General features: G+C 38.0%; 3 protein-coding genes and 1 pseudogene across 3 annotated transcripts; 3 read left to right on the top strand and 1 right to left on the bottom strand.

The window, feature by feature from the left end:
- The first annotated feature begins 14336 nt into the window (after nt 1–14336).
- LOC140242465 (sterile alpha motif domain-containing protein 9-like) lies at nt 14337–38440 on the top strand. Its single transcript, XM_072322197.1, has 8 exons — nt 14337–14451; nt 15555–15689; nt 16835–17095; nt 25621–25911; nt 28489–28581; nt 31005–31754; nt 34095–34698; nt 34765–38440. The coding sequence occupies exons 1-8, from the start codon at nt 14337–14339 to the stop codon at nt 38438–38440; spliced, it is 5925 nt and encodes a 1974-aa protein (XP_072178298.1).
- Nucleotides 38441–53623: 15183 nt separating this feature from the next.
- Nucleotides 53624–122347, top strand: LOC140242464 (uncharacterized). The gene is made up of 7 exons (XM_072322196.1): nt 53624–53741; nt 78932–79069; nt 79791–80051; nt 116930–117220; nt 119485–119577; nt 120758–121466; nt 121993–122347. The coding sequence occupies exons 1-7, from the start codon at nt 53624–53626 to the stop codon at nt 122345–122347; spliced, it is 1965 nt and encodes a 654-aa protein (XP_072178297.1).
- LOC140242860 (uncharacterized) lies at nt 61855–68009 on the bottom strand. Its single transcript, XM_072322607.1, has 2 exons — nt 66878–68009; nt 61855–61883 (listed from the first exon to the last, which is right to left on the bottom strand). Exons 1-2 carry the CDS (start codon nt 68007–68009, stop codon nt 61855–61857), a joined length of 1161 nt encoding a protein of 386 aa, XP_072178708.1.
- A 77-nt stretch (nt 122348–122424) lies between the features above and the next one.
- Nucleotides 122425–126489, top strand: LOC140242462 (sterile alpha motif domain-containing protein 9-like; annotated as a pseudogene).
- Nucleotides 126490–130883: the final 4394 nt, after the last annotated feature.

The following is a 130883-nucleotide window of genomic DNA, read 5'->3' as shown; positions in this document are numbered from 1 at the left end:
CAAAAACTTCGTAACTTCCTTATTTTTCATCGGATTTCATCAAATTTTTATCGTTGAACTCGTAAGATTTTACTCTTTTATTATCAGACTAACTTATTTTTGGACTGGATTTCCCCTTTAACATAATATCAGTAACAAGTCGGGGGAATGTGCATGCCCCCCCCCCCCCCATATGGATCTTTGTGTGAGTCTGATTATTTTCTAATGCTGTCCTACGCATGTGACATCACAAACTGTGGTAGTCTTCTCATCCAGCAGTGACTGTACTAGTAGTAAAAGTTTTGAATGGATTCCCTGATATTTCACAAATGCCATGATGGTGTTCGACACATGCTTTTACTCCACACAACAAAGATTTGACATTTTAAACTCGGAAATTCAGAAATTTCCGTATAGTACAAGCATAGGATAAGATTCGGACAACTGTAAGTCTCAGACCAAATATGATCCTTATGTTCTGTTCTTGTTTTTAGTTTTATGTGTATACTGCAAAAGTCTCACTTTGCAAGAACTTCATCCATAAGCACTGTACATTTTCTCACTTTTATAGAGATGCCTCTACAAACCATTTATTAGTCAACATGCTCAAGGGGATGAGTGAAGAAAGACGTGAGCTGAGGTTCATTCTGTTAGCACTATATAGCAACAAGCGCGCCTGAACAATTCTGGATTTTTTTTATTATTATTATTATTTTTTTTTTGGGGGGGGGGCAAAATAACGACGGGGGCACATTAAATTGACGATGTGATATCCTCCCACGGTAGGTAGTTTTTGTAAAAACAGAGTACACAAATTGCGTTTATAGAGATTTAAAAGCAAATTTCTAGGGGGATTAAACATTGTGAAAAAAAAAAAAAAATCAGTGCGAAGGACTATGATTATAACATACGGGGATACATTATGTGACTGTGTGAGATCCTCGGCGAAGGAGCGAAGCGACCGAGCGGGGGAAGCTGTGGGAGAAGGTTACAAAAAGAGACTTTTTGTAAAAACAGAGTATAAGAGTCGCGTTTATAGAACATTCTAAATCAAATTTCTAGGGAATTAAAAAAAATCATTGCGGAGGACTTTGATCATAACTTATGAAAACTGATTATTTTACTCAAAGTACAATGTTTATATGTTTCAGGGGGGCACAGTGAAGGAGGCGAGGCTACCTTCTATATAGTAAATTTAGTCATAATAGATATTAGTGTATACATGTAATAATGCATTTATTATAATTTTCTTCCCGTTGGGAGCAAAAATATCGCATTTTCAGTTATGAAATTGACAATTTTTAGACAAGAAAAGATGAGTGAGATCGCCTAATCGCCGAATTCTGAATGCAATATTGGACACACGGGTTTCTGAACACTGGCCACAGGTGGCGCTATGCATCGTAAAACAATGACGAGCACTATAGTGGAGGTCATATTTCTTATTTGACTTTTTAACATCATAAATGTGTTTTTGATGATATTTGCCCCTACATCATATGAGAAAGTACACATTCAAGGGTTTTAAAGCTTCTCAAAGGGACACTTTTGAAAACCATGCCCTTTGGGCTTTTTTCCAAAGATAAATCTTGCAGTGTTGATCAGTTCTTCATAAGATGAATACATAGATGCAGGCAGTTATCCTTGATTATGGGGGTGTCATCATTACCTTATTGCCTACAAAGTACTTTAAAAGACTTTGTTTTGTCAAACAGACTAACTTTATGTATTTTGAGCTGTTTCAGTGGTAGCCAAAATAAAGAAATACATTAAAATAACACAGTCATTCAAAGTTGTGTATATAAGAAAAAAAAAAATTGTAGCCAAGCAGAGTTGGGGGGGGGGGGGAGGGGGTAGGAAGCAGAAGGGGGAGGGAGGAAGAGACTGATCTGACACAATAGATCAACATAAACCAGCAGAGCTTGTATGGGATGAATACTTCCCATAGACTTGTGTGCATTGCGTGCATTCTCTATAGGCTCACACGGGTGAATAATCCCCCATAGAGACGTGTGTTAAAATTCTAATTTCAAAAAATTCTCTAAAATAGCTGGGAGAAATGAGGTGTTTCAGCTTCACTAACCTGGATAAGTGAGATATATCCTTTCATCCATCAAATTTCCAGGGTAGGTTCTTCTGCTCAAATTCTGTCCAAGGGTTCGCAAAGCCAGACTACGTGTTCTTGTCACTCAAAAAATTACCTATTTTCCGTACACGTATACCCAATGAAATATAGTCCCCTCAAATTTCATCAGAAAAGCTTTCATCTTCCAACCAAAATGCAGTTTGTAGAGGAATTCATACTCAATATCTACAGCTATTCATATTTTTTTGCCAAACTACATCATTGATTTTTAATTATTTTTTTTTCTTCCTTTACTTTGGTATCTTTGGTACGAATTTGTGAAGGGGTCTGGGACAGTCCATTTTATTTACAGCCCAATACTGTATTCTATATCTAAACGCTATGCTGGCTGAAGACATCTAGGCCTAATCTTTAAAAACAGATACTGGCCTTATACACGTACGCCAAGTTAGTGTAATTCCGCTCCATATGCCAGCTAATTCTGTTAACAATGTAGGCCTACTCAGTATGTTTTCATTGTGATTAAAGGGGATGGTGTAATATTGGTGGAAATGAGGATTTGGCGAGATATACCATGAGTAAAGAGGAATTCAAAGTTTATTATTAATCGGTTTTGGAATGACTGAGCTATCCAAAAACAAAATAGAATAAAGTGATAGTTAACAAAATTTGGGTCCCATCTTTTATTCGGATCTCTCTGTTTTGGATATTCAGCCATTTCAAACCAAATTTCGTCAAAATAAGCATTGAATTTCTCTTGGATTACAATACATGCTATTCAATATTTCGTAAGAGATTTCTCATTTTCTCACCAACATTTCTTGTGTTAGAAACCTGTTTGAAGGTCTCAACAAACGCTATGTAATTCCTTAGAGTTGCTGAAAATATTATCTTTTATAATCTTCCTTTAAAAGAAAAAGAATAATACTAAATCATGTTGAAAAGTTCTTGGTATCGTTTGCAACAGAAATAAGTCGTTTACAACAAATAAGCATTATTTTATATATACAATGCGTCTCCTTCAATATCTAAAGAAACTAGAATATGATATATCTTCGATATAAAAAAAACTTTGTTTGTTTCAACATTAACTTTCGAATGAGTTAAGAATATGATGTTGAACTTAATAATTTGCGATATCACAATGAATCAACACTATGAAAATGGGGGAAAATCTCTCAAATTTAAAATCTGTCATAAAAAGTGAACGTTCCTGAGTACATAGGCTGGTTTCTGATGCTATGTGAAGGCAAAGTATGATATTCTCGACGCATCCTGAGGAGATCAAGTAGTCACGTGCTCCAGGTCAAGTTTAATGTCCAATACGACCGTTTTGCGAATTTCTTTTTTTCCCCGCTTCTTGTAGAATCGCTGTACTGCCGTAACATGATTATCTCAAAATATGAACTGTTAAAGGGTTCCCTTGTAAGCGGGTGGCACATGATCTAATAATATAAAAAAAGATTAGAGAATAAACATTTCGACCAGTTTAGTGTTCGATTTTCTTCAAACTTTGTATTTTCTTTGTAATGTACATTGTATGTTAAACGAAATTACCAGAGGCGTATGGTGTCTTCAAAGTGCGGCTAAATTCTATAACAGTGCAATTTTTCCATGACAACAAGACTGGCATGATGATGGAGTAATTCAACGCACAGTATAGAGTTTATGCAATATTTAGATATGAGCTTGAATTTGAGAGTTATTTGATTCAATCTAGTCCTACTAATACACCCCCCCCCCGTCGCTTTAGGAGTTTGAATACTATACAGTACCTGTGCCAACGGGACGGCAGACTCACACATCTCAGGAAGTGAAAGAATTTGTGAAAATAATAATGTTCTTTAGGTATTGGTGGCGAATTCCATTATTTGATTCATGACAGCTTTTTGAAAATACTCGTTTACAGGCGCTTCTACAAACATAGAAACGTATTGCAATGAAAGACATTGGTGAAGATGGCAGAATTGTCTAAGGAAATTAGATTGCTCAATATTTTGATAGATGATTAATCATGTTATAATTAAAACGGAGCAGAAAGAGAGTCAAATGACCTTTTCATTTTTTTTTTAATATGACCACTGAAAATAATTTAGCGGAAATTTTCTCATAGAATTAAAGTCTTTGGTATGGTGTCAGGAGGTTTATTTTATGAGTTCGTGTTTCAGTGATCAACAAACCGTGTGGGCGCGTGCCTGTAACCTTTTTGGAAATATGTATTTTTTTCAATCGATATGGATATCATGCATGCATACTTACGAACACGTACTTGTAAGTTTACTGGTACAAGTACTTTAACCATTTTTTTTTTAAAGTGTATCGTAAAATGAGTTTAGATTTTGTCATGCTGATTGCCAATTTACATTGTTTTCAATCTGTATCTTAACATTCTTGTAGACCGTCCTATTTTGTTTTTGTTAGTGAACTCTTAGTATACCCCATGGGCATGGATGGATCAAGGTGTACTATAGTCCAGTCAATCTAGCGCTTTTTAGGGGGTAACCCACCACTAATTGCAACAGTAGGAATTTCAGTGCAGTGCAAGTCGTTGAGGCCTCCTGAACACCATACTAAAAGTCCCAAAAAATCCAGTGGGGCAAAATAGTAAAATTTGCATAATATGCAAATTAGCACCCGTAATAAGAGAAATTGACAGATCTCAGCTTCCCGTTATCCAATTTCAAAGATTTAAGTATATAAACTTATATTTTGTAGGTCAATGAACACGATGGATGCCTTTTCGAATTGGTCATACGAAACTAATTTACATAAAATGCAAATTAGCGGTAACTGTAAGAGTGCATTCATAACAACAGTACTCACGTTGGCATGATGCACGCTTTGCGTATGGGAACGCGGGGTTGAGGGCGCCTCCCAAGGGGCCGCTTTAAATGTGCACCCCTTTTACTAAGTGTTCTAAAGCAGTGTCTCCTGTATTGATTACATTGCATTTCTTGGAAACAAAAGTACCCTTGCTATAAGGCACGATCGAATTTTGACAGCATGCACGTTTGGAACATATATATTCGCGTTATATGATATCATATGTTTTGTATATTGCCAAGAGGATAAAGGGCATTTTAGGGGCACACGCCACAGGATCGCCCTTCAATAAGCACCCTCTTTATTGTGTAGATCTTGTAAAGCAAATCTCCTTCTATCATTTTCATGACTTTTCATTTATATAAGAGTGTATTTGCAGTATTGCCGGACCTACTTTTAAAACCATTCTCGCTAGAATAACTGTATTTGCGTTGCTAATATCCGTATTTTGTAATAAAGGTCGTGAGTGTAGGTGTAAATTTAGACACCTTCCCAGGGATTACCTTTGAATGTTCACCTTTTTGACAATGTAGTTATTGTAGAGCAATGTTTCCTCTATCAATTAGTTGCATTTTTGGAAACAAAGGTGCCTTTGCTATTCGGCATGATGGAATTTCGAAAACGTGTACGTTTGGAACATATATATATATATATTCGCGTTATATGATATTATATGTTTTCTATATTACCGTGAGGGTGGAATATTTTTTGGCACATCCCACAGGGTTGCTGTTTAATGCGCACCCTCTTCACTGTAAAGTTCTTGTAAAGCTAAGTCTCTTCTATCATTTCCATTACTTGTCATCGATGAAAATTGTACTTACTGTGTTGCCGGGACTACTTTTACAACCATTCACGCTAGAACAACGGTATTTCCATTGCTAATATCTGTGTTTTGCAATAAGGGGGCGTTAGCGTAGGTGTGAATTTGGACACTTTCCAAGGGATTACTTTTGAATGTTCACCCTCTTGACAATGTAGTTATGGTAGAGCAATGTCTCCTCTATTAATTAGTTGTATTTTTTTGGAAACAAAAGTGCCTTTGCCATACGGCAAGATGGAATTTTGAAATCATGTACGTTTGGAACATGTATATATTCGCGTTATATTGCCGTGAGGATGGAATATTTTTTGGCACATCCCGCAGGGTTGCCATTTAATGTGCATCCTCTTCACTGTGTAGATCTTGTAAAGTTACGTCTATTCTATCATTTCCATGACTTTTCATCGATAAAAAGTGTATTTGCTGTATTGCCGAGACTACTTTTAAAACCATCCACGCTAGAACAACCGTACGGTGTTTGCGTTACTAATATCTGTGTTTTGTCTCAAGGGGCGTCAGCATAGGTGTAAAGTTGGACCATTTCCCAGGGATTGTCCTTTAATGTTCACCCTTTTGACAATATGGATATTGTAGAGCGATGTCTCCTCTATTAACTACAATGAATTTTTGAAAACAAAATTGCCCTTGATGTACGGCACGATCGAAGTTTGAAAACATGTACGTTTGAAACATATAGTATATTCGCGTTAATGATATTCAATGTTTTTTTTATATTGCCATGAGGGTGGTGTACTTTGGAGCACATCCCACAGGATTGGCATTTAATGTGCATCCTCTCACTGAATAGATATTGTGAAGCAACGCTTCTTCTATCATTTCCGCGACCTTCATTGATATAAAAGTGTGTAGCTGTATTGCCGGAACTACTTCTAAAACCATGCACGAAAGAACGTCGGTATTTGCGTTCATAGTATGAAAGTGTTGTAATTACGGGGCTTGAGCGGAGGTGTAATTTCGGACACTTCCAAAACAGGGGATTGCTTTTGAATGTTCACCCTTCTAACAATAGTTAGTGTACAGAAATTTTTCTTCTTGTAATTATGTTCCATTTCTTGAAAACAAAAGGGCAATTGCTGTACAACCGTTACGACTATGTGAAGACATGGAAAATTGGAACATATTCGTGCTATAATATGGTAGTGCATGTTTCCTATATTGCCCTGGGGGTTGGATGATTTTGAACACATCCCACTTGGTTGCCTTTGAATGTGCACCCCTTTGACTATCATTATTGTAAAGCAGTGTCTCTACAATCAAAAATCATGAAAAGTAAAGTGTCTTTATTTACCACCCGGCAAAACGACTTTCTACATGCATGTACAACTGAGTTTGCCCTGGCATATAATGCATGTTTTGTTAACCTGTTTTGGGATAACGACGGTCGGGGTAGGGGTGATCTGAGCACTTCCCAAGGGCTTGTCTTTGAATGTCCACCTTTTTGACAAAATAGATATTGTAAAGCAACGTCTCCTATATTACCTTAATTGCATTTTACGAAAATAAAAGCGTATGTGCTAGACAGGTGAAAGAACTTTTCAGAGGCATGTACCCATGGAATAGTTTTCGCGGTTGTATACACTGCATGTTTTTCATTGCCTTTAGGATGCATGGGGTTACTTTGAGCACCTCCCACAAGGTGGTCTCTGCAAGTGAACCCTTTGGACTGTATAGATATTGTAGATCAATTTTGTTATTTTATCTTTACCCCGGCAATTTTTGTAGAAATAAAAGTATCTTGATATGGCAGGAATTCAATTCAATACAATTCAATTCAATTTTTATTTCATTTTCGACAAGAACATATAGACATCACTTTTTTTTTGTGGAAGAAAAAATGAGGTACGTAAAACTATGAGGATGAAAAGAATGTACAATGATTGTAGCACCTTACATTAATTATACATATAGCAATGTATAGTCATAAAACTCAAGGAACGACCTTTTTTGAGACATGCACTTTTGGAACGACTGTAATTGCGTTGTTACTTGAGTTATAAGGGTCATGGTTTGTATGGAGGCAATTAATGTGGGCACTTCCCATATAGTAGGCTCCCTTCGAATGATCACCACTTTAACTATGTCAGTGTAAGTTAAAATTGCAGAGCAATATAATCTTCTGCTAACCTCATTGAATTAATTTCATTAAATAAAAGTTTCTGTGCTAGAGAACCAGAAGGACTGTTTAAAGGCATCTACCCATAGAACATAAATGTATTTGCGTTGGTACATGATTATTGCATTTCTTAGATTGCCTTTGGGGGGGGGGGAATTTTGGGCACCCTCCACGTGGTTGCCTTCGTATGTGAACCATTTTCACCTTATAGATATTGTAGAACAATAATTCTTCTTTAACTTCCATTGAATTTTAATGGAAATGAAACGAAAAAGACGTTAGAGAGGTTTTTCCGCTTCAAACAGCTGTATTCACGTGTGTATAATTAATATGTTTTGTACCGGACCATGATGGTGTAGGGATGAATTCGGGTACCTCCCTGCGACTCGCTTTGACTGTGCACCACCTTTTAAAGATATACACATTGTAGAAAAATGTCTCCGCTGTCAATGCCAATTCTATTTCATGGAAATCAAAGAGTCTTTGTTAAACGGCCAAACGACTTAAAAAAATCAAAAATTTTGTACGCTTAGAACAACGGAAATCGCGTTGGTTGATGCATGTTTTGTAAATGGTCGTGGGGATAGTCATGATCAATAGGGGTAACTTTGGGCACTACCCACAGGGTTTCCTTTGACTGTGCCATCTTCGATATCCCAAAACCCTCAAGGATGCAAGAGCTAAATCATCAAGATTCGAATAAACCACCCTCCAAATAGAGTTCATTAATTACAAAATTGGACAAGTTATAGATGTTGACACTTGTTTAATTTCGTACATTGATTCTACGTAATCAATGGATAAGTTATCATTATCTGTCTGATAACAAACTCTAATTTGCATAATATTATCATGCTAGGTTTACTAATGCTGTAAAGTTTGTATTTGGTGAAGAGAAATTGAAATATCATATTTGAACACTCTTGAAATGCTCATATCGGGCACTTTTATGCATTTGGATATTCTGTTGGCTCGGTACCCTTTGCATATTATGCAAATGAGGCCCAAATTATGTGGAAATGTTTGCATCGCCCTAACTGACATTGTAAACGTAGGTTTCAACACTTTCGGTGTTCCAATCTGAAAGATAGAAGCATAGTTTTCATGGAAACACTATCTTTATCATTATGGGAGCTAATTTGCATACTATGCAAATGAGGCCCAGATTATGTACATGGAAATGTTTGCATCGCACTAACTGACATTGTAAACATAGGTTTCAACACCTTCGGTGTTCCAATCTGAAACCCAGAAGCATAGTTTTCATGGAAACGCTATATTTTTATCATTATGGGAGCTAATTTGCATATTATGCAAATGAGGCACAGATTGTTTACATGGAAATGTTTGCATCCCACTAACTGACATTGTAAACATAGGTTTCAACACTTTCGGTGTTCCAATCTGAAACCTAGAAGCATAGTTTTCCTGGAAACACTGAATTTTTATCATTATGGGAGCTAATTTGCATATTATGCTAATGAGGCCCAAATTGTGTACATGGAAATGTTTGCATCGCACTAACTGACATTGTAAATATAGGTTTCAACACTTTCGGTGTTCCAATGTGAAACCTAAAACCATAGTTTTCCTGGAAAGACTGTATTTTTATCATTATGGGAGCTAATTTGCATATTATGCAAATGAGGCCGAAATTATGTACACAGAAATGTTTGCATCGCACTAACTGACATTGTAAACATAGATTTCAACACTTTCGGTGTTCCAATCTGAAACCTAGAAGCCTGGTTTTCATGGAAACACTGTATTTTTATCATTATGGAGCTAATTTGCATATTATGCAAATTCAGCCACTTTGCCCCACTGGATTTCTTGGGACTTTTAGTATGGTGTTTAGGAGCCCATAACAAGTTGCACTGCAGTGGAATTCCTACTGTTGCAATAGTGGTGGGTGAAACCCTATTTTGACTGGACTACTAGTATTCCGGGTTTTCCCCACTGAAAAACATATCAGTGGTTTTAGGTTTTCCCCGGGTCCACACCTTGAACAGCGGGCGCGCATTTAGGATTGATCACAATCGAGAGCCTCTCAAGAGCCAAGAGGCTTGTGAGCGCCCTGCGTATGTGCGTGCGCTAACTCTCTTTGCTATGAGAGATTGAGCGAGCATGCAGCAGACGTGCGTGCAGATGTGACACATTCAGCCATTCACATTCATGTACCGGTACAGTACGGTATTAATGTGACTCCATCGGCCGATGGCGCTGGCCGGGGAAAGATTATTAAGAACTGCCAGAGAATATTGCTGCTGCCAGGTAAGCAAAGTCCCTCCCGCTGTTTGGTGGTGAAACCAATCTCGAGAGGAAACAATGAAGTCACCGTATATTGTAGGTTTATTGATCAACAAGATGGAGTTTAAATGACTGGCAGTATTCTGATTTAGCGATGGAGTCTTCGTGATTCGGGACCGAGCGACGTGTGAGGTGCCCCAGTACTTGACCGACAAGTCTGTCTAATTCCGCGAAAAACTTCTCATTAATGATGAAATTTGCTGGGTAATTTTTTCGCTTGGAGGGAAGCGAAAAACTGACCCAGCAAATGTCATCATTATAAATGAGAAGTTTTTCGCGGAATTGTCGGTCAACCCCAGTACTAAAACGTTACAAGGCAAGGCCTATCAGAAGTTAACCTTGACCGAAAGATCGGTCTGTATCTGTCCGTCGGGGAATGTTCCGCGGAGACTACGTCTGGCTTCACGGATCCCCTCCGTATACGGAGGACAGCGTCAATGGCAAAATATAAAAGAGTCCTCCGGACAGACGGATCTTTCTGTCTAAAGTTAACCCTGCCTGGCCTAACATGGTGTGCATTTCTACATGATTACCTGATTACCTATATTACCCCAAGTGAACATGGTGAAAATGATGTGCTCGAGTTGGAAAGTTGTAAGCAGGATATTCAAGAGGTGTCACTGAGGTCAGTGAGGTGTCTGCCCCTCTCACGTGAGAACACATTACCCATCATAGTCGTAATACGTAACAGTTTAGTGCGCTTGCCTGAGTACACTCTGAACTCGTCCTCAACGGGTTAAATAAACAGCAAAATGTCAGCAACATACGGTTCATGTCGGAATGAGATTAGATGATGTAATTTCCTCAAGAATATCCCATTGATGTGAACACAAATCTTAACCTGTTGAGGATGGACTATTCAATTGCTACATGCAACATGCATTTCCCAGACCCCTGCCCGAGTATTCTCGGGACTCCTCAACGGGTTAATTTCCATTTTATGAACTGGAAATCACAATTGTGACTACCCAGTTCAAAAACCCATAAAAATAGGCCAGAGAAAAATTGATTCTACTTTTCTGCATAAAAAAAAAAAGTACTCGAGTTCTTACTTCTATAGACCCTGATAGAAATACAGAGTCTAACGTTAATTTGTTGAAATTTGACCATTCTAACCCATTCATGAATTGACTGAATGAAAAAGTTAAAAGGTACGTGCTGTACGTTTCATAGAAAAGGGAGAAAAGAGGATTAAAGATTAAGTTCACTCGGGCTTGCTGTTCAGAAACTGTATAATGTACGGATCAATGAAGACCCAGCAAAAGCGGTGCTTGTCTGGAAAGAATATGTTCCAGGAAAACTAGCTGCTAATATTTCCATTTCAGTTTTGTTCTACATTTAATAAGCCATCAAATTTTGACAGTAGGCAGATAAATGATTACTCTTCAGGTTAGGGATCTAGACAAACTGAAAAATTTAGAGTCTGTTTAATACAGAGAATTATAATCTGTGACTTTTTGTTGGTTTTGAGCTTGGCAGTCGCATGTACCATTCTTTGTTGTGCTTTTGAAAGCGTTTATGTTTTTGTTTAACAATATGTAGCAAAGCAAATATGACTTAATAGCATACAGTTCACTAAGATGTGTATGATGTAAATCATCAAGGACTTTTTTGTGTGTGCAAAATCAAATGAAAGAGATATCAGATGATCACCTGAAATGCTTGGAATTTGCATGTGAGATTGTGAGCAAGATTACTGTGCAGTGAAAATGTGCTACCGTTACTTGAATTCCATGACTTTTTCTTTTCATGTCCAATTTTGATAGAATTTTACTGTGCATCTGTTGTAACTTAATCATGATTGTATCTACTGTAATTGCGTTCAAGAATTTTTGTTGTTTAAGGGTTTTATATGTGGATGCAACACAATTTTGTTGTTCTGTGAAAGGAAGACATTCAACCATACCAGTAGTAATTTAAGAATGATACAAATTATGCTTGTTTTTTTAAAGTAGAATTTGGGCCTTATTTGGACCTTAGTTCAGAAGGAACATGCATAATATATTTAACTTTAACATTAGAATTCTTGTTTGGTTTGTTCTAAGATAGTATCAAATTATTACACTGTATATATTGGCTCTGAAAGATAAATGTACAAGGTGTATACAGCCAATGTACTTCAATTGAAGACAAAATGGTAGCATACAAACATTTATGCATCAGAGTATGCAAGTATGAAAACATAAATTGTATATAAATTCAGAAAATTTTGTTTGGATACATATATATTCCACAAAGCTATCATTTGCATCAGTACTGTAATTTAAAGTAATATTTTCTCCAGGATGAATTTTGTCATGGAACACAGAATTTTATTCTAGACAAAAATGATTAAGCTACTTGCATAGATTCTAGAGTTGCTCTATGTGTTTGTATCATGACATTAGATCAGCATGTCATAGTTTAGGAATCAGTGTCCAGTAGGCCTAATCAATATCCACAACATTTTACTCCTGATATCTTTTTACAGGAAGAATAAGCAGTAACTGACCGCTGGAGTCTTCAATCTAACCAAGGCATCATGTCAACTGAGCTTTTACAGATGTTCAAGAACTTAGAACAGAAAAGCAAACAATTTTAGCTTTGTGTAGATACACATACAGTGCACTCCCGTTACAACGAACACGGTTATAACGAAATTTCGTTACAACGAAGTAAATCTTCTGGTCCCAAAATTATCATTATTAAAGTCTATGGCACAAAATTCGCTTATAACGAACACGGTTATGGCGAAATTTCCGTTATAACGAAGTCTTTTCCGAGCGCCACAGACAAAGAAAAACAAAAGAAATGTGCTCCGTTATAACGAAATGCGAATTGCTTTCGAAAATACGTAGCGGAACAAGCATTTATAGCGTCTCTGCATGGGTGAACGCTTCACACCACTGTGTGTTCGCTCCTTGTGCCACACACACTTTCTGAGTGGATCTTGCGTTTATTATTGTAATACAGTTATCCCATCACATTTCACACAGCTTTCCAGTGTATGATGAGTATTCAGCAAACATAATATGATATATATGCGTGGTTTCCTTGTTTTCGTTATACAGTGCGTATCAAAATAAACGCAACAAGATTTGATTTCAAAATTGTGAAGATTGTGTTAACTTTACACCAAAGTGAGTAGCAACATCTTAAAACCACGTATCTCCTCTTTCCAATGATATCTTATTTATTCTTACACGGTCATGGATGGCTGAGTAATCATTCTTTTTGGACAATGGGTCAAATTGGACTTGGGACCAAGTTTAGGCACAGCAAGAATCAATGCATCTTATTAGAAATTAACTAAACAAACGGAATAATGAAATCAATTTTAATGAAATCAATGATCACAATTAATGAAATTAATGATCGCAACTTACCATTGTCTTCTTACGGATACTAGTACAATGTATCTCTATTTAACATTACATCCCATGCCCCTCAACATGGCCACCATTTCTTTCCACACTGAGATTAGCTCTTAGCCATCTCACGCACAGCCCTGAGAATCATTGCATGGGGCTTGGTGGCGTAGAGCTTCAAACTCATCAGTGATTCTTTGTCTCAGAGTTGCAATGTCAGGTGTTTCTTAATGCAACTAGTCGATCGGCTGGTGCGCCATCCTGTGCCTACCATAGGCATCTGAACACACTCCTTTGTTGCACAGGAAAATTTTCCATTAATTCAGGAATATTTCATTTAAAATTTGTAAGTATCCATTTACGTTCATATTGTTTTCAAAGAAGAAGGCCCTAGGAGCAAACCGTTTCCAGAAAGTCCAGAACAGACATTCAGCTTTTCTCTACGAAAATCGACGTCATAGTTGAATGCAGAAACTGAAACTTGGTCCCAAGTCCAATTTGACCCATTGTTCAAAAAGAATGATTACTCAGCCATCGACCCATGACCGTGTAAGAATAAATTAGATATCACTGGAAAGAAGAGATGTGGCTTTAAGATGATGCTACTCACTTTGGTGTAAAGTTGACACAATCTTCACAAATTTGAAATTAAATCTTGTTGCGTTTTTTTTTTTTTTGATACGCACTGTTTATTGTATTTGTTCGGTTATAACGAAATTTCGTTACAACGAAAGAAAACCGCCGGTCCCGAGCATTTCGTTATAACGGGAGTGCACTGTATATACATGAATGCATAGGTCTATATGAATGTGAAGACCACATTTTCGAGGCAAGATGCCTAAAAAGAGGCCTAGAAAAAGTAAGAGTGGGAATAACAATCAAGGCAGTGCCCCTTCAGGTCGTCGAAGCGGAACAGGTAGAGCAGAGGATGGAGCAGGAGGTAAAGTAGGTAAAAATGCCAGCATTTTCCATTGCATGCATAGCACCAAACTTAACATCAGTTCTTGCTGCTGTGACAAAGCCATAGTGAGTCTACTTTTTCATGATTTACTCTATACTGTGAGCTCTTCTTTTTGCAGATTTCTATTCACTTAGCCCTGAAAAGTTGTTGCTGTTGTACTTGGGCCATGGCTTAGACCATGCCTGATGATGCATGAAATATTGTATAAGACAACCAGTGAATAATTGTTAGTAATTGGAAAAGAATATTTGCATTCTTTGAAAAACATGAGGCATGTATTCAACTTCTCTTCACTTAGATGAATTGACAATCTTGTTTGTCAGCTCATGCAAGATCCAGTACCATTGCACTTGAACTAATTTACTCTTCATATACTTCAAAAGTGGACATTTTCGCATTAATAGTAATTTTCGCGCTTGGCCAGGTTAGGTGAATTTCATGTGTATTTATATTCTGCAGAATCAAAATAGGAACTTATGTATAGGAAGCAAAAACAAATTTCGCATGCTTGTATATTTGCGTGATTTGTGCATGTCATGCAAAAGGCAAGAAAAATGTCCACTTTAACAGCACGGTAATGCAAAGAAATACAACCTTCTCACCCAAATACCAGAATGAAAGTGGTGCAAACTTTGACTCCGTCTACAAGTACAGTAGTTTAGATAAAATTTTTGCAACCATGTGAGAGTAAGACTGATTCTTGGAGAGAAAAAAAGTAAAAAAAAAACTCTTCAGAGATTGGCACAGTACAGACAATGCATTATCAGTCATTTACAGCACACACTCACACTACAAACATTTACTTCATTCTTTTGTCAAGTAAAAATTGGAAAACTTGCCGTGATAATGCAGGAGTAACTAATAAAGGAAAATTTGAGCAAGTAGGAAAGGAAAATGATTGCTCTGATATGATCGAGGGGCTGAACTTCATGCTTGTTATCCCTATTAATTTCTGATCCATGTTTCTTTCTCACAATATTTAGGCTGGACAGAATTTCTGTAAGGTAAAGTCTCATTGTACAATCTCATTTCACCCCTGAGATACACCATATATTTGTTCTTATTATTTTGTTTTGCCTTTACCACCAAAGCGGGACCTGCCCCAAAGCCAACGGCTAGTTCAGAGGATGGAGGTGGCATTGTGGGATCCAGGGAAGCTGGAGGTGCTGAACTCCTAGCACCTGTGGAATTCAAGCTTGAATTTCCTGCTGAGCTAGAAAATACAGGTACAGTCAAACAGTTTCAGGAAGGGGACTACAAGAGCTAGGGTGAGGTGGTGTGGCATGAGGGGAGAGGAGGCATGGATTTTTAATCAGTGCCAGCTTGCTGGACAGTGTCAAGTCAATTGCTCAGCAAACTGGCCCAAATCCTAAGGGATCAGTCCATTCTGCTGGCCAGACTATACATTGGTCATAACAGCAATTAATTGGTAAACTGGTGTGGATTATTTCATTGCAACTGAATGACAAATTGCCCCACATCGACGTAAACATGCACTGAATTGATTAAAGTTTTAGTAGTATGTAACCATGACGGAAGAAATCATGGGCGTACATACTCGAGCAGGATTCAGGTCTATGACCTCCTGATCTCTGGACAGGTGTCTTATCCACTAGACCATCAAGCTTCTGCTCGACAGTCGGTGCTGGTTCTGATCCTTGTTGGAAAAAGAAAAAAATGACACGGAAGAATTTCATGAATTTGGTGTGGATTATGTTGGACTTTTGTCTTCCCAGGTTTAATATGTACCCATATGCTACATACTTGTTGTGGAAGCAGGATTATTTGGGCTGTATGTCCAATACCTATCCACCAGTGAACAGGTATTCAGCGTTCTTTACTCGAAGAGAGTCTTGAGGTTAAAGGCATAATTTACCATTTGCAGATGAAAGCATTAGTGCTTTAAAATAGTTCTAACATGTGAGTTAGGGATAGAAACAACCACTGTCAAAATTTGAATCCGTATAATCGATGTTAAGTGTTGTTAAATACACAAAATGTGAACAATAGTTATAATTAAAATGTTTCCAGACTATACCGTATACAGTTACGGTTTACTGAGAAAAATCCTGATATCTCCTTATATTTTAGGTTTTATTGCAAATATTTCATATGGTAGGATGTTTTATGATACAACAGACCTACACATATGCATCAAATGTGATATCTTGAACATTTTTGAAATCACTGCTCCCAAAGGTAAACTGGACCTTTAACATGATTGTAGTAAAACTGAGTATGTATGACCATGCCAAGAATATCTAATTAGATTCAAATTACATAGTATGAGGTCAAAGGTGACCAACTATTGTGAAATGCCATCGTCATTCCAGCCATGGTTGTTTGTTTGTCTGTTTGTCTGTTTCTTCAGAAGTGACAGAAATAGCCCTGTGGAAAATCAGTGAGTACATCACCCATGAACAGTTCACACAATTTGCCCTGTCTTTGGGATGCTCTGCTAGCAGCATTAGCAATCGACAGTGTGAGATGGACAAAGGCATCAGTGTTGCAGAGGTTGCATTCAAGATTCTTCATGAGTGGGACCAGAACCAAGTGAAAGGGCAGGCCCGCTTCCTGTTTGACATCATGGTCCAGAAACTGAGAATCGACAGGGACTTATTCATGTCCATGTGTGAGTTAATTAATTTTTGTCTTGTCCATGTATAGTGAAAGCAGGACATACGTGTAGGCAGGGCTGCACACTGGCGCCGGTCCGACGGTCCCAGACTGGTAAAGGTCAGTGTTGGGCCAGTAACTTTTCAGGAAATCCCCAAGTTACTGGTCCTACATGACCAGTAAAAAATAGCATTGGCGGGGTCAGTAGAAAGAAAAAGAGCAGCCCCGATCAGGAAGAAATTAAATGCAATATATCACATTGTTCAACAAGTTTTACGCAAGTTTTTTTTTTTTATGTCTGCCAGTGCAATTTGTACAGTATGCATATTAGTTTTGAGCATTAGCAGTCAACGAGATGGTTATTCGAGCTTGCTTGCGCATTGGCGCTGCTCACGCACTGCCATGCCATGCAATACATGCTAAGTATACTGTACAATGTAATGTACAATGTAACTGTTGTGTTCGTTCGTTTGCTTGCGATCGGCGATCATGACAAAAAAGGAGTATTGATAGAAGCGCACACATTTCTGTGGTTATTTTACTCATGATTTTATAACGCAAGATCCAATGCAGCATGGCATTTGACATGTTGAAACTAATTTACTTGTTCCAATTTTTAATAAAACTTAGTAAAATTTTAGTAAAAAAATATTCAGCAGTAAATAGATCTGATCGCATTCATTATCATTTAACACATTTCACAAAATGAATATTTTCATTCCTTCAGAATGGTATCACAAAGAAGATAGGTGCCAAAAGGATTGTGAAATCGGCCCTGCTGTGTACTTTTCAAGAATGCATGCACAAAATGTGAAGATAATATAGGGAGAAAAAAAATAATTCTTGAAATCATCGCAGTCCCACTGACATTTGAGGTAGTTTCGGCCCAAAAAGGAACATGAATTCGGCCGCATTATACACCTTTCAAGAACGCATGCACGAAATACGAAGAGATTATCAGGAGATGAAGGACACATTTTTCAACCCCTTATGGTGCGTGCATCATAAAAGATTACAGCCGAATGACAATTCATGAAATCAACGCAATCCTGTTGAAATTTGAGGAAACAATAGGCGCAAAAATGATCTCGAATTCGGTCCTGCATGCCACGTGTTGGTCATCAAAAATGCATGCACAAAAAAATGCGAAGAGATTATCTGCAGAAAAATAAAGAAAGCATTTTCAACCCTTCTGATGCGTGCATCACAGATGATTACAGCCGAAGTAATTCATGAAGTCGTCACAATCCCGCTGATATTTGAGGTAGAAATAGATGCAAAAAAGGATCATTAATTCAGCTGTGTCGTAATGTACGAAATGTGAAGAGATTATTGGGAGAAAAATAAAGGACACATTTTCAACCCCTTTTGGCGTGTGCATCATAAAGATTACAGCCGAATAATAATTTATGAAATCATCTCCATCCCATTGAAATTTGAGGAAACAGTAGGTGCAAAAAGAATTTCGAATTTGGTCCTGCATGCTGTGTATTTTTTTAAAAACGCATGCACAAATGTGAAAATTTTCAGGAGAAAAATGAAGAACACATTTTCAATCCTTCTAGATCTTGTGTGTGCATCACAAAAGACTACAGCCAAAGTGATTCATGAAATCATCACAATCCCGCTGATATTTGAGGTAGAAATAGGCGCAAAAAAGGATCATGAATTCAGCCGTGTCGTACCTTTTAAAAAAGCGTGTACGATGTACAAAGAGATTACCGGGAGAAAAATAAAAGACACATTTTCAACCCCTTTTGGTGCATGCATCATTTAAGATTAAAGCCGAATAATAATTCATGAAATCATCGCAATCCCATTGAAGTTGGAGGGAACAATAAGTGCAAAACTAATCATGAATTTGGCCGTGTCGTATATCTTTTAAGAATGCATTTATGAAATGCGAAGAGGTTTTCGGGGGAAAAAAAAGGATCGCAAATTCGGCCCTGTGCATGCCGTGTACCTTTGAAGAACGCATGCACAAATGCGAAGAGATTATCGGGACAAAAATGAACGCATTTTCAACCATTCTGGTGCGTGCATCAAAAAAGATTACATCCAAAGTAATTCATGAAATTGTCACAATCCCACTGATATTTGGGGTAGAAATAGGCGCAAAAAGGATTGTGAATTCGGCGCTGCATTGTACCTTTCAAGAATGCATGCACAAATGTGAAGAGATTATCGGGAGAAAAATAAAGAACCCCTTAAAGGCGCGTGCATCAGAAAATATTACAGCAAAAATAATTCATGAAATCATCACAATCCAGCTGAGCACCAAGAGTGTGAAATATGCAGTCTAGTTAAGTAATGCATGTTACTGTACGTGCGCCAATGTTTAGAAAAAGTCACAAACACATTTGATACAGTCTGATTTTGTTCATTATCCATGTGACACTGTAATTCACAAAGAAATATTCAATTCTTTTGAAATGGTTCTTTACACAAAGAAGAGATAGGAGTACAAAGTATCACAAATTCGACCCTGCAGTGTACTCTCAAGAATACATACAAGATATGCGAAGAGATTTTCGAAAGAAAATTAAAGACCGCATTTCAATCCCTTCTATTTCTTTTCTTCTTCTTCCTTTTCGTATCAAATCAATTCACAAATGATTCCTTTTTTTTCCTTCTCAATGTAATGATCAATAAAGGCTTTCCTGTGCAATAAATAATGCAAGTTTACAAACAATTTATCTGTAAAATGTACATTTTTTTTGGGGGGGGGGGGTGGGGTAATAGTAGTCGACAAAAACATGAAAATTAGTTTGCAAGTCATTTAATGATTTTTTTAGGTTGTTGTTGTTGTTGACCAATAAATTTTCTGTTCGGACCAGTAAAAAAATAAAACGGGGTATTTACTGGTCCGACAGAGACAGGTCAGACTGGCAGAAAAAATGGGTTAGTGTGCAGCCCTGTTGTAGGAGTCACTTATTTTTCAGTTGGCAGCAGCAGTGGCGGCTGTGGTGTCGCCGTCATCAGAGTCGTCAATTTGGTGTCCTCTCTCTAACTTTCCACAGCTTTGAGCTATGACTGCCAAACTTACACTACAGTTTTGCACCCTCACCTAAAGATGCTGGTCAATTTTGAATGTATGGGTGCAGTCCAACAAGCTCAAATGTCAGAAGGTCAATGAACTTGCCTTGATAACACTGTACTCACAGCATTGTGGGGTACTCTCAGTAACTTTCCATAGATTTGAGTTATGACCACCGAATTCATACCACAGGTACATCACCTGAAGAAGCCAGCTACGTTCAAATATTTTTGAATTATGATAAGGTTAAAGGTCAAACGGTAAATGAACTTTATGTGATAAGCACAAAACACATAGTATTGTGGTGTACTCTCAAAAAATTGCCACAGCTTTGAGCTGTGACTGCCAAATTCACACAAGGCAGATGTATTATGTTACTATCGTCAAGATTTTTAGGGTTTGTAATAATCAACAATTTGCGAATATTTATTTGTCTGAAATTTGCCGTGGTGAATGACAGTTGCCGCCTCCCAGGATACAGTGTCTTCCTTATTTGAAACAAAAATTGATCAACACCATGCTGATTGAAAATAATCAATGCAGAAATTTAGAGTTGTCGGTAAGTGTGCATGTGTGAATTTGAAAATTGAGAATTAGACTTTAGACATCATTATTTGCTAATTTGATTGTTAACCCGTTGAGGACGAGTCCCGAGTATACTCGGGCAGGTGTCTGTGGGAAATGCGTGTTGTAGCAAAATCAGTCCGTCCTCAACGGGTTAAAGATATTTGATATGAGTTAATTGTCCACATTTTGTGTCCGCAAATACCATTTGATGTTGTATGTGAAAAAAATGTCAATTATTTTGATATCATAAGCTGTACTATTTTAAATTAGGCAGAGAGGCTTTCGCTTGAGGCATAATGCTTTTGGGTTGTCTGTCCGTCCATCCATCCTTGTGTCTTTGCCTATCGACTTTTGGGTGCACATGCTCAAGGTCAAAGGTCAAAGTCAAATGCTCAAAATTTTCCCTGTAGTTCCCCTATATCTATGCAATGCCACAAGTCATTTTCTTGAAACTTAGTCTTTATGTCTACAACCCAATAAAGATTCTCTAGAGAGGTCATGAGGTCAAAGGCAACACTGGCACTGATCTGACGGTCCCTGACAAGTAAAATTCACTTTCTGACAAGTCACTTTTTATGCCTCCGCAACGAAGTGGCCGGAGGCATTATGTTTTCGGGTCGTCCGTCCGTCCGTCCGTCCGTACGTCCGTCCATACGTCCGTCCGTCCTGTTTTGTTTTTGTTGATATCTCAAGAACTGTGTGGTGGTTTTACATCAAACTTGGTATGAGGGTATATCCTTGGGGGATAATACTTTGTGTGGATTTTAGGGTCACAGGGTCAAAGGTCAAAGGTCACAGGTTATTTTGTGAAAAAAAAATTGAAATTTCATGTTTTTCTCCATATCTCGCAAATGGTTCAAGGTATCTTCATGGAACTTAGTATATATGCTTGTACCGATGGGCAGTGATTATCTAGGGAAGTTGGGGGTCATGGGTCAAAGGTCAGGGGGGTCAAAGGTCAAGGTCAATTCCTCAAAATATCACTACTTTCCTTAAAATGCAATATGCCTGAAGGTTGTTTTTTTTTTTAACTTGATATATGGCATGTATTACCCAATATATATTTTTGGGGAAGTTTCTTGCCAAAAGGTCAAAGGTCAAAGGTCAAAGGTCAAGTGAAAGTGCTGAATTGCACTTTTTCCTCCATATCTCGAAAGTAACTCAAGGTATCATCATGAAACTTCCATATTTATGCATGTTCAACCTAACAGTGATTCTCTTTGGAACTGTGAGGTCAAAGGTCAAAGGCCAAGTTTAGATAATGCTATTTTCCCATTTGATACTGAAATTATACTTTTTCTTAATACCTTGAAAATTACTCAATGCATAAACTTATAAAAGGGTCAAAAGTCAAGTAAAAATCATCAGTTCCCCAAATATCTGCACTCTGACATTTTAATCATTCATCCAATTGAACCTAGTTCTAGGAAAGTGAACATTCAGCACATTTGTGTCAAACCTGTCATTTTAATATTTTGCCAATTGTGTGAAACTGTCATCACACATTGTCAAGACATTGTACTATAGACCTATTAGGAGAACCATGCATTATGGTGGAGGCATATCAGTAGCCGTAGCGATATATCTAGTTCTGGAATGGATCAGTAAAAAATTGAAAAACTGGGTACCGACTACAATGGTGTAGTAAATGGTCTGACAGATAGCCAGGTCGGACCAGTAGAAAAAATGGGTATTAAAGTGTTCGTCCTTGTCAAGGTCAAGTGAAAACGTTTAAGATTTCCCTTTTTAATGCCACCGCCCTAAGGGTACTGGAGGCATTATGTTTTCGGGTTGTCTGTCCGTCCGCACGTATACAACTATGTAGATCTGTACATGTCTGTCCTCATTTGTTTATGTGATAACTTGAGTAATATTGAGTGTAATTTTACCAAACTTGGTCCAAGTATGAAGTATTATGGGGCAATTACTTTATTAGACTTTACACGTAGGTGAAATTGGCCAGAGGTCAAAGGTTAAGGTTAAATCATGAATTTGTATCCATGTAAAGGATAACTCAAGACTGGATGAAGTAAATTTCACCAAACTTGGTCCAAGGATGATGTATGATAGGGCAATTACGGTATTAGTTTTTGAGTGACATTTGCCAAAGGTCAAATGTCAAGGTCAAACCCTAAATTTATCCATTTCCCCAATACCGTAACTCAAGACTGGATGGAGCAAATTTCACCAAATGTGGTGTAAGGGAGACGTATTATGGGGCGATTAAGTAGTATTTGAGTGAAATCGGCAAGAGGTCAAAGGTCAAGGTCAACTCCCAAAGTTTATCCATTTACGTGACAAAGCATTTGTCACCAAACTTGGTGCGAGGATGTATGATGGGACAATTACTTGATTTGATTTTGAATCAAATCGGCCAGAGTTTAAGGTCAAAGGTCAATGTGAAATCATTCTCCATACCCTGAAAATTGCTCATTGCATGAACTAATAAGAGGGTCAAAAGTCAAGTAAAAGTCCTCCAATGCCCAAGTACAGTGCACTCCCGTTATAACGAACGTGGTTATAACAAAATTCCGATAACAACGAAGTAAAAATTTGATTATTTGTTCAGTTATAACAAACTTTCGATAACAAAAGAGAACAGCCGGTCCCGAGGATTTCGTTATAACGGGAGTCCACTGTACCTGCACTCTTAGACAATATAGCCATTTATCCAATTAAACCAATTTCAAGGAAAGTGAACATTTAACACATTTGTGACAAACCTGTCATTTTAATATTTTGCACATTATGTGAAATTTTCATCACACATTGTCAAGACATTGTACTGTAGACCTATTAGGAGAACCATACAATATGGTGGAAGCATACCTGTCGCCATAGTGACATAAGCTAGTTATATATGTTCCTTTTCATCAATTTTTCATGTGCAGTATCCAAATATGAGGGATTTTTTTGTCTACATTCTTTATAGGTAATCATAGATTGTTTAACAAGATTGAATTGTTGTCATCATTGCAGTAGACCACACAGAGATTGCAAAATACTTTTAGTTCTTGTAAAGATATTGACCATCATGGTGAGTTCTATATCGACAATGAGGAAACAAGTTAATCTTTTGAAAATCTTTTGAAGAAATCGTAGTAAGGTGTACAACGTTTTGCTAATTACTGCTGAGCTTTGTCAGGTACAATGAGACATGATGGTGCATGTACACAGGTTATAGCGTGCATGCGAACATGGAGGCCTTCAAGGAGCCAGCATTGGACAAATGTCCCAAGACCGCACCAAGGATCTGGAACCAGTACGTTGATGATACCTTCATCGTCACCAACAGGGAACACGCTGACAAACTGCTCCAGTTCATGAACAGGAGGGAGCCTTCTATCAAGTTCACCTCATGGCATTAAATGAAATGGAGTCTTGCTTTCCTTGACACCCTAGTCCACAGGGGCGCAGGGGGGAAAGCTGAGCACCACCATGTACAGAAAGCCTACCCACACAGACCAATACCTCGCCTTCAACTCACATCACCCAGTCTCCGCCAAATGAGGAGTAGTCAGATGCCTCTACGATCGAGCCAGCAAGATCATCACTCGACTGTTAGGCACCTGAGCTGAGAAGCGTTATTTGCGGTCAGCATTGTCAGCCAATGGCTATCCCAAATGTTTCGTCGACAAGGCACGACTGGCAAGAAGTCCAAGTGAACAGGACAATGAGGAGTACAAGTCCACGGTTGTCCTTTCTTATGTGGAGTCAATTGCTCCCATTCTCAGATGCTGACTGGCGAAACACAACATCCGTGTCATCTACAAAGCCGACACCACCATCAGGAATCACCTGGTTCGAGCCAAAGACCCGATACCACCCCTCAGGAAAGACAGAGCAGTCTACCGAATACCCTGCAGATACTGTGGGAAGAGTTATATCTATATAATACATGTATATGTGTTGGGGAAAGATTAGCAGAACACCGGTGAGATGTCATTAACCACAAAATGGAGGCATCTGCAGTTAGCAGAGCATGCATGGACTGCCCAACACCACTGGGACTGGGTGGGTGTGAAGTGCATAGACACAGCAAGACAGTGGTACACCAGGAGAGTGAAGGAATACAACTCATTGAAGACAACATCAACAGAGATGTTTGCAGTGGATTTGCCCGAGTCATGGATGCGCTGCACTTGCACTCACCAATGCACAGTGCACAAACCCGAACCACTGAACCAGGGTGGCAACTAACAGACGCACGATGGCACACTGCCCGACCCATCCCGGGGGGAGGGAAGCTGCCAACTAGGACCACATGAACATTATAAACAGCGGTCACAGGATGGTGCACTGCCCGGCCCATCCTGTGAGCCAGCATGCTGCCAACTAGGTCTGCATGAACTCAGCAAACAGTGGCCACAGGAGGGCGCACTGCCTGACACAGACTTGGGGACTACTGCCACATCCATATGTCGTACTCTATAACCTGTGTACATATATGCATAATACTATAGCTTGTTCACATGCCCACCATGTCTCATTGCACCTGACAAAGGTCAGCAGTAGCGAGCGAAACGTCGTACATCTTTAATACTCTGATTTACTTGTGAGACAAAAGAATAACTTGTTTCCCATCATCATAGTTGTAAAGTTGCTGCAATAAATGTGTAGTGAATATGAATTTAAAGCAAACAGAGATGGGGCATCAGCAGTTTACAATCATATCAAGTTTCCAGAAATTCCCTGAGGAAGGGTTTTTTTTTTTTTTTTTCAACAGTTACCATAATCACATTCATGGGTTATCATGTGCGGCCAATTTGGGAAAATGTTTTGATGAAGGAAAAAAAAAAAGTTATAACCATGCTCAAAATTGTTTGAATGTGCAGGATGTAAGAAAGAAAGAAAAAAGAAAAATCCAAGAATGCTTTGAGAGAAGGATTTCTCTCTGAGTGTCTGTATTGATCATTATACTGTTGCTTTGTATGCAGTTGAAGAAGAGAACTTTGTACGGGAATCTGAGTGGTCTAGAACTTTGGAGCAACGCCAGCTGTTCGACGTTGCTGAGGATGTCTCAGTTGACAAGTACATCCCGGTAGGGTTGAGACTCTCTCTAAAGTACACCAAACTTCAGTCATTCAGACAATGGAAGAACCCAGATTATGCAATGTATGACATCTTGTGCGATTGGCAGCAAGGCTTAGCATCAAATGTGGACCAACCTGAGACATTGGCTCGAGTCTTGGAAGCTTGCCAACTCAAGAAACTTGCCCACTCTGTCAGTGAGTTAATCCTGGTGTTCTTTTTCAATATGTGAAAATTTTGAAAGGTCCCATCATCAAATGTCTAATTTCTAATGATTATAATACAATTTATCATTGCTGCTTGAAAAAAGAAAAAAACCCAAAACAAAACAAACACCTAATCTGGCAATCTGGAAGATGTGGCTGAGTAACAAGTGACTTCATAAATTTATGTTGTAAGTACAGTGTACACTATTTTTTTTTTTCTTAACTCTTTAATGTGCCATGATGTAAACCCCATGTGTGCCACATTATTCTGGGACAGCAACTTAGTCATACTTTTGGGAAACATTCTGCTTTTCAAATCAGTGTAAGTTCAGTAGATTTTTGCTACCCTGGTCATGTAATGAGCAAAGTTGTAAAGAAATAAAGAAAATGTCAAGCTTTCTTTAGATGTAAATTGTGTGACAAATTATGATTGTTTTTCTTTGAGTTGCTATATTATTGTAGGGGCTTGCCTTTTGTACACAAAACAGTGTATGAAACTTTAAAGGGGAAGGCTAGTAACTGATCAGTGGGAATCAGTGGAAATGCTGGGAGATGATTGTTCCAATCCTTATGGGATTCATTCAAGAGTTCATTGTATATCTATTGTTGTGTGAAAATGATTTGCTTCGGAACGGTCTCATATTCAAGTAATGTGCAGATTAATGCCCCGTCACTGACCAGGGACGCTAACCTGGAAGCATTAAACTGCACATTACTTGAATATGAGACTATTCTGAAGCAAATCATTTTCACACAACAATAGATATACAATGAACTCTTGAATGAATCCCATAAGGATTGGAACAATCATCTCCCAGCATTTCCACTGATTCCCACTGATCAGGTACTAGCCTTCCCCTTTAATAGAATTTACTTGCAAATCCACTCGGAAACTCCATTTGCTAGCCAGTCACCACATAAAGTGCCACCAACATGTGACAGGAATGGAATCGCCAGAAACCCTTTCATTGTACTGTGGTATTTGGCTATTTTTTGATTGGTTTGGGCGGCTTTGTGCGTCTGAGCAGAATATGCGAAGTCGGCACGCGGTCGACTGAGTTGGGCGTGTGAACGTGGCACATAAAGAGTAAATGAGCACTTGGCAGTTCTCGCATCTTACCTGTAAACTTAGAGCTCGTTCCAAGAAAGCTGTAGCAATATAATCCCCCTTTTTGAGGTTGAATGAAATGTTGAGAATTTCTGTGGTGCAAAGGATTGAGTGTTTGACTTACAGCAAAAGAATTTCCTTGTTAACTCTAACCAGGCCAGGCTTTTTGAGGTGTTCTGTGGGCGGGGGAAGGGTTGATTAAACCAAACCCTCCTCCCCCCCCCCCCCCCCCCCCATACATTACTTGTCGGGTAATGTACCAAAATATTTTTTTTTAAGTGAATTTTTCATTTTTAAAATATTTTCTATTAATGCATAGTATGTATTCTATTGTTTTATGAATTTCTTAAGTATTTCCTTGTTTTTCTACATGTACCCTTGGTTTTTCCTGTTTTTTTCCACAAAATTTATTACAGAACCTATTTATAAGCATAATAATGCTAAAATTAATTGATATCAGCCATTGAAAGTTAAAATAATCATATCTTTTTGAATAAGGTGAGAAATCTATTTTCATGGATAGACTTTGTAAATAAAATCACATTTTTGAGCCATTTTCGGTCTGACAAGCATGTATAAAAGGTCATGCAGCATTGTAACGGTAAGTCAGATTTTCACGAAAATGGTGTCATAAGATGTGGGAGACTTGAAAGTAAAAAGCCAGCGAGCAGTGCGGTCATTAAAAAAAAAAAAAAAAATTGTTTGCAATACACCAGGGATCTCGTGTAATGTGCATGTATGCTTGTTTCAACATTCAAGTCATATTTTGAATTCTTCTTTATGATCTGAATCTTATATTACCATGTCATGTGTTTCTTGATTTTTTTTTTTTCAAGCATGTATCAGCTATGCATTTGGGACACAACATGAAGTAGACGGAAAAGTTCTTTTAGAATGATCAATGTAAAGATGCTCATAAAAAAAGTTTAATTTCTTTTATTGCCAGCTTAGATATCTACTTTCACATCATACAAAGTGCAGCACCTACATTGTATATAAAACAAGCAAAACAAATCAAGCTGTTTTGTAATTGTGAATGGTATCAAAAAGGTCATTGTTACATTACACCTAAAGTAATAGATAAAAGGCAAGTAGCATTGCTTTGCATTTTCATATTATCCATTTAATGCATTCCAAATTACTAAGATGAAGATCGCTATGGAACTCTAGAATGTACAGTGGTAACCTTGAACCAGGAATTCCTTGGGACTGTTAAATTTTCATTCAGTTTATCAAGTTTTTGTTTCATCATTAGTCAAGAACAGTTATTATTAATTGTTAATTTATTATAATTATTATTATTAAAACTTTTGGATCAAAGAAAAATATTGTCGTATCACTTATTTTGCAGTGCCAAAACTTGCTTGTGCATTGTTTTTGTTGTACTGCTGATTGCTGAAGTAGAAGAAGAGATTATCAAAGCAGTAATCATGACCTTTTTGTCATCTTTTCGTATACAGGACGCAACCACTTGAGTGTCATCAATGCAGAGAGGTCCATGGTCATTGTACCACCACAGCCCCCACCTGACATGAGCCAAGCAGAACAGAAAGGTTTGCATCTCAAGATATTGTAGTTGTTGTATTTTCAATGTTCCCAAGTAATTTTAAGTATGCCTGGGAGGAAGGATGCTGAGTACAGTATTTTTATGCCTCTGCCACGAAGTGTTGCCGGAGGCATTATTTTTTCAGGTTGTCCGTTCTTCCGTCCTTCCATCCTTCCGTCTGTCCGTCCTTCGTCTGTCCATAATCAATTTTGTGGACAGCATAACTAAAAAACTATTTGAGGTATCCTAGTAAAACTTGGTGTGTGTATGTATGAGTGGGCGAAGTTGTGCCTATCAACATTTGGGTACACATGCTCAAGGTCAAAGGTCAAGGTCAAATGCTCAACATTTCACTATTTCCTCCATATCTATGCAATGCCTGAAAGTATTTTCTTGAAACTTAGGCCGCGTTCATGCGAATTTCGTAGCCAGAATCACAAACATTAATCAAGATTCAAAACGGCGTTTCAAATCACGGTCTCAGCGGAAGAGCGTTCATGTGGGCTTTCGCAACCCTGATTCTGGCTCTGCTCATCCTTTGCCATTGCGCATCGCACTGCGCAGTTTGACCTTGTCTCTGTAACTCGAGCCAGACCTCCTTATGCCAACTGATCAGTCAGTTCATTATAGGCCTTTACGTTTTTATTTCAGTGAATACTTTCCAATAAGCTGTGGCATTCAGGCTCTGCCCACAGATCAAGGAATAATCTTCATTCTTTGTCTCTCCAATTGTTTCCCTTGGTAGACACAGCGCTGCAGCCATTACTATTATCAACTCAATTGGAGAGTAATTACATGTATTATATTAAACAGCTAGATACTAGCATAGAATCGGTGTATGGCGTTGATGGAAACAAACAAGTGCAAGTATGGTACCGAAACGCACAATTCATAAGACGTACACAAGTGCGTCAACAGAACAAGAAGCTGTGGGATACCCCGTGAGACACGCATGCGCACAGCGCACAATGACGTCATAGAATCATGATTGAAATCACGGTTGCGTCCATGTGGTTTCTACGATCATGATTCTGGCAGAATCATGATTCAAAACGCCCTTTTTTTCCGCGTTTCAGATTGGCGTTTTGAAACGCGTTTAAATGGAAAAATCGCATGAAAGCAAAGCAACTAAACATGTTTAGCGACTAAATGTGTTTAGAAATGCAATTCTAGTTCCGCATGAACGCAGCCTTAGTGTATTCTTGTACTACCAAATGAAGATTCCCTAGACAGAGTTTTGGGTCATGAGGTCAAAGTTTAAAGGTCAAAGGTCAAGTGAAAATGCTAAAATTTCATTTTTTTTTCTCCATAACTTGGAAATGATTCAAGGCATCTTCGTGGAACTTAGTAATATGCATGTACTGACTGGAAGGGATTATCTAGGGAATTTGGGGGTCATAGGGGGTCAAAGGTCAAGGTTAACTCCTCAAATTTCTCTTTTTCACCTCATATTTATGCAATGCCTGCAGGATTTTTCTTAAAAATTAGTGTATGCATGTATTACACATAAGAGATTCACTGGGAAGTCTTTTGCCAAAAAGGTCAAAGGTCAAAATGTCAAAGGTCATGTGAGAGTGGTAAATTTCACTTCTTCCTCCATAAAGTGACTCGAGGTATCATCATGAAAATTAGTACATATTAATGCATGTTCTGCCTGACAGCGATTCCATTGGGACTATTAGGGTCATAGGGTCAAAGGTCAAGGGTCAAAGGCCAGGTTAAGATGATAACAACTTTCTATTTAATACTGAAGTTATACTTTTTCTCCATCCCTTGAAAACTACTCAATGCTTATAAAACTTATAAAGAGTAAACAAAAGTCAAGTAAAAATCCTTAAATCCCCAAATACATGCTTTCTTTAAAAATATAGCCATTCATCCAATTAAACCTAGTTCAAGAAAGGTGAACGTTCAATACATTAGTGACAATCGTAACAATTTTTTTGCTAAGTATGTTAAACTGACATCACACATTGTCAAGACATACTATAGACCTATTAGGAGAATCATGCATTATGGCGGAGGCATACCAGTCGCCATAGCGACATTTCTAGTTCAGAACTAATATAAAAAAAACCCATTGATGTTTATACATATTGTCTCTCTGCATATTTTTTTTTCTCCATCATATTTTTCTCCATATTTTTGTTGCTACTAGTGTTCCATTGTGATCTTTAGTGCACATACCATGGCAGCATTGCCATTACACTTTATAGCTTTTCGTCTTGAAGAATTAGAGACATTGGTTTAGCAAGACATGTATCACATATTACTTTTCGTGTCATTACTTCATGTGCCATTTCCTTTACTAAGACTACTCCTGTGCTACAAACTTCAATACTGCCACCACTACTCCCATTTGCTTCAAAGTTAAGTGATAGCTTTGAAAATGGAACACAATTTCTAATTTTTTGTCTGTCTTCTTTGCAGATTTACAACTGTTGGTTAGTCACAAAAATCCAGAGGTTCAGAAGAAAGCTGAAAGGAATGTGAAGAGCCTACTACTTCCCACACCAGACTCTCTCCAGCCTCAGGCTAGTGAGGTTAGGGAGTCTTTGTTGCAGGAAATGTGGGATATGTGTGATTGGCTGAAACATAATGCAGACCGTATTAGGGCCATTCAGAAGGCAGTGGGAAGGCCGGCAATGTATCAGCTGACTGGATTCACACTAGACTCTATCCATCTGTCCGTGAGGGTGTATAGTGATGAAGGATACAACGTCCTGATGGATGACATTTGCAATGGTTTGATTGGTCGACAGCTGGGTGATGCACTCATCCCACCAGATGCCCGCCAAGGGTTGCCAGATAGCATCTCATTTGATGTTACCCTGGAAGAGAAGGGTTGGAAAGGTGTCACCCAAGTCACTCATCCATTATCCCAAGAGGAAGGATCCAACATGGATGCATTGAGGATGCCATCACTCATTGATGTTGGTCCATCACATGGACAAAGAAAGGATGAGACACAAGTTCTGGCGATGGTGTCATCAGATGTCAACCCAACCAATGCATCCGAGCTTGGAGTTGATTCATTGCATCATGGTTCTTCAACTGTCAAGTCAAGGACACAGGAAACACAAGAGGTGCATGGTATAGGAGAAGAAATGGCGATTGCAGAGGCAGAGGTTGCAGCCACTGCAGAAAAGAAAGGGACCAGACATGCTGCCACTGAGAGAGGTAAGTTTGATATGCATCCTTCAGCAGCTTTGTTGCAGGCTTATGATAGGGAGTGAAGGTAGATTGATTTGTTATTTTTGACCCTGCACCACAAAACCAACAAAAAGTCGCCCGACATGGATTTTCGGTTAAGGGCAGATTCTGAAAGACCACACTCTAAGCTTTAAAAAGATATATAATTCAATTCAAATTGACTCCAATAACCTACCTAAATACTGGAAAGCAAGCACACACTCTAGAAAAATGTGAACTGAGAAAAGACATTCTGAAGCACAGGGTATATTCAAGAGCTTCTTTACCAAGCCATGCTGGCTGTGTGGTGAAAGGGAAACACAAGATGTAAACCACTGGAGCAACAACAATGAAGGGATAATCAGATTAAGCTGAAATTAAGCATGTACTATTAGCACATTCTGCCCATGATTATTGCTAACTTTCAAAGCAGTAGCTATATCCTTTCAAAAGTTATTAGACCTGAAAGTGAAGAGTGTGCAAAGAATTTCAAGACATAATGAACAGCGGCCTCTGATCATTCTACTCTTCCCCCAAAAGGGTTGTAGAAAAACTGCTAAAAACACACTTTCCCATTCATACCTAAACTGAAGAATAATGTAGAAGAAGGAAATCTCTTTCAGAAAATATGAAAAACTCAAGATTGACTTGGTTGAACCAATATGCCTTTATTGAGTCCTCACTTAACCCTAACTAGGCCGGGGGGGGGGGGCCTCCGAGGCCCCCCCCTTGACGTTCCGCGCGATGTATCGCTAACGTGAAAAGCTATCGCCGCGATGTTTCATGACTTTTTTCTGTCGAGTCTCCCGCATCTTTTGACACCAAATTTGTGATGCCCGGGCGCGCCGTTCCGACGTTTCGCATAAATATGTACGTGAATGTCAGACCAAAAATTGCTCAAAAACGTGAATTCGTGTACAATTTCAATGGAAACTGTGCTTACAGTCAAATTTCATAAAAGCATGATTATTTTGGGGTTTTATTGATTAAAATCAATTAATAACATATTTTCTTGTTCGGAACAATGTCGCGGACAAGTCTCATCAAAAAAACAATGAAAAACATGAAGTCGAAAAAACAAAGAAATACATAAGAAATTCATAAAACAATAAAATACTTAAGAAATTTTTTTGGATGGCTCAATTTTTTTCTCTTATATTTGCTTAGGACACTAAAGAGAATATTTACACAAAAAATGTGCCCATTTTGAGCTTTATTTAGTGATTTATACCAAATTGTCTGATTTCATGCATCATTATGCATAAATTAGCATAATTTAGCGTAAATGATATTTTTTTTTAAATCTAACTTCGTGGTACTTTAGATTACATCATAGGCAATGTGTGTGCCAATTTTCGTCGCGATCGCGCGGTCGACGGCCGTGATCTGGAGGGGGGGCCTGGGAGGCCCCCCCCCCCCCCGGCTCTATGATCTACCTAAATAGCCCGGCCTAGTTAGGGTTAAAATCAAGGGGTGCGACTTTTTGATTGTTTTGTGATCCACGGTCCCATTTAATTATCATTGTCACTTTGCTATCTTTTGCTGTACATCATTGAGCTAATTTAATTGTTGTTACCAGTACCAGTTACTAGACTTTTGCCAAATATTCAAATAGTCAATTGTCAAATAGTCTGGAATTTGTAAAAAAAAAAAACAAAAAAAAAAAAAAACAAAAAAAAAACCAACAACCCAAAAACAAAAACAAAAACCAGAAAAAAAAACCAAAAAAGCAAAAAACAAAACAAAACAAAAAAAAAAAACACTTGCTATTATGCAGTATTGTAATCAGTGGAGAGAGTACACAGTTTATGAACTTTGCTACAATGACATACTTAGCTGTACTAGACCCAAGGGGTACGGACTCGAATGGTCAAATCTGAAAAAAAGAAAAAAGAAAGAAGGCTCAAACATATTCCTTGCTGACCTAGAAGTAGCATGCCTAAAAGTTATTCTAGAGGTGAAGAAGGTTAATTTTTCATTACAGTGGTATTGATTGTCCATTTGTTGGGGAGGTTGATCTTATTTCATCAATACTCCTTAGAAAGCATCCTTATCAATACAAGATAAAAATGGCTATGTAGGTATGAAGGAGAAATTACTTTCCCTTTCAAGTCCAAAGAAGTTATCAACTGTGAGTGACACTCCTGAAGTGACATTACATTACAAGAAGGCTACATCAAGATTGAAACCGGTTTGAGAGCGTAGGTGAGCATCAAACTCTCAAAGACTATCCTTTGTGATATAAAATTCATTCTTTTCTCTCTTTCAAGGATTTTTGGTGCATAATGGTACGTAATCAAAACTAGATCACTTTTTCTCTCTACTCAGGATCACAAGTTCTGAAAAAAATGGAAGATTGGAATGAAGAAGAAGTGAGTGAATGGCTGAAGACTGAGGTTGGTATTTCAGATGGGAAAGTACCTGCTGGTGTTGATGGTTACTTGCTGGTGAGGTATGCAAAAGATGAACTCATGGAAGATTTCAAGCAGCACTTAAGTACAGCACAGTGCAGAAAAATTCTTTACAAGCGTGAAGACACACTGCAGAGAGAAAAAAATCTTGAAATCACTCCTAGTGCAAGTGTTCCGCCAGTCTCACTGTCAACCCAGCGCCATACAGCATCATCTCCTCCAGTGGCTTCTCCCAGGAGTCTGCAGGAGGCGGTTGATACCCAGCTCCTGCAAGGGATGTCTGCCCTGAGCCACTCACTATCCTCTCCAGAGCAAACACCTTCAGAGTTAAGTGATGGGTCCATAGAAATCCAACATGAAACTGTAGAACTCACACAACCAGCCCCTGTAGAGGAGGAAGATGATAGTGTGGGGCATGATGCAGGATTCTCCAGGGAATTGGATATTGGTAGCCAAGATTTTGAAGCACTGTCTATTGGCAAAGTGGATGTGGCATCAAAGGAACCTTCATCAGCAGCACAGTACAAGAATTTTGATAGAGAGCAGACACACCCAGCAGTGAAGCCAAGACTGCAGGATTTTGGTAGTGGAGGAGACACTCGGCAGAAACTGGCCAAGCTCCTCCTAGGAACAGATTCAGGAGAGCTGGATTCTTCATTTTACCCAGTTCTTGTTGTAAACACACCAAAAGCAGAGCTGAAAACAAAGTGTAAAGAAAAGTTTGGCTTTTTGTCAGTTGTCAAGTGGAATGTCATCTTTGACTGTGACCCAGATTCTAACAAAACTGGTCTGTGCCACTTTGTGAATAACAGGGTGTCCATGAAGATCTTGCAACCAGATGATTTTGTTAGATCTAAAGATATTGATATCATACGAGAGGAAATTGACTTTCCAGAGGTCCCAGTTTGGGTTTTTGCCAATGGGAGACTAGATGTCTGTGAAAGGAAAGAGCCTAAGTTAGATGATATAGACTGGATAAGGGAACGTTCCAGTGCAATTCTGTCAACAGTGAGATTCTTCTCAGATCCAGGCGTCATCCCCCCTGGCAGAGCAGTTGTTATCTTCCTCCTCCTGTCTGATGCTGATATTATGGTCATGTCTTACATATTCCGAGAATTCTACACATCAGACTCTTTCAAGAGCTTGGGACAAATCACTGTCATTGCAGAAAGTGAGGACCTCATACAGAGGTGGGTAAACCATTTGGAGAGGGAAAAGCTTGTGACCAGCTCTGACATGAAACAGAGATGTCTCGGTGGAATCCCCTGGGAAGAGGTCAGCTCCTGCATGCTGCAACTTCTGGGTTCAAGTGAGACATGTCTCCCAGAGCTTCCAATGACTCCCAAAGGCAGCTGTCCCTTGATGAAGAAGCATCAAAGCCAATGGTCAGATATTTCGGTGTTAGCAAGAAACGAGTGTGAGAATACATCAATGAATGAGAGCAACCAGAACTTTGAGGAATTTGTTCAGAAAGCAGAGGCACAATTCTATCAGGGACATGAAGTTGACTGGTGGAACTTTTACCTGTCGGAGAAGAAATTAAACAAAGGTAGAGGCTTCAATCAGGTCTTGCAACGTGAATGCTACAAAGTGCTCCGGAGTCATCTTCTAAAGAAACTGGCCTCAACTCGTGGAAAAAAGGTAGATAACATTTCCATGTTGACGATTTTCCATGAACCTGGAGCAGGTGGTACAACAGTAGCCAAAAACCTCCTTTGGGACTTTCACCGACAACACAGATGTGCCATTGTGAGAAGGGTAACACGTGACACAGTCCAACAAATCATGGCATTTCGCCGATATGGATATGAGCACTCCAGTGATGCTGGACCTGTTGTGCTCTTTCTTGATAATGTTGATTCTGAGAGCATGCGACCTTTTCTTTTCAGTCTTGAAAGGGAAACAAGATATATCCAGGATGATGGGCTAGTTTTTGTTCTCATACACTGCAAAAGAGCGAATAACCCTGAAGAGCTGTACAAACATGAAGCAAACAAGCCCTGCATTTCCGTACAGCACAAACTTACGGAAGCAGAGAAGGAGTGGTTCACGCTGAAAACAGAAGATCTGGAAAAGAGGAGGATTTTCAGCGAGGAGAAGTCTCCTGAACTCCTTCTGGCTTTCATGGTGATGAAAACTGAGTGTAATCCAGAGTACCTGAAGAAAGTTGTGCAGGGTATTCTACCAAACATCACAGAGAACTCCCCAAAAGACCTGAAAAATGCTGTAAACCTCCTCAAGTACATTGCAGCTGTTCAAAGTTACCATCCAGACTTTGCCATGCCAGTGTCAGCATGTGATGGCTTCATGCAAAAGCAGCATCGTATGTCTTTGACAGGAGGGCGCCATCAAACCTATCAACCATGGGAAAAACACAAACCGAAATTCATGGATCTCCTTCTCATTGAAGAGTTCATCCAGGACATAGATGGTTGTGTCAAAGGTCTTGGAATTGTACACCCAACCATTGTGACGGAGGTGATAAATCAACTTAGTACTTGCTTCAGTCAGACACCAGCTGATATGATTTTGGAGTTGATTGAGAAATCCTCCATTCTTGACACCCTCTCCTACAGCAAAGGATACATCCAGAAGGTGTGCAGAGATTTGATGGTAAGACGAAAGAAGAAGGAGTATGGTGATGATCACGAAACAGTCTTTGCCCCATTCATCGAGGATGTGTGTAGGGAAGACTGTGCAAAAGCTTTCAAGATCATGGAGGTTGGTATGAAAAAGTTCCAAGACCCTTTCATTGCTCAGCAGAAGGCTCGTTTGCACAGCAGATATGATGATCCTGAGAAGGCAGAAGAAGCTATCAACAGGGCCCTTGATCTCTTGGACAACAATTCCTATATCTGGGACACAAAGGGAATCATTCTTCGCAAGAAGATGATGCATTATGATAGAAGAGAAGGGGACGAGCACATTAGAGATGAAGAGATGAAGGAGATGTTTGTGGTTTTCAATGATGCTTGTGCAGCATTCCAAAGAGCTCAAAGAGTCATGGAAGGTGAAATCTTCCGTGGCAACTATGCAGGTTTTGTTAATGAGATTGACACAGTTTTCAAATTTTTGGAAATTGTGAGAAAGAGAGTTGTACCATTCTGTCAAGGGACTGCTGGAATGGAGCAATTGAGAAGATATCTGACAACAGAATATATTCCACCTGAACTCAAGCTCCCTTCTCTCCTAGATCACAATGAAACCATGAAGGAACTATCTGACAGAGTTGACAAAGCATTGGATCGCTCAACTGACTACCTTGTTCAGTGTGCTCAACAGCGCTTTGAAACCAAACAGTATCACATTCTTGACAGCAAGCTTGAGCGAATCTATGTGAACAGGATCCTCTTCTTTGCACAGAAGCCAAGATCCCTCAGAATAGCACAGTATCCTAGTGAAACAGCATATGCCATGCGACGTTCAGAAATCAGACACATGAAAGCTGATGGCTATCAGCAAATCTTTGAAATGGGATCTAAGAAACTGGTCAAAGAATTAAGGCAAGCTAGAGATCTGTTGAAGAAAAATTTGGGAGTGCCCTCAATCTTTGATGTCAAGAACTTTGTGTTTGTTTCTTTTGCTTTGTTGGTCTTTTGTGATGAGGACTTCAATGAAAATGAAATGCAGCACTATGTGAATGTACTGAAGGGGATGGAAGAGAAGGGCGGAGGATTTTATGGTCTCTTCTTTGAGATGCTGTTGAACTGGCCTGGTAGAACAACAAGAGAAGTACCCACACAAATCCAGGATACCGTGCGAAAGTTGAATGACAGGTGGGCAGAAAGATATAGCAATAAGCTTGGTGAAGAGTTCCAACACAACATCCGCAGTAGGTCCCGTCTACGTCAGAAGCCTCAGCCTATGAAACCAACAACAGAGTTCTATCTAGGCATGTCCAAACATAAACTGGTCCACCGGAAGGCTTTTGGGAGAATCAGTTACTCCATATGGAAAGAAAAGCCTGTCAAAGACAATCTTGCAAGGCTGGAAGGAGTAATAGAAAACAAGTTCTATGTCATCTACAAGCATGAGAGGGCTGAACCGGTGAGAATTAGGCTTTCTCTTCCTATTCAGGGTCTGCCCAGCCAGGAGCCAGTCAACTTCTACATAGGCTTCTCATTTGGAGGACCACTGGCATATGATGTCACATACAAGGACCGTGTAACACGCTTCATTGCAGGAGAATCATGGGCAAACTACCCTGCCTATATATATCAGATTGGTGACCCTGATGATAAGGCAATGGTTGAGTTGGAATAATGAACAAACTCGTCTGATATGTATATTAGAGAACTTGTATACTTACACTCACTCACTGGGTGTTGTTGCACATGTGTATCTGTTGCTGTGGATGTCAATGGGTATAGATAACTGTATGGTTCATGCAATAAGAATATGTGAGGCTGCTTTGCACGCAGGTCTATATCAACCACAGCCCCACAACAATTGGAGAAAACCTTATTGCCCCACCCTGCTGGGGCCACTGTGTGTCTTGAATTTATATAGGCTAGATCACTTTGACAAGGGACATCCCACTCATTTAGATGTAAGTTAAAGATGCATACACTGTATGTAGGCTACATGGAAATAAACTTGGAACAATGCGATATCATGCAACATCAAAACATGAAAGTGAACTTCATGTATGAATGATGTGTCTTAGCTTTTTATGCGTACAATGTATATTGATAACTATGTAATCTATGGTGAACACCATATGGTGAAACCTTGTGTCTTCAAAATCTGTTGCAGTGATGTGAGATTTTATCTCTATAATGCATATAACATTTGCTACATTCACCTTTGACTTTCCATATTCAGGTAATCATGACTGAAATTCAAAGTACAGGTGAACCTTGTTATAACAAACACCAGTACAGTGCACTCCCGTTATAACGAAATGCTCGGGATCGCCAGTTTTTTTTTTTTTTTTGTTATAGCGAAATTTTGTTATAACTAAACAAATACAATATATAACAAAAACAAGGAAACCACGCATATATCATATTCTGTTTGTTGAATACTCATCTTGCACTGTGCAGCTATGTGAAACAGGATTATACACTGTACCTTTTAAATTTTGTGTGGATATTACATTAAAGAGAGCATAAAATTGACGGAAACTGTGCGTGACACATGGAGTGAACGCACCCTGATGTGAAGCGTTTGCCCATGCTTGTTCCGCTACATATTTTCGAAAGCGATCCGCATTTCGTTATAATGGAGCACATTTTTTTTGCTTTTCTTTCTTCATGGGGCTCGGAAAAGACTTCGTTATAGCAAAAATTTCGCTATAACCATGTTCGTTATAAGCAGATTTTGTACCATAGACATTAATGGCGATAATTTTGGGACCAGAAGTTTTACTTTGTTATAACGAAATTTTGTTATAACCGTGTTCGTTGTAACGGAAGTGCACTGTGCAATAATTTTGCATTGGCAGGGGCGTCACCAGCTTTTTTTCAAGGGGGGTGCGTTTTGACCCTAATGTAACGAGATTTTTTGGACAGACATTTGGAATATAAGAAGCTCTCAATCCCTAGACTTTTACTGTTTTTGAGGGAATCCAAGCGGGGAAAGGGCACCGGCGTAGCTTGGATTTCATCTTGGGGGGGGGGGGGGGGGTGTTAGTATGCGAGGGAGCAACTCCTGGAAATTACTGGCAGCAATATCAGCAGAGCATAACAATTACATGCGAGTGAGCATTTTACAGTCCAAAAACTGCCATTCTTAGCCATATTTTTTCGCTTTGGAAATTAAGGGAGGGGGGCGCACCACGTGGAACTGCTGGCAATTACTGGTAGCAACATCAGGTGAATTGCATAACAATTAAATGAAAGCGAGCTTGAAAATTTTTATATTTTACAGTCCAAAAACTGCCGTTTGAAGCTATATCTTTTTTGCTTTCGAAATTAAGGGGGGGGGGCACCGGGCGCAACTACTGGCAATTACTGGCAGCAATATCAGGAGAATTTAAATGCGAGCGAGCTTGAAAATTGTTAAGTTTTACAGTCCAAAAACTGCCGTTTGTAGCTATATTTTTTTTTGCAGTAAGGGGGGGGGGGGCGCACCAGGTGGAACTGTCGGCAATTACTGGCAGCAACATCGGGTGAATTGCATAATGATTTAATGCGAGCGAGCGAAGAGAGCGAGCTTGAAAATTTTGACATTTTACAGTAGAAAAACTGCCGTTTGTAGCTATGTTTTTTCGCTTTGGAAATTAAGGTGGGGGCGGGTGGCGCATCGGGCGCAACTGCAGACAATTACTGGCAGTAACATCAGGGGAATTGCATAAAGATTAAATGCGAGCGAGCTTGAAAATTTTGACACTTTACAGTCCAAAAACTGCCGTTTGAAGCTATATCTTTTTTGCTTTCGAAATTGAAGGGGGCGCACCGGGTGCAACTGCTGGCAATTACTGGCAGCAATATCAGGAGAATTTAAATGCGAGCGAGCTTGAAAATTGTGACATTTTACAGTCCAAAAACTGCCGTTTGTAGCTACAGTATATGTCCATTTGTGACCAAACTTGGATGGTACATAAATGTCCCTTGGGGAGTTGAAGGTCACCACAAGGTCAAATGTCACAGACAGGGGTCAACAAACTTTTAGGGCCCAATGTTAAGATTTTACGGCACGTTCCGATTATGGCTTTTAACGTTTGATTCATATGTCCATTTGTGACCAAACTTGAATGGTACATGTAGATGTCCCTTGGGGATTTGAAGGTCATCACATGGTCAAAGGTCACAGACAGGGAAAACAAACTTTTAGTGCCCAGTGATAAGTTTTTATGGCACATTTCGATTATGGCTCATAACTTTTGATCCATATGTCCGTTTGTGACCAAACTTGGCTGTTAAATGTCCCTTGAGGAGTTTAAGGTCACTACAAGGTCAAAGATCATAGGCAGGGTCAATGAACTTCCACGAGTTAGAAAAACAATTTCTACTTGAATGGGCGAGACATATTTTGGCAATTGCCTTCTTTATGTAAGTGATTTGGAGAAATTTAGTTTATACATTGCATGGAATTATTTGATGCTTTGCAAGAAGGCAGAGTGATGCAAATGACCTATTCTTTATACCTTCTTGTATAGCAGTATATTTTAAGTTGGTAAATTTGTATTACATGTATTTATTTTTCTGCAAACTACAAATTGTGTACTTCCTTCAAGTTATGAAATGCTGCAGTAGTTCATATGTCATTGCCTGGGTTTCATCCATGAAACTTGTTTCTGTGAGAACATCCATGATGAGGGTTGTGAAGAATTGTCAGAATGAAATGCTGCATCAACCATGGATATGACTTTCTTTCTCATTTGAATATAACTTTCCTGTGTAACTACATCTTGGGAAGAGGTCCCCAACTTTTGTCTTAGTGTTGAGGAGGAAACTGAAAGATGTCAATTTTCATGACATACTGATGATTCATAAATACTTACTTCAATGACCATTTGTGGTGACATATTTACTAATCAGTCATCAGTCTACCATGTTTATGATACAGGACAATTGTTGCAGGACAGTAAATGTAATTCTAAATTGAGTACACATGCTGTTGAGACCAAGATATGGCTTCATTATGTAAGGGTTGGTTAATTACTGTAATGATTGTTGATCATATCTAGGCGAGGTGATGGCAGATCAAGGGGGTTCGGTTAAACTGTACAAGAAGTTTGCAGTTCTCCCCTACTTTGCTGTTTTCCGAGTTTCATTTTCTTATTTGGTACACTTTTTTTTTTTTAAAGAAACACTTTGTATACACTTCGTATAACATTTACACATCTAATGGATGTGTTTTATTTCATATTGTGATGCAGATGAAAAGTGTAAGTGTGTACAGTGTATGTCACAATTATACAATGTACTTTCTTTTCAAGTTCGATGTGATGGCCGTAACATACTTTATATCAAAATATCTTTACAAGTCTTGCATATTCATGGCATTTTTGCATTGTCATAGAAATTGTGTGATAGCCTATATGTTCACATTCAGTGGCAGTCTTTGTTTTAATAGGCATCACAGTGCTTTTAGTGGCAAAGTACAGTACATGTACAATGTATAAGTCTTTAAGTCATATGTGGAAATGATATGGGATGGTTGCTGTAGAGCCCTCCTCATTTTGTGTTACAGCATGTCAGACTGCAAAGACGAATATGAAATGGAAATACATGTAGTTTGTGTAGCTTAGATGATTACTTCTAAAGGTACAATGCGAGTCGAGCTCAATATACATTTACATGTATGTTATAGTTGTACTGTACTTTAATCACGGGAATGTGGTGTACATGTACATAGTCCCTTTCTTGGTTTGAGATGGCCATTATTAGATAGGGAGTGGCTGTGTTTGTGGCACTTTCCATACTTCGAGCTTGATAGGGCCTACATAATACAGTATCCTTTACACTTTCGCTTCAGTAATGAAGGATTATAATTATTGACGAACAAGTTACATACCTCTGTATGTATTTTATCATGCATTTTACCGACAAATATCATTTTCATGCTCAGCTCTGTTCTAGCATATCATTTGTTTTGTTGGTAAAAACGAAAAAGAAAGATGAAATGACAAATGGGATTATTACGTCATGTGTGTAACTGATTGTCCATTGTTTAAGGTATTTTTGTGTTGAATCAAGTGGCATTATAGAAATGTTTGTTGAAACTTATTAGGCAAAAATTGCTATCCAATCTGAAACACTTTGTACATTTGTAGAATACATGTGTTGTACGATGGCTTCCAAAGGATTTAAGTTAGTCTTCTCTTTTGAGTCATTATTGAGAAGGTTAATTGGCTGTAAAAATTATTTGTTTGTAGGCAGTTCAATCAATGGAAAATCAGTAGTGCACAAGTACATGTATGACTTATGTGCTGTATAATCTTGTTGACAAAGACCTCTCTACCTTGTGTATCTTTCAGACTCGTTTCCATCCTGTTAATTTTTGGTCCAGCAGGCGTATCACTCGCACGCACACACTTACGAAACAACTTTACCATGCCCCTTCCACGCAATCATACTTTTAACAATTATATCAGAGGTACATTGTTCTGTCAGTAAAGAAAAAGGACTGCTTATTCATCTTGCCCAGTGAAAATACTATTATTTATTTTTCACTTATCTGGTTCTTATAATCAGGTGTCCGATGTCTCAACAGTAGCTTTGTAAGATTCTACAATTGAGATTTTGATGTACATACATGTAATATATGTACATGTACAAAGAAAAATAAAGAGCACTATGTATGTGAGAAGGTGAGAAGTGGCTCAGTTTTTCCCCTTTAATGATGTTATCATTTCTTATAAAATGGGCTTTAGTATTTCTGCAATCTGATTGGTCAATTGCCATGCATTGATTTTTACTTATCCACACTGAGCCATGCATCTGGTAAAATCCAAACGCATGGCCATGCGTCCGGTAAATCCAAACCCGTGGCTCAAGTCTTGTACAGTGTTGTAGGTGTACCAGACGCATGATGGGGAAAATTGTTGTATTTCATGAATTTATATGGGCCCATTTTTTAACACAAATGATACACAGGCCTATTTCGTGGATCAGTGAGAATTGGATCCTCTCGTTTAACTTTGGAACAGTCTAAAACCCACGAGTGCAGCGAGTGGGTTTAAACAGTTCCAAAGTTAAACTCACGCATCCAACTCTCACCGATCCACTCTGTCCTGAGCATCATTTGTATAATACAACACTGCACCCTTATGACCAGTAATTTGGCGTTTCAATGGGCAATTTCTGGTGATAATTTATGTTAGGCAAGCACCTGTTGAAATCCAGAAAGTATACACGATGCAATTTGTGGCTAATTACATCAGCTGAACACAGACTTTTGAAAGAACAAATACATGTATCGAGACATGCACAGACAAAACCGAAGTGAAAAATGAACAGCTCAGTGATGGCTATTTCATATGGCTTACTAGTATATTAAAGGGTGTGTACAGTTCTGGTCGAGGTGAGAATTTAGCTTTTAACGTTTTTCGAGATATTCAGAAACCACTCTATGAGATGTCAAAGAGCATGCAATTCTAAGGGGTATCAAAAGTTTATTTGATGAAAATCGGTTTTGAAGTGGCCGAGATATCCAGAAACAAGGTGAAACAAAGAGATCCTAATAAAGTTGTGGCCTGTAGTCTTTTATTATTATCACTTTTTTTGATATCTCAGCCATTTGAAAACCAATTTTCATCAAATAAACATTGAATCCTTCTCAAAATTACATGCTCTTTCATATTTCATAAGAGGTTTCTCATTATCTCACTTAGGAATATATAGAAAATATGAATCCCCACCTCAACCAGTACTGTACAGCCCCTTACAGAAGAAAAAGGGGACCGATACAAGTTGTCACATACATGTATGTATACTACTGCTCTGTTCTACATATAAAAAATTGGCATTTTTAACAGAAATACATGTACTTGTACTCCTACCCTTTGTATGTCAAGTAGTCCTATATATACCGTATACGTAGCATTCAGCACTTATAGCTGAAGCAAAAAGCTTAATGCCAAATTTTCAGGCTGCGCATGATTCTAAAACTGACAGCAACTGGCAATTGTGCTACAAAAACCTGAAGACAATCGGGAACTTTTATCGAAAAGCCAAATTTCGTGGCCTGAATGGGACTTGCAAGTAAACGTGGGATAGGGCTAGTACATCCCCTGAACACGGTTATGCAGTGTGGGTATACAAGCTACCTGAAATCAGACACAAAGAGAGGAAGTGAATTTAAAATGTTCTTTTACATGTATTTGGGAGGTACAGGGCCAGTTACACCATTTCCTCATATCACTTGCAAACATGACTGGAAGTTATCACTTTGCTATGAAAACATGAGAAATAATTTTTGTCGTCAATGTTTATTGCACATTTCTAACAGCCACTGTTATGAAAGTTTGACTGCACTCTTTTTATTCAAGTACATTAAACCAGTTCTGTGCTACACATTTGAATTCTATGAAATCCACCGGGAAAGATCAAATCGTATGTTGTTATAAATACATTGTAGAAGAGAAGTACTATTCATGCTTCTTACTCGTCTTTTTTTTCCCCACACATTAAAAGCCCTATACAAATACACAAGTCTAAAAAATGCATGAGTGGGATATCGCCCTCCTACGGTAGAGACTTTTTGTAAAAAAAAACAAGAGTACAAAAGTCGCGTTTGTAGAGCAGGTATAAGACAATTTCTATTGGGAATTAAACATAGGAAAAAAAAAATTCAGTGCAAAGGGCTGTATTTATAACATAATAATACGAGGGTACATTATGTGACGGTGAGATCCTCGGCGAAGGAGCGAAGCGACCGAGCGGGGGAGGGTGTGGGAAAGGAGGGGGTATATATATATATTTTTTTTTTTAACAGATGATAAGTGGCGTTTATAGAGCATTTTCTATCAAATTTCTAGGGAATTAAAAAAAAAAAAGGACTATGATCATAACTTCTGAAAACTATTCATTTTACTGTAAGTACGGGTAGCGAGCCCCTTTCACTTTGCAATTTGTCTGAAATGTGATCGCAATATTCGAGCAATGAAAATTACTCTTATATTGCTTTAAAGCATCGTATAGAAGAAAAGGAAAATATAAATGAAAGGTTTACTAAAGGCGTGTTTCAGGGGGCACACAGGGGGATGCGAGGCTACCATCTATACACTAAATCGATCTTCTCGTAAGTAATAATATTAGTGTAAAGATGTATTATTGGTGTAGTATAAGGGCGAACATTTCGCATTTTCAGTGACAATTTTTAGACAAGCAAAGTGCCTTCTTGTTCAGTTTGGTCTTTAGATAATTGGTAAACTATTTGTTACAGGGGGCACGGGGGGGGGGGGGGGCAAGTGCCACCACCCCCACCCCCGCTTCCGGCGCCCTTGCCAACACAGATCTAACATATTCCCTATGGTATGAAGGCAACTTCATGTACAACAGCTATACAACAAATATCTCATTTTATTGCAAAACAAAGTTGTACAATAAAAGTCATTGTTCATGATGGGCTTTATCCGTACTTTAGATAAATCATTACCAAGGGTGCAAACTCCATCACAGACTTATCTACATAGATTTATTACAGCATGGAATAGCACGTACCATTGCATGCTGTAAAACAAAAATTCTGATCACACACACACAGACAGAACAGGTATTTGTAGCACTCACAATACCCTGGGGAAATATTGTTCAGAATTATTCTCTTAAATTAATCAAGGGTATGAATTCTAGGCATAAAACAAGTTCTAGGTAATATCAAACATTATAGCTGATCCTGGAAGGTGTTGAAGTGCAGAATATGGACATTATTCTTCATTCACAGAAACAACACTCGTATGTTCCAGTGTGAAAAATTGTCTCATATTACAATATAATGGCGTTAAATTCATTGTTTTTCTTGCATATTACATGCTTGCTATTGAGTTACTTACAACATACATATATTGCTTCTTGTCATGTCAGGCAGCAACAAGCCTTAGAGACATTCCAGCATGTACTACGGTAATGAGTAGGCACCTAATTAGAAATTCCATGAAATTGTCTATGTTATGCAGAGCGACACACAAGCCATGAATATAACGCATCACTGAAGTTGGCATGTGAGGTTATTATACAAATAATGAATGTTTATGAGTGCAATGGACAGAATATTTCATGAGGTGAAAGATGAAATGATCCATTCAACGAGGCGCAGCAGAGTTGAATGGATCTACATTTCATCTTTCACCGAATGAAATATTCTGTCCATAGCACGAATGAAAAACATTTATTATTTGTTTTATATAACGCCTAAAATAGATCATTGTCATTGATGTTTTATCAATAAAGAACCAAGAGAGAATCTGAGATCGCGAGAGTGCTCACTGAACGCTTTACGCTTTAATAGCCTAGCGCTTAGCGCGCTGTCGCATACGCACACTGCAAACGCGTAGTGTGCCGGGCTTTCAGCGAGCGTGCAATGGAGCAAATTGTATGGATCCAAAATTGCACGGTAAATGGAGCCGCGGTGATGACGTCGTAGTGAAATGGGCCGAATGACCAATGTCAAACAACCAATCAAATGACAGGGATCTCTTCAGGCGTTATATAATGTGTTTTATATAACCCCTGAAGAGATCCCTGTCATTTGATTGGTTGTTTGACATTGATCATTCGGCCCATTTCACTATCGTGCAATTTTGGATCCATACAATCTGGGGGGCGTTTCATCAACAAGTTCGTCGGAGGTTTTCACCGACAAATTTGCTATCAGCCAATCAGACGCAAGGATTTCAGTAGCTTTTAACAGTTGTCGGTGTAAATCACCGACAAAAAGTTTCATGAAACACCCCCCTGGTCCATTGCACTCTCGCTGAGAGCCCGGCACACACGCGTGTAAAACGCTTGCGTTTGCAGTGTGTGTACTAGGTACATGTAGTATGCTACAGCGCGCTAGAAGCTTGCGTTTGCAGTGTGTGTATGCGACAGTGCGCTAGCGTAAAGCGCTCAGCGAGCACTCTCGCGATCTTAGATTCTTTGTTTCTGAATTAATAAAACATCAAATGACAAGGATCTATTTTAGGCATTATATAAAACAAATAATAAATGTTTTTCATTCGTGCGATGGACAGAATATTTCATTCGGTGAAAGATGAAATGTTTGATCCATTCAACTCGGCTGCGCCTCGGCCTCGTTGAATGGATCATTTCATCTTTCACCTCATGAAATATTCTGTCCATTGCACTCATAAACATTCATTATTTGTATAATATTCGTACTGGACACATATTGCTACCTGGTAGTCACGCACACTACATTTAAATACACACACATACACATAGGGGCCTACAGGACGTGACTATAAGGTATAGGTCCCCCTACTACTTTTAATGTACAATACATTTAGAATGTGATCCACAAAATTCATTAGCCTAAATTCACAAACTTAGCTTCTAAATCGAGCTTGCGGTTTAGGAATTACATGAGACCACTGGCTAAAACCAGCAAAAAAGCACCCACCATTCATTTTGTGTGGTGGTGTGTGCATTCATCACTGAATGTCTGATGGAATGTACCTGGAATTAGGTACCTTACTCAAAATTTCCGTAAATCGCGCCACAGTCTATATTAAATCTACCTTTGTGAATCCCATACAGCCTATCAGTTTAATGGTTTTCCTGGAGGTACGCGTGACATTCCCCGGGTTGTAACCAACCCTGCATCACACAATCTTTCAATCGAGCCAAAGCCCCGCAGAAATTACTCTGATTTGCAATGATCCGATCCACAGTATAACATAATGTTTACAATAACATAATCATATGCATCATAGCTAAGTAGTCACTGCAACTTACTGTAGTAACTATATAAACAAACGTACCATTAAACGGCGTAGCCAGGATTAATTTTGATCTTGGGGGGGGGGGGTGTGGAGGGGTGTCCCCCCCCCCCTCCCACGGTAAGAACTTTTTGCATTTTGATGTTGTAAATGGTGCAATTTGATGCATGTTTTATCGAATTGAAACAGTCCCACTTGTTTAAGGTAGCAATATATTTTCATGTCGATTATCAATGAACAATTTGGCTATGAAATATGGTATCATTTCAGTAAATGTCTTTACACTGAATATCATGAACGCGACTGAACCCGAGCGAGCGGAGCGAGCGGGGAAGAGGTGGGGGGGGGGGGGAGGGTGTGGGAGGGGGGTGCCCGCCCTCCCACATGAGAACTTGTTGCATTTTGATGTTGTAAATGGTGCAATTCGATGCATGTTTTTTTTTTTTCGCGCTTTATCGACGTCAAACAGTCCCACTTGTAAGGTAGCAGTATATTTTGATGTAGATTATTATTGAACAATTTTCCTATAAAATGGTATGATTTAAATACACTTCTTGTATTCATTTTTTTTTCTCACTGAATACTAGTATCATGAACGCGACTGAACCCGAGCGAGCGGAGCGAGCGAGGGGGAGGGGAGGGGGTGTCCTCCCTCCCGCGGTGAGATCTTTTTGCATTTTGATGTTGCAAATGGTGGAATTTGATGCATGTTTTTGCGTGTTTTGGGTGTTTTATCGACTTGAAACAGTCCCACTTGTTTAAGGTAGCAATATATTTCATGTCAATCATTATTGAACGTTGTGGCTATAAAATGGTATTTAAATAAAAGTCTTGTATTTATTCTTACACTGAATATCATGAACGCTGTCTGTTCAGCAATCAAACAGAAAAAGCATGCACACGAGGGTGTAGATAGGGGCATTTCCCCTCCCACACGAAGGTGATTTTGCATTTTCAGACCTTAAATTCAGCGACCAGGTGCAAGTTTTTGGTGCAATACTTTTTCATCGAAGTGTTAAAATCACGGAATTTAGCTCTTATTCCGAATGTGCTTCATGTGTGTATGTTCACAGTCTAGTGAGGAAGAGCTTGGGGGATAGGGGATTCCCCCTCCCGCTCGGCGGAGCTTTTGCGTTTTAAAAATTGAAATAAAGCGACGTGGAGCACACTTTGTGGAAAATTCGGAAATTGTCATTCCCAAAAATGTATTAAGTCTAAAGTGGGTAACAGGCAATGGAAGGGTGGCAAGATACCTCTCCCATATTCAAGGGAGCTTTTTTTTCTGTTTTTAGCTTTTAGAACTGAAATTCAACAATCTGGCGCACACTTTTGTTGGAATATCTGGAAATTTTTCAATCAGAGGAGAAGTGTAGCAAGTCTGGAAAGAGATTCTGTATAATTTTCTGATTGCAGTTAAACGTTTTGTTGCACACATTGTGTCATATTTGGAAAACTTTTTATGTTCAAAGTGTAGCCACAGTTTACTTCTATGCATGTGTGTGTGTGGGGGGGGGGGGAGGGGCTGGCGACCAGGGAGAAGGCGTGAGCGAGTGTTATCTCCACCCTTCCCGTACGATCGAGCTTTTGCCTTTTTAAGGTTGAAATTGAGATATCTCTTATACGCATATTGATGGAATATTTTGGAAATCATTAAAAAAAAATGATGGGGGGGGGGGGGGACCGAGGGAGGAAAGGGTTGTTTGAAAGGGGAAATTCCCCCTTGTACATGAGGGAACTTTGAGTTTTCAGAATGTAAGTGATATGTCTTGTAAGTGATATGTCTTTTTTGGAAATCCAAAAAGTGTACTAAGGCTAGGGAAAGAGGCACAGCGGGGAAGGAGTGCCATTAACCATTGATTGTAAAAAATATCTTCGATTGGTGAAGTAGCTCTTAAACCACCTTATTTTCTCAGATACTATAATGAAATACATAACGGATAATATTGTATCATTGTCGATGGTATCAACTAGATCTTGGAGAAGTCCAGAAAGATTCCAACAGTATGAAATTTATCACTGGCTCTGAAGACTTTGCCAAGGAAGGTAAGGATTGCGTCAGATGTCTTGTGTTTTTTACTGAAAACAGAAGTGACAGAAATGCTGTTATAAATATCTATTTGGAGTATAATTAATACTGGTGTACATTATCTTGGATGCACTGTATCAACGCACAACAAAATTCGTGAGTAGCTCAATTGTACCTTAATTTTACCGCGGCCGAAGGTCGAGTTGTAAAAGAATATTGCACAAGGGCTGATAGTGCAATTGGAATGTAGACCCTATATTGACTGGGATTATAGTGCATAAAAGATCATGTACTACCATTTATTACAGTAAACAAAGTGTACCTATCAATATTGATTTGTTTTTAAGGTAACACGTGATTCCCATGGAAGAATTTTATATATATATATATATATATATATATATATATATATATATATATTATATCACGTCCGTGAACTATAAGGAAATCAATGAGGAAAGGTACCATTTGACCTATTTCAAATCTTGTTATTATAGATGCATGTACACCATTTGATATAAAACATATCACGCACTGTTGCAGGGACTCTCAAATGATAATACTATTTCTGGAATCGATAATGTCGCCTATAAAAACTCTCAGTGCGCGGTACATGCACTGGAATTACTAAACAGTTCATGTCGCCACGGTAGGACACATTTTTCGTTCTCAACATCATGGACATGGTAGGAATGTATTGGTTGCATGACGCTGTGTAGACAAATCCTATCACCAGTATGTTTAACCATCAAAAACCCACAGGAAACTAGTCAGAGGGACTTTGTTCAATGCATTCAGAAATCATGTGATTTAAAGAGGGTGGTTTCCCTTTTATATTCCGCTCAGAGGTGGCGTTCGCGATTTGTTTGTTTGTATAACTTGCTCACTCAAAAAATGCATGTGATTGGCGAATTATGATAGAGATGTGGGGTGCGTGCAATTCCCTGTCAGGTGTTGCAGACAGGCTGTAGCGTGGGGGTAATATTTTCTTTTTCTTGTCTTCTTGTCAGATTGCCAAATGCGATTATATGATACATGTAACTATTCTGTCGATCATATTGCCACTGAAAATTTTATCATCTCCTTCACTGGCTCACGTCTACATACGTTCCATGATTTGCATGACTTTGGGATCGCAATCGGAAGGACCAATATGTCCCGCCGGTTCCGTGTCGACTTGAAAGAGTCGTAGTAATTCTCAACTGATTTAATGATGGACTTGACAGCTTGGTCTGAGGTGAGTGAGTGGTCAACTCACATTACAGAACTGAAGAGTGCACAAATCGGAGACTTTTTTTTTTAATAAAATGATAATGTATATTTGCTTAATGTTTCGGGAACATTCGATGGCATGCCATATACCAGAATTCTAATTTGCATCACACTACGCGTGAGTTAGTTATCAAATGAAATGAAATAGAGTAAAATGAAATCATTGAAGTTTACTGTTCAAGTTTTGTCTAAGAATTCAAGTATGAAAAGTATGAAATTTTAAAGTTTCATCATGTTTTCATCACCAAAGAGTGACATTGGTAGCGATAGATTATGCAAGTTAAACAAAGTGATGTCATTGCTTCGTTTGGAATTCAGAAATCTCCCACTTCCTATACTCTTGACTTCATTTCCCGTTTTTTAACTTTGAATGTTAAGACAGAAAAGCCTTGTATTTTATGCAATAAGTTTTGTTTCGTCGCATATATTCTATAACTCAGCTTAAATGACTTAAAAGGCTTGAGAGTTTTTTTCGATTTTCAACTATCCATTCCAGACTATTTTGTGAGGGGATTTATAGGACAGAATCTGATTAATGGAAGAGATGGTAGTTGATGACATATCAACTAATATTCTTTGCATAAAGTGGTTGCGACACTGAACATTAGAAGTATGGGAAATTTCTAATTTCATGACTTTTCTTTTGTCATGCCCAATTTGGGATGTACACTTTAAAGGCATAATTTACCATTTGCAGATGAAACAAAAACCCCAGCATTAGGGCTTAAAGTTCAGATGTAAAAATCAGAACCAGTATAATCAATGTTAAGTATTGTTAAATATATACAAAATGTGTACAATTAATAGTTGTATAAAAAATGCCCCCAAACTAAACCGTCTATCGCGTAATACAATTAAAACGGTTCAATGAGAAAAATAGTGGTACATGTGTATTTCCTTATATCTGGGGCTTTATGGCATACATTTTATACGATAGGATGTTTTGTGATACAGCTACAACACATTTTGTGAACAGTTTTTTTTTTTCAAATAACCGCTCCCAAAGGTAAACAAGACCTTTAACCATTCTGTTTGAATGGTAAATTGTAGATCTCAATTAGTAATAATTGAAGACTAGTCCCGATATCGACTGTAGCAGGTACAACTACATCGCATGTATATATGGAAATGTTTGTAGGCCCTATGTAACAGCAAAATCAGTTCTTCTTAAACTGGTTACTGCATCGAAAGTCAGTTTCATCGTGGTGTCTATACTTGCGCTCTTACTCAACATTATTATGTCCTATTACCATTAAGTGACCATCAAATGTTTTCATATTGATATGTTACGGAACTTCACCATATTTTTGAAAGGAATACACTTAAACTATTTGTATTTAGGAATGATCTGTTAAGTATTTGTGTTTTTTGATATTGAACTTGGGCTGCATTTTATGTTTGGAAAGAGTATGTCATAGTCAGCTGAGGAAAACGCATCGACCATGTCGACAAGGTGATATTTGACTTCTGCGTGTACAGGAATTTCTCACACTGATACACCTTTCATGGAGTAAGATATCAAGCAAGACAAGAAAGCCAAGCCTGATAGATTAAAGCTTGGTCGAAATATTTGTTAGTATCATGACATGCAGCATGTCACAGTTTAGTCATGAATATTCCACAACTTTTTTTTTTTTCCTTCTGTTGATATTTTATTGCAGGAAGAATAAGCAGTATTTGAGAGCTGGCGTCTTTCATCTGACCAATTCATCGTGTTAGCTGCAGCTATATACCAGCCCCTCCTTAAAAAAGCGTAGGATCAGAAGAAAATGAAATATATATATTTCTCTTAGTAAAGGGTTATTGTTCAGGGAAGATGCCAAAACAGAGTGGGAAAAGAAAAAAGAAAAAGAGAAGCAAGCGAAGGAATGCTGCTACTGGAAGTAGAAGCAGAACAGGTAAAGCAGTGGATAAGGCAAAAGGTGGTCACGGAGGTAGGAGATGGTATAAGATGTCTACTCGAGTATTTGATTTATTACCCGAAAATCTCGCAAATAGATTTCCTTGATCATGAAGCATTTCCTTATCAGCAAACCTTACAGTGAAAGAGTTATTCATTGCCAGATTCTAATATTTTATTGATATAATTATGTATGTACATGTATACATAATATATAGTGTGATGTGTTTGCGGGATGTGCAAGTGTGATTACGCGATGCTCTATCCTGTCCACTTAATTTAGTTTCCAAGTCTCTTTTTAATTGCCTTTGACTCTATCGGGTGATTCATTACTTGGTTTTCTCACCATACTCATTTGATTGGCATATCTTCCTGGACTTTTCAAAGGCCCTCGACACTGTAAAACATGATTGTCAACTGTACGGTATACGTGAGACGAGCTTAATTCAAACAGTTGTAACTCAGCCATTAAAGGACTTACTAGTGGTGTGTCACAAGGTAGTCTGTCGGGTTGCTATATAAGTGTCAATTGTTTGTACTGTATCAATGGTTTTAGTATCGTCTGTAAATTTCTTACCATTGAATCTCTGCCGCCTGCTCAATTTTTTTTCTTTATTGAAGACCTAATTACTTTCTTACACGCAGGTTATTCTGAATTATACAAAATAAATAAACGCTGTTTAGAAAATATTAGATGATCTAAAAACAGATATTTGCTATGTTCATATTGTTTTAGACATGTTAGAAATGTTTCACATGTAAATTGTTTTGGAATTACAGTGCTATAGAGAACAATACTGGGAACAATTTCAAAGTGATAACCAGATAACGATCGTTATATTATTTCAAGAATTAATGTAGATGTCATAATAACAGACTTAATATGTCTATTCCACCATATCCCTATTTTCACCTTACCTTAACCCTAACTAGAAGGGGGCATCTTTTAACACCAAATTTGCAAGACCCGGAGTTCCGAAGTTGCACATAATTACGTACATGCATGTCAGACCAAAAATTGCTCAAAAGCGTGAATTCGTGTACAATTTCAATTCAAACTAAACCGAGATCTGGGGGGGGGGGTGGGCATGGCAGCCGCCCCCCCCCCCCCGGCTCTATCATCTACCTAAATAGCCCAGCCTAGTTGACTATGCGGAAGTTTAGGTTTTGGCTAAACACGCATCAAGTTCTATTGGGTAGGGTTTTACCGTAGATAAATTTGAACTGTCACAAAAGATGGTGCGTCTGATGAATTGTATTTCCGCTCCATATTAGCATACATCCTCTTTGTTGTTGTTGTTGTTGTTTTTTTTTTGATAATTTATAATTCTGAAAATCAAAGACCTTTGTTATATCATCCCCCTTCGTTTTCCTTTGTGTCTTTTCCTTATTTGCATGTATCATATACGATTGTTATCTTAATTTTTGTACCCTTTGTATTTCAAATATTTATCATGTTTATATTGTAATTGTAATTTGATTTACTGTAGCCCATGGGAATCAAGCGATGTAACAATGATATCTATTCAATTTAATTCAATTCCAATTTTATTTCATATTTCCACGAGAACATAGACATTTCATTTTCTTTGGTAACAGAGACGTTAGTTCGATAGACGTTTATGATCACGGACAAGATTCTTGAACTCCTATAGAACGGACATCAAAAATGCACATTCACTGAATTCATTCAGGAATATTCTGAAAGTATTCATCTTGAAGTCGTACAATGTGTGATGGCTAAAACCGTCTCTGTGGGCCTTCACCTTTGATTTAGACCTTTTTTTTATTTTAAATCTACGACATAAAATCGTCATCCATTATTCCTTTTATATTCTGTTTTTATCTTTTTAAATTTTTGGCACTTTCCTTTCTTTCTATCTTCTTCTTTTTTTACGCAATCGCTGTTAGACGTAAGATTTTCACCCCTTGCTTTCTCCACTTCCTTTTCGAGATACCCACATATTACAAAAATAGTTTTCTTTGTGAGTCTTTTTTTTTTTTGCAGGATATGTAAATGTGAGTGTTTATAAGTCCTTCTTATAGTATTAATAGTAGACATAAATATACTATTATATATAGGCTTCCATTATTATTCAAATACACCTGTACATGTAGAGTTTCTATCACTGATTTTTATATTCTGCTGAATACATGAAAACAAAGTTTGAATTGACCATCGCACTTGCTATCATTCACTCACGAAATACTGCAAGCAAGTAGAACCTTTTCTACCCCAATACCTGAATGAAAATTAGGCAAACCTCTCTACACCAGATAGATGAAAGCTGCCCCAAACATGACAGCAAGACTACTCCTTGGAAACAGACAAACAAAGACAAACAACAAAACTCCTCGATGTTTTACAAGGAGTGCATTCCGAATCTTTCATTAACAAAAGTATACACCCAGGCACCCACACATGATATACGTACAAACATACGTGTATTTATATAAATGTTTTGAATTTCTAATTGTATTTTCCTCTGATTTTTTGTTGACACATTGTTTTCTGACATAACATGTAGTTCAGACAATCTGTAAGATGAAGTCTCATTTCAATGTCACTCACTCCAATTAACACTATGCACCATGGGGATAGTTGACTCTACCACCACAGCGGGCATGGCGGGACCCGCTTCAAAGCCAAGGACAGACCATGGAGGTGGCATCGTGGGACACAGGAAAGTTAGAAGTGCTAAAGTCTTAACACCAGGGAAAGGCAAGCTTGGATTTCCGATTGCACTAGAAGCTAAAGGTACAGTCGAAGTATTTCTTGAGGGGGAACCCGCAGCGGCTGTAGGGTGAGAGGGTGTGGCAGGCCTACTTAGAAAGTGGCATGGCCTTTAAAACAGTGCCTGCTTGCCAACGGTATCAAGTCAAATGATCAGCAGACTGGTCGAAATCCTAAGGAATCAATCCATTCTACTGGCCAGACTATTACATTTGCCTCATGACAGCAGTTGTTATACTATATGTGGTGTGCATTAGGTTGGAATCCGTGTAATTCCTATTTCTATATGTACCTGTTAACCACACCTATATTGGTTAGAGGGATTTTATTATTTGCGCTGTCTGTCCAATACCTGACCACCTTTGAAAAGGTATTCAGTGTTTACCAGCATAATAACTTAGCATGTGTATAAACGTACAAAGATGACCTAATTAGATTTTAATTATCGGGTAAAAGGTCACTGAACTATGGTAAAATGCCAAAGTAAAACTTTCAGCTATCACGTTAAATAGATTTTATAGATTGAGAAGCTGCGAAATCGGAGGAAAATACAAGCGGATGATTCAAAACATTTATGTAAATATGTGTGCGTATATGGATTCAGAAGAAATATATGCTCTGTGTAAAAATCTTACTAATGAAGAATTGCATCAAAATTGAAATGTATAAAAAAAAATATTCATGGGAAATAGGGGAAAAAATATTCAGCACGATAGCTCAAGATATCTGGTGGGACTAAAAATGGATTACCTTGTACTATAGCCAAGCCTCACCGTACACACCCAAGTACGCACACATTAATATAAATATACACACATTATAAGCTTAGAATTTTCCGCTTGCATTTTCCTCTGATTTTTTGTTGACACATTGTTTTCTGACACAACATGTAGTTCAGACAATCTGTAAGATGAAGTCTCATTTCAATGTCGCTCACTCCAATTAACACTATGCACCATGGGGATAGTTGACTCTACCACCACAGCGGGCATGGCGGGACCCGCTTCAAAGCCAAGGACAGACCATGGAGGTGGCATCGTGGGACACAGGAAAGTTAGAAGTGCTAAAGTCTTAACACCAGGGAAAGGCAAGCTTGGATTTCCGATTGCACTAGAAGCTAAAGGTACAGTCGAAGTATTTCTTGAGGGGGAACCCGCAGCGGCTGTAGGGTGAGAGGGTGTGGCAGGCCTACTTAGAAAGTGGCATGGCCTTTAAAACAGTGCCTGCTTGCCAACGGTATCAAGTCAAATGATCAGCAGACTGGTCGAAATCCTAAGGAATCAATCCATTCTACTGGCCAGACTATTACATTTGCCTCATGACAGCAGTTGTTATACTATAATGTGGTGTGCATTAGGTTGGAATCCGTGTAATTCCTATTTCTATATGTACCTGTTAACCACACCTATATTGGTTAGAGGGATTTTATTATTTGCGCTGTCTGTCCAATACCTGACCACCTTTGAAAAGGTATTCAGTGTTTACCAGCATAATATCTTAGCATGTGTATAAACGTACAAAGATGACCTAATTAGATTTTAATTATCGGGTAAAAGGTCACTGAACTATGGTAAAATGCCAAAGTAAAACTTTCAGCTATCACGTTAAATAGATTTTATAGATTGAGAAGCTGCGAAATCGGAGGAAAATACAAGCGGATGATTCAAAACATTTATGTAAATAATTATGTGTGCGTATATGGATTCAGAAGAAATATATGCTCTGTGTAAAAATCTTACTAATGAAAAATTGCATCAAAATTGAAATGTATAAAGAAAAAATATTCATGGGAAATAGGGGAAAAAATATTCAGCACGATAGCTCAAGATATCTGGTGGGACTAAAAATGGATTACCTTGTACTATAGCCAAGCCTCACCGTACACACCCAAGTACGCACACATTAATATAAATATACACACATTATAAGCTTAGAATTTTCCGCTTGCATTTTCCTCTGATTTTTTGTTGACACATTGTTTTCTGACACAACATGTAGTTCAGACAATCTGTAAGATGAAGTCTCATTTCAATGTCACTCACTCCAATTAACACTATGCACCATGGGGATAGTTGATTCTACCACCACAGCGGGCATGGCGGGACCCGCTTCAAAGCCAAGGACAGACCATGGAGGTGGCATCGTGGGACACAGGAAAGTTAGAAGTGCTGAAGTCTTAACACCAGGGAAAGGCAAGCTTGGATTTCCTACTGAACTAGAAGCTAAAGGTACAGTCAAAGAGTTGCGAGACAAGTATCAAGTCAAATGCTCAGTAGACTGGCCCAAATCCCAAGGGACCATCCCATTCTGCTGTCCAGACTATTACACTTGCCTCACTGCGATTGGCATGGTGTGCATTATGTTGGACTCCGTCTTTCTATTTTCATATGTAGGGCCTACCCATTTACCACATCTGTGGTTACGGAGACATTATCATTTGAGCTGCCTGTCTAATACCTGGCCACCATTGAATGGGTATTCAGTGTTCTGCTTCACTTTTAGAAAGGTTGACGTGCCAGCATGTCTAGGCCTATAACCACACAAAGATGACGTAATTATAGATTTGGATCATCGGGTAAAAGGTGACTGAACTCCTGTATATTGCCAAAGTAAAACTTTCAGTAATCACGCCAAGTAAATTAAGAAGGTTGAGAGGCTGCGAAATCGGAGAAAAATAAAAGCGGAAAATTCAAAACATTTATGTAAATAAGTGTGTACATTGATGATTCAGAAGCAATACATGCTCTTTGTACAAATTTTCCAATGAAGTATTGCATCAAAATAACATTATATAAAAAATTGTATCCACTGAAATTGAGGGAAAAATGAAAGAAATATTCAGCAGTAGCCCAAGATATCTGATGGGACTACGCAACAAATACTTATCAAGTCTCGCCAAGTCTCACCGTGGGAGTGGCACATAATGGCTTCCACAATGAAGCCTTTACTTTCTTCATTCTTTGTTTTAACGCAATTTCGGTAGACGTGAGGTTTTCACCCTTTGTTTTCTCCCCCACTTTTTTTTTAGATATACACATATTACAAACATAATCGTCTTCGTGAGTACCTCCATTTTTCCTTTATTCTGTTTTTTGCAGAGTATGGAAGTGTGAGTATTTAAGGGTTTTTTAAAGTACATGTACTAGTCGCATAAAAATTGATATATGTAAAATTCCAATCATCGTTTTGAATATTCTTCTAAAAATGTCAAAATAAAGTTTGAATTGAATTGTACCATAACACTTGCTACCATTTTTTCTTGACATAGGCCTACTGCAAGCAAGTAGTACCTTCTGCACCCCAAAACTGTATGACTGGAAATTATGCAAATCTCTCTACACCAAAGGGAGGCAGTCCTGAGATTTTCACTCTACTGATAATTAAGAAGAGTAAAAAAATATAACCTTTCACCAGTTTATACGCGTGGAAATTAAAAACTGTCTCCGTACGCGATTTTTGAAAAATAATTCCTGCAAGCGATCGTGTTTAAGAGCCTGCAAAAAGATGTACGTCATTGATGCCCTATACTAGTACTCACCAAGTTGACAGCCGTGCCTTTAATACACCAATTTTAGTGTTCAAATGATCAGTTGTAATTTTATCATAAAACGTGAAAATATGTGATTTTATTATTCTACGTAAAATATTTCAGGCTTATATAATTATATACAATTCACGTAAATCAATATTGTAAACATACATTTATACACATTTCAAAATCAAATATACCATATACTTGAAATCAAATAGGCACGGTCCTTTTCTAGCTTCTGTCCGTGTTGCATTCTACTTTGCGTACAAACCACTCTCGCACGCGAATTCTTACCATACTAATGTACACAGTACTCCGTCTAGCCGAGTTTGGCGTTCAGACCGAAGATTACCTGGGCATAAGAGACTCGAATTCTTCAAAGGAAATATTGTTTCTATCTCGATATTTCCGTAAGTACTCAGATATAAAAACGAATATGACTTCTACCAGATAGGGTAAAAACAGTGGACCGCAGGAATATGATTTCGCTCCACTTTGCCGTCCAGGTCCAGTCGGCACTTGCAGTGGCACTGTACTGCAGTCCAACCCCGGCTGCAGCCCCACCGTAAATTACACATACTAGCCACTTTCTTTACCTAACATTAATTTTACGCTTCCTTTCCTCTGTTCTCTTCTCTGCTAGAGGTGTTTCTGTTTTATAACTCATGAGCAAATATGGTCGGGATTGCATCTGGCTAGCTTCAGTTTTCTCGGCTTATAACCGAGGGCCACAGCCTGCTTGTCCACGTCAAAACATGCTTCTCAAATGCTTCTCGCATATCTCGCATAGCAGGCCTAACGTTACAACACGATCGGCTTCGTTGTACAGATATTTCTCAGCCATACAGCGCACTTTTCAGATCCTTTTGTGGGTCTGGGATGAAAAAAACAAACAAAAAACAACGATTTTCCTGGGCAATTTCTCTACGATTCGAGCAAAATACTGCTTGACACATCGCCGTCGGCATGATGAAAGATAGCCTTTAATACCAGACTACGCCGAACGTGTAGAACCGTTTCTTCGCACGTACATGTACTGGAACATAGCCTACTACTGTAAACAGTGTAACTGCATGCGCGGCGCCAGTGCTGTGCTGTGATAGACTGGAAACGCGAGAAGGGCAAACGCAACCGGGGTATCTATAGATCTGTAACTGTAGTACACTGTACCATCAACAGGTCTACTGTGCTAATATTAGGGAGCTTTAGATTTTGACGCGCGGACGTTTGAGCCGACGCTTGCGCTGGACGTTCTCCTCTCCCTGCGTCGTGTAGAAAAGTAGCTTTAGATTACGCTGGGACGCAACGTATAAAAAATGAAATCGCGCCCCCATATCATCAGTGCATGAAGAAGCTCTCTACGTCGCAAACTGTGCGGACGTGAAAATAGCCCAGTACGCGTAGTAAACAACTCAGGCGACGCAAGCTAAAAATAGATTGACTTTACGCGCGCTACTGCGCAAGCTCAGAACATGTTTTTTTCCTTTGAACGTCTGCGAGTCTAAAATCTAAAGCTCCCTACTGACCGATTCTGTGACGCGCTGTGTGTATTTTTGGCATGGGCAGCGCCATTACGCGGTGTCTTAGCCGACCCTCCCCGTTCCCCCACCCCCTTCCGCGCACGGAATGAAAAACTGATGCATGGTTTTAGCCAATGGGCGTCTCGTACTGGGTGCGCGAATGCTTGCTTAGGGCGGACGTCCACTTGGGCGCGGACAAGCCCAGGAAGGGTTGCGGGAAGCAAATTCTGTCATTTCGGCATCCTGTCCGCGACGGACGCGGAATAACTTTGTGAATCGGCTTGTCCTGGGACATTCCTAGGACTGTCCGCGGACATTCCTAGGAATCACTTCGGAAGAGCGCGAAATACCTCGGAATATGCTAATCGTAGCCGGGCGGCGCGAAAACATCTAGGATCACACCAGGAATGGAAGCGGACAATCAGGATGCCTTCCGGACAACACAAGTTAGGCATGCGGACAAACTGCGGACAGTACCAGGAAAATGGAAAGGTATAGATTTGGCGCTGACTTTGACTTTTCCTCATTTGACTGCTAGCCGTCATTGATGCTCCTTGTTGTGCTTCCGCAGTAGCTGCTGATATTATATTGATATTATTGGTCAATATCATTTTATAAATGTGACCACCAAAAGTCGAAGAATAGGATTGTCTGCGTGTCGGCTGACGACTCATTTTTTTTTTTTTTTTTTGGATTTGTCTCATCTGGGAGAACAATCTTTTCTCTGCCTTCAGTCACATGGATGATATTCGCAAACTTTTTGAACCATATATATATATATATATATATATATCATATACATAAAAGTGAAAATTAATGTATGTATATATAGGTATTCCACGTGTTGGCAAGATAAAAAGATAAGTAACAAAACTGCAACAAAATTCATGCTGTATTAAGAAATAAACCGTTGGTGAATAGAGCATGAACTTTGTTGCAGTTTTATTATATATTATATATTATATATTCCCTTTTTTGTAGACCTGTGCTTTATCCATCGTGAAGTATATACATGTTTTGTCTGATACTTCTGCAGAGCATGCCAAAATGATCCTAATCATTAAATTTGTTTTTCTTTCTTTCATTTTTACCCTTGTGCATCTCTAACTCTCTCTTATTTTGATCACTTTTGAACATTTTGCAATGATTCCGAGAAGTATTTTTTTTTTCATGCTTAGAGCTTACTAGCCTATTGTCAATGAAGTGTAAAAATGGGGAAATATTTTTAACCTACTTTGATTTACTTTTTTTCTTTGGGGGGGGGGGGGTTCAGCTGGGCTGTCAAATTGGACAATCGAGTTTATTTGAAACTAAAACAAAAAGAGAAGATAAAATTATTAGGTAATAACAACTACGAAAATCATTCAGGTAAAGAATATTTCTGAAATAATTTGTGATGCTTAATGGGTACTTAAATATATACACTCAGCAAAAAAAAAAAAAAAAAGACAGAGAGAAATTTAACACTTTTTCGAGTTTATAATTTATTGCTTTTTCTCTTATTGCACTTAAATTTTGAATTGACAGAACATTCTTCATTTTCCTCCATTATCTTTAGCTTTCATTGTTGTTTTGGGCTTCAAAGATATTACATTGTAATGAGACCACAGGTATATCTTTGCGATAGAATTCACGCTTTTTAGTGTGATGAATTTGTCTTTTGTTCTAATATGTTGTATCATTAGAAAGCATTTACGTATGAATAACAACTCGTTCATGTTTATATAATACATTAACATTTAGCCAAAAATTCTATGCTTTTTTTTTCTGAGTGTACTTCCACCTACTTTTGTGATTTTTCAGCTGGGCTGTCACATGGAACAACCTAGTTTATTTGCAAATGAAATACGAAAACAACATAAAGGAAAATGTACCATAGTAAGTAATAGGAACCAGGAAAGTCACTCAGATGAAAAATAATTTCTGAAAAGATCAAATCAACATAAACTTACTAGAAAGTTAGGGGGCCGATTTCACTTCTTTCTGGTTGCTTTTGGCACAGTCTCTACTACCTTCCTCTTTGCCTTCTGCATGTTCTGGGACCGGAAATTCCTTAGATTTACCTGTTCTTCAGCACTAGACGAAAGGTATGCCTGTGATGGGGATATTTGCATGGGGGCCTCGCCTCCCTTCTTGCTCATTTTGCGTTTCATTGGCATGACGCTCGCGAAAAGTGTCGACATTTTCGTGTCTGGATCACAAAACTTCCGCATCGGTTCCGGACACTTGCATATATAGATCCGCCTCAGCTCCACGCTGTCCTAAAACATTCCTGGTGTCTTCCGCTTTCATTCGGGAAGCTTCCCCACACCGCGAGATTCTTTCCGGAGCGTGTGCGGAAGGAGCAAAATGGTTCCGGACAAGCGGGACATCCTCAGGACATCGTCAGGACAAGTCGCCGAAGGTGTCAAGCCCCAGTCACATAATGCTTTGCGTCCGACGTTTCGTCCAAAAAAGTCATTTTTTCTGCGGACTCCCGCGTATCCTTTGCCGTCACCAGAAAATTTGTTCAAAACATACGGGGAAAATGCGGGCGATACGGACAAATACGACCAGATCCGAGTACTTGCCAGGGCCGGCGCACTGTTTTCAAAAGTGTGGGGGCCCACTTCCGGGTTTCATGAGCTAAAAAAAAAAAGGTCCTCAGCTCATCTCTACCCGTCCACTTCCGGGTTTCTTCAGCTGACAAGCAAAATAAAAAAGGTCCTCAGCTCATTCTCTCTCCTCCCATTGTAGTGCCTCTTACGTACTTCCGGGTTGAAAAAAGTGTGGGGGCCAAAAGTGATGACACCTTATATATTCCTTTGTATGGTGCACAAAAAGTGTGGGGGCCCGAGCCCCCACGGCCCTCACGGCTGCGCCGCCCCTGCTTGCGTCCACTTGCGGATATTCTTGCGAATTGGCACATAATAGTTCTGAACACTAATGCGGAGAGTTGCGGATATTTTCGGATAGTTACGGATAGTTACAGATTGATATAAATAATTATGGACAGTATGATTTTCTTTGACGATCCCTGCTAAGTCAGTGTATTATGACAACAAAGTTATCACATATTGGACTGTCTTACATTGTACACTGGGGAAAACTGAAATTGAATTACGTACAAGTTCGTAATCCTTTAATTTGTTTGTTTGCTTGTTTGTTTGCTTTTATTTCTGCATTCAATCAAATGCAATTTGAATGCAAACTTCAAAAAGTACAAAGACAAAGAATAACAAGTGCAGTGAAATAAATCGATAACAGTACATAAATAGATTCACATAGGTGATTGCATTGAGCAATGTTGATACACAGAAACGTGAAATAAAATATACAGTATTTTTCAGTAAACAACAGAGATAATTGAATGCAGGAGACCACCATCATAAGCGATTAAACTTGAAATGGATGGAGGCCTCATAAAATGACTATCCAACGACATAACTCTCTTGGAGGAAGGTGATCAGGTGAGTGCAGTGCAGTTGCAGGTGAGAGTGCAAGATGCAGTTGAAGGAAGAAAATAGAGATTGACAATAAGATGACAATCTATACTATAAATATTTGTTAGCTCAATTGGTTTGGAGAATATAATTGTATCAAATATCGTTTAAGTGAAGCTTTCAAAGAATAAATACTTGAACAAGACTTTATATTATCCGGGAGATTATTCCAAATATCCGGACCCGAATATCTTATAGATTTATGTGTCACTAATAATTTGGGATTCAAAAGGTGGAAATTTCTACATATACGAGTAGGGTACGAATGGACAGAAGTATTGAACCTAAACATGTTATCAAACGATGATGGAAGTTGATGATGTATATATTTGAACATAATTACTGCTACTTGAATAATATTCAAATCAAAAACCTTCAATGTTTTAAGCTCATGAAATAAAGAATCAGTATGAGCCAGAAAATGCGATCCTGTACAAATACGTATAACTTTCTTTTGTAATTTAAATATAGAATTTATTTTGGTAGAGCCGCAAGTACCCCATACAACATTGCAATAACTTATATATGGGAGAATTAAGGAATTATATAATAGAAATAAAGTTGAACGAGGAAGAAAGAACTTCAGCTTGGAAATTATCCCTATATTTCTAGAAATACACGTTGTAACATGATGTAAATGCTCATTCCAAGTCAAACTTTCATCTATATATACTCCTAGAAATTTTGAATTCATTTTCTTTTCTAATGGGATATCATCAATGTTAATATGTATCAACGTATCTTCATTATGAGAATGAAGTTTGAAATGAATAAAATGAGTCTTTTTTATATTCAAAGAAAGTTTATTAGACTTAAACCAATTTGATACTTTACTAATTTCAATATTTAGAGTGTCATTTAAAATCTTAAGATCTTTATGAGAATAAAATATATTCGTATCGTCAGCAAATAGAACAAAAGAGAGAAGAGAGGATGTATTTATAATATCATTAACATAAAGAAGGAATAATAATGGGCCTAGAATTGAGCCTTGAGGAACACCACATTTAATTAAAAGGGGGTCAGATTCACAACCATTAAAAATAACATATTGTCTTCTATTAGTTAGATAATCTTTAAGCCATAAATGTGCTTGTCCTCGAATACCATAATGACTAAGTTTCGTGAGTAAAATAGAATGATCAAGAGTATCGAATGCTTTACTCAAATCACAAAATATACCTGCAACATGTTCTTTGTTTGCAAAAGCACTCGTAATTTTGTCATAAATTTGTGTTAGTGCTAAATCAGTTGAATAATTTTTTCTGAAACCATATTGATTGGGAATAAGTAAATCATACTTATTAATAAATTTAAGAAGTCTATTATAAACAATTTTTTCTAAGATTTTGGATATACTAGGCAATAAAGAAATAGGACGATAATTGCTAATTTCATGAGGATCATCTTTTTTATGTACAGGATTAACTTTCGCTATTTTCAGCAGATCAGGGAAAATACCTTGTGATAAAGAAAGATTAAATATATAACTTAACGGTTCTGCGAGTGGATAAACTATTTCTTTCAATAACATCATACTTATTTTATCAGAGCCACAAGATTTAGAGCTATTTAAAGATTTAGTGATACTAATGATTTCACTGGGACTTGTTGGATTAAGATAAATAGACTCTTGATTTTGGTCAAAAAGATAATCTGTAAAATGAGCAGAAGTATTGCTAATTTTAGTAGCAAGTTCCGGACCGATATTAACGAAAAATGAGTTAAATGAATTAGCATACATATTGGGATCATTTATTTTAATACCGTTTAATGTGATATCATCCGTTGGTGGAGAATCAGGCTTTTTACCTAGGACCTCTTTAATAATTTTCCATGTTGCATTAATATTCGAAGAAACCTTTTTCATTCTGTCAGAAAAATATAATCTGCGGGATAAACGAATCAATTTTGTCAATTTATTTCGATAAACTTTATACATATTCAAATTAAATTCAGTTGGGTTACGAATGTGTAACTTATACAAAAAATTACGAGTTTTTATGGATTTCAAAATACCTTTTGTAATCCAAGGATTTCTTGGTTTATTTCGGTTAATTTTTATTCTGCATAAAGGAATATTATTTTCATAATAATATAATAATTTATCATTAAAACATTTATATGCCAAATTAACATTGTTAATACTATAAATATCTGTCCATTCCTCTAAAAATAAATTCTGTTTCAATAATTCCACATTACGTTTTGACTCTTTATAATACCATATTTTATCATGTAATTTATTACGACCCACTTTACATTCACAAATTGAAAATATTGGTAAATGATCAGAAACTTCAGAACATAATATACCCCCCATAATTGTATTATTATACACATTCGAAAATATATTATCAATCTGAGTTGACGAGTGTGGATTTATCCTGGTGGGTTTATTGATAATTGACATATACCCATATGAATACATTAAATGCATAAAATTAAGGGAATTATTGTTATCGGATGTGGGCGAAAAGTTAATGTTGAAATCACCAAAAATAAAAACATGTTTACTTTCATTACCTATCTTATGGAGATATAAATCCAATTCATCACAAAATAATTCACAATTCAGATCAGGAGGTCGATAGATTAAACCTATAATAACATTTTTAGAGAGTGGGTTCTCAATTTCAATAAATAACGTTTCTGCATATCTTAACGTGATTTCAGAACGGATTTTGAACTGTAAATTTTGCGCAATATAAAACGCAACACCGCCACCCCTTTTTCCTTGACGATCAGCCCTAACTAATTTATGATTGGGTAAATTAAAGATATCTGGGGAGTTTTGATGTAACCAAGTTTCACTTATTCCAATAACAGAAAATTCAAAATTGTTTAAAGAGTGCAAAAGATTTTCCAAATATTCAAAATTTTTATTCAAACTCCTAGAGTTTATATGAAGAAGTGAAATATTATCTGAACTATACGATACAATATCATTGAATTCAAGGGGTGTGTAATATTTACTGTCGCGCACAGGCATAACGTCATCAGGAATATCGGGGGTATTCATATGTGACGCCATTCTGTAATACAGAAATGTAAATTACCGGAGATTTGAGAGACAACAACTGCATAGGTGCTAATGTGCATTTTGCAAGTGCATACTACTGTGCAGGTGTGTGTACAAAGTGCAAATGTGTGTGGGGTTTCAATATACAATACAAAATTTGGTACAATTAGACCCATCTTGGTCACACTTACAATAATTACTAGTACGCAATTACAACAGATCACCAGGGGATAGCCGGACCACTCAGTATAAAGGTGTTGTGCTTTAAAACACGTACAGACAGAGAATTCAAGGACCGTGACAATTGCTCAGTTAAAGTTCAGGGAGACTTTCCCGTATACAGGGGGGGGGGGGGGGAGGGGAGTAAAGGGGAGTAAACAGTAAAGGTTCATTTCTTGCAACATCTGTATTGGCTATTGAATGTGGGACTTTTAACCATGCACCCATTAACACACGTATCAGAGGAAAAAAAAAAAACAGTACAAATACTGAATGGAAATCAGGGTGTTGATAGCAACCCGTTTAACATGCGTCAAACGCAGGTGCTACTTGCAGTGGCTTAATCACCATTGGAGATCAGTCGGTCGTGGCGCGAAAAAGCAGCCACGCCTCGTGTCGACACACAACATGTGAACGATTATACATTCATGGAAACTGCTTACTGTACATGTATAATACGGACGTCTTATCAATGGGTTCGGAGTTTCAACAGGTGATTCGTAGAACAAAGGGATTTTTTTTTTCGGACAGTTCACAGTAGGATAAATATCTGCCAAAGCGGTGAGGGATGTGCTGTACTAAAAATAATAATAATAAAAAAAAAATCGGAGTTCAATACCAAAAAGTGTGGGAGGTTTAAAAGAACCATTTACCAGTTATAAATTAAAAGAGATTAGTGACTTTCTTTAAAAATTTAAAGTTGTGGGTTCAAAAACATTTTGAAACTATGAAGTGAAATATGTGGGTAGAAATGTCTGGCTTCAATCAATACGTGAAAAAATGAGGTACTATAAACTGTCACCATACTTGAGAATGACCAGGTGGTGGATGAGCATAACCTTGCAAAATTGGACCGTGTATCCCTAAAATGATGACCGAAAAAGGTTTTCTTTTTTTCCCGTTAAACTTTTTTGATAACCGCCATCAAAAAAAAAAAAATATATATATATATATATACATATGAATGTATATACACTGTAATAGGAAATAAAAATGGTTGAAACAAGCCATGGTTCTATCATTCATTACACTCAGCGTTGGGAGTCACAGTGGATCAACAAGGAGGTCAGATAGCAGAGGTGTGGAGGGGAAACCTCGCCCTGACATTGGTTTACGCACAAGACACGTAATTAACAACACATATATTTGTAGTGATGTTACAAGGTACAATTGAGTTTTATGGTTGAATATCGAAAAAGGAAAAATGTATGGAAGCTTAGTTGACAATTGGTTGACTTAAGATGTTCTTGCTCAATAACAATAAGTTGTAAGAAAAAGGAAAACTGTCAACCAAAGAGCTCCGGATGGGAATGTGCTTTGACATTCCCATTCCCAGTAATGGTGGACTTGGCAATCGAAGACAACCATTTTCAATCAAAGATTACGTAACTTATTTACGAGTCAAAGGGCGATGCCCGTCAATAAATCCAACAGGGTAGATAAAATCTTCCTGAATGGTAGGGCTCCTGGAAGGTAGTGACAAACATACATTCTTTTCGTGGCTAATGTGTTAAATGATTTTTTTCTTTATTTGTTTGTTTTTGTTTTTTTTTTGCTCAACCAACGCCATTGTGCCTTACATGATCCTTAATAGCCACAATAAAACCAATACAAGTTGATCATGAGAGTCAAAGTGTCGAAGTATTTGACCCTTCCATACGAACAGGAAAGATGGCTCAAAAGACCGATATAAAATATTGGATATAATTTTACCGTGGTGAGGAAGGGGAGCCACGCCCTGTGTCTATATGTTAGACGTGTGTGGACAACTATAAAGACTACATATTTGTTTGTTTTTTATATATAATTATGGTTACGTTGCAGAAATAACTGAATAAAATCATTGGTTGACACAAATTCATTATACAAATTCATTACAAACTTAGAGTTCCTTTATATAAAAACCAAAGGACCGTGGCCCTTGTCCAGTTAGGGAGGGGAGGGGGAGTAAAGGGGGAGTGAAGGTACATTTCTTGCAATCTCTGTATTGACTATCAAATACGAGACTTTTAACCATGTACCCATTAAAAGACGCGTCGAAGAAAAAAAAATACTGTACAAATATTGAATGGAAATCAGGGTGTACAAACAGGAACCCGTTCAACACGCGTCAAACACAGGTGCCACTTGCAGTGGCTTGATTAACATATAGAGATATAAGTAGGCCGTGGTGTGAAAGATTAGCCATGCTCAGTGTCTATACACTAAACATGTGAACGATTACACATTCTTACAAAATTCTGATAGTACACATGCATAGAATAAGAATGTTACGTACGTCAGTGGGAACACCTGACTTTCACAAAGATGATTTGCAAAACAAAATAATTTTGTTGGGCAAGTACAGGGATAAATGGGATAAATGCCTGCCAAAGCAGTGCAGGGGATACTATACTGAGAAAATCGAGGTTCAATAACAGGAAGTATGGAGGTTTGTAAAAACCGTTTGCCAGTTATCAGAAAACTTAAAATTGATTAGTAACTTTCATTCAGAAAGTTGGAGATATGGGTTCAAAAAAGTTTTGAAACTTAGAGCGAAACAGGCAGGTGAACATTTCTGGCTTTACAATTAATACTTGAAAACATAAGGTACTAATTGTCACCATTCAGCTCGCAGGCTGGTGGCGGATGAACATATACCTTGCCGATTTGAACTGTGTACCCCTACAGTGATGACAGAAATTGATTTCCCTTTTTTCTCGTTAGGTTTTTCACATTACCGGTCATCAAAATCTTTACAATATAATGTGATTTCTTTAAATATAATAATTTATGAATTGAATCTCTATACATTCACAGTGGATCAACGAAGAGGTCAGATAGCAGAGGCGTGGAGGGGAAACCTCGCCCTGACTTTGGTTTACGCATGCACAAGGCACGTAATTGGCCACATGTGGTGAGGCTAATACACAATTGAGTTCCATGGTTGAATATCAAAACAAGGAAAAATGTATGGAAGCTTAGCTGACATAATTGGTTGACTTCAGATGTTCTTGCTCAGTAACAATAAGTTGTAAGAAAAAGGAAAATTATCAACCAAAGAGCTCCGGGTTGGAATGTGTTTTGACATACCCGGCCGCAGTGATGGTGGATTTGACAATTGAAAGCAGCCCATTTTCAATTAGAAATTATGTAACTCTCTTTATTTATCAAAGGATAATGCCCGCCACTAAATCCAACGGGCAAGACGGGGTATAAAATGGAACATTCCTGCATGCATGGCAGCCTTATTTAGCTGCTGAAGGGTGGTGACAAACATACATTCCTTTCGACGCTAAAACGTCAAATGTTGTTATTTCTTTTTCTTTAATTATCATTTTTTTTCTTAACCAGCTAACGCAGTTGTGCCTTTCATTTGTTCTTCTTCACAATAAAACCAATACAGATTGATCGTGAAAGTCCAGGTGTCAAGGTATTTGACCCTTCCGAACGAACAGCAAAAATAGCCCAGAAGACCGATGTAAAATATTGACTATTAGCTTTACCGTGGTGAGGAGAAGGAGCCACGCACTGTCTACATTTTAGACGTGTGTGAACAACAAATACAGGGGTTTCACGTTTATTTTGTTTGTTTTTTATACAAAAGTATAGGTATACTACAGACATTATCTGGATCATCGGTTGATACAGAGGATATACAAAATTCAGAAGGTAGTTAAATTAAGCTCAACGTAATTCATCAATAACAATTCACAACAAATGAATAGATAATTTGTGATTTTAAGAAGTACTTTTGAATGCAATGTATCGTAGTAAGAAAAGAAAGGAATGGAAGGTCATGCCAGTAGAGGAAGAAGATTCACGCATGTGGTTCTACATTTTTGAAGGCGAAGGACTACCTTACATTCGCCAAAAGGAAAAAGACAACAAAAATAGAAAGAGAAAAAAAAAAGGACCAGAGTTATCAGACAAACCTTTCTCAAAACGACTGGACAGAATTTCACTACGAAAAATAAGACAACACAAAAAGCAAATATCTAAGCAGTCGTTAAAGTCAGATTACTACTGTAGTGAATGCATGCTTTGAACAAACCAATCTAACCTTGGAAATATTTCGGTGCTATAAATTTGTTGTTGTAGTAACAAATATACATTCCTTTCAAGGCTCATGTGTTTGAGTTTTTTATTTTCTGTTAGTCAACATGAATGTGCCTTGGGTAGTTCTTAATCATGATGAAAGTCAAGGTATCGAAATAGTTGACCCCTCCATACGGCCAGTGTGCCTAGAAGATATTAAGCAGCCGTGGCGTGGAAGAGAAACAGCATCCTGTGTCTGTTTTAGAAGTGTGTGAACATTTATGACTACATGTTTTAAGCTGTGGGTATAAGCTGTGGGGATAAGATTATTGATTGATACAGGGGATATACAAGACTCAGAAATGGGGTGATACATGCTCGAAGTTCAAATAACAATTCACAGAGAATAAATAAATGACAAATACAATTGTGATGTTGAGCTGTATTTTAGAATAAAATGTATAGTATTCACATTTTACAAGGAGTGATGGGTCGTCCCAATAGAGGGAGAACTTTCACGCATGACTTTTAACGTGTTCGGAAGTAAATGGGATCTTACGTTTGCCGATAGAAAAAAAAAGGCAAACTAGTAGAAAAAATGAGAATTTTACTCATCAGATAGACCTTTCTCATATGAAGCAAATTGGACACTATATATATAAAAAGAGGTATTATAAACATCAGTACCACAATCACTAAAGTGAGTGTAATGAATGCATGCCTCCAATCGATCTGAGGTGGAAGTATTTCTCTGCTACATCAAACATTGCATTCCATTTTTTCTTTCGTTATAAATTTTCTTGGGTGTAATAACGTAACAAGCAATGCATAGTACACCAGTAAAAATTCGTTTCGCGGGGATTGTCAAGAGTGTGGAATAGGGTCATCATTGATGACAAATAAGTTCAGATTTAAAACGACAAATAAGACTGTACATCCCTCACTCTGACCCAGTGTTCAGTATGTTCGGCTAACATGAGCTTGTACGTGAAAATCACAGCCGTGGTGTACAGGAAAAGTAAAGCTCTGCTTATATTTTGCGTTGAGAGCATGTGTACCTGGTACCAGTACTGAAGATCGTTTTTATTCTGTTTAGTTTTTTCCCCATTTTGTTAATTGATATTTATTTTTTATATAGCAGAAAGAAAAGAAAAGAAAAAAGGTCATAAAAATCGAACATTCTGTGTACGATATCTTTATGGTTTGCGGTGAGATAGAAAAAAAGAAAACCACTCATATTACTTCATTATAATATGACAGAAATTTAAAGTCATAATTACAAATTAAACTACAATACCGAAATGTGCAATATACTGAAGGTGTTTTTCCCTCTACATGTTATTATAATTTCAAACCGAGGGATTTTAAAGTTTGGATAGAAAACACATTGGAAAAAGGCTTATAAAGAAAGTGCCAAAGCAATAAGAAACGCAAAAGAAACAACGTTTGCTATTTTACCCCCTCAGTTTCACATTGATATGTAGCTGTAATTCATTTTACTTCTTATTTCTGAACCATTGAGAAAAAAAAAATACCAAAAAACAAGCTAGGTCACCTGAGGTGATGAGGGGTTCAGTCTTGGTAAGGTTTCCATGCTGTTGTTCCTTTCTCTCTCCACTGAAGGACGATGTTGACTCCTAGTAGTTTAATTCTGGTAGACAAGTTTTTTTCCTTTCGCAGCTTGTAAGCCACCTCAGCAAGGTGGCCGCGCCGGGCTTTCAACGTGGGAGGGAGATCGGTCCTGACGGTCATCCGGGAAGGGGGAGACGGGTTGGTTCCGTCTCCTTCAGGGGTGTTCCTCGGTCGCTTTTGATACTCAAAGGTGGAGAGGATGAGATCCCGGTCAGCCATCCGAACGAACTTAGCGATTATCGGTGCGGGGGATGGGCGGTTTGAGGCTGGGTGGTGGGCGTCAGCGTTTCCGTGTGGGTTGCGGCGGGGAAGCCTGTGGGCGTTAACTAGCTGTATTCCTTTGGCCTTCTCTTCATCCAGGCCGAGGAGTATGAAGACATCAGTAAGCGTAGTGTAGATGTTTTCCTCTCTTTGCTCCTCAACACCGTAGAACAACAAATTTTGCTTCCTGTAGTAGATTTCCGTTAGAAGCAGTTTCTCCTTCAATTGAGCAATTTCTTCTTGTAGGGAGGCACGTACTTTTGGGATTTCCTTCTCAACTTCAGCGACCTTGGATGAGTTCATTTCAACAGTGGCCTCTATGTCAGTCATGCGACGGCTCATAGATTTAATTTCTTCAGTCAGAGTTTCCAGTTTTGCTTTACAGTAATAAAAGTTATATGAAATTTTGAACTTGAGGTTAAAACTTTATTTGTGCAACTCAAATATGAATAAATTTCATAAATGTAAAGAATACATAACCTAATTATACCACAAGTATAATACAATATAGATCGATAAGTTAAACATTTGAGTAAGAAAATTATTACTTACAGTCATGGAATAGACATGTGGTTACGCTGTCGTTGTGCAGCGATATTCATGACTTATTGGGTTACGTTAAAAGCAAAAAAAAAAAGACATCAAGACTTTCAAACACTTCAAAAACTTATATTAGGACCTTTACCTTCCATTATTTACATTAATGATCTTTGCAGATCATCTGACATATATATTGCTTTCTTTTATACTTCTTGCCGATGATTCAAATATTTTTTTCTCCCACCAAAATCCATTTACCTTTGTCCATACTGTCAATTCTGAATTTAAAAAGAAAATGACTCAATGGAAAAGAGCCAATAAATTATCACTGAATCTTCAGAAAACAAAGTATATGTTATTTAGTAAGTCTATAGAAGTTTTAGGCACAGATATTATTTTTGATGAAGTTCATTTAAAACGTGTATCTCACATAAGTTTCTCGGTATTAGAGTGGAAAGTAAACTTTCGTGGAAGCCTCATATTATTAATATCAGTAAAATAATTTCGCGTAATATTGGTATCATTAAAAGACTTAAATCTCATATCCCGTTGCCTTCTTTGTTGACGTTGCATTTTTCATTAATATTACCTTATTTTGATTATGGAATTTTAGCATGGGGTAGTGCCCATCAAACTTTGTTGGATAAACTAATGTTATTACAAAAAAGGCACTTCGTAATATTTTTGGTGTTTAACTACGTTGCCATGCAGATCCATTATTCGTCAAAAATAAGATTTTAAAGATTAAAGATTTGTTTTTCTTTCAGCTGGGTCAGTTTATGTTTAATTATAACACAAATGCACTTTCCAGTATTTTTAATTGAATGTTTCCAAGAAATCATTTTTTTTAAAATAATTATCCCACCAGGCGATCTAATGAGTTTCATTTACCCCTTTTGAGAACCTTTTTGGCGCAAAATACATTTATTTACACTGGCCCTATAGATTCTGGAATTCTTTAAGCTGTGATATAATAAAACTCTTTATCTTTGAATTCGTTTAAGCGTAAGTTGAAACTTTTTTTTTGTTGAATTCATAATAAGATAATATACTATTCATTACTTAGCTGGTCTCTACAACCTATAAGGGTTCATCGTCAATCATTAATTCGTCAATCATTTCATTCATCATTGTGTATTTTTTTTTTACATTATCTTATTTGTACAAACTTTGCTGAGCTGCTCGAGCTCTGAAGCACCTCATTTTCCTCTTTCAATCCCGATGCTCAGCGTGTTGGCTTTTCCTTTCATGTTCCCTTTTCTTTCTTTCCTTTTTTCCTTTATTACTTTCAATGGTATACCCTTCTGTCAAGTCATGTAATGTCGTGTGTTTCTCCTGTCTTGTTCTGTTCTGTTTTGTACTATCCTGTCTTTATACACAAATATATTCACATGAAGAATCCTTTGAGTGGTCCACAATTTACAAGCATGCTTTTCAGTGAACCTCTCAATTCTTTCTTTTTTCTTCTCCAGACATGACTTTTGTATCTTGCCGGTATGCATGTATAATTTTTTTATTTGTTAACTATCATCTACCATGTAAAGTCGAATACATGCCAATGTTATATCTTCTGATTCATTTCGTATTATGTTTGCCGGAAAGAAAGAAAGAATGAAATAAATGAACTGAAACGAAATGAAACACCCCTCCCACACCCAAGTACAATATATATATATATATGTTATGATACAAAATAATATTTCAACACGTATGCCCCCTTTACTATACTGTTTATTTCTTTGTATTTTTTCTTTGTTAATGCGCATGCGCAATTGTTTGTTGTTGTCATAGAAGAAATCATAACAAAAGGACGCTTTCACCCATCCAGCTTATCCGAGTCCAACGTTACCGGACACCCCGCACTGTCGTTTGTTTTTGGATAATTAAACCACATTAAACCACAGTTGATATCGGCGGCTGAGGCATGCTCTCGCCATCACGGAGCTTTCCAGAAGGACTTTGTTGTCTGTCTCCTGTTTTAACGCCTGGATCGCGATGGAGATGGTTTAGCTCTCTACCGTGAACACAGTGTTGCGTTGTTTTAAGTTTAAATTTTAATTCCATTCTTTGTATTCTTGTATTCCAAAATATATTCTTTTGTAATTGTTATTCAGAATTTCAAAAAAAAAAATAAAAATAGATCTAATATTCAAATTTAAAAGAATTGCTAATAATGCGTCGTTCCTTCTCCCCCAGTCTTCTTATTTGGACAACGGATTAAGAAAATCGCTCTCCCACTTTAATATTTATATTTCTTTTGTATTTACTTAAATACCGAGTGGACGCCTATTTGTCCCGTCGGTGACATATATAAAATGTAATACACATTCCATGGAGCGTAAAGTGGGTAAGACAATGGAGAAATACTAAATTCGTTCTCATTTTATAATAGTTATCGCTGTCCCACACTTTTCCCGGCCAGAAAAATGAATGTAGGTTTAAATGCTGTCACCCCATTCCCTACCCAAAATAAGGCCTTTTTGAAAAATATACATTCATTGAGTGCAAGAAAAAATTTTCAGTACCAAGGGTCAACCAATGTCATGAGTATATTGGTGCTACCAAAATGGCCATTTGTGGGAGAAATTTCATAATTTGACCACGCGGTTCTGCCTCTCCACTGCTCCGACTGTGTTGTTGCATTCCTTCAGGTAAATGCACTGCACAGCTTGGCAACACGAGTTGTGTGGCTTCCCACGAGTCTCTGTGTTCCCATGCGGGTGGAAAATGGAAAACTTCGAAGGACGTAATCGTCCGCAGCATCCGTAACTGTCCGCAACTATCCGTAAGCGGACGAAAGTGTTGGGATATGTTAACTTGCGGTTACTTTCGGATACTTACGGTGGACGTAAACGAACGCAAACGGACGGGATGTAAAATATTTTGCGGATAGTCTGCGTCCAGGCTACGGATACTTGCGTTCAGTTAGGGATAATTACGTTTGGTTACGGTTACTTGCGTAAGCCTGCATCCGTAGAATCCCTCTGCGAAATTTTGAACATTTCAAAATTTCGCAGGCTTGGCGCCGTCATTTTGCGTTTCTTTACGGGTGAGTTACGGACAGTTACGTCTACATACGTCCCTGCGGATGCCTGCGTCCACGCTGCGTCCCCCTGCGTTCACTCATCCGTATCTATCCGCGGCGGACGTTACCCATCGTAAAGCACTGTGTGACTGGGGCATAGGAAGTTCATTTCCGCGTCCAAATTTTGGTCTCGATCAAAATTTGGACGCGGAAATTTTTCTCTCTCCAGAAGGTGCGGAAACGCCCCGACATGTTTAGGACAGTGAGCGGACACGTTCAGGAACGTGCGGACAGCTTCCCGAAGGAGTGCGGAATACCACATTTTGTCCGCGTCTTGTCCGCGCCCTAGTGGACGCCTAGTGCGCGAACCTTTGTTACAAGTGCGCGATAAACATGTTGCCCGTGGGGTGGGGGAGAGGAGGGGGGACGGCTAAGACACCTCATGGCTGCGCCCAGTGCCACAAAATGTCTGCTGCCCTCAACGAACCCGAATCGGCCAATACAATACGCAATACACACACACACACACACACATACACACACACACACATGCACACACACACTCAGAATACCTAATGTCAAATACTAGTAGGCATCGCCTTCTTCACGCATCCGGGCATGGACCTAGGTCCATGATCCGGGTAACAATTAGCGTACGCATAAACGAGCAGCACACGGCTGGGAATAGTTGTGCCTCGGTGACGTCGGACTTTTCGCCAAGACTTGCTCATTAGCATATTCACCATACAGATTCACACTTTTTGAAAAAAAAATACGAGCTTATTTGATGATTTGAAAGTTAGTTTTTGGTGAAAGTAGTTCAGTGGAGGTACCAACAACAACATATATATATATATATATATATTTATTTATTTTTTTTAATTTGTGAGGACTGCCTCAGTTTAATAAAACCTGCTGCAAACAGTAAGACAGTTTCTTAGAAACAGAGAAACAGAACCAAGCAACAAAACTCTTCAGTTATTTAAAAACAATAGGCATTGCATTCAGAATCTGTCATTAACACAAGTACACACCTAGGCACCTACACATTAATCTATACACACATATGTAAGTTTAGAATTTTCCGCTTGCATTTTCCTCTGAGTTTTTTTTTTTTTTTTTTGACACATTGTTCTCTGACACAACGTACTGTTCAGACAGAATTTGTGTAAGATGAAGTCTCTTTCAATCTCACTCACTCCGATTTTCACCGTGGGGATAGTTGGCTCTACCACCACAGCGGGCACGGCGGGACCCGCTTCTAAGCCAACGACAGAACGTGGAGGTGGCATCGTGGGACACAGGAAAGCTAGAAGTGCTAAAGTCTTAGCACCAGAGGAAGGCAATCTTGGATTTCCTACTGAACTAGAAGCTAAAGGTACAGTCAAAGTGTTTCTTGAGGGGGACCCGCAGCAGCTATAGGGTGAGAGGGTGTGGCACTTTGAAAGAAGCATGTTAAAAAACAAACAAACAAAGAAACGAAAACAAGGCCAGCCTGTCAGACAGTATCAACTCAAATGTTGAGCAGACTTACAAATCCTATTAAAGGGATCAGTCCATTCTGTTGGCCAGACTATTGCATTTGCCTCATGACAGCGATTTGTTTACGAAAGGTGGTGTGCACTATAATACATGGACTACGTCTTTCCATTTTTATATATAGAGCCTACCTATTTACCACGCCTGTAGTGGTTACGAAGACATTATTATTTGGGCTCTCAGTCTGTCCAATACTCATCAACCGTTGAATGGGTATTCCGCGTTCTGCTCTACTCTAAAAAGGCTTGAGGGTGACGTGCGAGTACAATAACTGAGTACGTGTATAACCATACAAAATGATCTAATTAGATTTGAATTATCGGGTAAAAGGTCACTGAAGTATGTGAAATACAAAAGTAAACCTTTCAATGGCCACGTCAGGTAAACTTGTTAGGTTGAGGTGCTGCCAAAATCTAATCTGCTAACAGGCTGGATTTGTGTTGAACTACAACAAGAAATGCTAGTCTTGGTTAGTTCCCCATCAAGAGGACTTATGATCTTAGTAAATTGTCGTGGATTGTTATTCATCTGTTCTCTTCATTGTCGATATTTTGTTTCAGAAGTGACAGAGATAACCCTATGGAAAATCAGTGAGTGCATCACCCATGAACAGTTCATAACATTTTGTCTGTCTTTTGGATGCTCTAAAAGTAAAATCAGTCATCGAGAATATGAGATGAAGAGAGGCATTAGTATAGAAGAGGTTGCATTCAAGGTTCTGCATGAGTGGGACCAGAACCAAGTGGAAAGGCAGGCCCGTTTCTTGTTTGACATTCTGGTCCGGGAACTGAGTATCGACAGGGACTTATTCCTTTCCATGTGTAAGTAAACCCATTGTTGTTTTTGGTTTGTTTGTTTTTTTGACATGAAAACCATAGGAATGGTTGAAATTTTGCGACTCCAAACCAACATTTAAACATATTTCATTCTGCCAATTGAACCCCAAACCTTGAGTTTGCAAGGCTGATGCTCTCCCCACAAAACAAATTGAGCTTTCAAATATGCATGCCTTATCTCATTCCTGGGAGTGGAAAAAATATTATCTATCATGTGTTCACAAACCTGCTCATGTTGACTATTCTACAGCATGTTCCCCCACCCCCCACCCCCATCCCCACAAAAAAAAAAACCAAAACACACAATCAGATTTGCGCATTGATAATGCCCAATACTGTAGAAATGCTACTTCAGGGTCTTAAAAATATAACATCTTAGTTCTATTTTGCAGAAAACCCCATTTAGTTTGGTTAAGCGGTCACAGAGAAATGTGGATTGTTGTAAAGCATTTAATGAGTCTGATTCTTCAAGTTTAGCACTTGGATGCTTTTGTGTGTGAAGACAATAGACAGAACTTGGAGGGAAGAGATTCCCGACATCCTCTACAAAATTCCTCATTTCTCTTTGAACACTGAAGCAAATTGAATGAGGTTTTCTGTAAGATGTGGGCAATGAGTTATAGTTTCGTATCCTGAAATGGTATTTGGATTGATTCGCTATCTTTAAAGTTATCATTGCGGAGGGTCCCATTGTAATTTTTTTTTTTTTTTTTTTTTTTGGGGGGGGGGGGACATACGTTATACTCTATACAGTCATCAGCGTTACGTGCCTAAGTCATGAAATGGAGTAAGGATGTGATTGGTGTAATATCACTATATATGCGAATGTTTGTTTATCAATTCAACATCAAGATTTTTGAAATGAGCTATTTCAAAATACTCATTAATTTTGTATGAAATGTGTTTCCGAAGGATAGTTGAAGGGTTCTGTGATTCAGTGTTTTCCCATTACTGAAACAAAACTTGGCCAAGATCATGGTGAATAAAAATGATCGTTACAGAAATCCAAATGAGTATAAACGTCCGCGGCGTGCGTTTGAAATATGATTTTACCAATGGATGATTTATTGATTCGAGAGTTAAAGCTATTAAAGTTGAGTCAACGTCATTGTCGACATCTTGTCTCATCAGATATTATGACGTTATATAACCAATAATAATTATTTTGAAATGAAAAGTTGCGATATATTTAAAGAGTTTTAAATGTTCTGTTATCTTCATGCACTCATTATCAAATCACTGAATAGGCATTGAACAGACAGTTACTTTCCATATTTTTCCTTTGAATGACTTTAATAATTTTGTTTTATATATAAAATTTCAACTCTATGCAAAATACAGAATGAAATCAATATAGTGCTCTGTTAAAAAAAAAATGTATCTTGAGAACTGAAGATTAAGTAAATGATTGAGTATCCGTTGTTTCAAACAATGAGGATATTCGGTCTACTTCGAGAGTCTATTCTTTCTCCGTTACAATTTTCATAAAGTATTAATCACCCTGTAAAACAATAAATGCTTCAGTATGGAATTATCATATGTGGCAATGTCAAGAATCTTTAATCTGTATGGAAAGTCAGCTGAAGCAGCATCTCAAAATATTTGAATCTTGCAGAACAAAAAAAAAAGAAGAAAGATTCAAACAGGTTTTGAGGGAAGGATTTGTGTATATATAAATATATATATATATATACATATATATGCAATTACATAATGTGTATACATCTGTATACAGTTCATATACACAGGGAGCTTTTCTCTCACCTCCCTGATATGCATTTATATACATATGTATACAACTAGTACTTATGTAAGTTTCTTGATATCGCCACATACTATGATAATGTGTGAACACGTGTACTAACTGATATCGATGTAAAAACTGGGTTAACCAAATCTTACTTTGTTTTAATTTCGTTTCGATAAGTTTGTGGCCAGTTAATCTCTCACAGGTGCGTTAGTGAGAGGATGACAAACACTTATTCTTTTACACTCACGTCATGAAGAGTTCCTTCCTAATAGATGTTTTTTTTTTTTTTTTTTTTTTTTTTTTTACAAAAACGTATTCCCTTAGTCCCACACAGTAAACCCTTCAAAGTATCAAAATTCTAGTGAAGAAATCGAGAAATCAGGCAATATGAAAAATAACTTTTGTTTAAAAAAGTGCTTAAATCCATTTCTGTTTTGTCCGAAAAGGTGCTAGCTCCAGCGAGTTCCAATCAGAAACCTGTGTGCATGCTTGACCGCAATTTGACTCCAAAAGGCCAGTCTGTTTTCCTGCCTGTTTAGTTCTTGGGATGGCATGGAAATTACTTGATGATTATCTGTAAAATGTTCCATTTCTTTGCATATAACAAATTCTTTGCAGAGATAAAGGAAACAGAGCAGGAATTATTATCGTGTCGAGATAACCAAATTTAATCATCCCGGAAAAATACACAAAGTCACAAAAGCTTTAGTCACTAAAACAACATTAATGTGTTGTACATCATCGTGCTGAAAAGGAAAATGTTTCAATAGGCAATAAATCCACAAAATCCAAATAAAAACAAGAACAAAGTCAAATTACTTGTTTGAAGATCAGTGTAGACACGTAGACTTTTCTGAGTGACATGTTTATTAAATCACACTATGGGGTTCTATTATGGGATATGTATATTCATTACATGAAAACACATAGGAGCATGTCGAAATCAAGGTTATTCTCCTTTCAATCAAAATGGATTTAGCACCTTTTGGAAAGGAACTCTTCATATAATATAAACACGCAGCCAAAAAAAAAGTCATCTTGACTTCAGACTCGAATAGCAGAACACTAACTAAGCCTTGATCACAGAGGACATAATAATAGCAAAATACAGAATACAAATAAATCATTACTGTGATGCAGGACATCACATCAACATGCCCCAGATCCTGATGAAGACCTGATGACAGGTCGAAAGCTCGATTAAAAGGGAGAACAAGATCGAGAGCAATGTCCACCTCAAGTATAATTTCTTTCACTATATATATTGGTGTATCAATTATCAATTTGTTAGTTCCCATTCAGTTGAAACAGAAGACTTTCAACGGGAGTCTGAGTCTTCCAGACCCCTGAGGGATCTCCAGCTGTGGGACGTCGCTGAGAATGCCCCAATTGAGAAGTACATCCCGATAGGGTTAAGACTCTGCTTGAATTACAACACACTAGTCAGAGAGGGAAAGAAGGCAGATTTTGCCCTTTTTGGAATCTTGCGGGAATGGCAGCAAGGACTGTCAACAAATGTGGACCAACCCGAGACATTAGCACAAGTCTTGGAAGCTTGCCAACTCAAGAAACTTGCCTATACTGTGCGTAAGTTAATGTAATCATGTTTGTTTGATTTATTTTTTTTTTCATATGAGAATCATAAGCGTCCCATTACGAAATGATTTAATCACACACGTCGTGATCATTGGTACTATTACAGTTATTACTGTCTCATTACCGCTGTTTTTCTTACACGTATCAATATATATATATATATATATATATATATATATATATATATGTATATATATATATATATATATATACACACACACCTGCATGTATTTACAAATTGCTTAAAATTAGGAAGCAATGTGATATAGGGGAAAGTCTTGTTTTTGAGAATTACTGTAAAGATATCCAGATGCCAGATGCCAGATGTCTACTTTCACATTGCTCTAGGGACTCTAAAATATTGTTCATTTATTCTTTCTTAACATTATATTCAAGAACATTAATTTACAAAGATTTTGCTACTCATGGGACTAAACAAAATAGCGTGATATCATTCGTTTTGCTAAGCCGGAATTCCCTTATGCTTTGTTGCCAGTACCGGTATACCGCTGATTAAAAGTAAAGAAATATGCATGTCAGAAATGACGTTCAGCTATTTTCATTACGATTTTTTAATTATTATTTTGTGTAAAGGACGCAACCACTTGAGTGTCACCAATGAAGGGAAGACCATGATCATTGTACCATCACAGCCCCCGCCCCAAGCGAACCCAGCAGAGCAGAGAGGTTTGCATCTTAAGATATCATCAGATTATTGCTTATTGTGTATTAAGTACTCATTAATCAATCAATTCCTCTAGAACGGTTTAATCTTCACGTTCTGAAGGATGCTCTGTGAGGTATTTTTTTTAGAAACATATTTGTTGTCTTAATTGCTACATCTTTCTTCTTTGTTTGTTTGTTTGTTTGTTTGTTTTGGTCATGATTATTTTTGTTATCAGTGTTCACATTGAAATCTTTCAGTTAGCTTACAGCCTTTTTAGGAATATTTCCAAGGCATGGTTTTTACCACGTAGTGCCTATAGGGGATGAGACACTAAATAAACATGACGTTATTAAATATGACATTTTCATCAGCGCTTCAGAATAAATACATGCTCTGAGTATAACAATTCGATACCAATGAAGGAAGACATCATATATTAAAACGCATAAAATGAATGTATCCATGGCAAAGGGGGGGGGGGGAAGTAGAAGAAACATCCAGCAATAAATCCATATATCTGGGGGACTAGCTATGCAACAAATACTCAAACTAAGCCTAACCAAGTATTACTTGTAGGTGTTTCACATAATGACCTTCGCAATGTTATAGCCTTTTGCCTGAGCATTAGCTGACTTCACACAAATACCAATTCGTTCACGTTGATTATATATACCAGTTGCGCAGGGACTTCATATCGCAAATGCCAAGTGTGTCCTTATGTAAAAAGCACATGAAGCTGTAAACCGAATGTGTTTGATTACCCAGTACATTTCTGCATACATTAGTTAGGCTTACTTGCATCGGTGTCTGAGCGAGCACATGCCATGTGAATATGAATTCAAACAGTACCCTGAAAAAGGCAGCAGAAATATTGCTTTGTATGCGACAAGAATGAACAAGTCGTCTACAACAGTTTCTTGAAGTTCGTGGGGTTAACATAAACATATGTATCAATTAACATCAGTTTAGGAAACTCGCGCCTTTATAGTGAAACTGCTAATACTGCTAGGAACTACCAGTATACGACTGCTACTAAGGATATCCATTATGGGTGTTTACTTTAGATAATCTTTTCGAAAAAGAATTTAATGTCATCTCTTTTTTGTTTTCTTTAATTTCTTTGCAGATGTCTCACTGTTGGTTAGTCACAGTAATCCTGAGGTTCAGAATGTAGCTGAAGCTAATGTGGAAAAGCTACTACTTCCAACACAAGACAATCTCCAGTCTCAGTGTGGTGTGGTGGGAGAGTCTTCCATGGCAAAATTGAGTGGTATTGTTAAATTGCGCAAACTCTATGCGGACCTTGTGAGGGCCATTCAAAATGCAGTTGGGAAGGCAGCAATGTATCAGCTTCAAGAGATCTCTCTGCACTCTATCCACTTGTCCGTGCGGGTGTATAGTGATGAAGGCTACACCCTCCTGATGGATGACATTCGCAACGGTCTGCTTGGTCGACAGCTGGGTGATGCACTCATCCCACCATATGCACGCCATGGGTTGCCAGATAGCATCTCATTTGATGTTACCCTAGAAGAGAACGGTTGGCAAGGTGCTACCCGGGTTACTCATCCGTTATCCCAACAAAAAGGATCTGACGAAAATTCTTGGAGGATTCCATCACTCATTATTGATGATGTTGGGTCATCCCATGAACAGAGAAAAGAGTCACAAGTTCCCGAGCAGGTGCCACCAGGTATAACCCCAATCATCGCATCCGGTTCTGCAGTTGATTCATTACATCATGAATCAAAATCCTCCAAGTCAAAGGCAAAGGAAGCACAGGAATCATACACTGTACGAGAGAGGATGGGGATTGCAGATGTTGCAACAACTAGAGAAAGGAAAGGAAGCAGGCAGGATACCACCGAGAAAGGTAAATTCATAATAGGAAATCATAATTTTGTGAAATACACATCAGCTGAAACAAGGTTCTCAATTGAATTTTTCAGTCCGTAAACTTCTTGAAGGAAACTATTTAAGATCAAATTGGTAAAACTGACTCAGAGTCTCAGAGTCATGGCAAAAGGTAGCTCGATCCATTCTTTGATGTGGAATCGTAATAGCATTGTCCTTGTTATGCCTCTCCCGGGAGGGTGGTCTTTGTAAGTCGTGTTGTTCTCTTAGTGTGACCGTATCCATGGTATCATCTCAATTTCCTGATCATGACGACGGAGAGGAAGTCATTGTGTACTGGTCCAGTCATTGCCCTTAAAATGACTAAGTAGTCATTGTTTCCAAGGTTATGGTTTTTCACATAGATATTTCTTGCAAAGACCTCACCTTTATTTTTTCACCTTGGACTGATCTCCTTCCAATGATTTCTTGATGTGTTTCCAGTTGATTGACAAGGCTTCTAAGTTCTGTTCTCCTTCTTCCTTTCAGGGCAATCCTTCTATTTCGTGGAATGTATATATAGGTTTGTGATTACCCTGCACAAATGCTGACTGTGCTCTCGTGGTTCTCAAGTGCATTTGTCATAATTCTTTCAAGAGAAATGTTGACAAGTCTTGGCGAAAGTAAATATCTGTGCCAAATTCGTACCGTTATTAGTATTCGGAACCAAACTATAATGTTGTCATTGAGGATAGTGTTTTGATGATGGTGATTGCGTCATTGGACAAGATGTTTTTACCCACTATGTCCCTCTCGACCCAGGTGTATAAATGCGTACCTGGCAACGCTAGGGTAATAATAATGGCAGGACCCTCTGGTAGAATAGTGGCAACACTGTAGAGGGTACCCTTAAGAGGCTACAATGGGTAAATAAGACCTTATTATCATTTTTATCATTATGAAGTTTGTATTTGTGCATGGTGGTCCATAAAATGTTTTTTGTCATGCCTTGTCTAACGCCTTTATTCAAACACTATGAAGACATGCTACAAGTTTTGTTGACGTTATAGATATTTTTCCTGCAGCACTTTCAGTATTTCTTCCTGTCCGGAAACCTGTCTGTTAATCAGCGTTGATCTTTTTCTGCTTAGGTTTTAAGCCTGTTCAGTGGAATCAGTTTGCTATATTATGCTGCAATTGATGTTAAAGGGGCTGTACTGTACGGGTTGAGGTAGGGATTCATGTTATTTACATTCCTAAGTGAGATAATGAGAAACCTCTAATGAAATATGAAAGAGCATGTAGCAGATTCAACGATTATTTGATGAAAATTGGTTTTCAAGTAGCTGAGATATCAAAAAAAGTGATAATAATAAAAGACTACAGGCCACGTCTTTTATTAGGATCTCTTTGTTTCACCTTGTTTTTGGATATCTCAGCCATTTCAAAACCGATTTTCATCAAATAAACTTTTGATACTTCTTAGATTTGCATGCTCTTTGACATCTCATAGAGTGGTTTCTGAATATCTCGCAAAACGTTAAATGCTAAATCCTCACCTCGACCAGAACTGTACACACCCTTTAAGAGCATCGATCATTGCTTCTCGTTAAGCTTGTTTAAGTTGTGGTTGCTTCTCAGCCCGTGCCGATTTTCCTGTCTTAATCGATTTTCTGCTGCCTCGACTTCTTTTCCTAGGTCCAGTCAGTTTTGGAAGGTCATCGCGTGTGCCAGAGCTATATATATATATATATATATCTGCAATATTCTGTCCATCGAGTGAGGATTTCGAGATCTTCAGTGAGTTTTTCCCCTATACATGTATTTGTCTTGGATGCTATTGGCTCTTTTATAGTTATGAGGTCTTTTGCAATCATATAGGACGATTTTGTGTTGTTCCTGGGTTGCTGTCGCTTCTCACGCATTGTTCTTTAATCCAGTTTCCACGTTACTTGTTTCATTGCTTTCCTTTCGATGTGTTTGTTCTTGAGCTCTCTCCTTATATCGCATCTCTCAAGGATATGTTATCTTTTATTCTTTTTCTTTGGTCGATGTTTTCCAAGTTTTTCTATGATTTTGTTGGTGGTTGCTGCAGAAGGAATTCCTGTAAGTGTATCCAGATCTTCCATATATCCTCTATAAATTCTCCAGAATGGTTAGATGCGCGAATTTCCCACCTATCATTGTTTTGAAAGTTTCTTGGATATTCAGATCGTTCAGCTTTCCCACATCAACTTTCAGTCTAGTTCCTTTCTGTTTGTTGGCCTTTCGAAGATGAAGACGAAAATTCATCATCACCAGGGTTTAGTCGCTTCCAATGTCTGCACCTGGGATAATTCTGGTTCTTGTAAAGTTGATCCGTGACCGAACTCGTTTCTTTATCATGATGAAGTCTATTAGGTGGTCTCCCCCATTTTATGTCATTGTCCTTCACGTTTTGTGTGGACAGAAGGTATTCACCACTAGCAAGTCATTGGTGCTTATTGCAAATTCTAGAAATCTGATGCCTCTGTTATAGGTTTTAGTGTTTGAATGCTCGCGGCATGTGCTATACCTCCCGCTCTTTTGATAATTTCTTTCCAGCTTTGGATGTCCCTTTTCTGCGATTCATCTTGAAACTCATGAGGTTTATAGGGTTGATGTTTTGCCCACGTATAGCTTCTAATATTGCTGGCACATGAACTTGCACGATGACGATAGTGAAAGGGCTTTGCCCCGAGTCGAACAACGTGATCATTCGACTGGAGATTGGACGGCAGCCCATGACTGAGTTCACAGGTAGACAAATTCCCCTTTATAGCAGTTTTCCTTCCCACTGCAGGAGATTTTGAGGCCTTTATGGCTTCTCCGATTTTTATTCCATCTTACCTCGCATAGGCCAATACCGTGCTAGTAAGCTGTAATCTTTAAAATCATAAGTTAGCTTTCCTATTAGGATTGCGTGTTCTGACATTCCGTTCGCCTATCGTGATATTTTTCTTTCGTCTTATGTTATTATTATTATTATTTTATTTTATTTTTTTTTATTCATTTTTTTTTAAATTTTATTATTATTATATTTTATTTATTTATTTTTTATTTTTTTATTATTATTATTTTTTTTTGGGGGGGGGGGGGGGCTGTTTACTAATCAGTTATCTATCACAGCTGCTCTTGGTTCCAGCCAAACGTTAGGTCCTTTTGCCTGGTGACATGAGAGCCAGTTTGATATCTTTGTATGCATGTCGTCATTATCAAGTGGTGTCGTATGGGTTTCTATGATGCCAGACCACAGACTAGGTCCTCCACGGGTCACCTTGGACTCGAACACGTGGCCATTGAGTTCGCTTAAACACTTTATCCTCTTGGCCGGAAACCGGTTTCGTGGAGTATTGTTCGCCCAGTGATGCCGTGTTGCTTCACTCGTTACGTCGTTAAGTACAGCTGCTTATAGACGAAATCACGAGATGTTGCGCTTGCAGCTAGCCGACGTGAGAGCTTTATGGGATGGGGACAGCAGCCGATCGAACAACTATTAAAGGCAACCTCTCCCTAGAGCCCCTGCAACATTTTTTTTTTTCACAGACAATTAAAAGTTGAGTCCGGTGCTCCCTCAGAAGCGGCAGAATAGGAAGACTTCATCGAGATCAAATTAATTCTAAACGTGATGCATCTTCTGTCTTTTTCTTCGTTTCAGTTTTATATTCTTTTTTGTTTTTGTTTATTGAAGTACGTAATTAAAGCCAAGTTACGTCTTTCTCTCCATTCAGGATCACAACCTCTGACAAAAATGCAAGATTGGAATGAAGAAGAAATGAGTAAATGGCTGAGGACTGAGGTCGGCATTTCAGATGGGAAAGTACCTGCTGGTGTTGACGGTTACTTGCTTGTGAGGTATGCAAAAGATGAACTTATGAAAGATTTCAAGCAACATTTAAATACAGCACAGTGCAGAAAAATTCTTTACAAGCGAGAAGACACACTGCAGAGAGAAAAATGTGAAATGACTCTGATTGCAAGTGCTCCACCAGTCTCGGCGTCAACCCAATTGCAAACAACATTATTTCCTCCAGTAGCCTATCCCAGTAAACAGCCAGCCAAGACGAAAACCCATCGCCTGCAATCTCCACTCGAGGGAATGTCTTTAGAGTCGAGTGCTGCGTCCATGGACTTTCTTCTTCCATCTGCAGACAGCGAAACTTTGGAACTTGACCTTTCTACTGGCAGCTTTGATAGTGGCGTTTATAGTAGCGTTTCAAACACAGAATCACCTGAATTAAAAAAAAAAAAGCTGAAGAAGGTGAAGGGGATTAGAAAAGGAAGCAAAAAAGGACATGTAAGCCAAAGAAAACATGATCATAATTTTTATCATCATACAAATTTGTGGGTAATACTTCCCTTTTTTGTAATGATTATTTAGAGATCTAAAGCAGTTCCGTTTTCATTTAAAACCGAAACCTTCCAATGGTGTATAAGAAGGCATTCAATGGATTGCAGGACTTTAAAGGGATGCATGGTATATTTTTGTGTGTGGATGAGGCTGGAGTTCAAGTTTTAACGTTTGATAGCATAATTAGAAACCAATTGTATGAAAATTTAATATTAAAGAGCATAAAACTTTAAGAAGAATGAACTGTTTATTTGACGAAATTGGTTTTGAAATGGCTGAGATATCAAAGAACAGGCTAAGACAAGAAATTAGGACCTAATAAAGGGTTGGGGGCTCACCTTTTTATAAGGACCACTTTGTTTTGTTCTTTTTTTATATCTCGGCCATTTCAAAACCGATTTTCATCAAATTAACTTTTAATACTTCTTAGAATTGTGTTCTTTGATATTATATATATATATATATGGTTTCTTATTATCGGGTAATAAGTTAAGACTTGAATCTCCATCTAAATCAAAACTATACAATTTCTTTTAAGAATGTATCTACAAGATAAGGGACGCGAATGAAACTGATCGCAAACGGTTTGAACGTCAGAAATTTAAACGTAGAACCCGTGTATGACACGAATCCTTCAGGCCTTGCGACCGAGAGGACGCGTTAAGACTGGTGAATGAGGACACTCCTCTCTCAATCCAAGAAGAGGTGATCACCGATGAACTCGAAAAACAAATACGTCATCGGAGAAACCACTTATCAGAGGCCGAGAGTAGATTGGTAGAGAATGTAGAGTGTCTAAAAGGCGATAGAAACATATTCATAGAACGCATCTTTCTCTTTGCCCAGAGTCATTGCACTTAGAATATGATTCAAAGGAAGGGTCTATGATCATTTATATTGCCAAACAAGCAGACCCACCAAATAAAGATCATGTTTTCAAACAGCCAGATTACAGGCTACCGCAGATCACTGAAAGTTATCTGCAAGCGCTTGTTAAACATACGGTCACACCGCCAGGATTGTATTTTCCAACCACTTGCCAGACCGTCATGCCCGTGGCGGAGTTACACTTAGCGGAGATGCATTTTAACGTGCAACACTTGCAACCCGTGAGGGAGTGGTAAAGTGCATGGGTATAACACGTTCTTTTCCAGAAATCAGTTTGAGTTTTGTAAGTTTGTGTGTTGAGTCTGTATTCTATTTGTGAAGGTTTTGGATGGATGTACGTCTATGCAAGTATACCTATGTGAGCGTTTGATAACCCCGGTGTGCGTGTGCATTTATGTTTGCGTGAGTGAGTTGTGGGGTACGTTTGGATGAGTGGTCATTACGATCAGTAGGCCTATTTGTACCGTGCAGCTGATTGTGTAGCATTTGAATAATGCCAAACTTGCACTGTCCTCCAATTATCATATTTCCCATCTCTCCCTTTTTCCTCCTTTCTCAATACCTTCTTGGTTTCTCATCTCAGCATTTCTTTTGGGGGGGGGGGGGGGGGGGAGGGGGAGGAGACATTACTCAACAAGCTTTGCTTTTTTATGGGTCCCATACAAGATCCGTGTTTACATAAACCTGCTTCAAATTTGTAATTGATATACATTATATTAACAATTTAAAGTGACGTTTATGTGAAAGTGTCGAATGTGTGAATGTTTGCAAAATAGATAATAAAATAAATCGAATTGAATTAAATATGTGGGTGTGTTGGCACGTTATGTGTGTGAGAGTGTGTATCCCACATGTCTATTAAAGGTAGGGATGCATGTCAGTGTGTCTATATGCGAGTATGTTAGTTGTTTAGTAGCCTGGATGTGTATAATGTGGGTGAGTGTGCGGAGCAGATAATATGGATGTGTGTGGGTGTGTATGTATGCAAGTATGTGTAGGTGGGCATGTGTAAAGGAATATATACCGGTAATCAAAATAGGAAATAATTAAGAGATATAAAGGACTTAATGAAATTTATTGGATTATTCTAAAAATGTTTCTCTTCAAATAATGGTATAGGCCTACGTGAAGACGATAATCTGGTATAGTTTGATGATATTCATGACATTTGTATAAGGAGAAGAAAGTAGAAATTTGTGTGAAGGAAAGAGAACTAAAGATCGATGTTGTAGTACGGAAATTTACAGAAAACGGAATTTGAGCATATGATGGGAAAATTATAGATACTCTATGGCAAGGATTAATTACATCAATAGAGGTGAATGTGGAACAAGGTTTTAGCAAAATCAATGCATGAGGTTTTATCTGGAATTATTCATTGTGATCAGGTTGGCTATACAAGACGCTGTACCGTAATCTACGTCAGTCTTTAAAACAACCAAGTGGGATCCCTGTAGACGTGGATTTTTAAAAAGCATTTGATCCCATTGCGAATGATGTGCCTTTTGTGCAAAACGTTAGCTATTTAGCTTTGTTAGATCATTCTGATTTGGGGTCAAAGTCTTGTACACGAATATTACCTGCTGGCCTCAAATGGGGTGGGGGAGGGGGACTCAGAGAGATATTTTGATATCAAGGGGTGTGAGGCAGGATGACCCAATATCTCCATATCTCTCTTTATTGGCTATTTGAATTTTGGAGGGGGTTGTCAGAAAAAAACAAGTACATCAATGGTGTTCAATTTGGGCACAATGAGATAAAACAAACCCTGTGTTGAGATGATTATTTCTTTGTAAGAGATAAGCATTCAAGTTGATGGGTTAGTGGTTTGAAATACATAAAGGTAAAACTAATATTCATGATAAGGTGAGGTGACATATGTACGGATTTAATTTGTGGGGGATTTTCTTGAGGAAATTGTAAAGACATATTGATTAACATAACATCAAAATCGTTACGGTAGCGTAAAGAAAGATATTTTATACTTATAAGGAAATTAACGCAAATATTCAGCAAACTCATTTACGCTATATATTACTCATAGTTGTCCCTTAATTGGTATTTTCATGAGGGGTAAACCTCTTTGAATTTTAATGGAATAGAAAAGATCTCATAAAAAGAACATGTATCAAGATTATAAATTCAAACGTTTGCTAATTACAAATTTTCCGATATCTGCTAAGGCTCAACGTATATAAGCATTGTATACATAAGATGAAGAGGGTATATATGTAAATGAGAGTATTGCTTTATATTACAAGTCATTATGTGATGGCTCTAAAGTGTGTATTACAATATCATAGATAAGTTTTGAGTATCCATAGTGTGCATACTTAATGCGTAGCTGTTTTTGTTTTAGTTTGCTTCACAAAACTTTGTAAGTTATACACGTTATTTTGCATGTATTTCGAATTTTGAATACAGATGTATGTTCACAGTTTTTCACATAATTATATAATTGATATGAGCAGTTCATGCATTTATTTTTAGTGGAAGATTTCATAGAAATCATATTTGTAAATGGTGCTGCTTTGGATGTCGTAACCAGGGCCCTCCTCATTTTATGCTACAGTATCAGACTTTTTAGACCGAATTTATACTAAATAGTTTGTGCCGCTTAGACAGAGTAAGGTAAGTCGGGTTTTCTGCAATTGTACTTTATTGAAGGGAACATGTGATCCCTCTTGATCAGTTGTGATAATGAGATAGCAAATGCCTTTGGTTGTAACACTTTTTCCCGTACATTCATTTTCATAACAAAGTACAGTATCCTCAGATACTTTATCATCAATAACAACAGTATGAATATATGTAATCATATACTTGACAGACATCTTTCATTCAAAATAACATAAAGATTCTTAGTATTTTGGAAGTGGTGTTTTTAGGTATAAAAGGGTCACCGTTCATATATATACACATAATTTGGATGCTGTCCATGTTTTAAAGCAATTGGAAGTCAAAATATAACTCTATTATATATTGAGCACAAAGGATTAAGTGTCATCTGTAAGGAAGATGCATGTGATTTTACGACCCATATTTCAAAGAGAGGACATGTCAATTTTAAAGCTAGTTACTGCAGTAAAATTGCCATCTCAGTAAGCAGTTTATCGTGCATTGTATATTTCGTAAACATGATAGTATCATTTTCAGCACCATTCCTACATGTTGTAGATTTTGACAATGCTTCCTCTATGAAAATTGAGCTAATTACTACATGTGTGTGAGAGATTTTCCGTTTATATGTGAAGTACTTTGTGCTGATTCAATTAACATTTTCAAAATATTTGTTAAATCTTATTCGCCTATGTTTGCTATACAATCATTGACACTTTGGTACATTCATAGGAAAGGTTTTGAGAAGGGTTTTTTTTTTCTTTTTTTTTCAAGGATATAAGTTGAACTATTGCTTATGTTGATCATAATTGAGAAGGCTTGTTAAAAAAACAAGAAGAGGATACTGTATACAGATAGTTCTGTATATGTATTAAAAATCAATGCTGTCCAAGCTTAATTTATCATCTTCTTAACCCAAAACTTTCCGCCGTGCTGTTGTTCTGGTCTTCTTTCTACACTGACAATTTGTTGGTCCCGCTGTATCACACACACAACTCAACTTGACCCCTTCCACTCCGTCATACTAAATGCAATTATATCAGTGGTACGTGCATTGATATATTAGTTGTAAAAAAAAAAAAACCCACAACAACAAATCTTAATTCTCATCATGCACGGTAAAACATTTTTATTTATTTCGATATCTTGCTCTTATAAGCAGGTTTCTGATGTATAAACAATATATTCGTATGAGTCTATCCTTCGTGAAGAGGAAAATGACGAGCACATTGTTAATGGATAGTGACTCATTTTATCATGTTATTTGTCAAATCATAATACATACATTAAGAAAAAAAAAAAAAAGAAAGAAGAAGAAGAAGAAGAAGAAGAAGAAAACCTCGCCCCGACCGGGCGATAAGAACAAAACATGATGATGACGCGGACAAAATGACAATGTTTATTGTGTTTACACATGTCATTTTATATTTAGAAGGCAAAATATTACACGGAGCAGTGGCTGCAATGATTTCTTTCGTTCTGAAGCGATCGCCGATTGGATCAAGAGAGGGCGCCGTTGCATAAAACACTCAACCTGAGAAAAACTCTGGTAAGAACTAAAAACTCAGGTTAGACGTGTTACACTGATGCTGCCATTGACTTTAACACAGGAAAAACAACCAGAATTTTTCTAAGGTAAAAATTTTATGCAACGGGTCCCAGGTGGGCTAAGACCATTCGGGCTAAACCCAATTGGGCTACAACCACTTCGTCTATTTACCATTTTGTCTAATTTCCACTTGGTCTAATATCCAGTTCGTCTAAGGACCAGTTCGGCTAATACTACTTAGTCTAATTCTCAGTTAGTCTAACACCACTTGGTCTAATTTCCACTTCGGCTAATCGCCACTACGTCTAATTTCCACTTCGTCTAATTTCCACATGGTCTAATTTTCACTTCGTCTACATAAAAGCCACTTGGTCTAATATTCATTTTGGCTACACCCGTTTGGCTATTACCACTTGGTCTACATTTCACTTAGTCCAATTTCCATTTCGTCTAATTGTCATTTGTTCTAATTACAACTTAGTCTAATTACCACTTGGGCTAATCGTCACTTGGTCTTATTTCCATTTCGTCTAATTCTCACATAGTCTAATGCCACGTGGTCTAAATAAGAGACATAACCATGGCTTTAAAAAAAGGAAGTGTTAACAACAGTTATACATGATACACACACATGCGTGTGTTTTTATCTTACAACCATCTTATCAGTTGAGCGGGGGGAGGGTGCGGGAAGGGGATATCCCCCTCCCACACCAGGAACTTTTTCAAAAATCTGTCTATAAAACTTATTTCAGAGCATCCAAACTACTGCGTTTTATAAATTGTTTTCGACTGAACCACAGGCGTAAATATACAGTGCTTCCCAATAAAAAGGAAACTGGATTTGTCAGTTATTTTCCCTGTAAAATAGAACAATTCATGTCATATAATATATATCATCATAAAGTTTATATACATTCCTCTTTTAATATGTGTATGTGTATGCATTGACGAGCAAGGAGAGTTTAAAATTTGAATGTCAAAATCAAGTTGCACAGTATAAATGGTCATCAAGATATGAAAGGATACTGCAACGTTTGTTAACAAAGGGAGGGCTCATCAGCAATTCTTTCACCAAATTTCTCAATGAGTATGAATACGGTCCCTCGGATAGGACATAAAATGGAGGTCCCGTGTATGAGAGAGTCAAAGCTCATGCACGTAAAAGATCCCGCTTCATTCATTCATCGCAAAGAGCAGGGTGTTTAACCCGGTGAAGTGGTCCCACCTCACATCCAACTGGATCCCATGGAAGAATAGCTTAGCATAGCTGAATATGGGCTATCCAGCCATCTTCTCGGATGGAAATGAACAAACAAACAAACAAACAAAAACGGTTTTAAGCACAAGCTTTCACTTGCGTGCCTGACCATGCAGCTAACAACACAGCAAAGAGTTTTCCTAGTAGGAGCCATTAAGGCCGTAGAGCACAGATGTGCGTGGACAGGCATGGTGGACATGTTGAACAAAGTTGGGGATAGAGTTACATGGTCTAAGATTTATGAGTTGCTCTTGCAAAGGATGAAAAAGAAATAAAATTTGTTTCATCATTAAATTGTTTGTGTGTCGTTATACGGTGTCACAATTAAGCGTCACAATTCTGTAAGTTGTAAACAAGAGAAGACAGCAAGAGAGGCAGTTGAGACATGCAAGAGATTGAAAAGATTAAAGGTCAGAATATCACTGAAATTTCATAAGGCTGAAAGGAATTTAAAGTAACTTAGTTAAAGAATGGTAAGGATTGTTTTATAGGCAAATTGTTCATTGTAATCTACAACAAAAGATTTTACTACCTTAAACAAGTGGGACTCTTTCAAGTCGAGAAAACACGCAAATATGCATAAAATTGCACCATTTACAACATGCTAAAAGTTCTCACCGTGGGAATGACATTCAGTGGAAGAATTAATACAAGAAGTTCATTTAAGTGATACCATTTAAGGTAAATTGTTCAATAATCATCTACATCAAAACATTCTGATACCTTAAACATTGGAACTGTTGGAAATCGATAAAACACGCAAAACATGCATCAAATTGCACCATTTACAACATCAAAATGCAAAAAGTTCTCACCGTGGGAGGGGGACATCCCCCTCCAAGCCCCTCCTCTCGCTCGGGTTCGGTCGCGTGCATGATGTTCAGTGTAATATCAATCTAAAAAAAAAAAAAATATTCAAATGATACAATTTTATAGGCAAAATTGTTCAATAATAACCTACATCAAAATGTGCTGCTATCTTAAACATGTAGGACTGATTCAAGACGATAAAACACGAAAAAAAATGCATCAAATTTCACCATTTACAACATCAAAATGCAAAAAGTTCTCACCGTGGGAATCCCTTCTCCCACACCCCCTCGCTTGCTTCGCTCCCTCGTATCTAACCGCTCCCCCTAGGATCAAATCCTTGCTGCGCCGGTGATAGGCCCCACTGATTAGTAGGCATTCACAGTAATGTCGCACAGGCGGAGCAAGAGCTGAAATACCACGATTTAGTCATTCAATGATATATTAATATTTCATTTTCTTACTTATTTTTTTAAGGAAAAAAATCCAAAAGTTCACCAAAAGCGTGCACCAGATCGCTAAATTTCAGGTCTGCAAATGCAAAATCTTCCTCGTGTGGGAGGGATACCCCCCTCCCACAATCTCCCCCCGTTCGGTCGCTCCGCTCCCTCGCACAGATATTTCAAAAACAAAAGAGGTCTTCATACTTTTAATGATTAAGGTCTGAAAATCGAAAATCATCTGACAAGCAAAAAAAAAAAGCGACATATTTCAAATTTCATATTTTTGCTACCACTTTCCTCCCACTTTACATTTCATGCAAAAGAGTGGAACATTCGATCCCTGTAATGTGTGTGTGTGTGTGTGTGTGTGTGTGGCGGGGGGGGGGGCACCAAGCTTTTCTCTCCCCCCCCCCCCCCGACTGAGCCGGTCCGGTTATGGGCTTGTAATCGTGGTGATGATGACTATCGCCGATCATTCCCCCCCCCCCCACTCCTCAGTACAGATTTACGCCTTTGCTATGGCCTGCTACTAGATAAAAAAAATGAACGAATAGAAGTAAATAATTCAAGCCCAATTAATATCTACACGCATTTAAATTGTGGCCTTTCATCCGGACCCTTTCAAGAAAAAAGATAGTTAACCATTCCACCTATTTCCGCAATATTGAACTTAGAATTTAAATATGTTTTTGAGCCAACATTACCATATTAATCGACACTTAGACTCAGTAGCCTGAGTCTGTGGTATCCTAACTGGTCATCAGACCAACTGGTCATTAGCCAAAGTGGGAATTAGACAAAATGATGATTAGACGAACTGGCAGTTAGACCAAGTGGCTATTAGACTAAATGAAAATAGACTAAATGTTAATTAGACCAAGTGAGAATTCGCCCAGGTGGTTATTAGACCAACTGGTTATTAGACCAAGTGGAAAAAGACCAACTGGCAATAGACCAACTGGTGTTAGACCAACTGAACATTAGACGAATTGATATTAGACCAAGTGCAATTAGATCTAGTGGCAAAAAATACGTTTAGACCAACTGGCAATTAGACCAAATGGAAATTAGGCAAAGTGACGATTAGCCCTAGTGGTCACTAGACCAACTGGTTATTAGACCATGTGGCAAGTAGACCAAGTGAGTAGTGGACCAAATTGGTTTAGCCCGAATGGTGTTAGCCAAACTGGTGATTAGACAAAGTGGGAATAGACCAAGCGGCAATAAACCATCATAATCATAATAATTACTTGAATTAGCAACCATGCATTGAAGAGGCCTATAGGCCTACACGAACATGTTCAAAAAATGCTCACACTGATTTGTAAGTTTAAGCAAGCTTTTGGATTCAACTTTGCCGCATGATCTGTTATTCTATATACAGGGCAAGCCACCATTGTGTGCCAGCATTGTATAATTTACAAGTACAACGAACTATGAGATAAATCCAATGTTTCCTACACAGAAATATGCAAATTTCGGCTCAATTGCTCGTACTAATTTAGAGTATTTCTCAAGTCCCCAGTCCATGCAGTTCGTTGGTATAAATTGTTATCTATAAGACCGTCACTATATCTTAATTAGAATTGTAAGATTTAATAAGCAAAGAAAAATGACAAGAATTCCATGTTTTGTAAGCTGAAATACACACACAAAAAAAATTCGGCTCGCTCGCTACGCTCGCTCGTCAAAATTTATCCAAATTTATTACATTTAAATCACCCTCAAAAGACCCTCTTTAAGTGCTTGAAAGAGCATATAATGTGGACTTTTTTAAAAAGTCCCTAAATACCGACATAGGGTTCAAAAATTAGGGGAGCAATTTTCACGCTTGCCCCGGACGCCGTTTTCCCTAGATACGCCTCTGCAAAAGAAGGAGTAGTTGTGTCTTCGTTGAATAAGCATACACACACTTTAAAGATGGAGTAAGAAATGCAAGAATGTATTGTGAAATATTGAATAAGCATAATGTTTCACAACCCCCCCCCCCCAAAAAAAAAAAAACATTTTAAATGTAACCATTGACATGAATGCAAGGCCACTCATGCATGGCTCTACAGCCTAAACATAACTCGTTTTCACACGGAAGTTAGTCAATAAGAGTGGCAATATCCCTGCAAAATAAATTTGCTTAACACTTAAAAAAGAGGCATCATTATTTTGATTAGGGGGAGTTACTTTCCTGTTGTGTGTAGGCCTATAATTGTTATGTAAATTATCATTAATTAAACCAATAAATCGAGGCAAAGAAAAACAAACGTTCAATACCAACCCCTATTAGATACTGGTAAACATTTTGAAATAGGAAGGGATATGATATATAAACTATATTCAAATATTTATTTATTTATTTACTTATATATCTATTTATTTATTTATCTATTTTGTGTTATTTATACAGGGTAGTCTCTTGAGTACATAACACTGCTTTACAAGAGGAGCTTGTATTACATAAAAATATTAAAATACCGTTTACAATTTGAAACAAATTTTGAATAATACAATGTTACAATTCATAACAATGATTACATACAATACAATACAATATACGAAAAGTTAAAAAGCAATCAAAATATAAAACTGAATATGATATTAGATGAATAATATGTATAACAATGTGAAATTAAAGTACGTCTTACATTCAGAATAACAGTATACATTTATTATAACCAGTAAAATATCACACATGATTGGAAAACAAAACGAAACAAAATACAGTGATCCATCCATTATCCCCTATCCCCACCCCACCCGCCCCCCTTTTCCGGATAATACAGTGTAGTTGCTGCAGCAAGATATTTTTTGTGTATAAAAAAAGAAGAAAGGCGTACACGGTCGGCAAGAATATATTCAGCAAAAATGAAAAAAAAAAGTCATCTTTCATATTTGCATAATTTCTTTAAATATTCAAACTACACAAAAATTTGTACATAAATAAATAGTCACTGTTTGATTTTGGTAAAAGCTCAGATTGCAAGAATATATAAAAATCAAAAATCAAAAGTCAAAACTTAAACACTTACACTGTTTCTTAAAATTTTCCAACGACACGGAAGTTTGGACTTGAATAGGTAACATATTAAAATACAATGTGCCTTGATACGAAAATGTTGACCTCATATATTTCTGTACGTGGTTTCGGAACAAAAAGAGGATTGTTTGCAGCATATCTTGTATAATAATATAATATGTCTGTTGGAAATTAGTTTCTTTAAATATATGAGTGTACGATTATTGATAATTTCAAACATCATTATGAAATGATTGAATTTAATCCGTTGTTGCATTGATTGCCAATTAAGCAACCATCAGTTGATGTATATCTATCAGCGTTTAATATCATTCTAGCGTATCTGTTTTGATCACGTTGTTATCTTATCATATTACATTTTGTCGTATTACCCCAGATAATGCTACAGTAATCCAAATGAGGAACAAAAATAGTGTGATATAAATCAATCAAATTCTTCTGATTCAAATATGATTTAATTCTACGTACATTTACTCTTACCGATGAAAGTTCACTCACAAGGTTATCACATGTTTTTTGTCCATTTCATACGAGGATCAAAAATAACCCCGAGGTATTTCATTTTGTCTACAATTTCCAATCTCAAGTTATTACATATAATACCAATGTTACAATTTTTTACTTTTTTGATAGAGCCAGATATCATAACCTTCCTTTTGTCAAAATAAACATACATTTCATTTCTATCTATGCAACAACCATGACAACTATCATATCAAACTGAGACTGTAAATTTGTAATTCTTCCTTGGGTTTTGCTTTGCAAAAAAATACAGTATCATCGGCATATTATAATGAGAGTTTAGTCGATGACATATACTTCATTTCACATATCTTTAACATATATGCTAAAAATCAATGGCCCAAGGGTGGAACCTTGTGCGATTCCTGTTTTCACCACAAGAGAGTCACTCAAAACACCTTCGACTGAAACACATTGAGATCTGCCTGTAATATATGACTCGAAACAATCTATACTCTGTATCCTTTATGTAACCACACTTTCTTTAACAGTTTATCATGTGGTATGACATCAAAAGCTTTCTGAATATGAAATGAAACACACAGGCAATACTATCAATTTGACCAACTTTCTTACACTAGGGGTATATTAAATATCTTATGTTATGTTGTTTTAGATTCCACTTCATCGTATTTTCTACGTATACTTTTATCTATTTATTCATTTTTGCCTGGGGCAGAGGGGGCAATGATCTGCTCTTATGTAGGCCTTTTTCCTTCTTTTTTTTTCTTTGTGGGGGGTGGTGGTGAGCATGTATATTGAATAATCTTTATATTTGTAGGTTAAGATTTTGAAGAGAGAATATCCGAGGTTGAGGCTGGTCTGGTATGCTGCTCGTCTTCTTCTTCTCTGATTTTAACGTTTTCACTCTGCAGAAGTTAAGGAAACGATGGAATCCATTATCAGCCGGGCTATAATATTCCCATTCAGGTCTTTCACGTATTTAAGGCGCAATCATTCTTCTTGATTTTTTTCCCCTAGGGAAGATGGGGCAATGATCTGATCTTATATATATATATATGTATATATATATATATATATATATATATATATATATATATATGGGGGGGAAGGACGGGTGTGCATGTAGATTTAATAATCTAGCAATTTCTTTAAGTTTACTTTTTGAAGAGGGACTATCTGAGGTTGTGGCTGGTTTATGTGCTGCTCTCCTTCCTCTCGCAATACAAAGGTCACGTTGTCATCATCCACAACCTGTCAACCCTTGCCATCATCAGTGGTTGGGGAATGTAATCACTCTGCACAGTCAAATACACAATGAACTCCATTGTCAGCCAGGCTATATAATATTCCCATTCGGGTTCAATCGCACCTCAATTAAATGCGGGTCGCTTTCGATTCCGAACGTGAAAGATTATGTCCTATCTAAACAGACCGCATTGATTCGCGGTAGTTGTATGGGAACGTATCAGAACAAAATGTGCACGTACCAGATCGCGGATCCCGACCGTAATGATCGTGTTGGCTCGGTACCCGTGGACTCAATCCGGACAATCCTATCGGATCGTATTTGAACGGGGACCAGATCGTGACATATCGTATTGTTTGAAATAGACCAATCGTGAACATAATATCGCATTCAAGCATACCAATAACACGTATCCACTCGCATCACCTAGTATCCAAACGGGAAATTTCAGGTGAGTTAAACAACGACTGTGAGTGTTCCCAGGACACCATGCGACCGGTCTGTCGTGCTACACCCCAACCTGGGTGTACCTCTCCCCATTGTGCTTTTAGCCATTAATGTATACGTCTGCATGTTTCTTGGCGGGCGCTATATTGACACGTATTATCATAAAAATGTAACATAAAATCACCGCCACTGATTCTGCTGTACAAAATATAGGACAACAAGGAAATTGTCATCCATGCCACTAATAGACAAACGCTATAAACAATATCGGGTAAACGATTTCCAGTATTCCTATACAGATCCAACTGAAGTAGCTCGTTATTTTCTTTTTTGGTGATCCGAGTGTCCTCTCGGATCACCTATTGTATCTGTACGGATTCTTTCTTTATTTCTGGACGAAAGTTGTGCAGAGGTTAGCTCAGAAAGTCCTCTACCTATCAATTTCAAACTTATACCATATATGTATCAGGTCCCAAAGACGGCAGATCTAATAAAATCATAGTGATCAGTCTACCGTTACGTCACTATGACGTCATTATATGAAAACACATTCTCATTCATATCTCATTAATGGAATGGAATTTTTCAATGAAATTTACGTCACATATATTTCAAGTCAAGCGCATTCTACTCATTTTCTCAAATTTCAGTTTACACTTAAAACGTGCGCCTACGCGCGCGTTGAAATATTTACATGCTCCATTGGAGCGTATCTCACTTATTCTTTGCTGATTTTCCCCCAGATTTCAGTATGTTTCAGCTTATTAAATGCTCTTTCATGAATGTGTCATCAAAATATTGATTGGATGACGGCATCACCTCGTAAAAATGAATTGAAAGTAACCTTGTCAAATTTGACCAGTTTAGGTGTTATCTCTATGGGAGTGCAGTTTTTCTGGAAATGAAAATTGACATGGCTATCTTTATCAAGCAATAGCTCACTTACCCTTCGGTGAATTTCTCCCAGATTTTAATATGTTGTAGCTGAGACTTTGCGTTAATGTGCCCTTTGATTTTTCGTATATACGGTGTCTGGATTACGTTGAAAAACGTGGTTGAAATTAAAGCTTATCTTTATCGAAAAACTTGGTTAAAATTGGCACTTGGCTTCGATGCAGCGTCATTTTGCTTAATACACAGGGCCTATGGAGGATGAAATAGGTCAGTGCATAGCGCATCCGACTCGTAATCCTAAGGTCCCCCGTTCGAGGCTCACCCCTGCCAATATTTTTCTTTTGTTTTTTTAAACACCTTTTTCTTCTTTTTCTTTAGTTAGTCTTATTCTCCCTTCCTAACTTTATGTTTTTTTCTGATTCTTTTTACACTTCTCCTTCAAATTTTTATAAAATAACTTTTTTAACTTTTTTCTTTATTTTTCTTTCTTCTACTTTCTGTGCAATAGATCAATAACAACAATGGCTATCAACCCCATATTTTGCACATGTCTAGTTCATGTCACGAACATCATTTCACAAAATAACAACTACTTCCTCCGACACCATCTTGGGTAGGTAAATTAGGGTCAAAGGTCAAAAGTGTTTAATCTTGTATCTGTATAAATACACGTCCTATCTTTCCCACATTTTGCACACGTAAGGAACATATTATGTTGCAAGAATCATTTCACAAAATAACAACTTTTTGCTCAGATGCCATCTTGGCTGTGTACAGTGGGGTCAAATGTCAAATATACTTCATTCTGTAATCTCATTAGTGGTTATGGTATCACCGTCATATTTTGCATACACATGGACCTCGATAGATGGATCATTTTGTAAAATAACGACGCTTCGGTCGGACGCCATTTTGGCTGTGCAAATGAGGTATTATCTCTATGGGAGTACATTTTTTCCTGGAAGTGAAAAATGACATGACTGTTTTATCGAGCACTAGCTAAATTATCCTTCTGAGAATTTCTCCCAGATTTTAATATGTTGTAAATGAAACTTTGGGCTATCGTTCATGTGTTCCATATTCTTATTGGAAGTCGGAATTACGTCCAAAGACCTGGTTGAAATTGACGCTTAGCTTCAATGTCGGGAGATATGTCTTTCTTTCGGTAACTTTCTTTGCAATAGCTCAAGAAAAATACGCCCTTTTACCACCACATTTTGCACATGTTTAGTCCATGTCAAGTACATCTTTTCATAAAATAACAACTACTTCATCAGACACTGTCTTTTCTAGGTAAATTAAGGTAAAGGTCATATCATTTATTTCCGAATATATCGGATCACCTAATTTGTCAGTGTTGACAAATTCCGTCTAGTTTCTTTGTTTGGAATTCAACTCACCCTAACGAAGTATAACGGCATCTGCCTTGTGTCTATAGAGGGGGGGGGGGGGGGGCAAGGGACGCTCGTCCCGGAGGTGATGGCTAAAAGCCACAATGGACCCCAAATTACTCAGCCAACATGTGTCAGTGTTACCCCTCGCACTTTGTATGACAAACACTGCCTGCCTGCACTACACGGGACACTCAACTATTTAGTATCGTATGTCCCCCAAAAAATTACAACGGGACCCTCCGCAATGATATTTAAAAATAGTGAATCAATCCAAATACAAGTTTAGGGTATGAAACTATAACTCATTGGCCACATCTTACAGAAAATCCCATTCGATTTTCTTCAGTGGTCAAAGAGAAATGAGGAATTTTGTAGAGGATGTCACGAATATCTTCCCTCTATTAAAGTTCTGTCTATTGTTTTCACACACGAAAGCATTGAAGTGCTAAAATTGGAAGAATCTGACTCATGACATGCTTTAAAACTTTTCACATTTCTCTGTAATTGCTTAACCAAGCTGAATGGGGTTTTCTGCAAAATAGAGCCAAGATGTTATTTGTAAGACCCTGAAGTAGCATTTAGACACTTTAATCATATTGGGTAGGCCTATTATAAATGCGAAAATTTGTTTGTATTTCTTTTCTTTTTTTTTTGGGGGGGGGGGAGCATACTATAGTCCCGACGTGACGTGACACTCAGAGCATGGCACCCTGTTTAGGGTGAAGGATACTGTCGAATTCTTTGGTAGAAGACGACTAGTGTTCCATGACAAATCAGTGAATGCCACATTCTAGATCTGATTCGACCAATCACAAATGTTGTTATGAATACACTATTTGCACTGTTTCAGGGACCCTCAGGGAAGAATAGTGCTATTTTTAAAACCTCGGAATCCATTGTGCCAATCATAAAGACTGTCGTACTGTATCTGTGGGTGTTTCTGTATTTGTTAAGTGCACCGTGAAAGTCGCCACGTTATAGGACGCACTCTTCTGCATAGAAATTTTGTTCTCAACTTTGTATGGACATGGTAGCAATGATATGATTGGTCACATTACGCTTTTAAGACAGATCATTAAAGGTCCAGTTTACCTTTGGGAGCAGTGATTTCAAAAATGTTCCAGATATCACATTTGATGCATATGTGTAGGTCTGTTGTATCATAAAACATCCTACCATATGAAATATTTGCAATAAAACCTAAAATATAAGGAGATATCAGGGTTTTTCTCAATAAACCGTAACTGTATACGGTTTAGTCTGGAAACATTTTTATTATAACTATTGTTCACATTTTGTGTATTTAACAACACTTAACATCGATTATACGGATTCAAATTTCGACAGTGGTTGTTTCTATCCCTAACTCACATTTTAGAACTATTTTAAAGCACTAATGCTTTCATCTGCAAATGGTAAATTATGCCTTTAACATACCACAATGTGTGCTAGTAGCTGTTGAAAAACACTGAAGAAACAAGATGGACGTGTTTGGGAGAAAAAGAAGGTGACTTTGTCCAATGCACTTAGAATCCTGCAATTTGAAGGGGGGGGGGTGGGAGGCGTCCTGAACCATCCCAGATCAGAGTCCGACTGCAGTTCTTTTTTCCTCCTGGAGACTAGGCATTTGCGTGTAATTTGCGACTTTTGAATAACGAGCAACCGTTGTCGGGTGTACCGTGGATGGATATCAGGGGCGTGCTTCTCTAGCTCAGGCCTTCTAACAGGCTAGCTCGGGAATAACACTTCATATTACTTCATTTTTGTTTTTATTTTTGATAATTTCTAGCACATCGATGATAATTTCGTAGCTTTTAAAGTCATATTCTATCTCGAAATTTCTCATCTTCGCAATCCGTAAAACTTCACAGTCAAGAAAGCTACGGCTTGTGTTTTCTCAGATTTACTGCACTGCACTTCCTGCTTTCCCACCAGACTGAACATCAATTGAACACAGACGTTCCGTGATTTGCGATCGGAATGAGGACTGAATTGCAAGGTTTCAATTTCAAATTACATGTACGTTGAGTGATCAAAATGACGGAGTTGTTTTAGCCGGCGATGACCGAACAGCGCTCAGCCTTAGGTGAGTGACTAGTTTACAAACATCGTAATACTTAAAGGGGTACCATCGTATCGGGGACACTTTTGAAGTACAGTTGTATAATGCATATTTGCTCAGTGTTTTGGGAGCATCGGAGGGCATACTGCCAGAAGTTTGATCTGGATAACACTACGATGAAGTTGCTTCTAAACAGTAAAATCAACTCGTTTGTGGTAGAAGGTTCATCAAATCAGACTTCGACCAAGATTTTCTTGTTATTAGTTTCATCGCGTTTTTACTTTAGTGCGACGTTGCTAATAATATGATTAGTATGCAGTGAGACAAAGCGAGCATGTTGTTATTGAGTACTGTGGGATTCGAAAATATTCCAGTGACTATACTCCTCCCGGAATTTTCCTTTTTTGTCTCTAAATTAAGAAAGAAGAAACATTTATTCTTTAGTTATCAACCTCTGTTTTGTAATTGTATTTCTAATGGCGTATGGAGCTTTCTTAAATACCACATAAGATTGACAAATTTCAGGAATTTGTGTGTGCATGGCGGTACAAAGAAAACATTTTTACTTTTCGAATGTTATGAAAAGCATTGACTATGCTATAACCTCTTTCAGAAAGCAGGGGGAATGATGTCTTATCACCCTTAGCACGTATGTCAGTAACAAATTGATGAAACGTGTAATTTTCATGAAAATGAATATCTGTGGAAATTTCCTTATATTTTCTTTATGTTGTTGTCTACACATGACGTCATGAGCACTAATAGTCTCCTTATCCAATGCTTACAACATCAAAACTTTAAAATTTCAAAATTTCAAAAATCAAACGTTCACTGACGTGTTCTACTAATATTGCTGCTTTCACTAAATCCACATTACTCTTTGGGTTTTGGTTTCATTTAAACCAGGCATTTTCATGTAAAAGTTAAAACAAATGAACTCCTTCTAACAATATTCTCATAAATACCAGAGGCAGGATTGATTGCAGAAAATCTTCAACACATCCTTCGCTCAAAATCATACCGATAAAATACGATGGCGATATATTATGGAAGAAACTAGAAAGTTCAAGATTCGAAACCATTCTTCTTTCAAGAAGACATTAAAAAGGCTCTCTTCTTCAGTGTTATGTGGATTGTCATTTGTGTTAAGTGGATTGTCATTTCAATTCGTACATCTGTATTTCAATTCGTTGCAATACTGAGTATAATTTTTCAATGTCAAGTGCCCTGTCTATTACGATATAATTGAATACAATTTTATTTCTATTGCTTCCTAAAACACTATGAATTTATTAGCTAACCCTTTGTGCTGTAGAAAAGTGTTGAATATGAATAGAGAAAATGGACTGCGGGCATGGGTTGGCCTTTGTGGGAGTGACCAACTTATCGGACAGGTGGCCATGTTAAAGGGAAAATCGTAAGATTTTACTCTCTTTTTTTAACAGACTACGTAACTTATTTGGACTGGATTTCCCCTTTCAAGATTATGGACCATAAAATGTTAGAAGAAACCCTAGACAAGTTCTAAATCCAAACCTGCATTCGTGCAGGCTGGCCTATCCGTTGGCCACTTTCATTGACAGATCCCATCAATTCGGTGGGACATTCATAGTTCCTTCGGTTACAGCTCGTTATTCCGAAGGTTCGTTATTCTGAAGGCTCTTTGTTCCTAAGATTCGTTATTCCGAAGGTTCATTGTTCCGACTTTCATTTTCGGATTAACTGATCTTCGGAATAACGAACCTTCGGAATAACGCCACAAATTTTCGGATTAACGAACCCTTTTTCATTTTCGGCTTAACGAACCTCTAGGTATAGGGAATTTGCGTGTTTCGGATTAACGACCCTTCGGAACAACGAACCTTCGGAATAGCGAATCTTCGGAATAACGAACAGCACCCGTTCCTTCATGTGACACTAAGAATTGGAATTGTAATTTGTCATTGTTATCTTTTAAGTTCATGTGCTCAGTCACGCATTTGTCAACATGCTAATTCGAAAGAGAAAGAGTTTTTTTCTTTCCTCATTATCAACATTGGGTCCGTTATAATGAGATAGTAGCCCTCCTAGACTTAAATCCTTTTTTTTTTTTTTAATACGCACTCTATATGTATGTAGGCACACACACACACACACGCGCATTATAATATATATTGTTTACGTGTATTTTTTTTATCTTTTGGTAAAGACTCAGAATTTGAGACAAGAATCTGAAGAAAAGTTGGTGTAGAAGAAAAATGAGTGGGAATAACAACCAAGGGGATGCAGCTCCTGGAAGTGGAAGCAGTACAGGTAAAGCACTGGATAAAGCAGAAAGTGGTCACGCAAGTAAAAATACATGTATAATTGTACCAGCATTATCCATTGCCCGTCCTACACAACACCTGGAAAGGTTATTTTCATAACTTGTGTGATTAATTTGTCTACTAGTATTACCCATCATATGAGATTTGCTTACTAGTACCATTGTAAGTATGCCATTGAGTAGTTTAGAGAAAGCAAAATGTGACCAACCGTGTGTAGTGTGGGATCTTCATCTAAAAGTCACGTAGACCGTAAAATAGTGTTGTTGTATATCATCATGCTATTGCTTAGCCAATGCCTATTAATACGTTAGTTGTATTAGAAATAAATAGTAAACAATTAATATTGTTGTTGTTTTTGAAGGCAATGGAACATGACTTTTTACTCTGTGAAAGCTACATGAGAAGCGCTATTCATTGCACCTCGCTTCGGTGAATTGAAAATCTCACGTTTCACATTATGCTACAGTCACGGTCTCCTACAATTGCTCCTGTAATCACTCACTCTTACTGTGAACACATAGAACCTTCTCGACCCCAATTCCGGAATAGACGAAATGCAAACTTAAGCTTTGCCTGCATCAGTTTAGATAAAGCCTGTCACAACAATCTGAAAGCGAGAGCAACCTACACAAAATTGAAACTCTTCAATTATTTTCAATGGACAGATAGTGCATTTAGAATCCGTCATCTGCACACACACACAAAATCACTATTATAGGCGCGGTCAGACTGGCAAAGATCGAGAAGTTTAAGATCGCAATCTTTAAGATCTCGAAGTTTTGCCAGTGTGACCGCAAACTTCCCGCGAAACTTCCCCCAAAACTTCTCACGAAACTTTCCACATCAACTAGGGATTTTTCCCCCTCCCCCTCCAAACTTCTCGATCTTTTGCCAGTGTGACCGCGAGAAACTGAAACTTCGCGATCTTTTGCCAGTGTGACCGCGAGAAACTGAAACTTCGCGATCTTTGTCACGTGACCAGTCCACCACCTGCTTGTGGGTAGTGTCTCCGAAGCGCGAGGCCATTGCCATGTACAGATGTGCATTGTTACGTCACTATAACTAGCCATCGGACGGCGCGCTCTTTCTTCTTTCTTGCGCGCGCGCACCGATGACCCAAACTTCTCGATCCAATTGCCAAAGATCGAGAAGTTTGGATGCCAGTGTGACCGCGCGGCAAAAGATCGGGAAGACTTCGCGATCTTAAACTTCTCGATCTTTTGCCAGTCTGACCGCGCCTTCTGTCTCTCTCTCTCTTTCTCCCACTCTGTCACGCACGCGCATATTTCCCCCAATGTTTTGTCATTTAAACATTTTATCTTATCCAAAAAATTTAACCATGATAATCAAGAAACACCTAGTGAGGGGAACTTTGAGTGAGTGGAAGGGGGGAAATTATCATATTTGTTTGTATGAGATTAGGGCTGATTTCTTTTTCTGACCCATTGTTTCTTTGACACAACTTCTAGTTCAGTTCAAATCTCATTAGTTGATTTGTGACCATGCATCACAAAACCAACAAAAAGTCGCACCCCTTGATTTTACATGAGGACTCAAAAAGGTGAAATGGCTCAACCAAATTAATCTTGGGTTTTTCGCATTTTCTGAAAGAGCTTTATTTCTTCTACATTATTCCTAAGGTTGGGATCATAAAATGAATGGGAAAGTGTGCTTTTGGCAGTTTTTCTGCAACCCTTTTTTGCTTACTATAGTAAGATCAGACAGATCTTAGAGGCCCTTTTTCATTTCTTGAAAATCCTTTGCACACTCTTAACTTTCAACTTTAAAAACTTTCAAAGGGATAATGCTACTGCTGTGAAAGTTAATTGGCATTAATCATAATCTGATAATCTCCTCATTGTTGTTGCTCTGGTGGTTTAGACGCTGTTTGTTTATTTCCATTCCTCACACAGCTAGCACGGTTTTGTAAAGATTAAGCGTTTGAATAGACAGTGTACTTCAAAGCCTGTTTTCTCCCTTCACACTTTCCAGAGTGTGCGCTTTCTTCCCAATATTTAGATAGGTTAGGAGAGTCTATTTGCATTGAGTCAGCATCATTTCAAAGCTTAGAGTCTGCTCTTTCAAAATTGGGCCTTAACTAAAAATCCACGTCGGGGGACTTTTTGTTGGTTTTGTGATGCAAGGTCACATTTCATCTCCCAAGATTCGCTGGATTTTTCTATTCTTTTAATATCTACAACAACAGCAGGACATGCTCCAAAGCCAAGTACAGACAATGGGGCTGACATTGTGGGAACCAAGGTTGGAAGTGATGAATCCCTAGCACTGGGGGAAGTCGAGCTTGGATTCCCTACTGAGCTAGAAGCGAAAGGTATAGTCAAAGAGTTCCTTGGAAGGGACCTGCAACAGCTAGGATGAGGCGTGTGGCACTGGGGAACACAAGAAGCATAGCTTTTAAAACAGTGCTAGTTTGGTAGACAGTGTCAGGTGAATTGCTCTGCAGAGTAGTCTAAATCATGTCCAGGGATTCGACCATTCCGCTTGCCGGACTATTACATCCCAGCAAACACATAACGTTTTCAGAACGTTTCCTCAACGTTTTTTGAGGTTCCGTATGTCTTCGTATAAAATTAACGTTTTTAAAACGTACATACAACGTCAAAGTTGAGAAACATTTTAAAAATGTCAATGGACGTTACAAAACGTGTTTAATATGTCTGCTACGTCTTCGTCCTTTACAAACGTCCACAAAACGTTTTTATTATGTCTGCTACGTCAACTTCGTCTTTAATGAACGTTTAAAAAAAAGTTTTTATTTGGTCGGCTAGTTGTTCGTCATTGGTTTCTTTATCGTGAATATTCATGCCTCATTGTGAATGTTCAAATAAGAAAATATAAGATTTGAAAACTAGTGGAAATAGATAGAGGACATTGAAATATAAAGATTTATGCTGGGATCAAATTTTCTGTGTTAAACATTGTACCTACGTTATTGTTCAGTTATTCACAATTTCAAATTGCGTTATGAAGAGGTATTTTCATATGTTAATAGGCGTAGTTAAGGTGTGTGTGATTTAATTTTAGTAACCTTGTCTTTATGCATTACAACATTTTGCTGGTACACAAAACAATATGATACAGATTCATCAATTGGGAATAGGATGTAGTATATATAGGTATAGGTGGTAGGACATTAGGAACAGGTTAGGACAGATTTATATATGTGACCCTGCACCACAAAACAAACATAAAGTCGCCAGACATGAATTTTTAGTTAAGACCATATTCTGAAAGAGCAAACTTTAAGCTTTAAAATGGTGTATAACTCAAATCCAATGGACTATCCTAACCTATCTAAATATTTGAAAGAAAGCACAAACTCAGGAAAAGTGTGAACTGAGAAAAGAGGTTCTGAAGTACAGTGTCTATTCAAGCGCTTAATCTTTACCAAGCCGTGCTGGCTGTGCGATGAATAGGACAAAAAACAGGAAGTAAACCACTGGAATAACAAGAATGAAGGGATTATCAGATTAAACTGAAATTGAGCATGCATAATTAACACATTCTGTCCATAATCAATGCCAACTCTAAAAGCAGTAGCATTATCCTTTCAAAAGTTATTAGAGTTGAAAGTGAAGAGTGTGTACAAGGTTTTTCAGAAATGAAAAGGGGACTCTTAAGACACACCTAATCACATGCACTATTCTACCAAAAATGTTCGAGATAAACTGCTTAAAAACACACTTTCCTGCCCGTTTTATGATCCCAAATTTTAGCATAATGTAAAAGAAGACTTTCTCTTTCAGAAAATATGAAAAAGTCAAGATCGGCTAGGTTGACCCATTTCGCTTATTTTCAGTCCTCACGCCAAAATCAGTGTGTGCGACTTTTTGTTCGTTTTGTGATGCAAGGTCACATATTACGATTAGGGTACATTGATCCGAGATTGTACCTGTATAATCTCATAACTATTTTTAATGCCCAACAAAAATAAACATTAGACGTTCTCAATACGCTTTCTGGATGTTCTAGACGGATATGACAGGTTCTCTAAACGTCTTGGAATGGGTCTTTTTAATCAAAACGTTTTTTGAACATTCTTCACGGTTTTCAAAGGTTTTCTGGACGTCCACTGAACGTCCACAGAACGTTTTGATTATTCTTAAAAGGGTTTTGCTGACGTCTATAACGTCCAAAAGATCTTCTGCAGGTCCTTGAAAATTCCGAAAGATTTTGTATTGGTTTTTAAACGTTTAGAAAACGTTTGTATAATGTCCATTTGAAATGTTTTAAATACGTCGAAAACCTTCCACAAAAAGACGTTCTGAAAACGTTTTGACAAAACGTCCAAATTACGAACTTGAAACGTTTCAGAAAACGTCCAAATGTTAGCTGGGATTTGCCTCATAACAGCAATTGGAAAACTGATGTTTATTATGTGCACTTCTAGACTTTTGTCTTACCAGGTTTAAAATGTTCCCATACATACTACATACTGGTTATAGAAGCATTATTATTTTGGTAATTTGTCCAACAATGAATGGGTATCCTGTACGCTAAACTTTACTCTGAGAGAGACTAAAGGTTTTTTTTTTTTTTTATAGTATTCAGACTGAGTACAATGTATGAACATACAAAGATGATCTTATCTTATCTCATCTTACATATTAGGCTGGGTTATTTGTTCAACAATGGTGGTCATGGTAAAGCCTTTTATACGTTAAGAGGACTTCAGATGTGAATAAAGTGTCATGAATTAGCCTTCTGCTTTGACTATATGTCACGGAAGTGCAGTCTGGTGTTCATCTGTTCTCTCAAATTAATATATTTTGTTCCAGAAGTGACAGAGATAACCTTGTGGAAAATCAGCCAGCGCATCTCCCCTAAACAGTTCACAGAATTTGGCCTGTCTTTGGGATGCTCTAATATTAGAATTAGTCATCTAGAGTTCGAGATGACCAAAGGCATCAGTTTTGCAGAGGCTGCCTTCAAGGTTCTTCATGAATGGGACCAGGACCACGAGGAAGGGCAGGCCCGCCTCCTGTTTGATATCCTGGTCAAGAAACTGAATATCAACAAGGACTTATTCCTATCCATGTGTGAGTAAATTAATTTTGTGTTTGTAAAGCATGTCCACCATTCAAAAGGATGGTTTAAAATTCATATCAACAAGGACTTATTCCTATCCATGTGTGAGTAAATTAATTTTGTGTTTGTAAAGCATGTCCACCATTCAAAAGGATGGTTTAAAATTCATGCAACAGCGTTATTTAAAGGTTTTCAATTCTATTTTTCTCGCGTAGACCAGCTAACATTTGGACGTTTTCTGAACGTTCTTGAAACGTTCCATGCAAGTTCGTTATTTGGACCTTTGGTCAAAACGTTTTCAGAACGTCTTTTTGTGGAAGGTTTTCGACGTATTTAAAACGTTTCAAATGGACGTTATAAAAACGTTTTTAAACATTTAAAAAACATTTCAAAACATTAAAAAACCTTTCAGAATTTTTAATGACCTGTAGAAAACCTTTTGGACGTTATAGACGTCAGTAAAATCTTTTTAGAATATTCAAAATGTTCTGTGGACGTTCAGCGGACGTCCAGAAAACCTTTGAAAACCGTCTATAACGTAAAACAAAAGAACGTTTTAAGAACGTCTAGAGAGTCTTATGACCCGTTCAAGAACGTTTAGAGAACCTTTCACATCCGTCTAGAACGTCCAGAAAACCTTTTAAGAACGTCTAATGATTATTTTTATTGGGTAGTTATGAGATTGTACAGGCACAATCTCGGATTAATGTACCCTAATCCTATATAATCATATCCCAATCTGTTCCTAATGTCCTACCACCTATACCTATACTACATCGTATTCCCGATTAATTAATCTGTATCACATTCTTTTATATACCAACAAAATGTAATGCATTAAGACATGGTTACTAAAATTAGATCACACACACCTTTATTAGGCCTATTAACATATGGAAATACCTCTTCATAGCACAATTTAAAATTGTGAATAACTGTAAAATAACGTAGGTAAGTTTATTTTAAACACAGAAAGTTTGAACCCAGCATAAATCTTTAGATTTCAACGTCTTTTATCTATTTCCACTAGTTTTCAAATCTTATATTTTCTTATTTGAATATTCATAAATAGGTATGAATATTCAAAATAAAGAAACCAAGGACGAACACGTAGCGGACCAAAAAAAAAAAAATGTTTTTTAAACGTTTATTAAAGATTAAGTCGACGTAGTAGACGTAATAAAAACGTTTGGTGGACGTCTATAAAAGACGAAGACGTAACAGACATAATGAAAACTTTTTTAACGTCCATTGGCGTTTCTAAAACGTTAAAAAAAACTGTGCTTTGCGGTAGATGCTAAGTCCCAACTTTGACGTTGTATGTACGTTTAAGAAACGTCCATTTTATACGAAGACGTACGGAACCTACACAAAAAGTTAAGGAAACGTTCTGAAAACAATATGTCTTTGCTGGGAAGGTACAAATGTTCCTTACTTTCATTTTGTGTATGTGCGTTTATATTTTGTATCTTTTGTTCGAAACTTCAGTGTTGTTCACTGTATGTCTGGCTGACCACGTTCCTTCAATGTTTTGTTTTACATCACCTTATTTCGATCTCACCACTGCCTGAGTAATGAAAATATTGAGTGACATTTTGCACTTTATCTATAAACAGATGAATGGGCTTGAATTTAAAAAAAAAATGATTTTTAAAAGATCATCTCAGATTAATTCATTGTAGTCCTCTACTGCTATGTTGATCTTGTGAAGCAATTGCTTCATAGGCCCTGACACTTGTCGTATTTGTAAAGCAGTCGCACTCTTGACAAGAACGGATACTAATCATCATTTCAGTAGGCCACCTGCTAGAGATTGCAAAGTTGTAGTTGCTACAAAACTGTAGTAAAAATGAACCTAAAATAAAGTAAGATGGGACAACAGCATTTTTTTTTTTTTTTTTACAAGTATATCAATTTGTCGAAAAGTACGAGAAAACAAACCACAAACGATCTCTTTGCAAGTGTTTACCACAATCACACTCATGGATCAACGTGTGCAGCAATGTCAGGAAACTTTTCGATCAGGAAAAGTCAGTTGTAGTCATGTTACAAAATTATTCAAATAATATATTGCAGGATACAAACAAAATCCGGAGGGGAAGATTTTCTGTGTGTTTGTGTGTGTGTGTGTGTGTGTAAATCATTATTCTATTGGTTCGCAAGCAGTTAAAGAAGAGAACTTTCTGCGAGAGTCAGAGCAGTCTACAGCCATGGAGGGACGCCAGTTGTGGGATGTCGCTGAGAATGTCTCAATTGAGAAATACGTCCCAGTAGGGTTAAGGCTTGGTCTGACATACAACAGCCTTCAGTCAGCAAGGGAAGGGACGAAGACAGCTGAAGCCCTCTTTGGAAGCTTGTGGAAATGGCAGCAAGGCTTACCTTCAAATGTGGACCAATCCGAGACATTGGCACTAATCTTGGAGGCTTGCCAACTCAGGAAACTCGCCCACACTGTCAGTGAGTTAATCTGAGCATGATTTTATTTTTCAATGTGTGAACATTCTCGAATGTCCCATCATTGAATGCCTCTATGGTATATTGTTTTTACCACAATTTGTTGTCTTTTTTAAAAAAAATGAACTTATACCTTTCAATTCATGGAGGATTGGGCCAGGTCACAAGTGACTTCCTAAATCTATTTGATGAGTGTATATTTTTTTCTTTATGAGTACCTACATTGTAAAACAGTTATCGTGTCTTACCACACCCACACAGCTGTAATGACCTCATTTTTCTCTTAGAAGTTTGCTAATATTGTTTGTTTGTTTGTTTGTTTGTTCATTTTTAATCTGAGGAGACAGCTGGATAGCCCATATTAAGCTATATAAAAATGCTAATCTGGTCTTCAATGGGGCCCAGTTGGATATGAGGCGGGACCATTTCACTGGGTTAAACACCATGCTCTTTGCGATGAATGAATGAAGCGGGATCTTTTACGTGCATGAGTTGTGACTCCTTCACACACGAATCATTTCAAGAAGTTGCTTTTTTATTTAAATGATACCATTTTATAAGCAAATTGTTCAATTATAATTTCGATCAATATATAGGCTACCTTAAACAAGTAAGACTGTTTCAAGTCGATAAAACACGCAAAACGCATCGAATCAACATTTACAACAACAAAATTCAAAAAGTTCTCACCGTGGGAGGTGGGGGGCATCTCCTCACACACCCTCCCCTCCTCCTCCCACACCCTCCCCTCCCCCCCCCCCCCTCGCTCGCTACGCTCGCTCGGGTTCGGTCGCGTTCATAATATACAGGGTAAGAATTAATACGAGAAGTTTATTTAAATGATACCATTTTACAAGCAAATTGTTCAATAATAATTCACATCAAAATATACGGCTACCTTAAACAAGTGGGACTGTTTCAAGTCGATAAAACACGCAAAAGCACGCATCAAATTGCACCATTTACATCATATAAATGCAAAAAGTTCTCACCATCGGAGGGGGGACACATCCTCCCCTCCCCCTACCTCTCGCTCGCTCCGTTCGCTCGAGCTCGGTCGCGTTCATTATATTCAGGATAAGAATTAATACAAGACGTTCATTTAAATGATACCATGTTATAGGTAAATTGTTCAATTATGATTTACATCAAAATAAATTGCTACCTTGAACAAGTGGGACTGTTTGATGTCGATAAAACGCGAAAAACGTGCATCAAATTACACCATTTACAACATCAAAATGCAAAAAGGTCTCACCGTGGGGGGGGGGGGGGGGGCACCCCCTTCTCGCACCCTCTCCCCATCCCCCGCTCTGCTCGCTCGGACTCGGTCGCTTTGCTCCCTCGCATACTAAGCGCCCCCTCCCAAGAAGAAAACCCGGCTACGGCGTACTATTTCTTTCTTGTTTTTTGATGGGAAAACAATCCAAAATTTCACCAAAGCACCAGAACGCTGAATTTCAGGTTTGAAAAATGCAAAATCTTCCTCGTGTTGGAGGCGGATATTGTTCAATCATTAACCCCTTCCACACCCTCCCCCTCCCCCCCCCCCCCTCCCTCGCAGTCACATTCCAACTCAAAGTCCCTCCCCCACTCACCATCATCAAAACGGAACAATGCCCCTTGGGATTGACTTAACTCAAGGAAACTGAAAAATACAATCGCTATAAAAAAAAAATATCTACTACATTATTACATACAGAGAAATGGAGATCCATATTACCATTTTATTCATTTTGAGGGGGCAAAATTGCCTGCCAAGCAGAAAGAAAAACAAAAGACAGAGAAACAACAACAAAAAAGTCTTCACACTTTTAAGGTGTGATTTTCTGACATAAGTCGGCTGACAAGCAAAAAACAAAACAAAAACAAACGTACGTCACACTTAATATTTCATGCAAAAGAGTGGGGGATGCAAACATTCGATCCCTGTAAATTGTGTGTGTGAGGGAGGGGGGGGGGGCGGCCCCCTCCAAGCTCTCCCCCCCCCCCCCCCCCCTCAATTCTGTGCAGGTCCGGTTATGGGCTTGCAATTGTGGTGAAGGTAACTATCGGCGATCATCCCCCCCCCCCCCCAATCCTCGGTACGGATTTACGCCGTTGCCTTGGGACTGCGATATTTTGATGAGTTTTCCAAGTTTTTTAGTTATCCTGCATCATTAGTCAAGAACAATCAAAAACGTGGACCAACTAAATGTATTGTAAATCACTTATTTTGCTATGACAAAACTCCCTTGATATATGTACTGTCATCACTTCATATACAGGACAAAACCACGTGAGTGTCACCAATGCAGGGAAGACCATGGTCTTTGTACCACCACAGCCCCAACCCCAAGTGAACCCAGCAGACCAGAGAGGTTTGCATCACAAGATATTATGGTTGTTGTATTTTTAATGTTCCTATATGAATTTAAAAAGAATTTGTATACATGGGATGAGGAATGCTGAGTACAGGATTTTTTACAACCAATTTGAGAAACCAGTTGATGTTTATATCTGTTTTCTTCCTACTTCTCCATTATATTTTTCCTCACTCTTTTTGTCGCTATGAGTGTTACATTATAATCTTTTAGTGCACACCATGGCAACATCTCCATCGCATTTTACTTGTACCTTGACAAAACTCCCTTGATATGAGTACTGAGTTTGAGATATTGGTTAAACATGACATTTTTTTTTCACATATTACTTTTCGTTTTATCACTTCATGTGCTATTTCCTTCACCAGGATTACTCGTGCTACAACATATGTGACCGTGCATCACAAAACGAGCAAAAAGTCGCACGCAGTGAATTTGTGTGAGGACTGATGATAGGTGCAATGAAAATTGTAAACCTAGCCAATCTTGAGTTTTACATATTTTCTGTAAGAGCAAGTTTTCTTTTACATTATGTTAAAGTTTGGGATCATAAAACAAACAGGGAATTGTGTCTTTAGCAGTTTTTTCTCAAACACTTAATTGTAGAACAGTGTGATTAGATGTTTCTAATATAGAATCCACTTTTCATTTCTTAAAGATACTGTACACACTCTTCACTTTCAACTCTAATAACTTTTGAAGGGATAATGCTACTGCTTTCAAAGTTGTCATCAATCATGGACAAAATGTGTCGATAAAGCATGCCTAATTAAGCTTAGTCTGATAATCGCTTCATTGTTATCGCTCTGATGGTTAACACCCTGTTTTTTGTCCCGTTCATGGCACAGCTGGCGTGGCTTGGAAAAGATTAGCGCTTGAATAGACTCTTTACTTCAAGGCCTATTTTCTCAGTTAACACTTTTCAAGAGTGTGTACTTTCTTTCCAACATTTAGATAGGTTAAGAGAGTCTATTTGAATTGAGTTATACATCATTTAAAAGCTTAGAGTCTGCTCTTTAAGAATCTTTCCTCAACTAAAAATCCACATCTGGCGACTTTTTGTTTGTTTTGTGATGCAGAGTCACATATAATACTGCCACCACTACTCCCATTCGCTGCAAATTTACATGGCATCTTTGAAACACGATCTCCTTTTCCTTGTCTTTCTTCTCTGCAGATGTACGACTGTTAGTTGGTCACAGAAATCCTGAGTTCCAGAAGAAAGCTGAAGATAGTCTGAAGAACCTATTACTTCCCACTCCAGACTCTCTCCAGCCTCAGGTTGGTGAATTTAGGGAGTCTTTCTGTCAGGAAATGAGTGACATGTGTATTTGGCTGAAACATAACGCAGACCATATGAGAGCCATTCAGAATGCAGTTAGAAAGCTAGCAAAATATGAACTGATTGGATTCACACTAGACTCTATTCACCTGTCCGTGAGAGTGTATAGTGATGAAGGCTACACCCTCCTGATGGATGACATTCACAGTGGTCTGATTGGTCGACAGCTGGGTGATGCACTCATCCCACCAGATGCCCGCCAAGGGTTGCCAGATAGCATCCCCTATGAAGTCACCCTGGAAGAGAAGGCTTGGCAAGATGCTACTCAAGTCGCTCTCATACAACCGCAACAGAAAGGATCCAACATGGATGCATTAAGGATGCCATCACCCATTGATGATGTTGGTCCATCCTATGGACAAAGAAAGGATGAGCCAGCAGTTTCAGGGATATCGTCATCAGATTTCCACCCAACCACCGCATTCGGTCCTGTGGTCGATTCATCACAACATGGCTTGTCTTCCCTTGAGTCAAAGACAAATGAAGTACAAGAGATGCATAGTGCAGGAAAAAGGACGGCGATTGCAAAGGGTGCAACCACTAGATGTAGGAAAAGGAAAAGGCAAGCCACCTTTCCGAAAAGTGAGTTTAATATAAAATTACAGTGGTCCTTGTTATGAATATCAAGTGTTTTCCGATTGTAAGCTTTAACAAATACATTATGATACAAGCTTAAGAATGAGGGTGAAGGTAGAGTGAATTTATCTGCTCACCATTGTTAAGCAAGTTCTGTCATTCTTATTTTTGTTTTCTAAGAACTCATGGTTAGATTTTCTTATCAAATTAGACAAAAATCTCTAACAGTCTTGCTAAAACTTATACAATAAGATACGCCGCTCTACTAGAATCAATGGGGTAGGGGCCTGGAATGGCCAAAACTGCAAAATAACTGAACATATCGCACCCTGAGAAGTGATAAAACAAGAACACTGCAACGAGATTGAATTTGGGCTCGGGTGAGTCTCAAGTTCCTTTTGCCCCTATTTCATTTAAAAGTGTAATACATATGATATCCTATCTTTTTTGTTTGTTGTAGGCGTAGCATTGGTTATTTGTTCATATTACAGTACGAAATTCAACCAAGTCACATTTTCTTTCCATTCAGGGTCAAAAGCTCTGGCAGAAATGGAGGACTGGAATGAAGCCAAGGTCCGTAAGTGGCTGGCGACTTCGGTTGGTATTTCAGATAAGAAGGTGCCTGCTGGTGTTGATGGTTACATGCTAAAGAGGTATAAGAGAAATGAACTCATAGAGGATTTCAAACTTTTAAGTGCAATAGAATGCAGAAGAATTCTTTACAAGCGTGACGACATAATACGGAGCGAAAAGGATGATGGAACCACATTGCCAACAGCTTATCCACTTTCTTCGACGAAACAGCGGCCCAATAGGACGTCGAGAGCCAGAATCAAAACTCTGCCCTAAAACCGCTTAAATTTCCCCCAGACGGAATAACTAGGGAGTTGAGCGCTAGGTCGACAGAAATCTAACGTGAAACTGTAAAACTCACACAATCAGTCCCTTTGGAGAAGTGTGATGATAGCATTGGACATGATGCTTAATTAGCCGATGAACGGGATGTAAGCAGCTACGATACTATACCCGCTCCTTCCGCCAAAACAGATTTGCCATCAAAAGAAACTTTATCAGCAATACACTCCAAGTACTTTGATCAAGAGCAGAGACGTGTCCAACAGTGAAATATAGCATGGGGGACTATGTGTATTGAAGGAGACACTTGACTGAAACTTGCAAAGCTCTTCCTAGGAACATGCTCAAGAGAGTTTGATTCTTCATATTACCCACTTCTTGTAAACTCTTACGAAACAATACTGAAAACGAAGTATGAAAAACAAAGTTTGGCTTTATGTCTGCTGTCAAGTGGAATGTGGTATTTGACTGTGACCCAGATTCTAACGTAACTTGCCTGTGCCACATTGGGAATAACAGGGTGTTCATCCAAATCCTGCAACCACATGAATTTGCTATCACAAAAGATATTGATATCCTTCAAGAAGAAATTGACTTCTCAGACTTGTCAGAGGTTTCAGTTTGGGTGTCCCAGAATGGGACACTTGATGTCGTTGAAATCGGAGAGGCTTAGTTGGATGATATAGATTGGATGAGGAGAGCGTTCCAGTGCCAAGTTTGGACTGTGAGATTCTTCTCAGATCCAGGTGTCATCCCCCCCCCCCCCCCCCCCGGCAGAGCAATTATCTTAATCCTGCTGTCTGATGCCGATATTGTGGTCATGTCTCACTTATTCCGAGAGTTATACACATCAGAGTCTTTCAAGAGCTTGGGACATTTTACAGTCATTGTAGAAAGTGAAGACCTTATACAGCATGCAGGAGCTAACCTCTTCCCATGGGAAGAGGTTAGCTCCTGCATGCTGCAACTTCCGGGCTCAAGTGAGATGTGTCTCCCAGAGCTTCCAATAGATCCTAAAGGCAGCTGTTCCTTGATGAAGAAGCATCAAAGCCAGTGGTCAAATATTGCAGTGTTAGCAAGAAACGAGTGTGAGAATACATCAATGAATGAGAGTGACCAAAGCCAATTTGCTCAGAAAAAAGGAAGCACAATTCTATAAGGGACATGAAGTTGACTGGTAGAACATTTACCAGACAGAGAAGAAATTGAGCAAAGGTAGAGTTTCAATCAAGTCTTACAAAGTGAATGCTACAAAGAACTCCATAGATATTTTCAAAAAAATTGGCATCTACTCATCGAAAAAAGGTAGACAACATATCCATGTTAAAAATTTTCCATGAACATGGAGTAGGCGGTACAACAGTCGCCAAAAACCTCCTTTGGGACTTCCACTGCCAACACAGGTGTGTCCTTGTGAGAAGGATAACAAACGACACAATTCAACAAATCATGGCATTTCACCGATATGGATATGAGCACTCAAGCGATGTTGGACCTGTTGTGCTCTTCCTTGATAATGTGGATTCTGAGAGCATGCGACTTTTTCTTCTTAGTCTTGAAAGGGAAACGAGATATGTCCAGGATGATGGGCAGGTTTTTGCTCTCATATATTGTAAACAAGCGAATGACCCTTAAAAGCTGTGTGAGCTTGAAGAACACATATCCTGCTTTCCGCTGCAGCATAAACGTACAGAAGCTGAGAGGTTGAGGTTCGAAAACTGAACATCTGGAAAAGAAGAGGATTTTCAGTGGGGAAGAGTCTCCTGAACTGCTTCTAGCTTTCATGGTTATGAAAACTGAATGTGATCCAGAGTACTTGAAGAAATTGTGCAGGACATTCTGCCAAACATCACAGACAACTCCCCAGAAGAACTGAAAATGCGGTTAAACTCCTCAAATACATCGTAGCTGTTCAAAGCTACGATCCAGACCTTGCAATGCCAGTGTGTGCTTATGTTGGCTTCATGCAAAAGCAGCATCGTAGATCTCTATCTGTAGGGCGCCATTAAAACCTATCAACCAAATGCAAACCAAAATTCATGGATCTACTTCTTATTGAAAAGTATATCCAGGACATAGATGGTGGTGTCAAAGGTCTTGGAGTTGTTCACCCAATAATTGTAATGGAAGTTGTAAACCAGCTCGGTGATTGTTTTGGTCAGACACGAGCAGACATGATTCTGGAGTTGATTGAACAATCCTTTATTCTTGACAACCTCTCCTACAGCAACAGGTACATCCAGAAGGTGTGCAGAGATTTGACGGTAAGGCGAAAAAAAGAAAGAGTATGGTAATGTTGAAACTGACTTTGCCCCTTTTATTGAAGATATGCATAGGGACAATCCTGCACAAGCTTTCAAGATCATGGAGGTTGGCATGAAGACGTTCGAAGACCCTTTCGTTGCTCAGCAAAAAGCTCGTTTGCATAGCAAGCGTGAAGATGATCCAGAGAAGGCAGAGGGAGCCATCAACGAAGCCCTTGATCTTGTGGACAACAATTCCTACCTCCGGGACACCAAGGGAATCATCCTTCGCCAGAAAATGATGAAGTATGACAGGATTAAAAGTGACGAGCACATCACTGCGAGGAGATGAAAGACCTGTTAGCAGTTTTCAATTATGCTTGTGCAGCATTCCAAAAAGCCCAAAGAGTCATGGAAGCTGAACCATCCCGCGGCAGCTACGCAGGTTTTGTTAATGAGATTGACATTTGACATTTTCAAGTTTTTGGAAATTGTGCAAAAGAGAGTCGTACCATTTTCTCAAGGGACTAGTGGAATGGAAAATTTTCATTTCATTCATTTCATTTTTATTCCATTTCCGGCCAAAGCATATGATATGACAATTTCATAAAAACAAAATTAAAGTACAATGTAACTTTTACATTTCCAAATGAAATTTAGATACACGTCATTTGTTTACATGAATCAATAAAAATACTAGTTGAAGAAATACATGGACAAAATGTGACTGAATCATAACAAAGATTGAGAAGGTAATTGAGAAAGTAATTGAGAAGGTATCTGACAGCAAATTGTGTTCCGCCTGAATTCAAACTTCCTTCTCTCCGAGATCACAATGACACCATGGTAGAACTGTCTGACAGAGTTGATAAAGCCTTGGATCGCTCCACAGACTTTCTTGTCCAGTGTGCTCAGTAGCGTTTCGAAACCAAACAATATCGCTTTCTTGACAAAAAGCCTAAGCAGAACTAGGAAAAAGGATCCACTTCTTTGCACAAAAGCCAAGATCCCTCAAAATGGTACCATATCCTCATGAAACAGTATTTGCCATGCGACGTTCAGAAATCAAGCACATGAAGGCTGATGGCTATCAGCAAATCTTTGAGATGGCATCAATGAAGCAGGTCCAAGACTTAAACCATGCAAGAGATCTGTTGCAGGAAAATTTAGGAAAGCCGTCAATCTTTGATGTCAAGAACTTTGTGTTTGTTTCATTTGCTTTATTGATCTTTTGTGATGAGGACTTCGATGAAAATGAAATGCAGCACTATGTGAATATCCTGAAGGCAATGGAGAAGAGGACTGGAGGATTTTTTGGTGTCTTCTTTGAGATGCTGTTGAACTGGCCTGCTAGAACAACACGGGAAATCAAGCCTATTCAGGAGACCATGAAAGAGTTAAATGACAGGTGGACAGAAAGATACATCAACAAGCGCAGTGAAGAGTTCCTCCACAACATCCGCAGTAGGTCTCGTCTACGTCAGAAGCCACAGCCGATGGAACCCACGACAGAGTTCTATCTTGGCAAATCTATGTGTGGTAAACTGGTCCACAGGTAGGCCATTGGGAGAATCAGTTACTCCGTTTGGAAAGAAAAGTTTGTGACCCAATATCTTGCAAGGTTTGAAGGAACTATTAAAAACAAGTTCTGTGTCATCTACTAGCACAAGGCCTCTGGGCCAGTGCGAATTCAGTTTTCTCTTCCCATTAAGGGGAGCAAGGGAAGCAAGTCAAGTTCTACCTGGGCTTTTCATTTAGAGGGCCCCTGGCATAAATGTCACATACAAGGCTCGGGAAACGCGCTTAATTGCAGGAGCACCGAGGATAAGCTACCCTTCGTATTTTAATGACATTGGTGACCCAGATGGAGAGGTAATGGTTGAGCTGGAATAATGAACAAACTGTCCTGATGTGTACATTTGAGAATTCTTATGAATTCGTATGGGAGCCCTTCTCAGAGAAGAATTTGTTCCGCATACCCTTCCGTTGGGAGTAATTGTATTTCTTGCATTCTTGTTGATTTCGTTTGTAGCTCCATGTTGATTTCAACATTTTATGCACATGACACATTTAGACCAAGCTACAAGTGTTCACATGATAGTATATGGACTACATGTAAGGTGAATTTGGTACAATGTGTTAACAATATATGCATACAGTAGGTCCTATGGTGAACTAATGCTGACAATCGATTCCTGCATTTGTGTTATGCATATCTCGACAAACAGACATGTCATCAAACTCTTTGCTATGCTGAAGCTTTGAGTAGCTTCACATCTTTTGATTTGCAGTGATGTGAAATTTCATGTATATGACATTTGTCACATTGACCATTGATTTTCCATATCCTGGTGAAAATTGAAATACATGTATGAATCATGAGTATGATCCAAAGTACAGGCAAACTCTGTTAACAAGTAATAACACATGAGATTTCATTGATGCCAGACAAATTACCCTGTACGGATTTCTTAACATGCACATATTCCGCACGTGACTGCTCCCCTGAATGGAAACAGAAAATGACAAAAATAGACAAACATATCATAACTATACCTGATACTCTATAGCGCATAGTTACTTGATTAGCAAACATGTGTGTTGATTGGGTTCTGTTGTGACTGTCTGTTACACACAGATATGTACCTATATGCACATTATATTCATGTTTATTTGCAGTAACTATCTTCCATCGTTTTGTGTCTTGCAATTGCGAAATATGTTACCATATATAGTGTTTATCTAGCAGCTGTTAGTTTATGCTGAAATCACACTCAATTCATTTTGTTCATTACTCCATATGTGACCCTGCATCACAAAACCAACAAAAAGTCGCCAGACATGGATTTTTAGTTAAGGGCAGATTCTGAAAGTCAAAACAGACTCTAAGCTTTAAAATGATGTATAACTTAATTCCAATGGATTCTTCTAACCTATTTAAATATTAGCAAGAAGGCCCAGACTCTGGAAAAGTTTGAACCGAGAAAAGAGGCTCTGAAGTACAGGGTCTATTTAAGCCATGATACCTCTGCCATGAATGAGACAAAACATGATGTTAACCACTGTAGCAACAACAATGAAGGGATTATTGGATTTAGCTGAAATTAAGCATGCTCTATCAACATATTGTGTCCTTGATAAATGCTAACTTTCAAATCAGTAGCACTATCTTTCCAAAAGTTGTTGAAAGTGAAGTGTGTGCAAAGGATTTTCTAATAATGAAAAGGGACATCTAAGAAAAACCTGATCACACTACTCTACCAAAAAAAGAGGTTGTATAAAAACTGCTGAAAATCCACTTTCCCATTCCCTTTATGATCCAAAACTCAAGAATGATGTAGAAGAATATATCTTTCAGAAAATAGGGAAAACTCAAAGTATTGCTTGACCCATTTCACCTTTCTTGTTTTGCTATGCTCAAGACTTCTATTTCACGTCTGTATAAACAGACAGTGCACACTCAACAATAAGTGCGATTTTAAATCCAAGCACATTATTGGTCACTCAGTCTTGTGAAAAACTTCAATCAAACGGTTTCGTGTACGTGCATGGCTAGCTGTGACCTTAATTGCTGCTACTCATTCTCCTTTCATTGAAAATGGCTGCCATTTCTGTGCTGAATTCAAGTATCTGAGTGGACCACATTTGTTGACATCTGTGGTGGTGTTAAAAACAAATAGTGTGAAAATTGAGACGCACTATATTCAACTTTGCTTCATCTTGTTGAATAGAGCGCCTCTATTTTGCACCTCGTGGGAGGTCTTGTATTAATATTCATAGGTTGTCATTTTCTTGAAGTTTCATTAGTCAAATGTGCAGAATTAGGCAAACTTAACGTTGTGCTATTCAAGGTAGAAAATACTCCATTTGTTTGCAATTTGTGTTAGTGCCTACAGCATACTCAGGTAAAGGTTTTCATTATGTCATACAAAGTGTAAATACATCCTTTCTCAGAGAGATGCTCCGTCTTCAAGACTGTAATACAGTCACTGACATACTATTTAATGGGAGAACACATCATGTATCCCTTGAGATGTTTCATGTATCCCTTGAGATGTTTCTGTCGTTTCAGCAGTGCTAAACGTGTTATTGTGCATTGGTTTGCAAAATATGAGTGTATTTGTTAACAGCATTTAAGTAAAAAGTTGTAGAAAATCAAGGTATTGTATTTGGATAGAATATGTATATTGTATATAACTTTTGTATGAGAATATTCAGTAAAAGCAATAACTGGATGCAGATGTATGTTGTACATATCTGTGTCAGAGAAAAGTTCTGTCTGAAAGACAGACGATCAGTCAGATGTGTACACAAAGCACATATTATGAATCACATGAAACATAGCCAAAAAAAAATGATATGCTTGTTGAAAATGTTTGGCACTGTACTGATAGTATATTTATGACTAATATGAGTACATTCGGTATTAACTGGTAAACGTGTCAAGAATAAGGACAATCAAAAGAAAACTTGAGCTAGTGTTTGGGCAGCTATTGAGCCTTTGCCTCCTTGCCCACTTTGACTTCCAGTAGTTGTCGAACTAAGTTTTATTCTGCCTTGTATATAAATGTACAGAATTTTGTCGACATTGCACGTCAAGATTTCTATATTGTGCATTGTATGAGGATTGATAATGATGCATGAGTAATGACAGTACTGCACACAAGTCTTTGGAATGTGTAAATATGAATCAGTCTACTATAGATCCTTCATATGCCCTAATACACAGATATACAAATGACTGATAAAGATATCATTTGTAAGTTCAGAACTGTTTTCCACAGCAGAGGAGAAGTTGACGTTGTAGCAATTTCTGAATATTAACAAATAGCTACATTGTTACAATCATATGTACCTTGTCTCTGAATTGATCACAAATGTACTTGGTACAAGAATGAGATTGAAAGAGCATCTAAGCTTCCTCTATTGCAGCAAGAAATATAGTTTCTGCGGAGTTATTTGACACCTTTCAAGCAGCCACTGAGTGGAACAACTAACCTTTTCTTGATATCTACTTAAAGGCAAACAAATTACAAAAAGTACAAATTGTGAGTACAAAAGTGAGAAAAAAAAATGTTGCAGTATTATAGTTCATACTTGTGTGACTTCCACCCATGAAAACATTTGTGAGGTGATGAGGTTTGTGAAAAGTTGTCCAAATGACTTCAGTTTGTAGCATCACTATCACTAGAAGATGAAAAACGCGAACTTGCTAAGTAAAAGATCAATAAACATGTGTCATTGATGGAAGCAAACTTAAATATCAATCGATTTTATTAGATGTTGATAATTCATATTTTAATGGTCTTTTGTTGTGTCATTGAATATTATGGTATCAATCATCAGTTAACTTGTTTCTGAGCTATGACCATTGCTGCATGATGTGGGAAAGTGAATAAAACACATACTTAATGCAATGGAGACTAAGATATGTATTGATTATGTGAGGGTTGGTAAATTTGCTGTTTGTCAAGCGACGGGAGAGGGAGTTTTTTTCTACTAGTGGACAATAACATATGGCACTGTTGATCAACTCGCTGCCTTTGCTGTTATTTGAAGTGGGTTGTTCTATACATGTACATTACGTGTACTTCGCACACTCTTTGTGGTTGTAAAGTTCACATATCTAAGGGATGTTTTGCATTTCGTTTCGTGCAGATGAAATACTATACCTTCAAGCACTTTGTGACCGACACATAATTTTGTACATGTATTTGAAACTGTAATTTGTAATTGTAATTGTAAATTACAGTAATTTGTAACTGTTTGTTACTTGGAATTTGAAACTGTTTTCAGTTTAACACGTGTATACATGTAATTGATATGTCCAGTCATGCATGTATTATTGAATGGAAGATTAAGTCATACATGTATTTGTAAAATGATGGGGCATGATACATGGTGTTGTATTGCCTTCCTCATCTTATGTAATGTGTGTACAGTTTTAGAATTTCAAAACCCAATATGAAACAGCAAAATTTATAAGTTGTATTTGACTTAGACAGTGTAAGGTAAGCTGAGTCATGTTGATCATCAACTGATTACCGCAGGGCCTATACACTGGACATTGTATTGGTATACTGTAATGAAGGGAACTTAAAAACCCTTTTCTTGATGTGCTCTGATATGAGATAGTAAATGCCAGTGTTTTTGACACTTTTCCATTCATTGAGTTTCATAGATGATACAGAATCTTTAAAGCTTTCTTTTCAATTATGACATCATACGTGATGACCAGCATATATATACAGAATAGCATGTAACTACACAACATTAGGTAGTGTTGT

Source organism: Diadema setosum, chromosome 19, assembly GCF_964275005.1.
Source record: "Diadema setosum chromosome 19, eeDiaSeto1, whole genome shotgun sequence".
Taxonomy (NCBI): Eukaryota; Metazoa; Echinodermata; class Echinoidea; order Diadematoida; family Diadematidae; genus Diadema; species Diadema setosum.
The sequence above is the reverse complement of the archived record's forward strand: the minus strand, read 5'-3'. Positions and strand labels throughout refer to the sequence as shown.

Coding starts and splice junctions, on each gene's coding strand:
- LOC140242465 (XM_072322197.1), top strand. CDS start 14,337: ATGCCTAAAAAGAGGCCTAGAAAAAGTAAGAGTGGGAATAACAATCAA. Junction 14,452..15,554: donor TGGAGCAGGAGGTAAAGTAG/GTAAAAATGCCA, acceptor TTACCACCAAAG/CGGGACCTGCCCCAAAGCCA. Junction 31,755..34,094: donor ACATGCTGCCACTGAGAGAG/GTAAGTTTGATA, acceptor CTCTCTACTCAG/GATCACAAGTTCTGAAAAAA.
- LOC140242464 (XM_072322196.1), top strand. CDS start 53,624: ATGCCAAAACAGAGTGGGAAAAGAAAAAAGAAAAAGAGAAGCAAGCGA. Junction 80,052..116,929: donor GGACTTATTCCTTTCCATGT/GTAAGTAAACCC, acceptor GTTCGCAAGCAG/TTAAAGAAGAGAACTTTCTG. Junction 121,467..121,992: donor GCAAAGGGTGCAACCACTAG/ATGTAGGAAAAG, acceptor ATATTACAGTAC/GAAATTCAACCAAGTCACAT.
- LOC140242860 (XM_072322607.1), bottom strand. CDS start 68,009: ATGGCGTCACATATGAATACCCCCGATATTCCTGATGACGTTATGCCT. Junction 61,884..66,877: donor TAAATTGACAAAATTGATTC/GTTTATCCCGCA, acceptor GTGTGATCCTAG/ATGTTTTCGCGCCGCCCGGC.